This window comes from Colossoma macropomum, unplaced genomic scaffold (assembly GCF_904425465.1).
Source record: "Colossoma macropomum unplaced genomic scaffold, Colossoma_macropomum, whole genome shotgun sequence".
Classification (NCBI taxonomy): domain Eukaryota; kingdom Metazoa; phylum Chordata; class Actinopteri; order Characiformes; family Serrasalmidae; genus Colossoma; species Colossoma macropomum.
In genome coordinates, this window is record NW_023494798.1 from 3544867 (window position 1) to 3679654 (window position 134788).

General features: G+C 39.7%; 6 protein-coding genes and 3 pseudogenes across 6 annotated transcripts in view; all 9 read left to right on the forward strand.

The window, feature by feature from the left end:
* LOC118818444 (extracellular calcium-sensing receptor-like) overlaps positions 1-5027 on the forward strand; it is a 5714-nt gene extending 687 nt beyond the window's left edge. Inside the window, exons 2-6 of the mRNA XM_036585705.1 lie at positions 1-14; positions 139-915; positions 3047-3271; positions 3872-3995; positions 4114-5027. The exon at positions 1-14 is cut by the window's left edge and continues 287 nt beyond it. Coding sequence (XP_036441598.1) covers positions 1-14; positions 139-915; positions 3047-3271; positions 3872-3995; positions 4114-5027 — 2054 coding nt within the window. The remainder of the gene's footprint in view (positions 15-138; positions 916-3046; positions 3272-3871; positions 3996-4113) is intronic.
* A 7604-nt stretch (positions 5028-12631) lies between these two features.
* Positions 12632-16408, forward strand: LOC118818254 (annotated as a pseudogene).
* A 7725-nt stretch (positions 16409-24133) lies between these two features.
* LOC118818231 (extracellular calcium-sensing receptor-like) lies at positions 24134-29557 on the forward strand. The gene is made up of 5 exons (XM_036585435.1): positions 24134-24415; positions 24550-25326; positions 27484-27708; positions 28414-28537; positions 28644-29557. Exons 1-5 carry the CDS (start codon positions 24149-24151, stop codon positions 29555-29557), a joined length of 2307 nt encoding a protein of 768 aa, XP_036441328.1. The 5' UTR covers positions 24134-24148.
* A 1915-nt stretch (positions 29558-31472) lies between these two features.
* Positions 31473-43060, forward strand: LOC118818446 (vomeronasal type-2 receptor 1-like). Its single transcript, XM_036585706.1, has 9 exons — positions 31473-32075; positions 32885-33068; positions 33695-33713; positions 38890-39066; positions 39304-39592; positions 39699-40475; positions 40990-41214; positions 41908-42031; positions 42147-43060. Exons 1-9 carry the CDS (start codon positions 31473-31475, stop codon positions 43058-43060), a joined length of 3312 nt encoding a protein of 1103 aa, XP_036441599.1.
* Positions 43061-70225: 27165 nt separating this feature from the next.
* Positions 70226-74277, forward strand: LOC118818038 (extracellular calcium-sensing receptor-like). Its single transcript, XM_036585142.1, has 6 exons — positions 70226-70434; positions 70593-70893; positions 70998-71774; positions 72425-72649; positions 73122-73245; positions 73364-74277. Exons 1-6 carry the CDS (start codon positions 70235-70237, stop codon positions 74275-74277), a joined length of 2541 nt encoding a protein of 846 aa, XP_036441035.1. The 5' UTR covers positions 70226-70234.
* A 2193-nt stretch (positions 74278-76470) lies between these two features.
* On the forward strand, positions 76471-80315 carry LOC118818447 (extracellular calcium-sensing receptor-like). The gene is made up of 6 exons (XM_036585707.1): positions 76471-76670; positions 76830-77130; positions 77280-78056; positions 78749-78973; positions 79159-79282; positions 79402-80315. The coding sequence occupies exons 1-6, from the start codon at positions 76471-76473 to the stop codon at positions 80313-80315; spliced, it is 2541 nt and encodes an 846-aa protein (XP_036441600.1).
* A 4435-nt stretch (positions 80316-84750) lies between these two features.
* LOC118818331 lies at positions 84751-96880 on the forward strand (annotated as a pseudogene).
* A 28053-nt stretch (positions 96881-124933) lies between these two features.
* LOC118818174 lies at positions 124934-129934 on the forward strand (annotated as a pseudogene).
* A 1430-nt stretch (positions 129935-131364) lies between these two features.
* The window catches only part of LOC118818173 (extracellular calcium-sensing receptor-like), a 6816-nt gene continuing 3392 nt past the window's right edge, over positions 131365-134788 (forward strand). The window contains 3 exon segments of the mRNA XM_036585355.1: positions 131365-131600; positions 131797-132097; positions 132241-133017. Coding sequence (XP_036441248.1) covers positions 131365-131600; positions 131797-132097; positions 132241-133017 — 1314 coding nt within the window.

A 134788-nucleotide genomic window follows, 5' to 3' on the forward strand; every position in this document is an offset into this window, starting at 1 on the left:
TTGGAATTCCACAGGTGATTGTAGGCTGCATAAAAATGTATAAATGTTTAGTGAGTTATCAAGAACAATGTCATGTCCCATAATTGACTTTTAAATTCAATCAGTGTTCTCCATCTTCTTGTCTGTTCTGAATAACAGGTGAGTCATTTCGCAACCTGCGCATGTCTGAGCGATAAGCGTCAGTATCCTGCCTTCTTCAGGACCGTGCCCAGTGACCACCACCAAGCAGCCGCACTAGCAAAATTAGTCAAGCATTTTGGCTGGACATGGATTGGGGCAGTGCGCAGCGACTCAGACTATGGGAATTATGGAATGGCGGCGTTTCTACAGGCTGCACAAGAGGAGGGCATCTGTGTGGAGTACTCCGAGTCCTACTACAGAACAGATCCGCGCAGTAAACTGGAGAGAGTGGCAAACGTCATCCGCAGATCAACAGCCCGGGTAATAGTAGCGTTTATTCAAACAGGCGACATGCTGTTCCTGTTGCAAGAACTGGCAAAACAGCCGCCGCCTCCCCTCCAGTGGATCGGCAGCGAAGCGTGGATTATTCAGTCAGAATTTCTGCGGTGTTACTTTTGCGCTGGGGCGATAGGATTTGGGATCCCCCGCTCAGTAATTCCTGGTTTCCGTGAGTTTCTTCTGGATCTCTCTCCAGAACAAGCACTGAAATCACCTCTGCTAACGGAGTTTTGGGAGAGCTCGTTCAGCTGTAGCCTAAAAGGCTCCTCAGGGGGCGCGCGGGGATGTAACGGCAGCGAGGATATCCGCGCGCTGCAGAACCCATACACAGACACGTCGCAGCTGCGAGAGTCTAACCTGGTGTACAAAGCTACGTATGCCATAGCGCATGCCATCCACGGTGTTATCTGTAATGACACGCAGTGTGACAAGAGCGCTAAATTCACACCATGGCAGGTATAAAACTGATACATCTAACATCCAGTGCACCAGCTTCTTTTATAATTTATCTAATTATATAATAATTTATTATAATCTTAATAAATCAATGTCCTCTTAAGCTGGGCCTACACTACATGCTATTTTTGCCCTATTTTTTACTTTGATTTACACCTTGCGACAAATTTTCACAATCTAAAGCGAATTTTCAGGTCGGAAGCTCGATCTCATGCGAATGATAGCGCGGATGATGTGACAGTGTGAGAGTAGAAACGAGTGAATCGTCGTCCTCCTATTGATCTCTGAAATGATTGGGGACCCTTCGAACGTGTTTGATATTTACGAGTGGACGTTCACGAGTCTTGTAGTGTGAAAGGGTCCGAGATGTACTCAGCGAGTGAATCAGAGGCCTAGACTTCAGGAGAAAAAGGCGAAGAGAAGTGCATGCACAGCGCCTACACAGCGGCGCGCGGAGACAGAGGCCAGTTTTTAGTGAAACTTCACGTTTCTACACCTCACAGTTTGCGCTAGGAAAGTATACATTGGTCCAGTCCAGTGAGTTTAGCTTTTTTGTGTCATGTAATATCTGAGGACAACTGCAATTTTGACTTGTTATTCGTAGCCGAAACTCGTTATATTTGTTACTATCTCTTTGCCTTGATACGAAATTATGTGATGAACTGACCTTAATTCATATGATCTGTTGTATTATCTGTTTAGATTTTAAAAGTCGTGTGGTATAAGCCCAGCCTTAATGACATTTCATGTTTTTGATTCCCACTAAAATATGCTGGGACAAAATTTAATACCAGAAATAATTATATATTCTTGCATATATTTTAACATAGGATTGATTAAAATCAAATTAGTTAATGCATTTTTGGCATTTAAAAAAAAAAAAAAAATCGTCAGAACTGATGCTCAAACTCATAAGATATAGACCGATCAGGCATAACATTATGACCACCTCCTTGTTTCTACGCTCATTGTCCATTTTTTCAGCTCCACTTACTATATAGGTGCACTTTGTAGTTCTACAATTACAGACTGTAGTCCATCTGTTTCTCTGCATACTTTGTTAGCCCCCTTTTACCCTGTTCTTCTGTGGTTAGGACCCCCATGGACCCTCACAGAGCAGGTACTATTTGGGTGGTGGATCATTCTCAGCACTGCAGTAGCGCTGACGTGCTGGTGGTGTGTTAGTGTGTGTTGTGCTGGTCTGAGTGGATCAGACACAGCAGTGCTGCTGGAGTTTTTAAACACTGTGTCCACTCACTGTCCACTCTATTAGACACCCCTACCTTGTCAGTCCATCTTTTAGTTGTAAAGTCAGAGACGATAGCTCATCTGCTGCTGCTGCACAGTTTGTGTTGCTCATCCTCTAGTCCTTCATCAGTTGTCACAGGACGCTGCCCACAGGACGCTGTTGGCTGGATATTTTTGGTTGGTGGACTATTCTCAGTCCAGCAGTGACACTGAGGTGTTTAAAAACTCCAGCAGCACTGCTGTGTCTGATCTGCTCAGACCAGCGCAACACACACTAACACACCACCACCACGTCAGTGTTACTGCAGTGCTGAGAATGATCCACCACCCAAATAGTACCTGCTCTGTGAGGGTCCATGGGGGTCCTGACCACTGAAGAACAGGGTAAAAGGGGGCTAACAAAGTATCAGAGAAACTGATGGACTACAGTCTGTAACTGTAGACCTACAAAGTGCACCTATATAGTAAGTGGAGCTGATAAAATGGACAATGAGTGTAGAAACAAGGAAGTGGTCATAATGTTATGCCTGATCTGTGTATATAACATATGTCAGTTTCTGTGAAACCACTTGACATGCTATTTGTCATGCATAACATAACTAAACATCACTATAAAAAACTTTAAAAAACAAAAAAATAATAAGTTCTTACTGGTTAATTTAGAAATAGAAAAAAGCAAAAAAAAAAATATATATATACATCACTTTTCTGTGCTTGATTTTTGTTTTAAAGCTGTGAGACTCCCCAACGGTAGAATGTCGCAAATAATCACGATGATTCAGCAATAATAAATTCGTGTTTTTCCTAATGCATTGAAACAACTGATCAGAGTTCAACATTAAAGTTTGGTTCACAGTTTTTCAATTTATATATTCCTCTGCAGATACTCAACCAGCTCAAGAGAGTGAACTTCACTACAAACAATGGCTATCAGGTCACATTTGATTCCAATGGTGATCCTGTGGCCGTCTATGAGCTCATAAACTGGCAGTTTAAAAAAGATGGTGGTTTGGAATTCGTCACAGTGGGCCAGTATGACTCCTCCAAACCAAGAGGCCAGGAGTTCAGTATGAGCAGAGCTATCACCTGGGTGGGGGGACAGACCAAGGTACTTTCAGTACTCAATTCAATACATAAATTTAATGAATAACAGCAGTACATGAACAGTGACATCAAAGAATCCTGGGTTGCTCCTTATACGACATACAATAGACTTTATATAACTGGGTAACAAAGAGGGCTTCAATGTTTTTGTGTACTTAAGACGGTCTGAATAGATGCCACACTGAATTGTTTACCTTAATAGTAATAATAAATGATGAACTGCCAAACTGCAAAACAATGTTTACCATAAGGTTTAATTCTTTAAACAGTCAAAAAATCATTATCCCATAAAAATAACATGGTATAATGTAAAGTTTATATTATTTGGTGTCAACTCATGAACAATATAAAAAAATAAGATTTGATTAACAAAAAACAAATGAATGAATGAATGAATTAATTAATGAATAAAAAAAATACATACATTTATTTCACAGTAATTGTTAAATATATTTTACATTTTTGTCAAACAATCCAATTAAACAATGTCAACTTTGGGCTTAACAATGTTGTCCAAGAAAAAAATTCATCTGCACGAAGCAATTTGACCATGAGATTTTGGGGAAAAGCTATGATTGATTTGCATTTGTCTAATGTCTTTCAGGTGCCAAGATCTGTGTGCAGTGAGAGCTGTCCTCCAGGAACCAGGAAGGCTGTGCAGAAAGGAAAGCCAGTCTGCTGCTATGACTGTATACCATGTGCAGAAGGAGAGATCAGTAACAAGACAGGTTGTGTACCACTATACAGTGATCAACGTTGCTGGGGACAGCCCTGATATTTTAATTTATTTTCTTTCACTCTCTGTTCTTTCTAAAATATGGTTCTAAATATGTTTTAATATTTAAGACTCTTTGAACTGTTTGCGCTGCCCTCCTGAGTTCTGGCCAAACACCCAGCGAGACAGCTGCCTCCCCAAGCCTGTAGAGTTTCTGTCCTGGGACGACACTCTGAGCATCATCCTGACAACTTTTTCAATCACTGGGGCCTTCATAGCTGTATGTGTGGCTGCTGTCTTCTACAAACACAGAACTTCTCCCATCGTCCGAGCCAACAACTCAGAACTGAGCTTCCTGCTGCTCTTCTCATTGGCTCTGTGTTTCCTCTGCTCACTTACTTTCATTGGTCAGCCATCTGATTGGTCCTGTATGCTGCGCCACACAGCGTTTGGGATCACCTTTGTCCTCTGCATCTCCTGTGTCCTGGGGAAAACAATTGTGGTGTTAATGGCCTTCAGAGCTACACTTCCAGGCAGTGACGTCATGAAATGGTTTGGGCCTCCACAGCAGAGACTCAGTGTTCTTGTCTTCACTCTCATACAGGTCCTTATTTGTATTCTTTGGTTGACAATATCTCCTCCTCTCCCCTTCAAAAATCTAAATCAATACAAGGAAAGAATAATCCTGGAATGTGGATTAGGTTCAGCTATAGGTTTCTGGGCTGTGCTGGGTTATATAGGATTTCTGGCTCTTTTGTGTTTTATTTTGGCTTTTCTAGCTCGGAAGCTGCCTGATAACTTTAATGAGGCCAAGTTCATCACATTCAGCATGCTCATATTCTGTGCTGTCTGGATCACCTTTATCCCAGCTTATGTCAGCTCTCCTGGAAAGTTCACTGTAGCTGTAGAGATATTTGCTATTCTGGCCTCAAGCTTTGGTTTGATTACTTGTATTTTTGCTCCCAAGTGTTTCATAATCATGTTTAGGCCAGAGCAGAATACCAAGAAACACCTTATGGGTAAAGTTCCCTCAAAGGCTCTTTGAGACTCCTGCGCAAATTGTAAAAGTAGCACTATGGTTTACCATCTTATATAAAGTGTGCTTATTTAAAGTTAGCTTCATACACACATAATCCAAAAGACCTTTTTTGTTTTTGGGTTTTTTTTGGTTATGTTTTTGTTTGTTTGTTTTTAATTCATTAAAGTAAACATTTACACATTATTCACTTGGAGCTTTTCAATGAAACTGAGCCCAGAACATGTGGATAGAAATTGGCCTTGTTACAATTAGAAGAAAAGCTGGATACACCAAAACAGCACATTCATATGTGCTGTTTTTTGATTAACTAATTTGGCTATAGGCTGCAACAGGACTCAAGCACAAAATTGCCAGATGGATTTAACTTGCTTACAGAATTGAAAGGACTGCAACATTGTAACATAGCCACAGCTTTACATTCACGTGTATGTACTCATGTACATAATGGCTGCATTATCTATAAATAAATACATCAACCAAGTACATACATATTAATACCACATTTATATATTATCTTTAAAAACAACAGTAACTAAAACAAAGTTGCTGCTATGCAGAAACTTAAAATGCATGTGTTCACTTTGTGATAAACAACTAAACTTATAAGTTTCTAATAAGAATAGCTCAATAACACCATTGATTCTTTGTATGCTTCTACAACAGAGACAAGCCAGCAAAACAGCAATGAACTGTGCAGATTAGCTCACTGCACGGCTTGTGCAGAAACACTTTTCCATTCGTTATAACTTCCAAAAACACACATAGCATTTTACTTAACTGGAGCTTCAATAGATTAATTATACCTATCAAATAGTAGCAGTTTAATTATAGAATAGACATCACATCATTTCCAACTGCTGTACAGCCACTGCAACATAAAGGACATATAAGTCAATAAAAGTCCCCTTTCTTAGACAAGGTTCCTGACTCGCCCCGTCAGCTTGAGTATGTAGATGTCCCAACTACTACACATAACTCTTAGAATTTTAATATTTATTGAAATATGAAGAAATTACAATAATCTCATTTTGAATGCGAAGGTAATAATATGGAGTTACTCCCTTTTCCAGAACCACTGTGAGGAACTGATGTAACAGAATTAGAATTACACTTATGCCTGGTTAAGCTTACTTTACACACCTAAAAAATACGGTTCTTCAAGAGTTCTTTAGCAAAGAAAATGGTTCTATATAGAATCATGAATACTTAAAGAACCCTCAGCATGAATAAAGGTTTCTTAGCATCATTAAATAGTTCTTCTTCAAATTCATATATAATGTACTGTACATTTTTGAAAAGGGTGAGAGAACTTTTAAAATAAGTCTGACTTATACAGTTTATTTTCTGTGGTTAAGAGGCTGTTGTATCTAGTTATTTTGCTAAATAGGGCTGCCCAGAGCCACATTTGCTTGTTGTTTGTACAGTGTTTGTACAATGTTTTTTTTCTTCTTCTTTGTCTTTGTCTTGTTTTTCCTTTTTGTTTAAGTTGCTCATATCTATAAATGGATTAAGTCCAGTCCAGAAGGGAGCCAGAGCTATGAAAAAGGGATAAACAAAAATGAACAAGATGGAGTTTCAACAAGAAGAACTCTGGCAGTTTAAGCAGTCATTTCCAACCATACAACAGCAAGCGAAGTACAGATTAAGTCACAGTTGAGTAGCCTGCTCAAGGACTTTATGACAGCACAACAAACCAGATAGGACAGGTTTGTGCCGCAGGTTGCAGCACCAATTTGAACAATTGCAAAATGTGGTTCATCAAGACAGAAAAGAGTGACAACTGCTGGGAGGGGCAGCCAACCCAACACAAAGCACAGCACAAGACAGCAACATCCTTCGTTTAGCAAGTGGAAATGAAGACAGCCAGATGCTGCAGTCCACTAATGTTGACTGTACTGTGAGGAATGCTACTTTTGCAATGATCTTCCGATGTGGTCAGGAAACGGCCCTATGTGGTTCTGTAAAGAAAATATATTTGTTGAATACTGAATTTTAAATATGATATTAAATATATAATGTTCATTGCAATTAAACAATTATATTAAATAAGTAATATTATGCATTTCTCATGTGGTATAACATAGTTCCGTAATAACCATTTCATATAAATGTTTTCAATTACATACTGATAAGTGAACATTAGGGAAGTGACAGAAAGACTCTGTCATTGAAGTTGTGAAACCCAGATTTAAAGTCTTGAAATCTCACAAGCATTCTGCAAACTGGGCACACTTTTATATAAACTGTAACTGCTAGAAAGATTCAATATTATCTGCAATTAGTCATTCACACAGCAGTGACTAAACTAAATGAATCTTAATAAAATTCTGACTATAGTTGTGTAATCTTCAACCACAGGAAAAATGCAAAATACTGTCCCGTGTGTTGTCACCAGTCGGCTCTCAACCAGAGCTGGAGGACAAGGTTCAGAACAATATAGGCATACCACCTCCAATGGCTTAAATGACTCTGGGATTTGCTGTTCTTTAGTGGCAAGATCATAATGGAGGTCCTCTAGGATTTTCTTTTCTTTCCATAAATGTTCTGTAATTTTAATAACATCAGCAGACCTTCCAGCATACCGCCTTTGGGGTTCTTCTGTTTCTGTGACACTTTCTTTTCTATGTCATCAGTGTCTCCAAATTCAAATCAACTGTTGCTTTGAGTAAAAGTGGATATTCTTAAAACATGTAACACATTAAAGGTACTTGTGTATACAACTGACCTTGCTCTTCACTCTGCACTGGCAAATGCCACTGACCCAACTGGCTTTCAACGGTAACATGGGTTCTTACAAACTGACACCAGGTGTCCTTTTTGTTTGTAAAAAACAGTAAAATATAGTTGTTTAGAAATAGTTTAGAAAGACTAATTTCCTCCGATAAAACTGGGAAAACTTTACTTCTTGATCTCATTTTCTGAAAGAGCACAGATTGGCACACATGAACTAGCACTCTTGGTCCATGCTGCTCATTTTTCACATCAGTGCAAATAATGGGTTGCCTCTGTTTATCATGCTGTACCTCTTTTTATTTCATCTTAAATTTCAAATGTTGGTGAATTCAGAATGGCAGAGTTTACACTCAAGGCGATTAGATTTAGGCTGGTCCTGAGCAGTGGGTCAGTCTTTCGTGTCATCTGTTTCTAGAGATTGTTCCACTATAAATGCCTGTGTGTGTTTCACGGAAGCTGTAAATAATAATAATTACAAAGGGAGAAAACAGAAGACATTTACAGTTGGGAATATCAATCACCAACAGACTTCCATTCATAAATGCAGAAAAAAATTCTGAAAAATTAAATAAATTTTCTTCTGGCCTGTAAATGAATACACACGCTATTGAAAAAAATGAATGAATTTATACAAACCGTGATTTTCTTGAAGGATGATGATCTGCTGATGATTTGTTGGCACTTTGGACAGTGCCAATGGCTTCTTTTTGATTCATGTCTTGCAGGACAGAAGCCTGTTATGGAAAATTAGTCTAGGTAAACACAAGTATGGAATAGAGTATAGAAAAGCTGTTTAAATTCATAAAAACAAACTAAGGTCGGCGCTACAACAAGGACAACTGTTACATACCATACTCACACTCACTGGTGTCATTGTCTTTATAATGTACAGCTAACTTCAAATGCCAGCTTAAAAGATGGCCATGTGAAATTTTACTTTTTTGACAGTAAGGACAATCAAGAGCCCCCCTCAGTGAAAGCAGGTCCTGTTTTAAATTAAACATATAGACTCTGTCTGAATATCCCAAAGAGACAATTAAATTCAGGCTTTGTTATAGAAGATCCTCCTCACTGAACATTAAACATATGGTAACATTTTTCCAAAAAGCTTCTGTAAGAACTGACAATTAAATACAATGCTTTTAAAGGGGGCAAAGGCAGGGATTTAGCCAGGGTAATATGTGCTATCAACTGTACTATACAAGCACATTTGTTTTGGGTCAGGTTTGTCACTAGAACATAGACAATTACGGACATTTGTCACACTTACAGAGTGTCATTCTTACTGATTCTATGAACAACCCAGTGTCATTGTTACTGATTCTGTCAAACAACCCAAAATTTACATTTTAAACCTCTCCCACTCTTTATTATTATTATTATTATTATTATTATCATTATTATTATTATTATTATTATTTTATTTATTTTTTTTTAATGAAATCACTCAAGGTACAAATAATGGATATGAGAATACTATTGTACTGTAGCGGTACAATAGTAATGAAGCTTATACTAAACATTTAGTCACAATCCAAATAACCCAAAGTGTCCTTTTTGTGACTGTGGTTGTATAAAAGGCATTCAAACTATCTCTAAATTCCAGCCTGATTACAGCCTAAAGCATATTATTCAGCGACTACACATAAAACTAGGCAAGCTGGTTGATGAATTCTGAAGCTTACGTATGTAGTAGATGTTTGGACGTGCTTGGCCATTAAAGAGGTTGAAGCCAATCAAAACATATGTTTCTTGAGAAAAAAAGTGCAATGTTCTCTTTAGTTTGGACACCTACTGGTGACCTAGCGACTTCCGGTGTTAAAAGTGAGGCCTATAATTTATGAGTATAATAGATATATTATTATTCTTTCATCCATCTCCATCCTTTATTCCACTCCAACAAAGGTTACTTGTTAGGAACACTTATAAAATACGTATCTAAATGAAGAGTATAAACTCGGTCAGCTATTGTTCACTGAAGACATTACTGCCACCTGCTGTAAAACAGCAGCTTGGATAGTACCACAGGAGCTGTGTGTGTGTGTGAAAACAATTTTTAAAAGATTTTGCATGAAATTATTCAGATTCAGAAAATTTTAAATTGCACAAGCCAAAAAGGCCTGAAGTTGTAGGCCTACTGTAAGTACCTTGTAGGAACAGCTGGTGTATAACAGTTGATAGATTGCTAGAATCCTTGGTCATAACACTCCAAAGTAATTAAAAAATCAGAAATGACCAACCTTATCAAAAATTGCATATTTTAATTCACAAATTTTAAAAGCTCTTATATTTACATCTGAACATTTGGGCTAAAAAAGAGACTCTTTCAATGTCAAAGAATATCTCCTGGAATTAGTGTATTCATGAGTAAATTCATATGTTCAGTTTTGCCATCTGGCCCCCCCAGTGGTTCGTTGGCACATATTATGGAAATGGTTGGCACAATGTTAAAAAGCTTATTTAAAAGAACAAAGCACACAGAATATACACAGAAAAAATCTGAACATTTAATTTGAACTAAATCACAAATATAATTATTTGATAGCAACCTAATATTAATTCATAATCAATTGAATGTTAGGAATGATTCATTTATTTATATCATTGGCTTATATTGAAGAAGAATAATAAAAACAACAGCAAGAAAAATAAAATTGTTTCTTCCCTTCATTAGTCTTTATTAAAGCATAACAATTAATTATATGCAATATTGTTGAGGAAATGAAACCTTATATGTTTATACATAAATATCTTGTAACCCTATTACAGGCTGATGTGCCAACCAACTCCAAAATCCATGTGCCAACCAACTCCACCCATACAACTACACTCTGCATTGAAATTACGTTATTTAACTAGTATTATTGGCTTTTAAATCATGTATCAAAATGTAGATGGTTTCATTTCTCTGAACTAAAATGTATGCATTTCCAATCTCATGTTGGAAGAATTCCATTTTGGTTTTAACACAGAGAAAGTTATCTCCACTTTAACAGATGTAACCTTGAGAGCTCTTGACAATATGGATTAATAGGTCAAGAGGGCATTCAATTTTCTGTCACTTTTTTTGTGATAGTTTCCCCAACTGACTCACTTATGAACAGCACGAGGTGCTATTTTCACAACTTGGTCACATGTTATAAGCAGACATCTGCCACTCCTGAGTAGCACATACCAGTGGCTCTTACTTCAGTAAAAGGCTAGTACCTCCTGACCAGCACATGTGAGTTATTTTTGCTTCTAGATGGCAAAGAGAGACGGGTTTGGCAAAATTCCCAAATCACTTTGGCCCAAATTGTGATCATCATTGAGATCTTCGTAAAGTTCTAACAAAGCAATGTTTTTGAAAACTGTTACTAGAATCAAGGATCAGTAAATAACCAAAAACATGTATCAACAAAAAAAAATGGAAACAAGAACACAAGCAGACTTTCCCTATGTGTGTAAGACATACAATGATATATCAGCTTGACATATGGAGCCCTGCTTGTGACATCCCAAATAAATGAAAATGATGCATGGCCATGCTGCATTATGGCATGGGAATGAGATCATGCCTTATAAGCTGTGGTCAAGGCTTAATTATCCCATTCCCAAGCCTTACTAAGTCATGGCCACGCATTAGGATCTCAACCTCATGCCTTACTAAGTTGGGCCACGACTTAATTGTTTCATTCCCACACCGTGTTAAGTTGTGGCCACTCATTATTTTAATTATACAGGATTTCTCCAGCAGGGCTCCATATTGACAACATCAGGATTTAGCATTAATACCACATATTTCAAATGACACAACACCTGTTACAGCAGTCTTCATAGCCAATAGTGAAGCTACGTGTCAGTGGCTGGAATAGGTGATGCACAGAGTCACTGCTTTACTTGCAAAAGCTGTTGGAACCTGTCTGTTTTGAGTGGCATGCACCGTTTCTGTGTGGCAGGTACCACTGATGAGTGCCACTAACCTAGCGGCATGAGCGGCAAGTGCCATTCCTTATCTAATATTGATGGCAGGTGCCACTCGCTAAGTGGCACATACCAGTACGTGCTATTTCCAAATGCTTCCAGATGCCAATCATGGACTAAACCCCTGCATGCTCCAAATGGAACTGTTTATTGAGATAACCCAGTGTAAATGCTTCAAAGCTCTTTATATTGCACTGAATTTACATTCTGCTAATTGCCTACTAAAAGTATCTTATTGTACCAAAATCCTAAACTTAACCTCGATCCATAATCTACACGTAACATTCTCTATCGTTCTCAGCCGAAATCAGTTACTACCACTAACCCTTGAGTGAAATTAGTGTGAATTTCTATGGTCAAAACAAGTGGTCAAGCAGTTGCGCTGGACTCCATACAGCTGGCTGTGGGAGTGGTGTTTAATGTCTAAATCACGGACAACTGAGACCCGCCAGTGTTTTGCGTAACCTTAACCTTTTGCACGGAAATGACGAAGGACATTTGTGCCAAATTACAGCATGATCTCCTTTATCCGCACACTGAACTTGGAATGAAGCCCAGAGTGCTGTTTTCAATACACTATAATACACAACAACAGAGGCAGACAACTACAAAAGTGATGTCAATCATTGCAATTAATATTCAAGTCATAACCACGCCTACTCAGTCTGAGCTCACACCCACAACGCATCATGACGATGTGTGTATTTAAAGGCAGCCAACTTTGTTTTCAGAGAGCTGAGAACTGGCAGGATACCATGCAGCTCACTTCAATTTCAATGTTTGTATCAGTGCTGTGGATAACCGGGCTCAGTCCAGCAGCTTGGCCAGCTGACCCAGTCGGCTGCAGGCTGTGGGTTGAGCCTCAGATGCCTGATCTTTATATGAATGGAGATTTTATAATCGGAGGACTTTTCTCCATTCATTACTACATGAGATCAGAACAGAACACCTACACCAGACAGCCACTCCAGCCACAGTGCTCTGGGAGGTCTGTCTGTGAGTGTGTAGTGAAGTGCTGCAAAGAGCATGATAGAGAAAATATAAAAATCAAATTTTCATTCTTTTGCAAATTTGTGCTAATATTTGCGTTAACGTCTGATAGTATAAGGAAATACAAACTCTAATTGTGAGTATTTTTATATATGTTTTTCTATACAGTATGAGTGTCGGTGAGCTGAGCACGGCTCGTGTCATGGAGTTCGCCATCCACGAGATCAACAACAGAACAGATCTCCTGCCGGCAATCACGTTAGGATACCAGATACACGACTCGTGCGGTGCAGTGCCGATGTCAATTAAAGTTGCTCTTCAGTTTGCTAACGGCATGGAACCATTTATCAATGAAACTGGTTCCTGTTCAAAATCTGCAGCCGCCGCTGTTCCTGCTCTCGTGGGAGAGTCTTCATCCACGCCCTCCATCAGCATGGCCAGAATACTGGGTCTCTTTGGAATTCCACAGGTGATTGTAGGCTAGTACCACACTAACCGGTGCAGAAATGTATAAATGCTTGGTAAACAATGAGGAACAATATACTATCTTATGAATGACTCCGGAATTCTATCAGACGTCTCAAATAACGCTTTATAATTTTCTTTTCTATACTAAATAATAGGTGAGTCAATCCGCAACCTGCGCATGTCTGAGCGATAAGCGTCAGTATCCTGCCTTCTTCAGGACCGTGCCTAGTGACCATTACCAAGCGGCCGCACTAGCAAAATTAGTCAAGTATTTTGGTTGGACATGGATTGGGGCAGTGCGCAGCGACACAGACTATGGTAATAATGGAATGGCGTCGTTTCTAAAGGCCGCGCAGGAGGAGGGCATCTGTGTGGAGTACTCCGAGTCCTACTACAGAACACAACCGCGCAGTAAACTGGAGAGAGTGGCAAACGTCATCCGCAGATCAACAGCCCGGGTAATAGTAGCGTTTCTTCAAATAGGCGAAATGAAATTTCTGTTAGAAGAGCTGACAAGACAGCCGCCGCCTCCCCTTCAGTGGATCGGCAGCGAAGCGTGGATCATACAATCTGAATTTCTGCGCTTTAACATGTGCGCTGGGGCGATAGGATTTGGGATCCCCCGCTCAGAGATTCCAGGTTTTCGTGAGTTTCTTCTGGATCTCTCTCCAGAACAAGCACTGAAATCACCTCTGCTAACGGAGTTTTGGGAGAGCTCGTTCAGCTGTAGCTTAAAAGGCTCCTCAGGGGGCGCGCAGGAATGTGACGGCAGTGAGGATATCCGCGCGCTGCAGAACCCATATACAGACACGTCGGAGCTGCGCGAAGCTAACATGCTGTACAAAGCTACGTATGCTATAGCGCATGCCATCCACGGTGTTATCTGTAATGATACGCAGTGCGACAAAAGCGCTAAATTCACACCATGGCAGGTATAAAACTGCTACTTTTAGAAACAGTCCACTAGCTTACCTCATATTTTACATAAACATGATTTTATTGTGAAAATTGCATACTGATACATGTATGTTATGTAGAGTATTTGAGCAATTGTTCCATTTGTCTTCTGGTATTTTAGCCCAATCAGAAATATAAAACAGATTTTACTGACCGTTGACATCCCATATTAAGTGCTTCGGCATATCCCTCCAAAAAGTCATTTAAAAAGACTTTTCCCCCTTAATGACATGTTGTGTTTTTGATTCACCGACAAATATTTTGTAATTAGTTTTATTATAAGAAATCATTCTATACCATTACAGACATTTTAACATAAGAAAAATGAGAATGGAATGATTAAATGCATTTTTACAATTAAACAGATACGGCGAAATTGCAACATCTTAAAAAGAATAAATAAAAACAACATCTGTGAAGTTACGGCTGTGACGCCCTAATTATCGCGGACAACATAACTGAAAATCACTAAAATATATGTTAGAAAACAAGTATGATTATAGTTTCTCAGTGGTCAATTTAAGAATAGAACAAAGAATAAATATAAACGACTTTTAAGGGCTTTATTTTAATTTTCACCGCATTTTGTTGAGTTTCAAAGTTGTGAGACACCTTTTGCCATCGCCATTGTATATTAGCCCAAATAATCATAGTCACAATAAATCCCTATGTCAGCACTCCTCAATCATAAATTATTATTTCAAGTAATGCCTTAAAATAATTGATTGTAGTTCATAGTTCAAAATCACAGTCCCGTTCACAGTTTCTTCTAATTATTTGTTCCACTGCAGATACTCGACCAGCTCAAGAGAGTGAACTTCACTACAAACAATGGCTATCAGGTCTCGTTTGATTCCAATGGTGATCCTGTGGCCGTCTATGAGCTCATAAACTGGCAGGTTAAGAAAGACGGCACAATGAGCTTCGTCACAGTGGGCCAGTATGACTCATCCAAACCAAGAGGCCAGGAGTTCAGTATGAGCAGAGCTATCAGCTGGATGGAGGGACAGACCGAGGTACTGCCTGTTGTCTCTTACCATATACTGTAAAGAAGTCTTAAAAAATTTCAAGCAACAAATTACACCCCCCCCCCACCCCCCACCCACACACACACAACATTCATCTAATATTTAACTCACCCACTCAATCATCACGGATATGTTTTTACCTCTTATGATTTAATGATCATTTAATAAATACACAAATAAACAAAAGGAAGAAATCACTTTACTACAAATGTTGAAAATATTTTATGATTTTGCAACTTGAATTTCTTAAATTTCAAGTTAGGGGTTAACAGTACTGACCAAGAAAAACATTCACCTGAGCAAAGCTTTTTGACTATCAGACTTTTTCTGAATATAATTTCTGTTTGTCTAATGTCTTCAGGTGCCAAGATCTGTGTGCAGTGAGAGCTGTCCTCCAGGAACCAGGAAGGCTGTGCAGAAAGGAAAGCCAGTCTGCTGCTATGACTGTATACCATGTGCAGAAGGAGAGATCAGTAACAAGACAGGTTGTGTATCATACACAGCCCTAATTTATTATTATTTTTCTCAATCTCTTGCTGTTCTTTTTAATGTACAGTTCTAAATATGTTTTTCTAATATTTAAGACTCTTTGAACTGTATTCGCTGCCTCTCCGAGTTCTGGCCCAACACCCAGCAAGACAGCTGCCTCCCCAAGCCTGTAGAGTTCCTGTCCTGGGATGACACTCTGAGCACCATCCTGACAGTGTTTTCCATCGCTGGTGCCTTCATAGCTGTATGTGTGGCTGCTGTTTTCTACAAACACAGAACTTCTCCCATCGTCCGAGCCAACAACTCAGAGCTGAGCTTCCTGCTGCTCTTCTCATTGGCGTTCTGTTTCCTCTGCTCACTGACTTTCATTGGTCAGCCCTCTGAGTGGTCCTGTATGCTGCGTCACACAGCGTTTGGGATCACCTTCGTCCTCTGCATCTCCTGTGTTCTGGGGAAAACAATAGTCGTGTTAATGGCCTTCAGAGCTACACTTCCAGGCAGTAATGCCATGAAATGGTTTGGGCCTCCACAGCAGAGACTCAGTGTTCTCACCTTCACTCTCATACAGGTCCTTATTTGTGTTCTTTGGTTGACAATATCTCCTCCTCTCCCCTTCAAAAATCTAAAGCAATACAAGGAAAGGATAATACTGGAATGTGGATTAGGTTCAGCCATATGTTTCTGGGCTGTACTGGGTTATATAGGATTTCTGGCTCTTTTGTGTTTTATTTTGGCTTTTCTAGCTCGGAAGCTGCCTGATAATTTTAATGAAGCCAAGTTCATCACATTCAGCATGCTCATATTCTGTGCAGTCTGGGTTACCTTTATCCCAGCTTATGTCAGCTCTCCTGGAAAGTTCACTGTAGCTGTAGAGATATTTGCTATTCTGGCTTCAAGCTATGGCTTATTTATTTGCATTTTTGCTCCCAAGTGTTTCATAATCATGTTTAGGCCTCAGCAGAATACCAAGAAACACCTTATGGGTAAAGTGCCATCCAAAGCTCTTTGAAGATCTCGCATAAGTTCAGCAAACCATTACTTCAAGCATCCAACGTTGTGTACTATGGGACTGCCATACCTAAATAGGGAACAGCCTTATTCCCTATTAGGGAACAGATGAAGCACTTGTGATTGGTTAAATTGTGTAACAGTTCTATTTAGACAGCCCCTTTAAATGCTTCATACTCATTTTGCATTTGACCTACATTCCACTAAATATCTATTAAATTTAACAACCTTGACCTAACCCAAACAATAAGCTGAACCTTATCCCCAAAACCTAACCTAAACCAAAGCCTAAACCTGGCTTTTATACTAATCCTAACATCGCTGATACACTAGATTAACTAAAGTGAATGTATAGCTTGTGGAGGGGAATTGGCCTCGATTCAACTTGGGAGACAAGCTCTGTACACCAGGACATGACATCCAAATATGTTTTTTGAACATCTGTGTTGTATTTGACTAACTGAGCTGGTTATATGCTGGTATTGGCTGCAACAGCACTCCAGTCAGAGAGCGCAAAATCACCAGATGATTTTAACTTGTTTACTAGATTGAAAGGATTGTACCAATTCAACATGGTCACAGCTGTACATTCACAGCAGCTCTAACCTACATTCAGTAGTACATATACATATACTGGCAGCCTTTTCTGAGGAAAAAAAAAAACAAAAACAATAACTACAAAAAAAAATAAAATAAAAAAAACTAAAAAAAAACTACATGTACCTCTATGCCATGTTTATATATACACTGTAGCACTGGCATAGAAGAAGAGGAGGAAATCATTGAATGTGTGAACAATTGCTCTTTTATTTTCAACGGGAAGTTCAACAGGCCTGCATTACCGCACCACAACACACAGGAGGGGGTAAGACAGGAAGACACAACATAGAATGAGGTTAGACACAACACACTGTAGCGCACCTTCCTGGTTACATTTATTCTGATTACCTACTAACTAACCCATTCAGCAGCAACAACAGCAGCCACAACAAACTGACCTTTAAAACTGGTAGTATTTCACATTCCAAGAGCCACTTTGTATAGTCACACCCCCTAAGCTTCTCACGGCCATAAGTTGTGTCATAAGTGAGGCCTTTTCCTTGGTAATCATTCATTTTATTTTTCTTGACAGACAGCACCATCTTCCAATCTCTGTTTTGTGACATCATCAGCCAGCATCTTTGCTGTTTTTCAAATTCCTTCCAGTGGCTCCTGCTCATGTAGAACAAAAGATAATACCACAAATACATGCTTATGAGCTATTTTCATAATGAAATGTGTTAGAATAAAACAAATTGGTGCAAAAAAAATACATTACTGAATATATTTAATCCGTTAACAAATAGAGTGGATAGATCATTTATAGAATATTGAGTCTCTTATTCAGGCTGGCCAGTTATCTTACCAAGCAGCCTTGCTAACCGGCTATTTGAATAGTTAGGTTATATTTAGCACACTGTTAAGCTAAAAAAAATATGGCTTTTCCAGGATATGTTTGACAACATTAACAAACTGATTAACCTACCTGATCCATATACGAGTTAATTAAAGCTTATCTAGTTATCATGGTAGCACACCTAGTAGTAATTTGCACAGTATGATAAGCTTCTTGTCCTGAGTAACCAATAGCTGCTGATAGTGGACATGATTCATGACAGTGTTTCCTCTGGAAAATCAAAGAAACCAGTTGAACCTGCATGTTATACTTTTAAAGCCTGAGTTAATCTGAGATAGCAAATATATTCTATTATTACCATTATTGATCCTGGAGAGCTAGTTAATCTAGTGTATGACTGTTTTTTCATCCTGGATAGCACATTAATCCAGTTAAAGACTGTACTGATCCCAGGTAGTCAGTTAATCCAGTTCATGACTTTACTTATCCTAGATAGCTTGTTAATCCAGTTCATGACTGTATTGATCCTGGATAGTTAGCTAAATACATTCTTTTGCTCTCATTCCCTTCTTGAGAAGGTGTGGAAAAATGTGTAGAGTATGTTTTTTTTTTTTTTTTCATTTTGACACTGTGTTTATTGATATAATCATTTGGATTACTTCAGTTAATTATAAAGTAATATTTATTTATATCTATCTCTTTTTCTATATCCCCGCACTCTCTCTCTCTCTCTCCATCTCTCTCTCTCTCTCTCTCTCTCTCTCTCTCTCTCTCTCTCTATATATATATATATATATATATATATATATATATATACACACACACATATATACACACACACACACACACACCGATCAGGCATAACATTATGACCACCTCCTCTCACTGGGACTCATTGTCCCTTTTATCAGCTCCACTTACTATATAGGTGCACTTTGTAGTTCTACAATTACAGACTGTAGTCCATCAGTTTCTCTGCATACTTTATCCCCTTTTACCCTGTTCTTCAGTGGTCAGGACCTCCATGGACCCTCACAGAGCAGGTACTATTTGGGTGGTGGGTCATCCTCAGTACTGCAGTAGCACTGACGCGGTGGTGGTGTGTTAGTGTGTGTTGTGCTGGTACGAGTGGATCAGACACAGCAGTGCTGCTGAAGTTTTTAAACACTGTGTCCACTCCCTGTCCACTCTATTAGACACTCCTACCTTGTCAGTCCACCTTGTAGGTGTAAAGCCAGAGACGCATCTGCTGCTGCACAGTTTGTGTTGGTCATCCTCTAGTCTTTCATCAGTGGTCACAGGACGCTGCCCACAAGACACTGTTGACTGGATATTTTTGGTTGGTGGACTACTCTCAGTCCAGCAGTGACACTGAGGTGTTTAAAAACTCCAGCAGCACTGCTGTGTCTGATCCGCTCATACCAGAGTATGCAGAGAAACAGATGGACAATGAGTGTAGAAACAAGGAGGTGGTCATAATGTTATGCCTGGTCGGTGTATATCTTATGAGTAGCATCAATTCCGACAATATTTTTAAACTTATTTGATTTTAATCTATCCTATGTTAAAATGTATGTAAAAATTTAGCATCATTTCTGATGTTAAATTTTGTCCCAACATATTTTTAGTGAGAATCAAAAACATTAAGTGTCATTAAGTCTGGGCTTACACTACAATTACAGACTGTAGTCTGTCACTGACCTGCTGCCACCACCTGTGGAGTGAGAACCAGCAGGTGGCATTCACTCCAGATGCCAGAGAAAAGATGGCATTCCTGCTGAGCACCCGTCTGCAGCATTTCATGGAAATGTTCTTTGGCCTCTGAGATGTACCAGATAAGTTTGATCAGCTGATGGAGCGAGTGCTTGCCGGTGTCCTCAAGGACCAGTGCATCATTCACCTCACCAAAGACATAGTCGCTGATTGCACCAGCTCACAGAGAAGGGTGCCATTTTCCACTAGGACGAGGAAACTGAGTGTGCGTTTATTGCCGTCTATGCCCAGATGTGAAACGCCAGTCTTGGCATTTCTGTAGGCAGGTGGCAAGTTTGTAATGGGATCAATGGAATTGATGCCATCGCAAGTACAGGATTTTAATGAGAGGATCATCATGTATTACAGCCAGTAGTTCAGCAAGCAAGAGCACAATTGCTGGTGTAATAGGTAATTGCTGGCTGTTGTGGTGGGCCTGCACAAGGTCCAGCTCTACCTAGATGTTATTTCTTTCATGTTGGGAAATGGTTGATGTGGTTCAAAGAGAGGCTCAGATAGCACAGTAAATCACAGTGTTACAGAGTTCTCACACGGAAATCATGATGCCCTGTCCCACAGTTCTTGCACTGCCAGGGAATGCCTACTGAATGAGCCTTGAGGAGAAAGCACAAACAGTGGAATGGAGCACCAAGGCCAAGGGTGTTGCTCCTGGTAGCACCGCACTTGATGCCATAAGCTCCAAGTGATTCTATTGTGCCCAGGAGAAAGATGCTGAACTTGGAGGAGCTGGTGCCTGGTAAATGCATCTGGCAGTTGCTTGTGCCAAGCAGACTGCAAAAAGCAGTGTTGGGCATGGTGCATGGGGTGGCTGGTGTGAAGCACTTTGAGGTGGGCAAGACCATTCAAGACCATGCATTTATTGCAGCTCATCCATTCCGGTGCCTCAATGGAAAAAGAAGGCATCCATGGACATCCTGGGCCCCTTTCCGACCACCAAGTTTGTGAATCACTATGCTCATGACCATGGATTATTTCCATTAAGTGGCACAAGGAGTATGCAGTCCCAGACAAGAGTGCAGCCACAGTGGCAGAGCAGCTGGTAGAGGAGTTCCTCTGCCAGTTCGGGGTGCCAGTGGAGCTCCACAGTGACCAGAGGTGTATTGTATCTTCAAGTTGGCAGTCCAGAATGAGGTTGGCAACCAGCTGGGTATCCGAAAGACTTGGATCACACTGTTTCACCATCAGAGTGACGGTCTCGAGGAGCATTTTAACCAAATGCTCACTACTCAGCTGGCTATCATCACTGACCAGCAGTAGTGTGATTGGGACTGACATCTTCCCCTGGTTCTGCTGGTTTGCCATTTCATTGAGCAACAGTTGACAGGGTTCACTCCAGCTCTCCTTATGTTTGGATATGAGCTCAGGATGACCAAAGAGCTCCATCGCCATGCTGTATGGAGCCATGGTATACTGGAGTACAGTATGCCATGGCTCCATCTCAATGCTCACCAGGCTGAGGCCAGCACTCGTCTCAAATGGGCTTATGACTTGCACTGTCAAGGGCAGCTGCTATCACCTGGAACAAGAGGGGCAATGGACTGTTGTATTTTTTATCTGTCGACTTGCTCCACACAGGCCCCATGAACAAGAGACCAGATGGCCAGATGGAACCATCGTGTTAGGTGCCATGCCCCAAGGAAGAGATCAAAGCACCCAGGGCCAGGGGGAAATCTCCCACAGTGCTTGTACTGACCATGTCAGTGAACATTGTGAGAACCCTGCTGCAGGAAGACTGTGGTGGGGTGATGAATTCCTGAGCATTCTTTGTTTGAGCCATGTGTGTCACCAGGATGACTGAACAAGTGGTGCACAATGTGGCAGCTGCCATATACTCAGTTCAGAGAGAGAGGGACTTGTGGAGTGAAAGGGACTGTTTATGTTGTTATTCCATGTTAATAATGTTGTTATTATGTTATTATCCAGTTAAGTGTGTGTATGTGTTTTTGGTATTATGCTGTGCTTGGCTTAAGGTTAGTTAGATTTGGTCTGTGTTTGTTAACTGCTAAGAGAAAGAGTAGGGCTAGGAGTGACCTGCCTCTCTTTTCAGTTGCTATACAAGTGGCATTACTGCATTTTGTCTAAACAAAAGAACATTTTTGACACAGAAAATAAGGTCTCTTGTGAATCTCTGCATGATGCCATAATTTTGCAGCATTAAGGGTTTCCCCAAGAAACTAAGAAGTGTCCAGGTTATAGTCCATATTGTAGCTTTACTGAGAACTCATCTGAAGAAACAGTTTTACAGAGAAAAACAGCAGCCTTTTGCTTAGCTTAGCTTGCAGCCTCTACTCAGAATGCAGCTTGCCTCTGATTGATAGCTACCTAGCCTGCTGAAGCCTGATGTAACAATGCCTCCTAGACAATGCTAGCTCTTTTCAGAAGAACATGCATGAAGGAGGTTGTAATAAACTTAATTAATCTTAGCTCAACATTTTAACAATTTAGTAGAGGATATAATACATTTTTAAAGTGAAGCAAACCCAGGTACGCACTTTGCCCCCTGCTTTGTCCAAGAGCAGTTACCCTATTGCTCACCAACCCCACTAGACAAAGTCTTTGAAACGAACAAGAGTTTGTCACCTTCTCCTCAAGGGCCGCCAACCTGAGGGTATATCTGCCGTATTATGTATGAGAGGCAGGAGGACATTTTGGAGAGTCCCAGGCACTAGAGTGCCCCTCCTGATCCTCTAGGTATGGAGCCAGATGGTCCCAGTGTAAGACAATATGTTGCCAAGTTTCAGTGCGCACCCAATACACTAGACAAGGACCATCCAGTCATTGTTCTGCTTGGGGGAGTGGTCCTTCCAGCAGCAAGGATTAGACACCCTGACATTCTCTTCTGGCTGAAACTCTTGACCCTTAGCCCACAGGATGTAGTTCCACTTCTGTCAGAACTCTGCCTGGGCCAGGAGCTCCCTGCCTCTGTTCTCTGCAGCAGGGCCACCACATAATCTGGAGAAGGCTCCAGAGGTAGATGCTCATCTCAGGGCAGTGAACACCCTCCCTTCCCCTCCCCTCCCTCCCTACCCCCTACATCAGGTTTTACACTAGATTTTGCTTCGAACATTTAAATTAATTCAGAGTAGTGAGTATGGGCAGGTAGAAGAGTAGGTGGTAAGGCCTATGTTCCAATTTGTTCCTAAAGGGTTTGATGACATTGAAGTCAGAGCTATATGCAGATCATTCACATTTTTGCACAGCAAATTGAGCAAACCATCAATGTATGGATCTAATGTTGAGTACTGGGGCCGGTGTCATGTTGAAACAGGAAAATGTCTTACTTTTATTTCCAGTGAAAACCAGAAGTGTAAAGACAGTACACTATGGACAATGTCATCCATCCATTCAGACTGTCATTCTGTGTTCTCCTCTGATATGTGATAACACTCCAAGGAGGTTACCTTAAGAGCAGTTAAATGGCTTCACATATTAACAGTGGGGGGGGGGGGGGGGGGGGGAGTGGGGTGTTAAGAAGGTAACATTGTTTGAATAAATGGGAGTTCACAAAAGGGGCTCTTCAATTGTTGTTCAAGTGTTGTTAAAAATATCTTTTATGATGCTATATAGAACTATTTTGTAAAAGATTCTATGAAGGACCACAACACATTTTCCATCAATCAGAAGAAGAATTAAGACATGCAAACAACTATTCAAGCATGAAAATGGTTCTGTGAGTGTTTAGGGATCTGTGGTAATTCTGTTTTCACAAAAAAATAATAATAATTATAATAATAATAATAGGGAACTATCTTTTTACGGTGTGACGTTTGCTTATTTCAACACAAGTCAATACAATAGAGACACACAAAAACATTCATCATCTCAATTAATATTCAAGATATAGCCACGCCTCCTGAGTCCAAACTCATACCCCCAGGGCATCATAACAAAGTAACTACTTAAAGGCAGTCACTGTGGCAAACAGAGGACTGGGAACTATCGAGTACGCTATGCAGCTCACTTTCATTTTAATGATGTTTGTACTAATGATGTGGTTAATTAGGCTTCGTCTAGCAGCCAGCAACGGTGACCTGGTCAGCTGCAGGCTGTGGGCTGATCCACAGGTGCCTGGTTTTTCCATGAGTGGCGATTTTATAATAGGAGAGATTTTTTTCATTCATTTATACACGAGTTCAGAGCAGAACAGCTACACCACAAAACCACTCCAGCTACAGTGCTCTGGGAGGTCTGTACAGTAGCAAAGAGCATAGACAGAAAACATTATAATCATATTGACATTTTTTTGCAATCGTGAACTCCATATTCATTTAGTGATTTTTCTCAACAGTTTGAATTTCAGGGGGCTGCGAATCGCCCGTGCCATGGAGTTCACCATCCACGAGATCAACAACAGAACAGATCTCCTGCCAGGAATCACGTTAGGATACCAGATCCACGACTCGTGCTCTGCAGTGGCGATGGCTGTTAAAGTTGCATTTCAGTTTGCAAACGGCATGGAACCATTTTACAATGAAACTGATTCCTGTTCAAAATCTGCAGCCGCCGCTGTTCCTGCTCTCGTGGGAGAGTCTAATTCCAGTCCGTCAATGGCTATGGCTAGAATACTGGGACTTTTTGGAATTCCACAGGTGAGTGCAAGCTAACATAAGTGGTGCAATCAACAAAAAAGTGTACTAACTTGTAGTAAAAAAAAGAACAAACATAAATTGCTAGATTTAATTCTTAATAACGCTGCCTTCTTCTTTTCAATACCGAATAATAGGTGAGTCATTTCGCAACCTGCGCATGTCTGAGTGATAAGCGTCAGTATCCTGCCTTTCTCAGGACCGTGCCTAGTGACCACCACCAAGCGGCCGCACTAGCAAAAACAGTTAAGCATTTTGGCTGGACATGGATTGGGGCAGTGCGCAGCGACTCAGACTATGGAAATTATGGAATGGCGTCGTTTCTAAAGGCTGCGCAGGAGGAGGGCATCTGTGTGGAGTACTCCGAGTCCTACTACAGAACACAACCGCGCAGTAAACTGGAGAGAGTGGCAAACGTCATCCGCAGATCAACAGCCCGGGTAATAGTAGCGTTTCTGACCGCAGGTGATTTAAGGCTTCTGTTGGAGGAACTGACAAGACAGCCGCCGCCTCCCCTTCAGTGGATCGGCAGTGAAGCGTGGATCATAGATCCAGAGTTTCTGCGCTTTAACATGTGCGCTGGGGCGATAGGATTTGGGATCCCCCGCTCAGTGATTCCAGGTCTTCGTGAGTTTCTTCTGGATCTCTCTCCAGAACAAGCACTGAAATCGCCTCTGCTAACGGAGTTTTGGGAGAGCTCGTTCAGCTGTAGCCTAAAAGGCTCCTCAGAGGGCGCGCGGGAATGTAACGGCATCGAGGATGTCCGCGCGCTGCAGAACCCATATACAGACACGTCGCAGCTGCGCATCACTAACCTGGTGTATAAAGCTACGTATGCCATAGCGCATGCCATCCACGGTGTTATCTGTAATGACACTCAGTGTGACAAGAGCGCCAAAATCGCACCATGGCAGGTATGAAAATGCTATATACAGTATATATTTATAGTTGCGACGCAGTGCAGAATGTAAATAAAAATAGAATGCAACGATATGCAAATCATGCAGACCATAGTTTAAAGGAACATACTTTAAAGACAACATATGAAATGTTAAAATTGAGAAATTTCATTGTTTTTTGAAAAACATATGCCACTTTTGAATTTGATGCCAGCAACTCATTGCAAAAAAAGTTGGGACAAGGGCCTGTTTACCACTGTGTTTTATCACCTCTTCTTTTAACACCACTCTGTAAGTGTTTGGGTACTGAGGAGACACTGCTGTAGTTTTGAAAGTGAAATGTTTTCCCATTCTTGTTTAATATAGTATTTCAGCTGCACAACAGTCCGGGGTCTCCTTTGTCAAATTTTTAATTTCAGAATGCACCAAGTGTTATCAGGTCTGGACTGCAAGCCCGGTCAGTTTAGCACCCGGACTCTTTTAATATGTAGTAATGCTGTTGTAATACATGCAGAATGTGGTTTGACATTTTCTTGCTGAAATAATCAAGGCCTTCCCTGAAAAAAGACGTCATCTGGATGGCAGCATATGTTGCCAAAACACGTATATATTGTTCAGAATTAAGGGGACCCTCACAGATGTGCACATCACCCATGACATGTGCACTAATGCACTCCTATGCCATCATGAATACTGGCTTTTGAATAGTGCACTGATAACAAGCGGAGTGTTCTTAAGGCCGGAGGACACAGCACCCATGATTTCCAAAAACAATTTCAAATTTTGGTTTGTCAGACCACTGGACACTTTTCCACTTCCCCTTGGTCCATTTTAAATGAGCTCAGGTCCAGAGAAGGTGGCGGCACTTCTAGATCCTGTTTATATGTGGTTTCTTCTTTGTATTTTAGAGTTTGAAGTTGCATTTGCAAACTGTTGTCACAGACATTGGTTTTTAGAAGTGTTCCTGAGCCCGTGCAGTGATTTTCAATAGAGAATGAGGGCCTAAAAGTCATGGCCAGAAAATATTAGTTTTCAGCCTTGTCCCTTGCATACAGAGATTTCTCCAGATTCTCTGAATCGTTTAATGTTATTTTTGCACCGTAGATAATGAAAATTAATAGTACTTTGCTTTTTTACATTGAGAAACGTTACGTTTGTTGCATTATTCGATCGTGCAGTCTTTCACAAAGTTGTGAACCCCTCGTCATCTTTACTCAAGACTCAGCCTCTAAGTGATGACTTGTTGACAACCACCGGGTGTTCTTTTTTTTTGTTTTTGTTTAGTTTTTTGTTTTTAGCATTAGACAAATTTACCAGCCTTTTTTTGCCTGTGTCTCATTTTGGAACATGTTGTCTGCATCAAATTCAAAATAGGCTTAGGTTTTTCAAATACCAGTACGATTTCTCTTTTTCAATGATTGACATGTTGTCTTTGTAGTATTTTCATTGAAACATAGGGTTTAAATGATTTGCACATCATTGCATCATTTGGCAAAGCTCACAACTTTTTTGGAAATGGGCTTGTATATTGCTACATGTATATTAAGTAAGCTACCTGGACAATTCTACCAATTCAGTTTCAGTGTTTCAGCAAAATTAAAAATATGAACACAGATTTTTCTTTAATTAGTTAGTTATTTAAAAAGATTCTGTTTTTCCTTTTTTGACATTTCATGTGTCTGTTTCACCACTGACAAATCTGTCAGGACAAGATGTATTATGAGAAAAAAAAATATAAAAAGGAATAATAAAAATAATAATAATAATAATAATAATAATAATAATAATCATCATCATCATCATCATCATCATCATCAGAAGAAGAAGAAAAAAAATGAAAAAATGGAATAAAACTGAAAAATAAACAGCGGACTTGCAGCTTCACATAGATCATATATATTTATGCTGCTGTGAAATGCTGATTTTTATTGAGACATAACACACTGCATTTTGGTGTGTGTGTATTTTTAGCTCATTTTCATAGTTTCACAGTTGTGAGACACCATGTGTCACGGCAATGGTAGAACGGCCCAAATAGTCATTCACAGATAATTCCCAGGTCAATATACATTAATAACAAATTAGTCTGTTTAATAGTACTTTGAAACACTTGATCTCCGTTCAAAATCACAGGTTCATTCATAGTTTTTATAGTTGTATGTTCCACTGCAGATACTCGACCAGCTCAAGAGAGTGAACTTCACTACAAAGAATGGCTATCAGGTCTCGTTTGATTCCAATGGTGATCCTGTGGCCGCCTACGAGCTCATAAACTGGCAGTTTAAGAAAGATGGTGGTTTGGATTTTGTGACTGTAGGTCACTATGACTCATCCAGACCAAGAGGCCAGGAGTTCAGTATGAGCAGAGCTATCAGCTGGATGGGAGGACAGACTGAGGTATTTCCAGTACTCTCTTACCACACACGTCATAGAATAACTCAGTTATTTTGCAGCGACGATATACCACTCAGACAAACGAAGATCATGTTAAAATGATCACACAATGAAAATAATTAGGTTAAACTAACTGTGCTTTACTGTAAACACTTGGCTAATTACGGCCTAAATGAACACGGACATTAAACAATTCAGAAGGTCTGTTTAAAGAACAAATAAAAGACTACATAATAATCGGAATCACATTTTTTTTTCTTGTTTTTCCAGTCAGAGTAGATCCCACAGCCAATTGTTTACCTTACGTAAATTTATTAAAATTATTCACTGTGATAAACATCCAAACCTAAATATTGGCACAAAGATGACTTTGAAATTCCGTAACAATGTTTGATGAAATCTAATGAATCATTCCAATAATAAAATCTGCTGTTTACAATACTTTCTGTCTACTAATGTGGAATCAGCTTCTAAATCCATTCACGTATCATTCATGAGAAAATAAATATATGATGGATTATTTTACTTAAAGCTTCAAGAACGACATTTTTAATTCAAATGCTAGTAATATCATATAATCAATAAACAAACAGAGGACATAAGCAAAAAACAACTAATAAAAATGGATAATGGATATATATATAAGGAATTTCAACATTGAGGTTCAAATTTTGACTGAATAATTTAACTTTGTTTAATGTCTTTCAGGTGCCAAGATCTGTGTGCAGTGAGAGCTGTCCTCCAGGAACCAGGAAGGCTGTGCAGAAAGGAAAGCCAGTCTGCTGCTTTGACTGTATACCATGTGCAGAAGGAGAGATCAGTAATAAGACAGGTTGTGTATCACCAGTCAGTTTGTCTGGCGATACTCATAACTTTTTTTTTTTCTATTGTGGGTCTTTCTAATATAAGGTTCTGAATATGCTTTTCTAATATTTTAGACTCTTTGAACTGTTTGCGCTGCCCTCCTGAGTTCTGGCCCAATACCCAGCGAGACAGCTGCCTCCCCAAACCTGTGGAGTTCCTATCCTGGGTTGACACTCTGAGCATCATCCTGACAGCATTCTCCATCTCTGGGGCCTTCATAGCTGTATGTGTGGCTGCTGTCTTCTATAAACACAGAACTTCTCCCATCGTCCGAGCCAACAACTCAGAGCTGAGCTTCCTGTTGCTCTTCTCACTGACTCTGTGTTTCCTCTGCTCACTGACTTTCATTGGTCAGCCCTCTGAGTGGTCCTGTATGCTGCGCCACACAGCATTTGGGATCACCTTTGTCCTCTGCATCTCCTGTGTTCTGGGGAAAACAATAGTGGTGTTAATGGCCTTCAGAGCTACACTTCCAGGCAGTAATGCCATGAAATGGTTTGGGCCTCCACAGCAAAGACTCAGTGTTCTTGCCTTCACTCTCATACAGGTCCTAATTTGTGTTCTTTGGTTGACAATATCTCCTCCTCTCCCCTTCAAAAATCTAAAGCAATACAAGGAAAGGATAATACTGGAATGTGGATTAGGTTCAGCTATAGGATTCTGGGCTGTGCTGGGTTATATAGGATTTCTGGCTCTTTTGTGTTTTATTTTGGCTTTTCTAGCACGGAAGCTGCCTGATAACTTTAATGAAGCCAAGTTCATCACATTCAGCATGCTCATATTCTGTGCAGTCTGGGTTACCTTTATCCCAGCTTATGTCAGCTCTCCTGGAAAGTTCACTGTAGCTGTAGAGATATTTGCTATTCTGGCCTCAAGCTTTGGCTTGTTTATTTGTCTGTTTGCTCCCAAGTGTTTCATTATTATGTTTAGGCCTGAGCAGAATACCAAGAAACATCTTATGGGTAAAGTACCCTCCAAGGCTCTTTGAGACTCCAGCACAAATTTTTGGCTGTTTTTTAAATGCGCTGATTTATGGTAAGGTTTATTTGTGCATATTAGCTTCACTACGACAGCTCTGTAGCATTTAAATATGTACAATTAAGATTTTTACATAGACTATTTAAATAATAATAGATAATAATATTTGATGTCAAATTGACCTGAATTCTCTTGTCTTTCATCAGGTTTTGATTACCCTTCTTTATCAAAAATGAATCCTTAGGATAATTTTTTAGATAATATTTATTATGCCATGGAATACAATAGCTTGATACTATTATGTGTGCCATCTTTAAACTGAGGTAAAAGAATTGTTTTTTTTTTTTGTTTGTTTGTTTTTTACTTTAGTGTATATAACTACCTAGTGATGTTGTGTTTGTGGCAGTTAGAATTGTCATGGTTTTAGGTGTCTTGGACAAGGGAATAGAAATTCTAGGTACGCCCAAACATTACATTCCTATATGCTGTTTCAACATCTCTTTACAAAACCCCTGGCATTAATAAGGAATTGCTCCCTCACTTCTGCTTTGAAAGTCATCTTTCCACTACATTTTTGTGCTCTGGGCACATTTTGGGTCATAAGTTTAGGCTTGGTGTTCCAGCTTATTCCACAGATGTTTGATGTGGTTGCAGTCACAGCTATATGCTTATCAATACTTTTTTTCCACTAAATTCAGCAAACCGTTCCTTAATGTTGTGCTTATTTTGAATTAGCATTATTTTCCACTACTTACCCATTTAATTTACCAACCTTGACCTAACCTTAATCTGAGCCATAAACCTTACCTTGGTCTCCACTGTGAACTCAAGCCTAAAACTGGTACTTGTACACTTAGCACAAATCCAAGAGGACAGAAAATCAATAAAAACATGTCTGCCTTCTGCTAATTGTTTATTTTTGCTCATAATTTTAGGTTTCCAAGGGTTAAAATACATCCAAACCAAAAATTTTGCATGAAGATAAAATGTAGATAAAATCAAAATATACAAATTTTACAATCTTAGTAAAATAAATAAATAAATAAATAAATAGGAAAAAAACGTATTTTATTATAAATACATTTTCACTCAATCTACTTAATGATTGCACAAAGGTGTAGTAGTATTTGGGTAACATTATTTAAATAAAACACTGTAAATACTTAGAGAGTTACTGTACATTTCACATGCATTCTATTTAATATCTATTAAAATTTCCTATGTTTGTCCTAACACCAGCCCTAAGCTTACCTTAACAGAAAGCCTCACCCTCACTCTTCTTACTAATATTAACCCTAACACTGTTGAGAATCAACTGAATAAAATGTTAATGAACCTGTATACATTACGTATTGGGGACTTTACAAATAAATTAAGTTAATTACTTGTGGATGGGAACTGGCCTCCAGCAAACTAGCATGAAAAGCAAAGACCACATCCATATGTGCTATATATTATAAAAAAAAGAACTGTTGAATACACACACACACACACACACACACACACACACACACACACATACATTGACAGTGTTCTCCATCACTGGGGCCTTTATAGCTGTATGTGTGGCTGCCGTTTTCTACAAACACAGAACTTCTCCCATCATTCACCAACAACTAAAAGTTCACCTTCATCCTCTCCATATCCCGTTTTCTTGGGACAACAATAGTGCTCATAATGACCTTCAGAGCTACACTTCCAGGTAGTACTGCTGTGAAATGGTTTGGGCCTCCACAGCAGAGATTCAGTGTTCTCACCTTCACTCTCATACAGGTCATTATTTGTGTTCTTTGATTGACAATATCACCCCCTTTTCTATTTCAAAGTCTTAAGAAATATTAAAAAAGAGTAATCTTGGAATGTGGAATAGGTTCAGCTATGTGGGCTGTGCTAGGTTAAGCGATATAGACTACAGAAATTATGGAATGGCGTCGTTTCTAAAGGCTGCGCAAGAGGAGGGCATCTGTGTGGAGTACTCCGAGTCCTACTACAGAACACAACCGCACAGTAAACTGGAGAGAGTGGCAAACGTCATCCGCAGATCAACAGCCCGGGTAATAGTAGCGTTTCTTCAATCTGGCGAAATGAGGTTACTGATGAGAGAACTGGTAAGACAGCCGCCGCCTCCCCTTCAGTGGATCGGAAGTGAAGCGTGGATCATGGATCCAGATGTTCTGCGCTTTAACATGTGCGCTGGGGCGATAGGTTTCGGGGTCCCCCGCTCAGTGATTGCAGGTTTTCGTGAGTTTCTTCTGGATCTCTCTCCAGCACAAGCACTGGAATCACCTCTGCTGACGGAGTTTTGGGAGAGCTCGTTCAGCTGTAGCCTAAAAGGCTCCTCAGAAGGCGCGCGGAAATGTGACGGCAGCGAGGATATCCCCGCGCTGCAGAATCCATATACAGACACGTCGCAGCTGCGCGAGTCTAACCTGGTGTACAAAGCTACGTATGCCATAGCGCATGCCATCCACGGTGTTATCTGTAACGACACTCAGTGCGACCAAAGGGCAAAATTTGCGCCATGGCAGGTATAAAACTGCTACATTTATAAACAGCTCCTTAGGTTGCCTTTTAGTTTCAATATGTACGACTTTATTTTTACCATCACATTTTGATAAATAAATATTAAGTAAGCTACTTGGACATTTCTACCAGTTCGATATCAGAGGTTGAGCAACATAAGATGAATAAAAACACATTTTCTCAGAAATGTGTATATATATATATATATATATATATATATATATATATATATATATATATATATATATATATTCCTACGACAAATCATTTAAAACTACTATCTTGTTTGTTTCCTAAATGACATTTCATGTATTTTCATCACGACTGACAAATATGTTGGGATAAGCGTCATTATCAGAAATAATTTTACATTTTTACAAACAACACAAAGCTATGATAGATTAGAATAAAATAATTCAATGCGTGTTTATAATTTCAACTGAAAAACAAGCGTCGGATTTGCCGCTTCTTATAAACAATATGTTTGCAGTAACTGTGAAGCCCCTGTTTGACATGTTAATTTCAGTAATGCTCAACATGAGAAACAAGGTCACTAAACTGAACAACCCATTGATGTATAATTTTCTGATTTTTTTTAGTTCATTTTCAAAATTTCACAGCTGTGAGACACTATTAGTCACTGCAATGGTAGAATGGCCCAAATATTCGTTCACCATGAGTCTCTATGTAAATTCATCAATAATAAATTATTCATATTATTTTTTTTTTTTAAGTAATGTATTTAAAAAGTTTAGTTCAAGGTTTCAAATCACATTTTGTCTAATCAATTTAAAAATTATGTGTTCCACTGCAGATACTCGACCAACTGAAGAGAGTGTACTTCACCAAAAACAATGTTTTTCAGGTCTCCTTTGATTCCAATGGTGATCCTGTGGCCGTCTACGAGCTCATAAACTGGCAGTTTAATAAAGACGGAGGTTTGGATTTTGTGACTGTGGGCCACTATGACTCATCCAGACCAAGAGGCCAGGAGTTCAGTATAAGCAGAGCTATCATCTGGGTGGGGGGACAGACTGAGGTACTCCCTGTTCTCTCTTATTATTTCTGTCCAAATACATGCCACAGCCAACTGTTTACCTATACAACAGTAAAACATGCTTTACTAATAAACTGGAGCAAACAGCACCGTAATATGTTTTATATCAATTACCTGTAATAAACACCCAAAACTAAAAAGTACCACAAAGAGAACTTGGAATATGCTTAATGTGATAAAATTTGATTATAACTAATGAAAAAATTCAACAATAAGAAATGTTTAACAGAAACCAGCAAACCGCCTAAATAATGTCTGCCTAATAATAATGAAATCTCACGCTAAATGCGATCAAATATCATTCAAGAGTAAATAAATCTAAAATGGTTTTTTTTGTTTTGTTTTTTTTGTTTTTTTTCGTAACACTTCCAGGACTGTTTTAATGCAAGACTTTGTAATTTTATATAATCAACAAAATAGAAATACCAACTCAAAAATAAATGAAAAAAAAAATAATAATAATAATAAAAAATTGACTATAATTGTTGAAAATTATACAAAGAATTGTGCATATGAGACTTTTTTTGACAAACTTTGAATGATTTGCATTTGTCTAATGTGTTTCAGGTGCCAAGATCTGTGTGCAGTGAGAGCTGTCCTCCAGGAACCAGGAAGGCTGTGCAGAAAGGAAAGCCAGTCTGCTACTATGACTGTGTACCATGTGCAGAAGGAGAGATCAGTAACAAGACAGGTTGTGTATCACACACAGTGCTGGGGACAGCCCTAATTTATTATTATTTTTCTCAATCCCTTGCTGTTCTTTTTAATGTACGGTTCTAAATATGTTTTTTCTAATGTTTAAGACTCTTTGAACTGTGGTCGCTGCCCCTCTGAGTTCTGGCCCAACACCCAGCAAGACAGCTGTCTTCCCAAGCCTGTGGAGTTTCTGTCCTAGGATGACACTCTGAGCATCATTCTGACAGTGTTCTCCATCACTGGGGCCTTCATAGCTTTGTGTGTGGCTGCTGTCTTCTACAAACACAGAACTTCTCCAATCGTCCGAGCCAACAGCTCAGAGCTGAGCTTCCTGCTGCTCTTCTCACTGACTCTGTGTTTCCTCTGCTCACTGACTTTTATTGGTCGGCCCTCTGAGTGGTCCTGTATGCTGCGTCACACAGCGTTTGGGATCACCTTCGTCCTCTGCATCTCCTGTGTTCTGGGGAAAACAATAGTGGTGTTAATGGCCTTCAGAGCTACACTTCCAGGCAGTAATGTCATGAAATGGTTTGGGCCTCCACAGCAGAGACTCAGTGTTCTCACCTTCACTCTCATACAGGTCCTTATTTGTGTTCTTTGGTTGACAATATCTCCTCCTCTCCCCTTCAAAAATCTGAAGCAATACAAGGAAAGGATATTACTGGAATGTGGATTAGGTTCAGCTATAGGTTTCTGGGCTGTGCTGGGTTATATAGGATTTCTGGCTCTTTTGTGTTTTATTTTGGCTTTTCTAGCACGGAAGCTGCCTGATAACTTTAATGAAGCCAAGTTCATCACATTCAGCATGCTCATATTCTGTGCAGTTTGGATCAGTTTTATTCCAGCTTATGTAAACTCACCTGGAAAGTTCACTGTAGCTGTAGAGATATTTGCTATTCTGGCCTCAAGCTTTGGTTTGATTCTTTGTATTTTTGCTTCCAAGTGTTTCATTATCATGTTTAGGCCAGAACAGAATACCAAGAAACACCTTATGGGTAAAGTTCCCTCCAAAACGTTTTGAGACTTTTGCACAAATTTTACATATCACAATATGATTTAGCATTTTTTTTTAAACATACTGGTCCATGGTGAGGTTTATTTGTGAATAGCAGCTTCAATATAACACCTTTTTAGTTATATTATATTTTATGTTGTAATGTCTAAGTATGTACAAGCAAGATTTTTACATGTGCTACTTAAATAATAATACATACTCATTTTTGATTCCAAATGAACCTGAATTGTTCTGTCTTTCATCAGGTTTTGATTATACTTCTTTATCAAATGGAATCCTTATGATCACTTTTATATATTTTATTTATTATGCCATGCAATATTAACCTTAATCGAGTAATGGCAGGCCTCTCCATTGCTGAGACATGGTGGGTAGATTGGGCATCTTTCTGTCCCCATTACTCATCCTAAACAGAGGCAAGGAATTGGTTTGTCTTCGACTTTAGTGCAATTAACTATCCAGTGATGTTGTGTAAGTGGGAGTTAGAATTAATGTGATGTTTCAACATTTCTTTCCCCTGGCATTAATACGGAATTGCCCCCTCATTTGTGCTTTGAAAGCCATCTTATCTTCTTGGATGACTTTCCACAACATTTTGGAACATTTCTGTGGGCATTTGCTTTTGTTCAGCCACAAGAGTATTAATGAGGTTGGGCACATGTTGGGTCATAAGGTTTGGCCTGGTGTTCTAATGTATTCCAGATGGTGTTTGATGTGGTTGAAGTCAGAGCTATATGCTTATCAGTAAAATTATTCCTCTAAATTCAGCAAACGTCCTTTATAAACCTAACGTTGTGCTTATTTTGCATTAGCGTTACATTCTACTACTTACCTATTTAATTTACTTACCTTGACCTAAACTTAACCTGAGCCAAAAACCTCGCCTCAGTCCCCACTCTGGTCTTAAGCCTAAAACTGGTACTTGAACTAGTGCTCACATTGTTGAGAATCAGCTGATTTTCAAAAGATTACTTCTTAATGAGGTAAATATCTATAAATGGTCTATTGGGGACTTTCTAAATAAAATGAGCCTATACTGATGGATGGGAATTGGCCTCGACTAAACTGGGTAGAAAAACATAATTTTGGGACACTCGAAAATCACACATACATATGACAATTGAATATTTTATCCGACATCCACAGGGAACATGGAATCAGTTCCCTCTTCGTCACCACGGAGAGCATCTGAGCTAACAGAATTGGCAGTTAGTTTTCTCCTCCAGCTGTGTTAAAATGTCCAATGATGCTGCATTAGGAGCAGTTACAAAAAATGTATAGAAATGCAGTCATTCACCACAGTGGAACGGCAGCGAAACGTAGATCATACAGCCAGATATTCTGCGCTTTAACATGTGTGCTGGGGCGAAAGGTTTTGGGTCCCCCACTCAGTGATTCCAGGTCTTCGTGAGTTTCTTCTGGACCTCTCTCCAGAACAAGCACTGAAATGGCCTCTGCCAAGAATTGTGTGAGAGCTCGTTCAGCTATAGCCTAAATAACAGGTATTTTATTATAATTGTTGAAATTGTTCATTTTTTTTTTCACTCAATCCAGTCAATGATTGCATAAAGTAGTAGTGGGATATGGACAGGGCTATTGTGCACTTTGCTTACACACTATTAAATATCTACTGAAATTCCTTACTTTGTCCTAACACCAGCCCTCAACTTAACATCACCATAGAGTCTGGCCCTCACTCTACGTACTAATATTAACCCTAACACTGTTAAGCATCAAGTGGATTTAAAAATATAGTTTGTTAATGAGTTAAACCTCTATACATTGATGCAGCTCATCACTTTTGGATTGGAACTGGCCTCATCACATTCAGCATGCTCATATTCTGTGCAGTTAGGCTTACTTTTATTCAGGTTTATGTCAGCTCCCATGGGAGGTTCACTGTCACTATATTGTTATTCGCTATTCTGGCCTCAAGCTTTGTTTTGGCTATTTGTCTAATTCATTCTCATTTTTAAGTAACAGCAACGTGCCAAGAATCAACTTAGGACCCTCCAGTGCTGTTTGAGTTGGAGATTTATATGGGTTTGTTCTGACAATGAATCCTGTTTGAATTGTGGGGCTAGCCTTACTTAGCTGCATTTATGCATTACAACTTGAAGAAATCTGACAGTCAAGAAATTGAAGCCTGAGAGTGCAGACATGAGCTGACATTGAGCTAGGTTTTAATCTAAAGCCTTCCTTTCTCTATGACATAACAGAGGCTTAAAACATCATTTAATAATGCACACAACTTGCACCTAAGCAGTGTCTTCTTTCATAGTGGTAATTGGTACAGATTCCTCGTTGATGGAAGATATTTTTAGGGTTTGACAGCACAGCCAGCAACCAAACAGTGACTGAGGTTGAGAGAAAACACATATCAGGTTTCATTTCCATTGCCACTGGAGATCTATGAACTGCTCTGGTGTACATGTGATCGACAGTTACAGTGACTGGCCAGGACTGGTACCTGCTGAGTTCAAGCTGGAAAGTACTACAGTTCGTCTCTGCACAGTGATAGTGGCTGACCCTGCCAGTATTGATGACACATAAAATGGCAAAGAAAGCAGAATGCATTTACCGCGTCAGTCTCCACTGGACTGTTGAAGAGGATGCCACAGAGTTGGTGCCTACCTGCACCAGTCAGTACAGATGTCTCCCCAGCCAAGGGAGTCTCCCATCCTGGCACATCCCAGGAGAAGAGGGCCGCTGCCCATTCAATTCAAAGACTTTATGGTCCTCAGGGGCCGAGGGCTTTTGTTTTGTATAGCGTGCTCAAATAATGTTCTGCATGTTTATTCTGGGTCTGTGGCTGCAAACAACTTTAATAAAACACATAATTTGTGCACAGTCTGTGTCTCTTTTAAGAGTGGTAAATGCTACAATATGTATAAACTTGTATGATATGCCACTGAAGTGATGCAGAATCTTTTAGCCGCCATTTCAGCTGCCTTCTCCTAGGGCAGGGGTGCACCTGTCCTGGAAGGCCGGTGTCCAGCACAGTTTGGAGGTTTCCCTACTTAAACACACCAACTAAACCTGCCAATTAACAGATAAATGCAATCAGGAGTTTCTTAGTAGGTAAATCATCAAACTGTGCTGGACACCGGCACTCTAGGACCGGAGTTGTGCACCCCTGTCCTAGGGTGTGTTTAACTGTGCAATGGGGTTGAAAAAAATGTGGCTTCATGTGTCTCGGACGAAAGGGGAGAAACACTGGATGCACCCAAATATCACTTTCACTTGTGCAGTTATAAAGCAGGAAACATGTACTAAAATATGGAATGTAATTACCACATCAACTCCCCATGTGCTATATTCTCATTTTGCAACATTAGCGATCCAGTCTTCTAGGAAGGCTTTGCATTAGATTTTGGAAAGTTGCTTCGGACATTTGCATTAACTCAGAGTAATAGTGAGTTTGGGCAGGTAGAAGGGTAGGTGATAAGGCCTGTGTTACAATTTGTTCATAAGGGGTTTGAATAAGGGGTCAGAAATATCTGCAGGTCAGTCACATTTTTCCACAGCAAATTCAGCAAACCATCACTGTATGGATCTAATGTTGTGTACTGGGGCATTATTATATTGAAACAGGGAAATGTTTTACTTATAATTTTAGTGAAACCCAGAAGTGTACAGTCAGTAAACTGTGGACAATGTCCTCCATCCATTTAGACTGTAATTCTGTGTTCTCCTCAGACTGTGTTAAACTGTGCATTGAGGTTACTTAAAGAGTAGTTAGATGGTTTCGCATCTAAGGGGTGTTACGAAGGAGACATTATTTGAATAAATAGGGATTACCTGGGTTTTGCATTACAAGATAATACATAAGAGAACAAAAAAAAAAAAATGTTGTTCATCTTTGTAATTACTACTCAAGATATAGCCACACCTCCTGAGTCCAAACTCATACCCCCAGAGCATCATGACAAGGTTGCTATTTAAAGGCAGCCACTGTGGCAAACAGAGGGCTGGGAACTGTCAAGTATACCATGCAGCTCACTTCAATTTGAATGATGTTTGTACTAAGGCTGTGGTTAATTGGGCTCAGTGTAGCAGCCAGCAACAGTGACCCGGTCAGCTGCAGGCTGTGGGCTGATCCTCAGATGCCTGGACTTTCAATGAATGGAGATTTTATAATCGGGGGAATTTTTTCCGTTCATTTCTACACGACTTCAGAGCAGAACAGCTACACCAGACAACCACTGCAGCCACAGTGCTCTGGGAGGTCTGTCTGTGAGTGTAAAGTGAACAGTCAACAGTCAAAAGAATCAAACTAACAATATTTTGCCATCATGAGCATTTAGTGATTTTTGAAAATATGTGGTAATATATATATATATATATATATATATATATATATGTATATATATATATATATATATATATATATTAAAAAAGAAAAAAAAAAACGCTAACTTCATCTATTTTTATATTTTATTATTCTAAACAGTTTGAATTTCAGGTGGCTGCGAATCGTCCGTGCCATGGAGTTCGCCATCCACGAGATCAACAACAAAACAGATCTCCTGCCGGGAATCACGTTAGGATACCAGATACACGACGCGTGCGCTGCAGTGCCGATGGCAACGAAAGTTGCATTTCAGTTTGCAAACGGGATGGAACCATTTTTCAATCATACTGATTCCTGTTCAAAATCTGCAGCCGCCGCTGTTCCTGCTCTCGTGGGAGAGTCTAATTCCAGTCCATCAATAAGCATGGCCAGAATGCTGGGACTCTTTGGAATTCCACAGGTGAGTGTAGGATGAACTACATGGTGCAATTTTATGTATGTCATAACGTTTAGTAAATAAAGAACAAACATAAAGTGTCCTTCTTCCTTTCAATACTGAATATCAGGTGAGTCACTTCGCAACCTGCGCATGTCTGAGCGATAAGCGTCAGTTTCCTGCCTTCTTCAGGACCATACCTAGTGACCATCACCAAGCGGCTGCCCTAGCAAAAACAGTCAAGCGCTTTGGCTGGACATGGATTGGGGCAGTGCGCAGCGACACAGACTATGGAAATTATGGAATGGCGTCGTTTCTAAAGGCTGCGCAGGAGGAGGGCATCTGTGTGGAGTACTCCGAGTCCTACTACAGAACACAACCGCGCAGTAAGCTGGAGAGAGTGGCAAACGTCATCCGCAGATCAACAGCCCGGGTTATAGTAGCGTTTATTCAACCAGGTGAAATGAGGTTTCTGTTAGAGGAGCTGACAAGACAGCCGCCGCCTCCCCTTCAGTGGATCGGCAGTGAAGCGTGGATTATGGATCCAGATTTTCTGCGCTTTAACATGTGCGCTGGGGCGATAGGATTTGGGATCCCCCGCTCAGTGATTCCAGGTCTTCGTGAGTTTCTTCTGGATCTCTCTCCAGAACAAGCACTGAAATCGCCTCTACTAACGGAGTTTTGGGAGAGCTCGTTCAGCTGTAGCCTGAAAGGCTCCTCAGGGGGCGCGCGGAAATGTGACGGCAGCGAGGATGTCCGCGCGCTGCAGAACCCATATACAGACACGTCCCAGCTGCGCGTCACAAACATCGTGTATAAAGCTACGTATGCCATAGCGCATGCCATCCACGGTGTTATCTGTAATGAATCGCAGTGCGACAAGAGCGCTAAATTCACACCATGGCAGGTATAAAACTGCAAAATTTCAGCAAAATTAGAATTTCTCTAAATGGCATTTTACATGTCTGTTTCCACACTGACAACTTCATCAGGACAAGTTTTTTATTAGATCGTATGTACAAAAAAATAATAATACTAAAAAGAAGAAATAAAATTTTATAACAGAATTATTCAATGCATGTTTATAATAAAATATGCGCCGAAACTGCCGCTTCTCATCAATACATTTCAGTGAAGCAACTGATGACACGCTAATTTTACAAACACACAACATGAAAAGTCTCTAAAATAAACATCCCATTAATATATATCACTTCTCTGTGCTTTATTTTTATTTTCAGCTCATTTTCATAGTTTCACAGTTGTAAGACACCATCAGACACCGAAATGGTAGAATGGCCCGAATAATCATTCACAATAAATCGCTATGTCAACATTCATCAATTATAAATTATAACTCTTTTTAGTAATATTTTGAAACTATGTTATGAACATATATGAAATTATGTGTTCCACTGCAGATACTCGACCAGCTCAAGAGAGTGGACTTCACTACAAAGAATGGTTTCCAGGTCTCCTTTGATTCCAGTGGTGATCCTGTGGCCGTCTACGAGCTCATAAACTGGCAGTTTAATAGAGATGGTGGACTGGACTTTGTGACTGTGGGTCACTATGACTCATCCAGACCAAGAGGCCAAGAGTTCAGTATGAGCAGAGCTATCAGCTGGATGGGGGGACAGACCGAGGTACTTCCAGTACAATCTGACCACACATAGAATAACTCAGTTATTTTGCAGCGACGATATACCCACTCAGACAAACGAAGATCATGTTAATAATGATCAGACGATTAAAACAATTAGGTTACACTAACTGTGCTTTGCTGTAAACACTTGGATAATGACAGCACTAAATTGTCGCTGGTATTAAACAGCTATGGAGTACTGATAATAGAACAAATAAGAGAGTACATAATGATCGGTATCAAATCACGCTTTCGTTATTTATTTATTTATTTATTTATTTATTTATTATATCTTTAATTTTATTTCATTCTATACATATACATTTTTTGTCCAAGTAGATGCCACAGCCAATTGTTTTCCTTTACAACAGCAACACAGAGTGCACTAATAAACTGTAACAAAGAACACTGTAACTGTGATAAACATCCAAACTAATGCTCAAATGTACAAATGTAACTTGGAATTTCCTTAGCAATATTTGATGAAATCTGATGAAACATTTCAATAATACGAGTTCCTGATTAACCTAATTTCTCTCTGCTAATACAAATTATAAGACTTTTAATTCAAATGATAGTAATGTCATAACATATGTATTTAAATATCTGTGCAAAGTATTGTGAAATGTATTTATTTATATATTTTTATTTTTGGCAAACCTTAAATGATTTGCCTTTGTCTGTTGTCTTGAAGGTGCCAAGATCTGTGTGCAGTGAGAGCTGTCCTCCAGGGACCAGGAAGGCTGTGCAGAAAGGAAAGCCAGTCTGCTGCTATGACTGTATACCATGTGCAGAAGGAGAGATCAGTAACAAGACAGGTTGAATATCACCAGTGCAGTGGGCAATTTGTCTGGGGAGACTCATACTTATTGTTTTATTGTATTGTGGCTCTTACTAAAATAAGATTCTGAATATGTCTTTCTAATCTTTTAGACTCTTTGAACTGTGTGCGCTGCCCTCCTGAGTTCTGGCCTAATGCTCAGCGAGACAGCTGCCTTCCCAAACCTGTGGAGTTTCTGTCCTGGGACGACTCTCTGAGCATCATCCTGACAGTGTTCTCCATCACTGGGGCCTTTGTGGCTGTATGTGTGACTGCTGTCTTCTACAAACACAGAATGTCTCCCATCGTCCGAGCCAACAACTCAGAGCTGAGCTTCCTGCTGCTCTTCTCATTGACTCTGTGTTTCCTCTGCTCACTTACTTTCATTGGTCAGCCCTCTGAGTGGTCCTGTATGCTGCGCCACACAACGTTTGGGATCACCTTCGTCCTCTGCATCTCCTGTGTTCTGGGGAAAACAATAGTGGTGTTAATGGCCTTCAGAGCTACACTTCCAGGCAGTAATGCCATGAAATGGTTTGGGCCTCCACAGCAGAGACTCAGTGTTCTCGCCTTCACTCTCATACAGGTCCTTATTTGTGTTCTTTGGTTGACAATATCTCCTCCTCTCCCCTTCAAAAATCTGAAGCAATACAAGGAAAGGATAATACTGGAATGTGGATTAGGTTCAGCTATAGGTTTCTGGGCTGTGCTGGGTTATATAGGATTTCTGGCTCTTTTGTGTTTTATTTTGGCTTTTCTAGCACGGAAGCTGCCTGATAATTTCAATGAAGCCAAGTTCATCACATTCAGCATGCTCATATTCTGTGCGGTTTGGATCAGCTTTATCCCAGCTTATGTAAACTCACCTGGAAAGTTCACTGTAGCTGTAGAGATATTTGCTATTCTGGCTTCAAGCTTTGGATTGTTTATTTGTCTTTTTGCTTCCAAGTGTTTCATAATCATGTTTAGGCCAGAGCAGAATACCAAGAAACACCTTATGGGTAAAGTTCCCTCCAAGGCTCTTTGAGACCCCTACACCAATTGTAGAAGGAGCACTAAGGTTTACCACCTTATATTAAAAATGTGCTTATTTTAAGTTAGCTTCGTATATACACAATGCAGCCATTTGTCTAGATCTTTTTAAGGTCATTTGAAAACCTAACCCTCATTTTTTTGTCTAGCCCAAACTTAGTACTTATTATATTTACACATTATTCACTTGGAGCTTTCCCATTAAACTTAGTCCAGAACATGTGGATAGGAATTAGCCTTGTTACAATTAGAAGAAAAGCTGTATACACCAAAACAGCACATTCACATTAACTAAGTTGGTTATAGGCTGCAACAGGACTCAAGTCAGAGAGCACAACATTGCCAGATGGATTTAATTGGCTTACAGAATTGAAAGGACTGCAACAATTTAACATAGCCACAGCTTTACATTCAAATGTATGTACTGGTGTACATAACGACTGCATTATCTGTAGATAAATACAGCAACCAAGTACATACACATTAATGCCACATTTATATATTATCTTTAAAAACAGCAGTAACTAACACAAAGTTGCTGCTGTGCCCAAACGTGTCACCCTTGCAAGAAGATGATGACATAATGCAGTGTCTCACAATGTTTGAGAGAATTGCACAGGTACATACAGCCAAGAGAAGATTGGGTCCTGCCTTTACTACCACTGCTGAGTGGAAAGACATGAGTGGCTTGTGTCACAATAGACGTTGAGTGGTCTTGTGATTATGACGAAGTCAAAGAAGCCATCCTGCACAAATATGAGATCAACAAAGAAACATTCAGGTTGAGATTTCGCTCCAGAGAAGTGCTGAGTGGGGAAACAGCCAAAGAGCTTCAGGCAAGATTAAAGACTTGTACAAGAAGTGGATGACTCCAAAGCAGCACACAAATGAGGAAATTGGTGACTGGATAATACTTGAGCAGTTCCTGGACTCAACTAACAAAGAACTAAGGACATGGATCGAAAGAAGAAACCCGACATCACCATCCCACACAGCAGAACTCAGCAGAAGCCTAGATTGCTGTCGGATGCACCACGCATTCCACCGGAGACAACAAAATCTAGCTAGCAGTCCATCCAGTAAAGTAGGGGCAAGTATTGGTGGGAGTGGGCTGAGCCTCAAACATGGTTCATTGAGACAGAGAACAGTGACAACTGCTGGGAGGGGCAGCCAAGTCAACACAAAGCACAGCACAAGATAGGAACATTCTTAGCAAGTGGAAACGGAGACCAGATGCTGCACTCCGCTCATGCTGTATTGTGAGGAATGCTACTTTTGCAATGATCTTCTGAAGTGGTCAGGAAACGGCCCACTACTATGTGATTTTGTAAAGAAAAGTATTTGTTGAATACTGAATTTAAAAAAAAATAAATAATAGATGTTTGGACATGCTTGGCCATTTAAGAGGTTGAAGCCAACCAAAACATATCTTTCTTGAAAAACAAAGTGCAATGTTCTCTTTAGTTTGGACGCCTACTGGTGACCTAGTTAGAACAACACTTTCAGTGTTAAAAGTGAGGCCTACAAAGAGTGTAATAGATATTATTATTCTTTCATCCATCTCTCCATCCTTATTCCACTCCAACAAAGGCTACTTGTGAGGAACAATTATAAAATAAGTACAAATAGTCAATGTATCTAAATGAAGAGTATAAACTCGGTCAGCTATTGTTCACTGAAGGCATTACTGCCACCTGCTGTAGAACAGCAGCTTGGATAGTACCACAGGAGCTTTGTGTGTGTGTGTGTGTGTGTGTGTGTGAGAAAATTTCAAATTACACAAGTCAAAAAGGCCTGAAGTTGTAGGTCTACTGTAAGTACCTTGTAGGAACAGCTGGTGTATAACAGGTGATAGATCACTAGTATCCTTGGTCATAACAGTCCAAAGTAATTAAAAAATTAAAACAACAGCAAGAAAAATAAAATTGTGCCGCTTTCTTCCCTTCATTAGTCTTTATTAAAGCATAACAATTAATTATATGCATATATTGTTGAGGAAATGAAACCTTATATGTTTATATATAAATATGTTGTAACCCTATTACAGGCTGATGTGCCAACCAACTCCAAAATCCATGTGCCAACCAACTTCACCCATACAGCTACACTCTGCATTGAAATTATGTTATTTAACTAGCATTATTGGCTTTTAAATCATGTATCAAAATGTAGATGATTGCATTTCTCTGAACTAAAATGTATGCATTTCCAATCTCATGTTGGAAGAATTTTCACAACTTGGCACTTGGTCACATGTGATAAGCAGACATCTGCCACTCCTGAGTGGCACATGCCAGTGGCTCTTACTTCAGTAAACGGCTAGTGCCTCTCCTGACCAGCACATGTCAGTTATTTTTACTTAGAGGGATTTGGCAGAATTCCCAAATCACTTTGGCCCAAATTGTGATCATTAGATCTTTGTAAAGTTCTAACAAAGCAATGTTTTTGAAAACTGTTACTAAAATCAAGGATCAGTAAATAACCAATAACAGATATCAACAAAAGGGGAACAAGAACACAAGCAGACTTTCCCTATGTGTTCAATACATACAATGACATACAGTCTGTAAGTGATATACAGACATACGGATCCCTGCTTGTGACATCCCAAATAAATGAAAATGATGCATGGTCATGAAGCATTATGGCATGGGAATGAGATCATGCCTTATAAGCTGTGGTCAAGGCTTAATTATGCCATTCCCAAGCCGTACTAAGTCATGGCCACGCATTAGGATCTCAACCTCACGCCTTACTAAGTTGGGCCACGACTTAATTGCTTCATTCCCACACCGTGTTAAGTTGTGGCCACTCATTATTTTAATTATACAGGATGTCCCCAGCAGGGCTCCATATTGACAACATCAGGATTTAGCATTAGTACCACATATTTCAATTGACACAACACCTGTTACAGCAGTCTTCATAGCCAATAGTGAAGCTACGTGTCAGTGGCTGGAATAGGCGATGCACAGAGTCACTGCTTTACTTGCAAAAGCTGTTGGGACCTGTCTGTTTTGAGTGGCATGCACCGTTTCTGTGTGGCAGGTGCCACTGATGAGTGGCACATACCAGTATGTGCTATTTCCAGATGCTTCCAGATGCCAATCATGGACTAAACTCCTGCATGCTCCAAATGGAACTGTTTATTGAGATAACCCAGTGTAAATGCTTCAAAGCTCTTTATATTGCACTGAACTTACCTTCTACTAATTGCCTACTAAAAGTATCTTATTGTACCAAAATCGTAAACTTAAGCCCGATCCATAATCTACACGTAACATTCTCTATCGTTCTCAGCCTAAATCAGTTACTACCACTAACCCTTGAGTGAAATTAGTGTGAATTTTTATGGTCAAAACAAGTGGTCAAGCAGTTGCGCTGGACACCATACAGCTGGCTGTGGGAGTGGTGTTCATTGTCTAAAACACGGACAACTGAGACCCGCCAGTGTTTTGCGTATTCAAGTCATAACCACGCCTACTCAGTCTGAGCTCACATCCACAACGCATCATGACGATGTGTCTATTTAAAGGCAGCCAACTTTGTTTTCAGAGAGCTGAGAACTGGCAGGATACCATGCAGCTCACTTCAATTTCAATGTTTGTATCAGTGCTGTGGATAACCGGGCTCAGTCCAGCAGCTTGGCCAGCTGACCCAGTCAGCTGCAGGCTGTGGGTTGAGCCTCAGACACCTGATCTTTATATGAATGGAGATTTTATAATCGGAGGACTTTTTTCTATTCATTACTACATGAGATCAGAGCAGAACACCTACACCAGACAGCCACTCCAGCCACAGTGCTCTGGGAGGTCTGTCTGTGAGTGTGTAGTGACGTGTTGCAACGAGCATTAGAAAATATAATATTCAAATTTTCATTCTTTTTCAATCGTTTGCTAATAATTGCGTCAATGTCTGATAGTATAAGGAAATACAAAAGAAATTCTAATTTTGAGTATTTTTATATCTTATTTTTTACGCAGTATGAGTGTCGGTGAGCTGAGCACCGCTCGTGCCATGGAGTTCGCCATCCATGAGATCAACAACAGAACAGATCTCCTGCCGGGAATCACGTTAGGATACGAGATACACGACTCGTGCACTGCCGTGCCGAAGTCAATTAAAGTTGCTCTTCAGTTTGCTAACGGCATGGAACCATTTATCAATGAAACTGGTTCCTGTTCAAAATCTGCAGCCGCCGCAGCTGTTCCTGCTCTCGTGGGAGAGTCTTCATCCACGCCCTCCATCAGCATGGCCAGAATACTGGGTCTCTTTGGAATTCCACAGGTGATTGTAGGCTAGTACCACACTAACCGGTGCAGAAATGTATAAATGTTTGGTAAACAATGAGGAACAATACACTGTCCTGTGAATGACTAAGGAATTCTATCAGACGTCTCAAATAACGTTTCTTTTTTTTTTCTTTTTTTTCTATACTAAATAACAGGTGAGTCAATCCGCAACCTGCGCATGTCTGAGCGATAAGCGTCAGTTTCCTGCCTTCCTAAGGACCGTGCCTAGTGACCATCACCAAGCGGCCGCACTAGCAAAATTAGTCAAGTATTTTGGCTGGACATGGATTGGGGCAGTGCGCAGCGACACAGACTATGGTAATAATGGAATGGCGTCGTTTCTAAAGGCCGCGCAGGAGGAGGGCATCTGTGTGGAGTACTCCGAGTCCTACTACAGAACACAACCGCGCAGTAAACTGGAGAGAGTGGCAAACGTCATCCGCAGATCAACAGCCCGGGTAATAGTAGCGTTTATTCAACCAGGTGAAATGAAGCTTCTGTTAGAGGAGCTGAAAAGACAGCCGCCGCCTCCCCTTCAGTGGATCGGCAGCGACGCGTGGATTGTAAATCCAGAGTTTCTGCGCTTTAACATGTGCGCTGGGGCGATAGGTTTTGGGGTCCCCCGCTCAGTGATTCCAGGTTTCCGTGAGTTTCTTCTGGATCTCTCTCCAGAACAAGCACTGAAATCGCCTCTGCTAACGGAGTTTTGGGAGAGCTCGTTCAGCTGTAGCCTAAAAGGCTCCTCAAAGGGTGCGCGAGAATGTGACGGCAGCGAGGATATCCGCGCGCTGCTGAACCCATATACAGACACGTCGGAGCTGCGCGAAGCTAACATGGTGTACAAAGCTACGTATGCCATAGCGCATGCCATCCACGGTGTTATCTGTAATGATACGCAGTGCGACAAGAGCGCTAAATCCACACCATGGCAGGTATAAAACTGCTACTTTTAGAAACAGTCCACTAGCTTACCTCATATTTTACATAAACATGATTTTATTGTGAAAATTGCATACTGATACATGTATGTTATGTAGAGTATTTGAGCAATTCTATCATTTGTCCTTTGGTATTTTAGCCCAATCAGAAATATAAAACAGATTTTACTGACCGTTGTCTTAATAAGTGCCCATAATAAGTGCTTCGGCATATCCCTCCAAAAAGTCATTTAAAAAGACTTTTTTTTTTGTTTTCCCTTAATGACATGTTGTGTTTTTGATTCACTGACAAATATTTTGTAATTAGTTTTATTATACGAAATCATTCTATACAATTACAGATATTTTAACATAGGATAAATTAGAATAGAATGATTAAATGCATTTTTACAATTAAAAAGAAGCGGCGAAATTGCAACATCTCAAAACATTTCAGCATCTGTGAAGTTACGGCTGTAACGCCCTAATTTTCGCGCACAACATAACTAAAAATCACTAAAATATATGTTAGAAAACAAGTATGATCATAGTTTCTCAGTGGTCAATTTAAGAATAGAACAAAGAATAAATATAAACGATTTTTAAGGGCTTTATTTTAATTTTCACCGCATTTTGTTGAGTTTCAAAGTTGTAAGACACCATTTGCCATCGCCTTTGTATATTAGCCCAAATAATCATAGTCACAATAAATCCCTATGTCAATACTCCTCAATAACAAATTATTATCTCAAGTCATGCCTTAAAATAATTGATTGTAGTTCATAGTTCAAAATCACAGTCCCGTTCACAGTTTCTTCTAATTATTTGTTCCACTGCAGATACTCGACCAGCTCAAGAGAGTGAACTTCACTACAAACAACGGCTATCAGGTCTCGTTTGATTCCAATGGTGATCCTGTGGCCGTCTACGAGCTCATAAACTGGCAGGTCAAGAAAGACGGCACAATGAGCTTCGTCACAGTGGGCCAGTATGACTCATCCAAACCAAGAGGCCAGGAGTTCAGTATGAGCAGAGCTTTCAGCTGGATGGAGGGACAGACCGAGGTACTGCCTGTTGTCTCTGACCATATATTGTAAATAAGTCTTAAAAAACTTTAAGCAACAAATTACACACACACACACACACACACACACACACACACACACAACATTCATCTAATATTTAACTCACCCACTCAATCATCACTGATATGTTTTTACCTCTTATGATTTAATGATCATTTAATAAATACACAAATAAACAAAAGGAAGAAATTCACTTTACTACAATTGCTGAAAATTTTTTTACGATTTTGTAACTTGAATTTGTTAAATTTCAAATTAGGGGTCAAAAGTACTGACCAAGAAAAACATTCACCTGAGCAGAACTTTTTGACTATCAGACTTTTTCTGAAAATGATTTCTGTTTGTCTAATGTCTTTCAGGTGCCAAGATCTGTGTGCAGTGAGAGCTGTCCTCCAGGGACCAGGAAGGCTGTGCAGAAAGGAAAGCCAGTCTGCTGCTATGACTGTATACCATGTGCAGAAGGAGAGATCAGTAACAAGACAGGTTGTGTATCACACACAGTTCTGGGGACAGCCCTAATTTATTATTACTTTTCTCAATCCCTTGCTGTTCTTTTTAATGTACGGTTCTAAATATGTTCTTTTCTAATATTTAAGACTCTTTGAACTGTATTCGCTGCCTCTCTGAGTCCTGGCCCAGCACCCAGCAAGACAGCTGCCTCCCTAAGCCTGTGGAGTTCCTGTCCTGGGACGACTCTCTGAGCATCATCCTGACAGTATTTTCCATCGCTGGCACCTTCATAGCTGTATGTGTGGCTGCTGTCTTTTATAAACACAGAACTTCTCCTATCGTTCGAGCCAACAACTCAGAGCTGAGCTTCCTGCTGCTCTTCTCACTGACTCTGTGTTTCCTCTGCTCACTTACTTTCATTGGTCAGCCCTCTGAGTGGTCCTGTATGCTGCGCCACACAGTATTTGGGATCACCTTCGTCCTCTGCATCTCCTGTGTTCTGGGGAAAACAATAGTGGTGTTAATGGCCTTCAGAGCTACACTTCCAGGCAGTAATGCCATGAAATGGTTTGGGCCTCCACAGCAGAGACTCAGTGTTCTCACCTTCACTCTCATACAGGTCCTTATTTGTGTTCTTTGGTTGACAATATCTCCTCCTCTCCCCTTCAAAAATCTAAAGCAATACAAGGAAAGGATAATACTGGAATGTGGATTAGGGTCAGCTATAGGTTTCTGGGCTGTGCTGGGTTATATAGGATTTCTGGCTCTTTTGTGTTTTATTTTGGCTTTTCTAGCACGGAAGCTGCCTGATAACTTTAATGAAGCCAAGTTCATCACATTCAGCATGCTCATATTCTGTGCAGTCTGGGTTACCTTTATCCCAGCTTATGTCAGCTCTCCTGGAAAGTTCACTGTAGCTGTAGAGATATTTGCTATTCTGGCCTCAAGCTTTGGCTTATTTATTTGCATTTTTGCTCCCAAGTGTTTCATAATCATGTTTAGGCCAGAGCAGAATACCAAGAAACACCTTATGGGTAAAGTTCCCTCCAAGGCTCTTTGAGACTCTTGCAAAAAATGTACATGTGAAATTATGATTTCTGATTGTTTTAAACATGCTGATTTATGGTTAGGTTTATATGTGCATAGCAACTTCACTAATACACACCTATAGTAAAATTGTATTTTATGCTTTTAGTTCATGTTTAAATTTGTAAATAATGTTTTATGCCAAATTAACCTGAATTGTCTTGTCTTTCAGTGGGTTTTGATTATACATCTATATCAAAATTGTGTTATCATGATTATTTTCAGAACATATTCAATATGACATACAATATTAAGCGAGTAATAGGATGTTTCTCCATAACTGAGATATGGTGGGTAGACCGGCCCTCGTTCTCTCCCTATTACTCAGCATGATGCTATTCTGTGCAGCATCTTTAAACTCAGATAATGTAATTGGTTTGTGTTCAGTTTGAGTATAATTACCCATCCAGTGATATTGTGTTAGTGGCAGTTAGAATTGTCATGGCTTTACATGTTTATGATGAGGGAGGATAAATCCTGAGTACACTCAAACATCACATCCATAAATGCTTTTTCAACAACTTTTTCCAAACACACTAGCATTAATAAATATTACCCCCTTATTTCTGCTTTAACAGCCACCTACTCTTCTGGGAAGGCTTTCCACTAGATTTTGAAATATTGCTGTGGGCATTTCCTTCTATTCAGCCAAAAAAGTATTAATGAGGTTGGGCACATGCTGGGCCATAAGATAAAATGTAATGATCCCAAGTTACCTTTACTCCATTATACCTGATAAATTATTAAATAAATAAATAAATAAATAAGTAAATAAATAAATAAAAGCTAATTAAGAGAAACTAGCAAGCTACATGAACTGCTTTCTGTCTACTAATATCACCTGAAGTAAAATTCATTCAAATATCTTTCAAGTGTCAGTTAATCTATCATGCTCATTTTTTTTTAAACTTAAAATTCCAAAAATGAGTGTTAAAAGTTATGAATTTTACAGCCTCAGTAAAAAATAAATAAATAAATAAATAATAATAATAAAAAAAAACTTTAATATGTATTTTATTGTAAAAGTTAAATGTTTTATTTTTTCACTCAATCTAGTTAATAATTTTACATTTCTCTGTTATTTTACTAATTATCTATTAAAATTTCCTACATTGTCCTGGCACCAACCCTAACCTTAACCTCGACACAAAACCCTTACTCTGGTTTTAAGATAATAACCCTAATACTGTTGAGAATCCACTGAATTTTGAAAAGGTTCTTAACATATTAAACCTCTATACATATTACACTGGGGACAAATAAGTTAAGTTCATCGCTAGTGGATGGGAACATGGCCTTGACTAAACTAGAATGAAAAAGCAAATACCATATCCATATGTGTTAGTCATCATAAAAAATAAAAGAAACTGTGAAACATGCTCAAAATGTGTGTGTTGAATTGAATATATTTTAAGATTTTCACTCAGTCCAGGAAATCAATTTAAAAACTGGGGAAAAGTAAGAAAATGTTTTGTCTGTTTAAAGCATTTTGGCCTTCATATCTGTGTTTGTGGCTGCTGTCTTCTACAAAAACCATCATCTGATCCAACAACGCAGAGCTGTGCTAGCTGAAGCTCTTCTAACAGAGCTGTGTTTCCTCTGCTCATTAGTCCATCATCCAAATTGTCCTGTATTCTGCGCCACACAGTGTCTGGAAACACCGTTACCCTCTGTATATCGTGTTCTCTTGAGAAAACCATAGTGATCTTAAAGGCTTCCTATCTGTGTATCATGACGGGCTGAAAATAACATTTAATAACGTTCCGCCACAACCTAAGCTAAAGTAAATCAGAGAGAATGGAGAACTATGTTTGTAACAATTAAGTAACACAACAGCGAGTTTGCATATTCAGGAGAACCACAGCCACGGTATGTGAGTCACACAGCTCAGGAGAGCCTTGAGAAAGCGGTGGGTGAAAGAAAAGCCAAGATTACGCAGAGGCCAGCCACCATGGCATGCCATTTCCCCCACCTGAAACATCGGCAGAAAATATTTGTGCAGATGCAAATAAAGATGTCGGTACACACAAGCAGCATTTTGTGGCAGTCCTGTGAAGGATTCAAATGTATCACCTTCACCAGTGTGGGGTGAAGGTGATACACTTGCTGAGGTGAGGACAGATATGATTTGAGTGCTGGCCATGACCACAGCAATATAGTCAGGGGTGTGGGTCTATCGCCATTGCTGGACTTGCGGCCGGCTGGGCCACTTTCTTCAATGGCCCTACCCTCATCCAGGTCACCAGTGTTACAGGGCGATCACTGCTGCTGGATGTGTGGCCAGTTGGTAAAATTGTTTAGGGCTTAGGGCTCATTTGGGGTCTGGTCAAAAATAACAGCATAGCCTGCAAACAAACAGTGACTGAGGTTAAGTGAACACATACCAAACTTCTACCACATTTCCAATGACATTGGAAGGCACAACAATTCATCTCTGCACAGTGATAGTGGTGGATGCTGACAGCCAAGGGCAAGAAGATGCACTATTTAGTCTGGACAGCTGATGACCAAGACGTGCATTTTAGCCCTAGACTTTTGAGAAGCAACGGGTACCATATGGACCCAAAGATTGCCATGTGGAGTGTGAGAGGTGACCACGTGCTGATAAATAACACAGAATACACAGTGCATAGTAGGACACATATGCATAGTGGGAGTTGTTGTTCAGCTGCCTGCCAGCACCAATCAGTGCAGTGTCTCCAACCAAGGTAGTCTGCCATCCTAGCATGCACCAGGAGAAGATAGTGGCCCCCAGGTCAATTCAAGGACTTTATGGTCCTCAGGTGCAGAGGGTTTTGTTGGGCAGGTAGTACAGCATGCTCAAGAAATGTTAAGCATGCAAATTGGTCTTTGTGTGTTTAGGGATCTTTACTGAACCAATGTTTTTTATTAAAGAATTCTTAAAGAATGATCTTTTTTCAGTGAGATGATTACAAGACAATACATAAGAGACACACACACAAAAAATGTTGTTCATCATTGCAATTACAACTCAAGACAAAGCCACGCCTCCTGAGTCCAAACTCATACCCCCAGGGCATCATAACAAGGTTGCTATTTAAAGGCAGCAACTGTGGCAATCAGAGGGCTGGGAAATATTTAGCATACCATGCAGCTCACTTCAATTGAATTATGTTTGTACTAATGCTATGGTTAATTGGGCTCCGTCTAGTAGCCAGCAACGGTGACTTTGTCAGCTGCAGGCTGTGGGCTGATCCTCAGATTCCTGATCTTTCTATGAATGGAGATTTTATTATAGGGGGGATTTTTTCAATTCATTTCTACACGAGTACAGAACAGAAGAGCTACACCAGACAACCACTCCAGCTACAGTGCTCTGGGAGGTCTGTACAGTAGCAAAGAGCAAAAGACAGAAAACATAATAATCAAAACGACAATTTTTTCAATCATGGACTCCTTAATTCTTTAGTGATTTATGAAAATACAATGTGATATAAAATACTCTAACTTTATGTATTTTTTATTCTAATTGTCTATACAGTTTAAATTTCAGGGGGCTGCGAATCGCCCGTGCCATGAAGTTCGCCATCCACGAGATCAACAACAGAACAGATCTCCTGCCGGGAATCACGTTAGGATACCAGATATATGACTCGTGCTCTGCCGTGCCGATGGCTGTTAAAGTTGCATTTCAGTTTGCAAACGGCATGGAACCATTTTTCAATGATACTGATTCCTGTTCAAAATCTGCAGCCGCCGCTGTTCCTGCTCTCGTGGGAGAGTCTAATTCCAGTCCATCAATAAGCATGGCCAGAATGCTGGGACTCTTTGGAATTCCACAGGTGAGTGCAGGATGAACTACATGGTGCAATTGTATGTATGTCATAACGTTTAACAAATAAAGAACAACGATAAAGTGTCCATCTTCCTTTAATACTGAATAACAGGTGAGTCACTTCGCAACCTGCGCATGTCTGAGCGATAAGCGTCAGTTTCCTGCCTTCTTCAGGACCATACCTAGTGACCATCACCAAGCGGCTGCCCTAGCAAAAATAGTCAAGCGCTTTGGCTGGACATGGATTGGGGCAGTGCGCAGCGACACAGACTATGGAAATTATGGAATGGCGTCGTTTCTAAAGGCTGCGCAGGAGGAGGGCATCTGTGTGGAGTACTCCGAGTCCTACTACAGAACACAACCGCGCAGCAAACTGGAGAGAGTGGCAAACGTCATCCGCAGATCAACAGCCCGGGTTATAGTAGCGTTTATTCAAATAGGTGAAATGAGGTTTCTGTTAGAGGAGCTGAAAAGACAGCCGCCGCCTCCCCTTCAGTGGATCGGCAGTGAAGCGTGGATTATGGATCCAGATTTTCTGCGCTTTAACATGTGCGCTGGGGCGATAGGTTTTGGGATCCCCCGCTCAGTGATTCCAGGTCTTCGTGAGTTTCTTCTGGATCTCTCTCCAGAACAAGCACTGAAATCGCCTCTACTAACGGAGTTTTGGGAGAGCTCGTTCAGCTGTAGCCTAAAAGGCTCCTCAGGGGGCGCGCGGAAATGTGACAGCAGCGAGGATGTCCGCGCGCTGCAGAACCCATATACAGACACGTCCCAGCTGCGCGTCACAAACATCGTCTGTAATGAATCGCAGTGCGACAAGAGCGCTAAATTCACACCATGGCAGGTATAAAACTGCAAAATTTCAGCAAAATTAGAATTTCTCTAAATGGCATTTTACATGTCTGTTTCCACACTGACAACTTCATCAGGACAAGTTTTTTATTAGATCGTATGTACAAAAAGAATAATAATACTAAAAAGAAGAAATAACATTTTATAACAGAATTATTCAATGCATGTTTATAATAAAATATGCGCCGAATCTGCCGCTTCTCATCAATACATTTCAGTGAAGCAACTGATGACACGCTAATTTTACAAACACACAACATGAAAAGTCTCTAAAATAAACATCCCATTAATATATATCACTTCTCTGTGCTTTATTTTTATTTTCAGCTCATTTTTATAGTTTCACAGTTGTAAGACACCATCAGACACCGAAATGGTAGAATGGCCCGAATAATCATTCACAATAAATCGCTATGTCAACATTCATCAATTATAAATAACTCTTTTTAGTAATATTTTGAAACTATGTTATGAACATATATGAAATTATGTGTTCCACTGCAGATACTCGACCAGCTCAAGAGATTGGACTTCACTACAAAGAATGGTTTTCAGGTCTCGTTTGATTCCAGTGGAGATCCTGTGGCCGTCTACGAGCTCATAAACTGGCAGTTTAATAAAGATGGTGGATTGGATTTTGTGACTGTGGGTCACTATGACTCATCCAGACCAAGAGGCCAAGAGTTCAGTATGAGCAGAGCTATCAGCTGGATGGGAGGACAGACCGAGGTACTTCCAGTACAATCTGACCACACATAGAATAACTCAGTTATTTTGCAGCGACGATATACCACTCAGACAAACGGAGATCATGTTAATAATGATCAGACGATTAAAACAATTAGGTTACACTAACTGTGCTTTGCTGTAAACACTTGGATAATGACAGCACTAAATTGTCGCTGGTATTAAACAGCTATGAAGTACTGATAATAGAACAAATAAGAGAGTACATAATGATCGGTATCAAATCACGCTTTCGTTATTTATTTATTTATTTATTTATTATATCTTTAATTTTATTTCATTCTATACATATAATTTTTTGTCCAAGTAGATGCCACAGCCAATTGTTTTCCTTTACAACAGCAACACAGAGTGCACTAATAAACTGTAACAAAGAACACTGTAACTGTGATAAACATCCAAACTAATGCTCAAATGTACAAATGTAACTTGGAATTTCCTTAGCAATATTTGATGAAATCTGATGAAACATTTCAATAATACGAGTTCCTGATTAACCTAATTTCTCTCTGCTAATATGGTATCAGATTCTAAAGGTATTTAAGTACCATTCAAGAGTAAATAAATTAAAAGGGCGGCACGGTGGCGCAGTGGGTAGTGCTGTCACACAGCAAGAATGGCCTGGGTTCGATTCCCGGCCGGGCGGCCAAGGTCATTTCTGTGTGGAGTTTGCATGTTCTCCCCGTGTCTGCGTGGGTTTCCTCCGGGTACTCCAGTTTCCTCCCACAGTCCAAAGACATGCAGACATGTCTATGGAAATTCCCTAGGTGTGTGTGATTGTGTATGTCTGCCTTGCGATGGACTGGCGACCTGTCCAGGGTGTATTCTGCCTTCCGCCCAATGACAGCTGGGATAGGCTCCAGCACTCCACCGCGACCCAGAAGGATAAGCGGTTTAGATGATGTATTTATATATATATATATTACAAATGATAAGACTTTTAATTCAAATGATAGTAATGTCATAACATATGCATTTAAATATCTGTGCAAAGTATTGTGAAATGTATTTATTTATATATTTTTATTTTTGGCAAACTTTAAATGATTTGACTTTGTCTATTGTCTTGAAGGTGCCAAGATCTGTGTGCAGTGAGAGCTGTCCTCCAGGGACCAGGAAGGCTGTGCAGAAAGGAAAGCCAGTCTGCTGCTATGACTGTATACCATGTGCAGAAGGAGAGATCAGTAACAAGACAGGTTGTGCATCACCAGTGCAGTGGGCAATTTGCTGTCTTTTATAAACACAAAACTTCTCCTATTGTCCGAGCCAACAACTCAGAGCTGAGCTTCCTGCTGCTCTTCTCACTGACTCTGTGTTTCCTCTGCTCACTTACTTTCATTGGTCGGCCCTCTGAGTGGTCCTGTATGCTGCGCCACACAACGTTTGGGATCACCTTCGTCCTCTGCATCTCCTGTGTTCTGGGGAAAACAATAGTGGTGTTAATGGCCTTCAGAGCTACACTTCCAGGCAGTAATGCCATGAAATGGTTTGGGCCTCCACAGCAGAGACTCAGTGTTCTCATCTTCACTCTCATACAGGTCCTAATTTGTATTCTTTGGTTGACAATATCTCCTCCTCTCCCCTTCAAAAATCTGAAGCAATACAAAGAAAGGATAATACTGGAATGTGGATTAGGTTCAGCTATAGGTTTCTGGGCTGTGCTGGGTTATATAGGATTTCTGGCTCTTTTCTGTTTTGTTTTGGCTTTTCTAGCACGGAAGCTGCCTGATAATTTTAATGAAGCCAAGTTCATCACATTCAGCATGCTCATATTCTGTGCAGTTTGGATCAGCTTTATCCCAGCTTATGTCAGCTCTCCTGGAAAGTTCACTGTAGCTGTAGAGATATTTGCTATTCTGGCCTCAGGCTTTGGCTTGTTTGTTTGTATTTTTGCCCCCAAGTGTTTCATTATTATGTTTAGGCCAGAGCAGAATACCAAGAAACACCTTATGGGTAAAGTTCCCTCCAAGGCTCTTTGAGACTCCTGCACAAATTTTTGGCTGTTTTTTAAATACGCTGATTTATGGTAAGGTTTATTTGTGCATATTAGCTTCACTACGACAGCTCTGTAGCATTTAAATATGTACAATTAAGATTTTTACATAGAATATTTAAATAATAATAGATAATAATATTTGATGTCAAATTGACCTGAATTCTCTTGTCTTTCATCAGGTTTTGATTACCCTTCTTTATCAAAAATGAATCCTTAGGATAATTTTTTGGATAATATTTATTATATTATTATATTTGCTATTCTGGCCTCAAGCTTTGGATTGTTTATTTGTCTTTTTGCTTCCAAGTGTTTCATAATCATGTTTAGGCCAGAGCAGAATACCAAGAAACACCTTATGGGTAAAGTTCCCTCCAAGGCTCTTTGAGACCCCTACACCAATTGTAGAAGTAGCACTAAGGTTTACCACCTTATATTAAAAATGTGCTTATTTTAAGTTAGCTTCGTATATACACAATGCAGCCATTTGTCTAGATCTTTTTAAGGTCATTTGAAAACCTAACCCTCATTTTTTTGTCTAGCCCAAACTTAGTACTTATTATATTTACACATTATTCACTTGGAGCTTTCCCATTAAACTTAGTCCAGAACATGTGGATAGGAATTAGCCTTGTTACAATTAGAAGAAAAGCTGTATACACCAAAACAGCACATTCATATTAACTAAGTTGGTTATAGGCTGCAACAGGACTCAAGTCAGAGAGCACAAAATTGCCAGATGGATTTGATTGGCTTACAGAATTGAAAGGACTGCAACAATTTAACATAGCCACAGCTTTACATCCACATGTATGTACTGGTGTACATAACGACTGCATTATCTGTAGATAAATACAGCAACCAAGTACATACACATTAATGTCACATTTATATATTATCTTTAAAAACAGCAGTAACTAACACAAAGTTGCTGCTGTGCCCAAACGTGTCACCCTTGCAAGAAGAGGATGACATAGTGCAGTGTCTCACAATGTTTGAGAGAATTACACAGGTACATACAACCAAGAGAAGATTGGGTCCTGCCTTTACTACCACTGCTGAGTGGAAAGACATGAGTGGCTTGTGTCTCAATAGACGTTGAGTGGTCTTGTGATTATGACGAAGTCAAAGAAGCCATCCTGCACAAATATGAGATCAACAAAGAAACATTCAGGTTGAGATTTCGCTCCAGAGAAGTGCTGAGTGGGGAAACAGCCAAAGAGCTTCAGGCAAGATTAAAGACTTGTACAAGAAGTGGATGACTCCAAAGCAGCACACAAATGAGGAAATTGGTGACTGGATAATACTTGAGCAGTTCCTGGACTCAACTAACAAAGAACTAAGGACATGGATCGAAAGAAGAAACCCGACATCACCATCCCACACAGCAGAACTCAGCAGAAGCCTAGATTGCTGTCGGATGCACCACGCATGCCACCTGAGACAACAAAATCTAGCTAGCAGTCCATCCAGTAAAGTAGGGGCAAGTATTGGTGGGAGTGGGCTGAGCCTCAAACATGGTTCATTGAGACAGAGAACAGTGACAACTGCTGGGAGGGGCAGCCAAGTCAACACAAAGCACAGCACAAGATAGGAACATTCTTAGCAAGTGGAAACGGAGACCAGATGCTGCGCTCCGCTCATGCTGTATTGTGAGGAATGCTACTTTTGCAATGATCTTCTGATGTGGTCAGGAAACGGCCCACTACTATGTGATTCTGTAAAGAAAATGTTTTTGTTGAATACTGAATTAAAAAAAATAAATAATAGATGTTTGGACATGCTTGGCCATTTAAGAGGTTGAAGCCAACCAAAACATATCTTTCTTGAAAAACAAAGTGCAATGTTCTCTTTAGTTTGGACGCCTACTGGTGACCTAGTTAGAACAACACTTTCAGTGTTAAAAGTGAGGCCTACAAAGAGTGTAATAGATATTATTATTCTTTCATCCATCTCTCCATCCTTATTCCACTCCAACAAAGGCTACTTGTGAGGAACAATTATAAAATAAGTACAAATAGTCAATGTATCTAAATGAAGAGTATAAACTCGGTCAGCTATTGTTCACTGAAGGCATTACTGCCACCTGCTGTAGAACAGCAGCTTGGATAGTACCACAGGAGCTTTGTGTGTGTGTGTGTGTGTGCGTGTGTGTGTGTGCGTGTGTGTGTGTGTGTGTGTGTGTGTGAAAATTTCAAATTACACAAGTCAAAAAGGCCTGAAGTTGTAGGCCTACTGTAAGTACCTTGTAGGAACAGCTGGTGTATAACAGTAGATGACCAACCTTATCAAAAATTGCAAATTGTAATTCACAAATTTTAAAAGCTGTCATGTTTACATCTGAACATTTGGGCTAAAAAAGAGACTCTTTCAATGTCAAAGAATATCTCCTGGAATTAGTGTATTCATGAGTAAATCCATATGTTCAGTTTTGCCATCTGGCCCCCCCAGTGGTTCGTTGGCACATATTATGGAAATGGTTGCCACAACGTCAAAAGGCTTATTTGAAAGAACAAAGCACACAGAATATACACAGAAATAATCTGAACATTTAATTTGAACTAAATCACGAACATAATTATTTGATAGCAACCTAATATTAAATCATAATCAATTGAATGTTAGGAATGATTATTTTATTTTCGTCATTGGCTTATATTGAATAATAATAATAAAACAACAGCAAGAAAAATAAAATTGTGCCGCTTTCTTCCCTTCAGTAGTCATTATTCATTATTAAAGCATAACAATTAATTATATGCATTTATTGTTGAGGAAATATATATGTGTGTATATATATATATATATATATATATATATATATATATATATATATATATATATATATATATATATGTTGCAACCCTATTACAGGCTGATGTGCCAACCAACTCCAAAATCCATGTGCCAACCAACTCCACCCATACAACTAGCACTCTGCATTGAAATTATGTTATTTAACTTGCATTATTGGCTTTTAAATCATGTATCAAAATGTAGATGATTGCATTTCTCTGAACTAAAATGTATGCATTTCCAATCTCATGTTGGAAGAATTTTCACAACTTGGCACTTGGTCACATGTGATAAGCAGACATCTGCCACTCCTGAGTGGCACATGCCAGTGGCTCTTACTTCAGTAAATGGCTAGTGCCTCTCCTGACCAGCACATGTCAGTTATTTTTACTTAGAGGGATTTGGCAGAATTCCCAAATCACTTTGGCCCAAATTGTGATCATTAGATCTTCGTAAAGTTCTAACAAAGCAATGTTTTTGAAAACTGTTACTAAAATCAAGGATCAGTAAATAACCAATAACATATATCAACAAAAAAAAGGGGAACAAGAACACAAGCAGACTTTCCCTATGTGTTTAATACATACAATGACATACAGTCTGTAAGTGATATACAGACATACGGATCCCTGCTTGTGACATCCCAAATAAATGAAAATGATGCATGGCCATGCTGCATTATGGCATGGGAATGAGATCATGCCTTATAAGCTGTGGTCAAGGCTTAATTATCCCATTCCCAAGCCTTACTAAGTCATGGCCACGCATTAGGATCTCAACCTCACGCCTTACTAAGTTGGGCCACGACTTAATTGCTTCATTCCCACACCGTGTTAAGTTGTGGCCACTCATTATTTTAATTATACAGGATGTCCCCAGCAGGGCTCCATATTGACAACATCAGGATTTAGCATTAATACCACATATTTCAAATGACACAACACCTGTTACAGCAGTCTTCATAGCCAATAGTGAAGCTACGTGTCAGTGGCTGGAATAGGCGATGCACAGAGTCACTGCTTTACTTGCAAAAGCTGTTGGAACCTGTCTGTTTTGAGTGGCATGCGCCATTTCTGTGTGGCAAGTGCCACTGATGAGCGGCACATACCAGTACGTGCTATTTCCAGATGCTTCCAGATGCCAATCATGGACTAAACCCCTGCATGCTCCAAATGGAACTGTTTATTGAGATAACCCAGTGTAAATGCTTCAAAGCTCTTTATATTGCACTGAATTTACATTCTGCTAATTGCCTACTAAAAGTATCTTATTGTACCAAAATCCTAAACTTAAGCCCGATCCATAATCTACACGTAACATTCTCTATCGTTCTCAGCCTAAATCAGTTACTACCACTAACCCTTGAGTGAAATTAGTGTGAATTTTTATGGTCAAAACAAGTGGTCAAGCAGTTGCGCTGGACTCCATACAGCTGGCTGTGGGAGTGGTGTTCAATGTCTAAAACACGGACAACTGAGACCCGCCAGTGTTTTGCGTAACCTTAACCTTTTGCACGGAAATGACAAAGGACATTTGTGCCAAATTACAGCATGATCTCCTTTATCCGCACACTGAACTTGGAATGAAGCCCAGAGTGCTGCTTTCAATACACTATAATACAAAACAACAGAGGCAGACAACTACAAAAGTGATGTCAATCATTGCAATTAATATTCAAGTCATAACCACGCCTCCTCAGTCTGAGCTCACACCCACAACGCATCATGACGATGTGTCTATTTAAAGGCAGCCAACTTTGTTTTCAGAGAGCTGAGAACTGGCAGGATACCATGCAGCTCACTTCAATTTCAATGTTTGTATCAGTGCTGTGGATAACCGGGCTCAGTCCAGCAGCTTGGCCAGCTGACCCAGTCAGCTGCAGGCTGTGGGTTGAGCCTCAGATGCCTGATCTTTATATGAATGGAGATTTTATAATCGGAGGACTTTTTTCTATGCATTACTACATGAGATCAGAACAGAACACCTACACCAGACAGCCACTCCAGCCACAGTGCTCTGGGAGGTCTGTCTGTGAGTGTGTAGTGACGTGTTGCAACGAGCAGTAAAAAATATAATATTCAAATTTTCATTATTTTTCAATCTTTTGCTAATAATTGCGTTAATGTCTGATAGTATAAGGAAATACAAAAGAAATTCTAATTTTGAGTATTTTTATATCTTATTTTTTACGCAGTATGAGTGTCGGTGAGCTGAGCACGCTCGTGCCATGGAGTTCGCCATCCACGAGATCAACAACAGAACAGATCTCCTGCCGGGAATCACGTTAGGATACGAGATACACGACTCGTGCACTGCCGTGCCGAAGTCAATTAAAGTTGCTCTTCAGTTTGCTAACGGCATGGAACCATTTATCAATGAAACTGATTCCTGTTCAAAATCTGCAGCTGCAGCTGTTCCTGCTCTCGTGGGAGAGTCTTCATCCACGCCCTCCATCAGCATGGCCAGAATACTGGGTCTCTTTGGAATTCCACAGGTGATTGTAGGCTAGTACCACACTAACCGGTGCAGAAATGTATAAATGTTTGGTAAACAATGAGGAACAATACACTGTCCTATGAATGACTAAGGAATTCTATCAGACGTCTCAAATAACGTTTCTTTTCTATACTAAATAACAGGTGAGTCAATCCGCAACCTGCGCATGTCTGAGCGATAAGCGTCAGTTTCCTGCCTTCCTAAGGACCGTGCCTAGTGACCATCACCAAGCGGCCGCACTAGCAAAATTAGTCAAGTATTTTGGCTGGACATGGATTGGGGCAGTGCGCAGCGACACAGACTATGGTAATAATGGAATGGCGTCGTTTCTAAAGGCCGCGCAGGAGGAGGGCATCTGTGTGGAGTACTCCGAGTCCTACTACAGAACACAACCGCGCAGTAAACTGGAGAGAGTGGCAAACGTCATCCGCAGATCAACAGCCCGGGTAATAGTAGCGTTTATTCAAATAGGTGAAATGAGGTTTCTGTTAGAAGAGCTGACAAGACAGCCGCCGCCTCCCCTTCAGTGGATCGGCAGCGACGCGTGGATTGTAAATTCAGAGTTTCTGCGCTTTAACATGTGCGCTGGGACGATAGGATTTGGGGTCCCCCGCTCAGTGATTCCAGGTTTCCGTGAGTTTCTTCTGGATCTCTCTCCAGAACAAGCACTGAAATCACCTCTGCTAACGGAGTTTTGGGAGAGCTCGTTCAACTGTAGCCTAAAAGGCTCCTCAAAGGGTGCGCGAGAATGTGACGGCAGTGAGGATATCCGCGCGCTGCTGAACCCATATACAGACACGTCGGAGCTGCGCGAAGCTAACATGGTGTACAAAGCTACGTATGCTATAGCCCATGCCATCCACGGTGTTATCTGTAATGATACGCAGTGCGACAAGAGCGCTAAATTCACACCATGGCAGGTATAAAACTGCTACTTTTAGAAACAGTCCACTAGCTTACCTCATATTTTACATAAACATGATTTTATTGTGAAAATTGCATACTGATACATGTATGTTATGTAGAGTATTTGAGCAATTCTATCATTTGTTGTTTGGTATTTTAGCCCAATCAAAAATATAAAACAGATTTTACTGACCGTTGTCTTAATAAGTGCCCATAATAAGTGCTTCGGCATATCCCTCCAAAAAGTCATTTAAAAAGACTTCCCTTAATGACATGTTGTGTTTTTGATTCACTGACAAATATTTTGTAATTAGTTTTATTATACGAAATCATTCTATACAATTACAGATATTTTAACATAGGATAAATTAGAATAGAATGATTAAATGCATTTTTACAGTTAAAAAGAAGCGGCGAAATTGCAACATCTCAAAAAAAAAAACATTTCAGCATCTGTTAAGTTACGGCTGTAACGTCCTAATTTTCGCGCACAACATAACTAAAAATCACTAAAATATATGTTAGAAAACAAGTATGATCATAGTTTCTCAGTGAACAATTTGGGAATAGAACAAAGAATAAATATAAACGATTTTTAAGGGCTTTATTTTAATTTTCACCGCATTTTGTTGAGTTTCAAAGTTGTAAGACACCATTTGCCGTCGCCTTTGTATATTAGCCCAAATAATCATAGTCACAATAAATCCCTATGTCAATACTCCTCAATAACAAATTATTATCTCAAGTAATGCCTTAAAATAATTGATTGTAGTTCATAGTTCAAAATCACAGTCCCGTTCACAGTTTCTTCTAATTATTTGTTCCACTGCAGATACTCGACCAGCTCAAGAGAGTGAACTTCACTACAAACAACGGCTATCAGGTCTCGTTTGATTCCAATGGTGATCCTGTGGCCGTCTACGAGCTCATAAACTGGCAGGTCAAGAAAGACGGCACAATGAGCTTCGTCACAGTGGGCCAGTATGACTCATCCAAACCAAGAGGCCAGGAGTTCAGTATGAGCAGAGCTTTTAGCTGGATGGAGGGACAGACCGAGGTACTGCCTGTTGTCTCTGACCATATATTGTAAATAAGTCTTAAAAAACTTTAAGCAACAAATTACACACACACACACACACACACGACATTCATCTAATATTTAACTCACCCACTCAATCATCACTGATATGTTTTTACCTCTTATGATTTAATGATCATTTAATAAATACACAAATAAACAAAAGGAAGAAATTCACTTTACTACAATTGTTGAAAAGAATTTACGATTCTGTAACTTGAATTTGTTAAATTTCAAATTAGGGGTCAAAAAGTACTGACCAAGAAAAACATTCACCTTAGCAGAGCTTTTTGACTATCAGACTTTTTCTGAAAATGATTTCTGTTTGTCTAATGTCTTTCAGGTGCCAAGATCTGTGTGCAGTGAGAGCTGTCCTCCAGGGACCAGGAAGGCTGTGCAGAAAGGAAAGCCAGTCTGCTGCTATGACTGTATACCATGTGCTGAAGGAGAGATCAGTAACAAGACAGGTTGTGTATCACACACAGTGCTGGGGACAGCCCTAATTTATTATTATTTTTCTCAATCCCTTGCTGTTCTTTTTAATGTACGGTTCTAAATATGTTCTTTTCCAATATTTAAGACTCTTTGAACTGTATTCGCTGCCTCTCCGAGTTCTGGCCCAGCACCCAGCAAGACAGCTGCCTCCCTAAGCCTGTGGAGTTCCTGTCCTGGGACGACACTCTGAGCATCATCCTGACAGTGTTTTCCATCGCTGGCACCTTCATAGCTGTATGTGTGGCTGCTGTCTTTTATAAACACAGAACTTCTCCTATCGTCCGAGCAAACAACTCAGAGCTGAGCTTCCTGCTGCTCTTCTCACTGACTCTGTGTTTCCTCTGCTCACTTACTTTCATTGGTCAGCCCTCCGAGTGGTCCTGTATGCTGCGCCACACAGCGTTTGGGATCACCTTCGTCCTCTGCATCTCCTGTGTTCTGGGGAAAACAATAGTGGTGTTAATGGCCTTCAGAGCTACACTTCCAGGCAGTAATGCCATGAAATGGTTTGGGCCTCCACAGCAGAGACTCAGTGTTCTCATCTTCACTCTCATACAGGTCCTTATTTGTGTTCTTTGGTTGACAATATCTCCTCCTCTCCCCTTCAAAAATCTAAAGCAATACAAGGAAAGGATAATCCTGGAATGTGGATTAGGTTCAGCTATAGGTTTCTGTGCTGTGCTGGGTTATATAGGGTTTTTAGCTCTTCTGTGTTTTATTTTGGCTTTTCTAGCACGGAAGCTGCCTGATAACTTTAATGAAGCCAAGTTCATCACATTCAGCATGCTCATATTCTGTGCAGTCTGGGTTACCTTTATCCCAGCTTATGTCAGCTCTCCTGGAAAGTTCACTGTAGCTGTAGAGATATTTGCTATTCTGGCCTCAAGCTTTGGCTTATTTATTTGCATTTTTGCTCCCAAATGTTTCATAATCATGTTTAGGCCAGAGCAGAATACCAAGAAACACCTTATGGGTAAAGTTCCCTCCAAGGCCCTTTGAGACTCTTGCAAAAAATGTACATGTGAAATTATGATTTCTGATTGTTTTAAACATGCTGATTTATGGTTAGGTTTATATGTGCATAGCAACTTCACTAATACACACCTATAGTAAAATTGTATTTTATGCTTTTAGTTCATGTTTAAATTTGTAAATAATGTTTTATGCCAAATTAACCTGAATTGTCTTGTCTTTCAGTGGGTTTTGATTATACTTCTATATCAAAATTGTGTTATCATGATTATTTTCAGAACATATTCAATATGACATACAATATTAAGCGAGTAATAGGATGTTTCTCCATAACTGAGATATGGTGGGTAGACCGGCCCTCGTTCTCTCCCTATTACTCAGCATGATGCTATTCTGTGCAGCATCTTTAAACTCAGATAATGCAATTGGTTTGTGTTCAGTTTGAGTATAATTACCCATCCAGTGATATTGTGTTAGTGGCAGTTAGAATTGTCATGGCTTTACATGTTTACGATGAGGGAGGATAAATCCTGAGTACACTCAAACATCACATCCATAAATGCTTTTTCAACAACTTTTTCCAAACACACTAGCATTAATAAATATTACCCCCTCATTTCTGCTTTAACAGCCACCTACTCTTCTGGGAAGGCTTTCCACTAGATTTTGGAATATTGCTGTGGGCATTTGCTTCTATTCAGCCAAAAAAACGTATTAATGAGGTTGGGCACATGCTGGGCCATAAGATAAAATGTAATGATCCCAAGTTACCTTTACTCCATTATACCTGATAAATAATAAAATAAATAAATAAATAAATAAATAAATAAATAAAAGCTAATTAAGAGAAACTAGCAAGCTACATGAACTGCTTTCTGTCTACTAATATCACCTGAAGTAAAATTCATTCAAATATCTTTCAAGTGTCAGTTAATCTATCATGCTCATTTTTTTTTAAACTTAAAATTCCAAAAATGAGTGTTAAAAGTTATGAATTTTACAGCCTCAGTAAAAAATAAATAAATAAATAAATAAATAAATAAATAAATAAATAAAAACTTTAATATGTATTTTATTGTAAAAGTTAAATGTTTTATTTTTTCACTCAATCTAGTTAATAATTGTACATTTCTCTGTTATTTTACTAATTATCTATTAAATTTTCCTACATTGTCCTGGCACCAACTCTAACCTTAACCTCGACACAAAACCCTTACTCTGGTTTTAAGATAATAACCCTAATACTGTTGAGAATCAACTGAATTTTGGAAAAGGTTCTTAACATATTAAACCTCTATACATATTACACTGGGGACAAATAAGTTAAGTTCATCGCTAGTGGATGGGAACATGGCCTTGACTAAACTAGAATGAAAAAGCAAATACCATATCCATATGTGTTAGTCATCATAAAAAATAAAAGAAACTGTGAAACATGCTCAAAATGTGTATGTTGAATTGAATATATTTTAAGTTTTTTTTTCACTCAGTCCAGGAAATCAATTTCAAAACTGGGGAAAAGTAAGAAAATGTTTTGTCTGTTTAAAGCATTTTGGCCTTCATATCTGTGTTTGTGGCTGCTGTCTTCTACAAAAACCATCATCTGATCCAACAACGCAGAGCTGTGCTAGCTGAAGCTCTTCTAACAGAGCTGTGTTTCCTCTGCTCATTAGTCCATCATCCGAATTGTCCTGTATTCTGCGCCACACAGTGTCTGGAAACACCGTTACCCTCTGTATATCGTGTTCTCTTGAGAAAACCATAGTGATCTTAAAGGCTTCCTATCTGTGTATCATGACGGGCTGAAAATAACATTTAATAACGTTCCACCACAACCTAAGCTAAAGTAAATCAGAGAGAATGGAGAACTATGTTTGTAACAATTAAGTAACACAACAGCGTGTTTGCATATTCAGGAGAACCACAGCCACGGTATGTGAGTCACACAGCTCAGGAGAGCCTTGAGAAAGCGGTGGGTGAAAGAAAAGCCAAGATTACGCAGAGGCCAGCCACCATGGCATGCCATTTCCCCCACCTGAAACATCGGCAGAAAATATTTGTGCAGATGCAAATAAAGATGTCGGTACACACAAGCAGCATTTTGTGGCAGTCCTGTGAAGGATTCAAATGTATCACCTTCACCAGTGTGGGGTGAAGGTGATACACTTGCTGAGGTGAGGACAGATATGATTTGAGTGCTGGCCATGACCACAGCAATATCGTCAGGGGTGTGGGTCTATCGCCGTTGCTGGACTTGCGGCCAGCTGGGCCACTTTCTTCAATGGCCCTACCCTCATCCAGGTCACCAGTGTTACAGGGCGATCACTGCTGCTGGATGTGTGGCCAGTTGGTAAAATTGTTTAGGGCTTAGGGCTCATTTGGGGTCTGGTCAAAAATAACAGCATAGCCTGCAAACAAACAGTGACTGAGGTTAAGTGAACACATACCAAACTTCTACCATATTTCCAATGACATTGGAAGGCACGACAGTTCATCTCTGCACAGTGATAGTGGCGGATGCTGACAGCCAAGGGCAAGAAGATGCACTATTTAGTCTGGACAGCTGATGACCAAGACGTGCATTTTAGCCCTAGACTTTTTGAGAAGCAACGGGTACCATATGGACCCAAAAATTGCCATGTGGAGTGTGAGAGGTGACCACGTGCTGATAAATAACAAACAATACACAGTACATAGTAGGACACATATGCATAGTGGGAGTTGTTGTTCAGCTGCCTGCCAGCACCAATCAGTGCAGTGTCTCCAACCAAGGTAGTCTGCCATCCTAGCATGCACCAGGAGAAGATAGTGGCCCCCAGGTCAATTCAAGGACTTTGTGGTCCTCAGGTGCAGAGGGTTTTGTTGGGCAGGTAGTACAGCATGCTCAAGAAATGTTAAGCATGCAAATTGGTCTTTGTGTGTTTAGGGATCTTTACTGAACCAATGTTTTTTATTAAAGAATTCTTAAAGAATGATCTTTTTTCAGTGAGATGATTACAAGACAATACATAAGAGACACACACACAAAAAATGTAGTTCATCATTGCAATTACAACTCAAGACAAAGCCACACCTCCTGAGTCCAAACTCATACCCCCAGGGCATCATAACAAGGTTGCTATTTAAAGGCAGCAACTGTGGCAATCAGAGGGCTGGGAAATATCTAGCATAACATGCAGCTCACTTCAATTGAATTATGTTTGCACTAATGCTATGGTTAATTGGGCTCCGTCTAGTAGCCAGCAACGGTGACTTTGTCAGCTGCAGGCTGTGGGCTGATCCTCAGATTCCTGATCTTTCTATGAATGGAGATTTTATTATAGGGGGGATTTTTTCAATTCATTTCTACACGAGTACAGAACAGAACAGCTACACCAGACAACCACTCCGGCTACAGTGCTCTGGGAGGTCTGTACAGTAGCAAAGAGCAAAAGACAGAAAACATAATAATCAAAACGACAATTTTTTCAATCATGGACTCCTTAATCCTTTAGTGATTTATGAAAATACAATGTGATATAAAATACTCTAACTTCATGTATTTTTTATTCTAATTGTCTATGCAGTATAAATTTCAGAGGGCTGCGAATCGCCCGTGCCATGGAGTTCGCCATCCACGAGATCAACAACAGAACAGATCTCCTGCCGGGAATCACGTTAGGATACCAGATACACGACTCGTGCTCTGCAGTGCCGATGGCTGTTAAAGTTGCATTTCAGTTTGCAAACGGGATGGAACCATTTTTCAATGATACTGATTCCTGTTCAAAATCTGCAGCCGCCGCTGTTCCTGCTCTCGTGGGAGAGTCTAATTCCAGTCCATCAATGAGCATAGCCAGAATGCTGGGACTCTTTGGAATTCCACAGGTGAGTGCAGGATGAACCACATGGTGCAATTTTATGTATGTCATAACGTTAACAAATAAAGAACAACGATAAAGTGTCCTTCTTCCTTTAATACTGAATAACAGGTGAGCCACTTCGCAACCTGCGCATGTCTGAGCGATAAGCGTCAGTTTCCTGCCTTCTTCAGGACCATACCTAGTGACCATCACCAAGCGGCTGCCCTAGCAAAAACGGTCAAGCGTTTTGGCTGGACATGGATTGGGGCAGTGCGCAGCGACACAGATTATGGAAATTATGGAATGGCGTCGTTTCTAAAGACCGCGCAGGAGGAGGGCATCTGTGTGGAGTACTCCGAGTCCTACTATAGAACACAACCGCGCAGTAAACTGGAGAGAGTGGCAAACGTCATCCGCAGATCAACAGCCAGGGTAATAGTAGCGTTTGTTCACACCGGCGACATGAAGTTTCTGTTAGAAGAGCTGACAAGACAGCCGCCGCCTCCCCTTCAGTGGATCGGCTGCGAGGCGTGGATTATGGATCCAGAGTTTCTGCGCTTTAACATGTGCGCTGGGGCGATAGGTTTTGGGATCCCCCGCTCAGTGATTCCAGGTCTTCCTGAGTTTCTTCTGGATCTCTCTCCAGAACAAGCACTGAAATCACCTCTGCTAACGGATTTTTGGGAGAGCTCGTTCAGCTGTAGCCTGAAAGGCTCCTCAGGGGGCGCGCGGAAATGTGACGGCAGTGAGGATATCCGCGCGTTGCAGAACCCATATACAGACACGTCCCAGCTGCGCATCACTAACATGGTGTACAAAGCTACGTATGCCATAGCGCATGCCATCCACGGCGTTATTTGTAATGACACGCAGTGCGACAAGAGCGCAAAATTCACACCATGGCAGGTATAAAACTGAAATATTTAAAAACAGCTCCCTGCGTCATCTTTATAGATTATACAGGAATTATTAAAACAAATAAATAAATAAAGACAATACATATTGACGCATGTATATAGAGTAAGCTACTTGGACACTGGTATCAATTCGATTTTAGTGTTTCAACAAAATAAGAATTTCATTAATTGCATTTTACATGTCTGTTTCCACACTGACAACTTTGTCGGGACAAGTTTCTTTTTAGAAAAAATGTGTACAAAAGAATAATAATACTAAGAAGAAGAAATAAAATTTTATAACAGAATAATTCAATGCATGTTTACAATAAAATATGCGTCGAAACTTTCGCTTCTCACAAATACATTTCAGTAAAGCCAATATTGAGACGCTAATTTTACAAACACACAGCATAAAAAAGTCTCTAAAATAAACATCCCATTAATATATATCAATTCTCTGTGCTTTATTTTTATTTTCAGCTCATTTTCATAGTTTCACAGTTGTGAGACACGATCAGACACCGCAATGGTAGAATGACTCGAATAATCATTCACAATAAATCGCTATGTCAACATTCATCAATTATAAATAACTCTTTTTAGTAATATTTTGAAACTATGTTATGAACATATATGAAATTATATGTGTCACTGCAGATACTCGACCAGCTCAAGAGAGTGAACTTCACTACAAAGAATGGTTTCCAGGTCTCGTTTGATTCCAATGGTGATCCTGTGGCCGTCTACGATCTCATAAACTGGCAGTTTAATAAAGATGGTGGTTTGGACTTTGTGACTGTAGGTCACTATGACTCGTCCAGACCAAGAGGGCAGGAGTTCAGTATGAGCAGAGACATCGTCTGGATGGGGGGACAGACCGAGGTACTCCCATTACTCTCTGATCACACACGCCATAATAACTCAGTTATTTTGCAGCGACGATATACCACTCAGTCAAAAGAAGATCATGTAGATGCCACAGCCATTTTTTTTCCTTTATAACAGCAATACAGGCTGCACTAATAAACTGTAACAAACAACACCATAATGATTATTACATGTGATAAACATCCAAACCTAAAATGAGCACAAAGATAACTAATTTCCTAAGTAGTATTTGATGAAATCTAATGAAACATTTCAACAAATTTGTAATGGATGTAACACACACACACACACACACACACACACATATATATATATATATATATATATATATATATATATATATATATATATATATATATATTAGTTAAAGTGTTGGTGGAGAAAAGCTTTCAACTGTGCAAAGTATTGTGACTATCAAACATTCTGACAATCTATGAATGGTTTTCGTTTATCTAATGTGTTTCAGGTGCCAAGGTCTGTGTGCAGTGAGAGCTGTCCTCCAGGAACCAGGAAGGCTGTGCAGAAAGGAAAGCCAGTCTGCTGTTATGATTGTATACCATGTGCAGAAGGAGAAATCAGTAATAAGACAGGTAGGGTATCACCTGTGCAGTGGGCAATTTTTCTGGGGACACTCATACTTCATTTATTTTTATTGTATTGTGGCTCTTTCTAATATAAGGTTCTGAACATGCTTTTCTGATCTCTTAGACTCTTTGAACTGTATGCGCTGCCCCCCTGAGTTCTGGCCCAACGCCCAGCAAGACAGTTGCCTCCCCAAGCTTGTGGAGTTCCTGTCCTGGGACGACACTCTAAGCATCATTCTGACAGTGTTCTCCATCACTGGGGCCTTCATAGCTGTATGTGTGACTGTTGTCTTCTACAAACACAGAACTTCTCCCATCGTCCGAGCCAACAACTCAGAGCTGAGCTTCCTGCTGCTCTTCTCACTGACTCTGTGTTTCCTCTGCTCACTTACTTTCATTGGTCAGCCCTCTGAGTGGTCCTGTATGCTGCGCCACACAGCGTTTGGGATCACCTTCGTCCTCTGCATCTCCTGTGTTCTGGGGAAAACAATAGTGGTGTTAATGGCCTTCAGAGCTACACTTCCAGGCAGTAATGCCATGAAATGGTTTGGGCCTCCACAGCAGAGACTCAGTGTTCTCACCTTCACTCTCATACAGGTCCTTATTTGTGTTCTTTGGTTGACGATATCTCCTCCTCTCCCCATTAAAAACCTAAATCAAAACAAGGAAAGAATAATACTGGAATGTGGATTAGGTTCAGCTATAGGATTCTGGGCTGTACTGGGTTATATAGGATTTCTGGCTCTTTTGTGTTTTATTTTGGCTTTTCTAGCACGGAAGCTGCCTGATAACTTCAATGAAGCCAAGTTCATCACATTCAGCATGCTCATATTCTGTGCAGTTTGGATCACTTTTATCCCAGCTTATGTAAACTCTCCTGGAAAGTTCACTGTAGCTGTAGAGATATTTGCTATTCTGGCCTCAAGCTTTGGTTTGTTTGTTTGTCTTTTTGCTTCCAAGTGTTTCATAATCATGTTTAGGCCAGAGCAGAATACCAAGAAACACCTTATGGGTAAAGTTCCCTCCAAGTCTCTTTGAGACTCTTGAAAAAACTTTTACATTTCACATTATGATATCTGATGTTTTCAAACATGCTGATTCATGGTCAGGCTTACATGTGTACAGCAGCTTCACTAATACACCCTTTTAGTTCAATTGTATTTCATGCTTTTATTTAATATTTAAATATGTAAATAATGTTTGATGCCAAATTAACCCAAATTGTCTTGTCTTTCATTGCATTTTGATTATACTTCTGTATGAAAATTGAGTCCTCATGATTATTTTCAGAATATATTTAATATGACATGCAATATTAAACAAGTAATAGGAGGTTTCTCCATAACTGAGATATGGTGGGTAGACAGGCCTTCTTTCTCTCCCCTTTACTCAGCATGCTGCTATTGTGTGCATCATCTTCATATTTTTATATTTACATAGTACAGCAACTTAATCAATACATTTTTAATTAAAATCTAACTCATGTTTTAATTTTTAAATTTTGTAGCCTGTTTAAAAAAAATGTGCTACATTCTGGATTATTGTTCTTCAGCAGTTATTCACTGAGTTTGTTCTGAAATTGATTCTTTTTATGATTGCATGGATAGCCTTTATTGACTGTGTTTATGCAGTACAATTGGAACAATTGTGACATTTGAGAGCTGCAAGCCTGAAAATGCAGACGCGAGCTAACACTGAGCTAGCTGTTAGCCTAAAGCCTTCCTTTCTGTATATCATGACAGGCTGCAAACAATGTTTAATAAAGCACACAACATGTGCATAAGCTGTGTCTCTGTTCATAGTGGCAATTGAAACATTTTTTTGTCACAAACAGAAAGGTTCCACCACAACCTAAGCTAAGGTAAATCAGAGAGAATGGAGAACTATGTAACAATTAAGTAAAACGACAGCAAGTTTGCGTTTTCAGGAACACCAAAGCCACTGGAAGTGAGTCGTCCAGCCCAGAAGAGCCTTGAGAAAGTGGTGGGTGAAAGAAAAGCCAAGCTTGGCAACACTGGCATACGCAGAGGCTAGCCACCATGGCATGCCATTTCCCCCCACCTGAAACATCTGTGATGAGATGACAGATATGATTTGAGGGCTGGCCATGACCACAGCAATACAGTCAGGGGTGTGTGTCTATCACCATTGCTGGCCTTGCAGCCGGCTGGGCCACATTCTCCAGTGACCATACCCACATCCATATCACCAGTGTTACAGGGCGACCACCGCTACTGAATATGCAATCAGTTGGGACAATTGTTTAGGGCTTGTCCTTTGGGGATGAATTCAGCAAGGAAAGAATGCTGGCCTAGTCAAAAATAATAGCGTCGCCATCAACCAATCAGTGACTGACGTTGAGTAAACACAAATATCTACCACATTTCCATTGACACTGGAGTTCTATGCACTGCTCTGGTGTATAACAGCTACAGTGGACAGGCCAGGACGGGTAACTGCTGGGTTCAAGATGGAAGGCACGACAGTTCATCTCTGCACAGTGATAGTGGCGGACGCTGATAGCCAAGGGCGAGAAGACGCACTATTTAGTCTGGACAGCTGACGACCAGGACGTGCAGTTTAGCCCTAGACTTTTTGAGAAGCAACGGGTGCCATATGGACCCAAAGATTGCCATGTGGAGTTTCAGAGGTGACCATGCATTGTTGGTAAATAACACAGAATACACAGTGCATAGTAGGACACATATGCATAGTGGGAGTTGGTGCTCAGCTGCCTGCCAGCACCAGTCAGTACAGTTTCCCCAGCCAAGGGAGTGAGAAGATAGTGGCCCCCAGTTCAATTCAAAGACGTTGTGGTCTTCAGGGCCAAAGGTTTTGTTGGGCAGGTAGTACAGCATGCTCAAGAAATGTTAAGCATGCAAATTGGTCTTTGCCTGGTTACGGATCCACACTGAACCATTGTTTTTTTTAATAAAGAATTTTTGAAGAATCATCTTTTTTCAGTGTAATGATTGTTTATTTCAATACCAGACAGTCCATAAGAGACATTAAAAAAAAGTGTTGTTCCATAAGAGACATTAAAAAAAAAAACGTGTTGTTCATCTTCGCAATTAATGCTCAAGACATAGCCACACCTCCTGAGTCCAAACTCATACCCCCAGGGCATCATAACAAGGTTACTATTTAAAGGCAGCCACTGTGGCAATAAGAGGGCTGGGAAATATCAAGCATACCATGCAGCTCACTTCAATTTGAATGATGTTTGTAATAATGATTTGGCTAATTGGGCTCCGTTTAGCAGCCAGCAACGGTGACTTTGTCAGCTGCAGGCTGTGGGCTGATCCTCAGGTGCCTGGTCTTTCTATGAATGGAGATTTTATTATAGGGGGGATTTTTTCAATTCATTTCTACACGAGTTCAGAACAGAACAGCTACACCAGACAACCACTCCAGCCACAGTGCTCTGGGAGGTCTGTACAGTAGCAACGAGCACAAGACAGAAAACATAATAATCAAACTTACAATTTTTGCAGTCATGGACTCCTTAGTCCTTTAGTGATTTATGAAAATTCATTGCGATATAAAATACTCTAACTTTATGTATTTTTATATTTTAAATGTCTGTACAGCATAAATTTCAGGGGGCTGCGAATCGCCCGTGCCATGGAGTTCGCCATCCACGAGATCAACAACAGAACAGATCTCCTGCCGGGAATCACGTTAGGATACCAGATACACGACTCGTGCTCTGCAGTGGCGATGGCTGTTAAAGTTGCATTTCGGTTTGCAAACGGAATGGAACCATTTTACAATGATACTGATTCCTGTTCAAAATCTGCAGCCGCCGCTGTTCCTGCTCTCGTGGGAGAGTCTAATTCCAACCCATCAATAAGCATGGCCAGAATGCTGGGACTCTTTGGAATTCCACAGGTGAGTACAGGATGAACTAAATGGTGCAATTAAAAATGTACTAACATTTAGTAAATAAAAAACAAACATAAAGTGTCCCAAAATCATCTTTAGATTTCAAACAGGATTCTCAATAACGCTGCCTTCTTCTTTTCAATACTGAATATCAGGTGAGTCACTTCGCAACCTGCGCATGTCTGAGCGATAAGCGTCAGTTTCCTGCCTTCCTAAGGACCGTGCCTAGTGACCACCACCAAGCGGCCGGACTAGCAAAAACAGTCAAGCGCTTTGGCTGGACATGGATTGGGGCAGTGCGTAGCGATTCGGACTATGGAAATTATGGAATGGCGTCGTTTCTAAAGGCTGCGCAAGAGGAGGGCATCTGTGTGGAGTACTCCGAGTCCTACTACAGAACACAACCGCGCAGTAAACTGGAGAGAGTGGCGAACGTCATCCGCAGATCAACAGCCCGGGTAATAGTAGCGTTTCTTGCCGGAGGTGATTTAAGGCTTCTTTTGGAGGAACTCTCAAAGCAGCCGCCGCCTACACTTCAGTGGATCGGCAGCGAAGCGTGGATTATAGATCCAGATCTCTTGCGCTTTAACATGTGCGCTGGGGCGATAGGATTTGGGATCCCCCGCTCAGTGATTCCAGGTTTCCGTGAGTTTCTTCTGGATCTCTCTCCAGAACAAGCACTGAAATCGCCTCTGCTAACGGAGTTTTGGGAGAGCTCGTTCAGCTGTAGCTTAAAAGGCTCCTCAGGGGCCGCGCGGGAATGTGACGGGAGCGAGGACATCCGCGCGCTGCAGAACCCATATACAGACACGTCCCAGCTGCGCCTGTCTAACCTGGTGTACAAAGCTACGTATGCCATAGCGCATGCCATCCACGGTGTTATCTGTAATGACACGCAGTGTGACAAGAGCGCTAAATTTACGCCATGGCAGGTATAAAACTGCTACATTTAAAAACAGCTCTCTAGGTTGCCTTGTAGTTTAAATATGCATTATTTAAAAGAACATACATGCTGATACGTGTATATGAATTAAGCTACTTAGACAATTATATCACTTACATTTTAGTGTTTCAGCAAAATTAGAAATACGATTTTTTTTTCTCATTTACTATTTCCTCCTTCGACATATTCCTGCAATTCCTTAAAAAGATTGTTTTTTTTTCCTTAATGACATTTTACAAGTCTGTTGCAACACTGAAAACTTTGTCGAGACAAAGTGTTTTTTTTTATTTTAAAAAATCACGTTTACAAAGAGAATAATAGTAATAATAATAATAAAAAAGATATTTTATAATAGAATAATTAAATGCTTGTTCTAACTGAAATCTGCCTAATTTCAGTAATACACTAATGCTAATTTTAGTAATACACAACATAAAAAGCCACAAAAAATAAAAAAAATAAACAATATATATATATAAATATATATATATATATATAGTTTTTTGGGGTTTTTTTTCATACTTTCATAGTAGCCGAAATAATCATTGAATAATTACCATGTAAATATTCATCAATAATAAATTACTCTTTTTCATAATACTTTGAACCTATTGATCAGAGTTCACAGTTTCAAAATCACAGTTTCGTTCATCCTTTTTGAAATTATGTGTTCCTCTGCAGATACTCGACCAGCTCAAGAGAGTGAACTTCACTACAAAGAACGGCTATCAGGTCTCGTTTGATTCCAGTGGAGATCCTGTGGCCGTCTACGAGCTCATAAACTGGCAGGTTAAGAAAGATGGTGGTTTGGATTTCGTGACTGTGGGTCACTTTGACTCATCCAGACCAAGAGGCCAGGAGTTCAGTATAAGCAGAGATATCAGCTGGGTGGGGGGACAAAGCGAGGTAACTTATATATATATATATATATATATATATATATATATATATATATATATATATATATATATATATATATATTTATGTACTTTTTTACGAAAAGCTTTCATCTGTGCAAATTATTGTGACTATATGACTTTTTTTTTTTTGTTCGACAATCTTTGAATGATTTCTGTTTCTCTGTTCTTCAGGTGCCAAGATCTGTGTGCAGTGAGAGCTGTCCTCCAGGAACCAGGAAGGCTGTGCAGAAAGGAAAGCCAGTCTGCTGCTATGACTGTATACCATGTGCAGAAGGAGAGATCAGTAACAAGACAGGTTGTGTATCACCTGTGCAGTGGAAAATTTGTCTGGTGACACTCATACTTCATTTATTTTTCATTCTACTGTGGTTCTTTCTAAAATCAGATTCTGAATATGCTTTTCTAATCTCTTAGACTCTTTAAATTGTGTGCGCTGCCCTCCTGAGTTCTGGCCTAATGCCCAGCGAGATAGCTGCCTCCCCAAGCCTGTGGAGTTCCTGTCCTGGGACGACACTCTGAGCATCATTCTGACAGTGTTCTCCATCACTGGGGCCTTCATAGCTGTATGTGTGGCTGCTGTTTTCTACAAACACAGAACTTCTCCCATCGTCCGAGCCAACAACTCAGAGCTGAGCTTCCTGCTGCTCTTCTCACTGACTCTGTGTTTCCTCTGTTCACTTACTTTCATTGGTCAGCCCTCTGAGTGGTCCTGTATGCTGCGCCACACAGCGTTTGGGATCACCTTCGTCCTCTGCATCTCCTGTGTTCTGGGGAAAACAATAGTCGTGTTAATGGCCTTCAGAGCTACACTTCCAGGCAGTAATGCCATGAAATGGTTTGGGCCTCCACAGCAGAGACTCAGTGTTCTCACCTTCACTCTCATACAGGTCCTAATTTGTGTTCTTTGGTTGACAACATCTCCTCCTCTCCCCTTCAAGAATCTGAAGCAATACAAAGAAAGAATAATACTGGAATGTGGATTAGGTTCAGCTACAGGTTTCTGGGCTGTGCTGGGTTATATAGGATTTCTGGCTCTTTTGTGTTTTATTTTGGCTTTTCTAGCACGGAAGCTGCCTGATAACTTTAATGAAGCCAAGTTCATCACATTCAGCATGCTCATATTCTGTGCAGTGTGGGTTACCTTTATCCCAGCTTATGTAAACTCTCCTGGAAAGTTCACTGTAGCTGTAGAGATATTTGCTATTCTGGCTTCAAGCTTTGGATTGTTTATTTGCCTTTTTGCTTCCAAGTGTTTCATAATCATGTTTAGGCCAGAGCAGAATACCAAGAAACACCTTATGGGTAAAGTTCCCTCCAAGGCCCTTTGAGACTCTTGGAAAAACTTTTACATTTCACATTATGATATCTGATGTTTTCAAACATGCTGATTCATGGTCAGGCTTACATGTGTACAGCAGCTTCACTAATACACCCTTTTAGTTCAATTGTATTTCATGCTTTTATTTAATATTTAAATATGTAAATAATGTTTGATGCCAAATTAACCTGAATTGTCTTGTCTTTCATTGCATTTTGATTATATTTCTTCTTCAAAATTGAGTCCTCATGATCATTTGCAGAACATATTTATGACATTCAATCTTAAATGAGTAGTAGGAGGCTTTTCCATAACCAAGATATGGTTGTTAGACCGGCTCTCTTTCTCTCCCTATTACCCACTATAATGCTATTTTGTGCAACATCTTTAAACTGGGATAATGGAATTGGTTTGTCTTCAACCTGAGTATAATTACCTATCCAGTGATGTTGCGATAGTGGCAGTTAGAATTGTCATGGCTTTACGTGTTTGGGATAAGGGAGGAGAAATCCTGCGTACACACATACATCACATCCATATGTGCTTTTTCAACATCTGTTTCCAAATTCTGGTAGTAATATTAACCATAACACTGTAGAGAAACTAAATTAAAAGGATTGTTAATGAATTAAACCTCTATACATAATCTATTTGGGACTTTACAAATAAATTAAGTTCATCACTAGCGGATGGGAACTGGCCTTGGCCAAACTAGGATGAAAAAGCAAATAATATATCCTTATGTGCTAAGTATTATAAAAAAGGAAAGAAATTGTACTTCATTATGACAGTTGAATATACTTTGTTTTATTTATTTATTTATTTATTTATTTATGTATTATTATTATTATTATACTCAGTCCAGGAAATTAATTTGTAATTAATTTAAAACTGGGGAAAAGTAAGAAGATCTGTTGTCTGTTTAAAGCATTTTTGCCTTCATATCTGTTTTTGTGGCTGCTGTCTTCTACAAAAACCATCATCTGATCCAACAACTGTTGTAGCTGTGCTAGCTGCTGCTCTTCTAACAGAGCTGTGTTTCCTCTGCTTACTTACTTTCATTGGTCAGTCATCTGAATTGTCCTGTATTCTGCACCACAAAGTGTTTGGAATCACCTTCATCCTGTGTATATCCTGTTCTCTTGGGAAAACAATAGCGGCCTTCAGACTCACATGGCCTACAATGGTCTTGAGCCTCCACAGCAGAGACTCAGTGTTTTTGCTTTCACTCTCATTCAGTTTAGCACTTTTATTCTTTGGTTGACAATATCTCCTCCTCTCCCCTTACAAAATATAAAGAACTACATGAACAGAATAATCTCAGAATGTGGATTAGGTTCAGCTGCAGGTTTCTGGGCTGTGCTTGGTTATATAGGATTTCTGGCGCTTTCGTGTTTTATTTTGGCTTTTCTTCGTTAAGTCAGAGCAAAATACTAAGAAACATCTTATGGGAAAAGCACCCTCCAAGGCTCTTTGACACTCTCTCACAAATTGTAAAAATAGAACTATGTTTTAGCACCTGAAATGAAATGTACTGATTTATTATTAGGTTTATATGTACATAGTACAGCAACTTAACCAATACAACCTTAATTAAACTCTAATTCATGTTTTAATTCCTAAATATTGTAGCCTGTTCAAGAAATGTTCTACAATCCCATTTCTAAACAAGTTGGGACGCTGTGGAAAAATCTAAATAAAAACAAAATGCATTGACGCGCAAATCATGTAAACCCTATGCTTAACTGAAAGTAGTACAAAACAAAAAATGTAATGTTACTGAGAAACTGAGAAATAGTATTTTTTTTTTTTTAAATATATATATATATTTGCCCATTTTGAATTTGTTGCTAACAACACATTGCCAAAAAGTTAGGGCGAGGGCAACAAAAGGCTGGTGAAGTGGTGTAATGCTAAAAAAAAACACCTGGTGGTTTATTGGCAACAGGTCAATAACATGATTGGGTATAAAAAGGACATTTTAGAGAGGCTGAGTCTTTCAGAAGTGAAGATGAGGAAGGGCTCACCACTCTGTGAAAGACTGCATGATCAAATAGTGCAACGATTCAAGAATAATGCTTTTCAACATATAATAGCAAATTACTTTTGCTTTTATCATCTGCAGTACATAATAACATTAAAAGAGTCAGAGAATCTGGAGAAATCTCTGTATGCAAGGAACAAGGCCAAAAACCAGTATTTGCTGGCCATGATTTTTGGGCCAGGCAGCACTACATTAAAAACAGACATGATTATGTTGTGGAAATCACTGGATGGGCTCAGAAACACTTCTGAAAACCACTGTCTGTGAAAAATTTCATTGATGCATCCTTAAATGCAAGTTAAATCTCAAACAGAAACACAAAGCAGAAACCACATATAAACAGGATCCAGAAACACTGCCACCTTCTCTGGGCCCAAGTTCAATTAAAATGGACTGAGGGGAACTGGAAAAGTGTCCTGTGGTCTGACAAATCAAAATTTGAAATTTTGTTTGGAAATCAGGGACACTATGTCCTCCGGGCTAAAGACCACTCAGCTTGTTATCAGTGCACTGTTCAAAAGCCAGTAATCATGATGCTATAGGGGTGCATTAGTGCACATGTCATGGGTGACGTGCACATCTCTGAAGGGACCGTTAGTGCTGGACGATGTATACATGTTTTGGCAATATTTGCTGCCATCCAGACAATGTCTTTTTCGCTTATTTCAGTGAGACAATACCAAATCACATTCCACATCTATTACAACAGCGTCGCTCTATATTAAGAGTCTGGGTGCTAAACTGGCCTGCCTGCAGTCACTACCTGTCACCGCTGAAAACATTTGCCGCATTATGAATGAAAAATTTCATGGCTTCTCCATTGGCCGTACCCGCACCCATGTCACCAATGGTACAGGGCAATCACCGCTGCTGGATGTGTGGCCAGTTGGGACAATTGTTTAGGGCTTGTCATTCGGGGGTGAAGCCAGCAGAAAAGAATGCTGGCCTAGTCAAAAATAACAGCACAGCCAGCAAACAAACAGTGACTGAGGTTGAGTGAACACACATAAAACACTACCACCACATTTCCATTGACACTATTATTCTATGCACTGCTCTGGTGTATGACCGTTACAGCTGACTGGCCAGAATGGGTACCTGCTGGGTTCAAGATGGAAGGCAAGACAGTTCATCTCTGCACAGTGATAATGGCTGATGCTGACAGTCAGGGGCAAAAAGATGCATTATTTAGTCTGGACAACGTGAATTTTAGCCCTAGACCTTTTAGGAAGGTCCCATATGAACGCCATGCGGAGTTTCAGAGGTAACCATGCATTGATGATAAATAACACAGGATTTCCATGTTTCCAGCTATAACACACGTATGTTTAAGAGCCTGTGTTTAGACATGGGACAATGATATTGGTGTCATCTTTCTTTAGGAAAAAAGCGTACGCATGTGTGTAATTAATCTAAAGTTTGCCACATTCTGAATTTTATTTTCTAAAATATAAGGGATAATTAAGACACTCTCGATTTAAGACAGCCCTAAATTTGCACATTTTCTGTCACTGATGAGCATCCAAATATTAATGAATTACACAAATTTTGCAGTAAGATTTGTTTATATAACCAAGACGATAGAAATGTTAAAGTTATGTAAAACATGCTTGTGCATTGTTCTACCTCAGGTGGAGGTTGGTTAACTTTCAATGGCCTTTGTTCCATTATTAATAAAGAATACTCTCAGAACAAAATACAGAAGATATGCTGAAAGAAAGGACAGAAAATCTTACTCATACAGATTTACAAATCAGAATATAAAATGTAACAAAAAAAGGAATATTACTGAAAATTCTATGTACATAAATGAGCATGTCTCATATACATTGTTAAATCATAGTGTGGCATGTAAAATTTGTGCAATAGTCTCAAAGAGATTTCGAAGATGCTTTACCCATAAGGTGTTTCTTGGTGTTCTGCTCTGGCCTAAACATGATTATGAAACACTTGGGAGCAAAATAGAAAACGTCAAACCAAAGCTTGAGGCCAGAATAGCAAATATCTCTACAGCTACAGTGAACTTTCCAGGAGCACAGAATATGAGCATGCTGAATGTGATGAACTTGGCTTCATTAAAGTTATCAGGCAGCTTCCTTGCTAGAAAAGCCAAAATAAAACACAAAAGAGCCAGAAATCCTATATAACCCAGCACAGCACAGAAACCTATAACTGAACCTAATCCACATTCCAGTATTATCCTTTCTTTGTATTGCCTTAGATTTTTGAAGGGGAGAGGAGGAGATATTGTCAACCAAATAACACAAATTAGGACCTGTATTAGCGTGAAGGTGAGAACACTGAGTCTCTGCTGTGGAGGCCCAAACCATTTCATGGCATTACTGCCTGGAAGTGTAGCTCTGAAGGCCATTAACACCACTATTGTTTTCCCCAGAACACAGGAGATGCAGAGGACGAAGGTGATCCCAAATGCTGTGTGACGCAGCATACAGGACCATTCAGAGGGCCGACCAATGAAACTGAGTGAACAGAGGAAACACAGAGTCATTGAGAAGAGCAGCAGGAAGCTCAGCTCTGAGTTGTTTGCTCGGACGATGGGAGCAGCCACACAAACAGCGGTGACGGCCCCAGCACTGGAGAACACCGTCAGGATGATGCTCAGAGTGTCGTCCCAGGACAGGATGTCCACAGGCTTGGGAAGAAAGCTGTGTTGCTGGGTGTTGGGCCAGAACTCAGGAGGGCAGGGCAAACAGTAACAAAGAGTCTTAAACATTACAAAGACACACATCAAACCGTATGTGAGAAAGGACTGCAAGGGAATATATATATATATATATATATATATATATATATATATATATATATATATATATATATATAATGTAACACTTTTATAGCAAAATACATTCATTTCCTTTTTTTATTTTTATTTTTATTTATTTATTTTTTTTACATGTTTGTTTATGTATTGAGTACACAAAATTGGCTAACTTGGTTGGTTAATTTTGAGTTATACCATGTTATCTTCAAGCTAAACTTGAATTTGTCATGTTTACAACTATAAATTATAATAAACATGATGTTTTTTTGTGTTGCAGTTCGTCAGTTCAGCCAGTGTAACTACTATCAAGGCATCTCTGAGACAATCTTAAGTACACAAAAGTAATGAAAACCTCTGTGATACTGACTATTATGTAGTCTATGTTACCCAATGACCAGCCTGAAATTATTCGATGCCAGTGCTCCTTTAGTGCTGTGATTTCTTAAGTGAGTGATACTAAATTAATTAAAAGAAAACGTTTAAATATGTATAAAACTAAAATATTTGAGGAATGACTTCTGTAAGTTTAAGCATGTTTATATTTAATTACATTAAATTATTTAATAAATGGAGTGAATTAAAATATTGTTAATTTTCTTCAAATTTAAAATATGCATTTAACTTATATGTATGCCAATTCATGCAATATTTAATGTAACTGATTGCCTTAATCATTTTGAGTTCTGCTCTGGTTTAGCAGTGTGTGGTCAGAGAGTACTGGGAGTACCTTGGTCTGTCCTCCCATCCAGACGATAGCTCTGCCGAGTCCTTCTACAGAACACAGCCGCACAAACGTCATCCGCAGTTCAACAGCCCGGGTAATAGTAGCGTTTATTCAAACAGGCGACATGCTGTTCCTGTTGCAAGAATTGGCAAGACAGCCGCCGCCTCCCCTCCAGTGGATCGGCAGCGAAACGTGGATCATAGATCCAGAGTTTCTGCGCTTTAAGATGTGCGCTGGGGCGATAGGATTTGGGATCCCCCGCTCAGTAATTCCAGGTTTCCGTGAGTTTCTTGTGGATCTCTCTCCAGAACAAGCACTGAAATCGCCTCTGCTAACGGAGTTTTGGGAGAGCTCGTTCAGCTGTAGCCTAAAAGGCTCCTCAAAGGGCGCGCGGGAATGTGACGGCAGCGAGGATATCCGCGCGTTGCAGAACCCATATACAGACACTTCGCAGTTGCGCGAGTCTAACCTGGTGTATAGCGCATGCCATCCACGGTGTTATCTGTAATGACACGCAGTGTGACAAGAGCGCTAAATTCACACCATGGCAGGTAAAAAACTGATACATTTAACAACCAATGCACCAGCTTCTCTTATAATTTATGTAATTATATAATAATTCATAATAATGATAATAATAAAAATATATAAATCTCAGTTTAAGCTGGGCCTACACTACAGCATATTTTTGCCTGATTTTACCTTGATTTACACCTTGTGACAAATTTTTATTTTTATATTTGTTATTCTGGCCTCAAGCTTTGGTTTGATTATTTGTATTTTTGCACCCAACTGTTTCATAATCATGTTTAGACCAGAGCAGAATACCAAGAAACACCTTATGGGTAAAGTTCCCTCCAAGGCTCTTTGAGACCCCTACACCAATTGTAGTACAAAAAAGTAGCACTAAGGTTTACCACCTTAAATAAAAAGTGTGCTCATTTAAAGTTAGCTCTATATCTACACAATGCTGCCGTTTGTCTACATCTATTTAACCTCATTTGAAAACCTAACCTTCCTTTTGTCTAGCCCAAACTTAGTACTTATTATATTTACACATTATTCACTTGGAGCTTTCCAATTAAACTTAGTCCAGTACATGTGTATAGGCATCGGCCTTGTTACAATTAGAAGGAAAGCTGGATACACCAAAACAGCACATTCATATGTGCTGTTTTTGATTAACTAAGTTGGTTATAGGCTGCAACAGGACTCAAGTCAGAGAGCACAAAATTGCCAGAGGGATTTAATTGGCTTACAGAATTGAAAGGACTGCAACAATTTAACATAGCCACAGCTTTACATTCACATGTATGTACTGGTGTACATAACGACTGCATTATCTGTAAATAAATACATCAACCAAGTACATACACATTAATGCCACATTTATATATTATCTTTCAAAAACAGCAGTAACTAACACAAAGTTGCTGCTGTGCCCAAACATGTCACCCTTGCAAGAAGATGATGACATAATGCAGTATCCCACAATGTTTGAGAGAATTACACAGGTACATACAACCAAGAGAAGATTGGGTCCTGCCTTTACTACCACTGCTGAGCGGAAAGACATGAGTGGCTTGTGTCACAATAGACGTTGAGTGGTCTTGTGATTATGACGAAGTCAAAGAAAGCCATCCTGCACAAATATGAGATCAACAAAGAAACATTCAGGTTCAGATTTCGCTCCAGAGAAGTGCTGAGTGGGGAAACAGCCAAAGAGCTTCCGGCAAGATTAAAGACTTGTATGAGAAGTGGATGACTCCAAAGCAGCACACAAAGGAGGAAATTGGTGACTTGATAATACTTGAGCAGTTCCTGGACTCAACTAACAAAGAACTAAGGACATGGATCGAAAGAAGAAACCCGACATCACCATCCCACACAGCAGAACTCAGCAGAAGCCTAGATTGCTGTCGGATGCACCACGCATTCCACCGGAGACAACAAAATCTAGCTAGCAGCCCATCCAGTAAAGTAGGGGCAAGCATTGGTGGGAGTGGGCTGAGCCTCAAACATGGTTCATTGAGACAGAAAACAGTGACAACTGCTAGGAGGGGCTGTTGTCTTGAAATCTCACGAACATTCTGCAAACTGGGCACACTTTTATATAAACCGTAACCACTAGAAAGATTCAATATTATCTGCAATTAGTCACTCACACAGCAGTGACTAAAATTAATTAATCTTAATAAAATTCTGACTATAAGTTGTGTAATCTTCAACCACAGGAAAAATGCAAAATACTGTCCCGTGTGTTGTCACCAGACAGCTCTCATCCAGAGCTGGAGGACAAGGTTCAGGACAATATAGGCATACCACCTCCAATGGCTTAAATGACTCTGGGATTGGCTGTTCTTTAGTGGCAAGATCATAATGGAGGTCCTCTAGGATTTTCTTTTCTTTCCATAAATGTTCTGTAATTTTAATAACATCAGCAGACCTTCCAGCATACTGCCTTTGGGTTCTTCTGTTTCTGTGACACTTTCTTCCATCTTATCAGTGTTCTCCAAATTCAAATCAACAGTTGCTTTGAGTAAAAGTGGATATTCTTAAAACATGTAACACGTTAAAGGTACTTGTGTATACAACTGACCTTGCTCTTCACTCTGCACTGACAAATGCCACTGACCCAACTGGCTTTCAACGGTAACATGGGTTCTCACAAACTGACACCATTCATAAATGCAGAAGAAAGTTTCATAAAAATTAAATAAATTTTTTCTTACTTCTTTCTCCTTCTTTTCTTCTTCTTAAATAAATGAGTACACAGGCTATTGAAAAAATGAATTACTTTATACAAACCGTGATTTTCTTGAAGGACAATGATCTGCTGATGATTTGTTGGCACTTTGGACAGTGCCAAAGGATTCTTTTTGATTCATTTCTCGCAGGACAGAAGCCTGTTATGGAAAAATTGTCTAGGTAAACATAAGTATGGAATAGAGTATAGAAAAGCTGTTTAAATTCATAAAAACAAACTAAGGTTGGCGCTACAACAAGGACAACTGTTACATACCATACTCACACTCACTGGTGTCATTGTTTTTATAATGTACAGCTAACTTCAAATGCCAGCTTAAAAGATTTTACTTTTTTGACAGTAAGGACAATCAGTGAAAACCAGTGAAAGCAGGTCATGTTTTAAATTAAACTTACAGACTCTGTCTGAATATCCCAAAGAGACAATTCAATTCAGGCTTTGTTATAGAAGATCCTCCTCACTGAACATTAAACATATGGTAACATTTTTCCAAAAAGCTTCTGTAAGAACTGACAATTAAATGCAATGCTTTTAATGGTGGCAAAGGCAGGGATTTAGCCAGGGTAATATGTGCTATCAATTGTACTATACAAGCACATTTGTTTTGGGTCAGGTTTGTCACTAGAACATAGCTGATTATGGACAATTTGTCACACTACCAGAGTGTCATTCTTACTGATTCTGTGAACTGACCAATAATGTCAAACAACTCAAAATTCACATTTTGAACCTCTCATAAAAAACTCTTTTTTTATGAAATCATTAAAGGTACAAATAATGGATAATAGGATATTATTGTGTAGCTGTAAAATAGTGATAAAGCTATTACTAAATATTTGTGCATAATCCACATAACCCAAAGTGACCTTTTTGTGACTGTGGTTGTATAAAAGGCATTGAAACTTTCTCTAAATTCCAACCTGATTACATCCTAAAGTGTATTATTCAGCGACTACACATAATGCAAGCTGAATTCTGAAGCTTACGTATGTAGTAGATGTTTGGATGTGCTTGGCCATTTAAGAGGTTGAAGCCCACCAAAACAGCTTCAACTCCTCTGGGAAGGCTTTCCACAAGGTTTACGAGTGTGTTTATGGGAATTTTTGATCATTCTTCCAGAAGCGCATTTGTGAGGTCAGACACTGATGTTGGACGAGAAGGCCTGGCTCACAGTCTCTGCTCTAATTCATCCCAAAGGTGTTCTATTGGGTTGAGGTCAGGACTCTGTGCAGGCTAGTCAAGTTCTTCCACACCAAACTCGCGTATCCATGTATTTATGGACCTTGCTTTGTGCACTGGTACGCAGTCATGGTGGAACAGGAAGGGGCCATCCCCAAACTGTTCCACTGACTGTGGAATACTTAGTAGTGAGGAAATTTCACGACTGGACTGGACAGGTGGCATCCTATCACGGTACCACGCTGGAATTCACTGAGCTCCTGAGAGCGACCCATTCTTTCACAAATGTTTGTAGAAGCAGTCTGCAGGCCTGGGTGCTTGGTTTTATACACCTGTGGCCATGGAAGTGATTGAAACACCTGAATTCAATGATTTGGATGGGTGAGTGAATACTTTTGGAAATATAGTGTACATACACATAGCTAATGTATCTAAAAGAAGACTAAAAACTCCATCAGCCATAGTTCACTGAAGGCATTACTGCCACCTGCTGTAGAACACCGTAAGTGATAAGTGATAGATCACTAGTCATAGTAGTCCAAAGTAATTAAAAAATCAGAAATGACAAACCCAAAACTTTTTTTGTGAAATAAAAAAAAAAAAAAAAACTCTTGTGTTTACATCTGAACATTTTGGCAAAATAGATGTTTTCAATCTCAAAGAATATCTCCTGGAATTAGTATATTCACAAATAAATTCATGTATATACATACAACTACGCACTGCATTGAAATTATATTATTTATATTATTTAACTAGTATATTTTAAATCATGTATCAAAATGTAGATGATTGCATTTCTCTGAACTAAACTGCATGCATTACCAATATCTTGTTTAAAGAACTCCACTTTCACAACTTGGCACTTGGTCGCAGAATTACCAAATCACTTTGGCACAAATTGTGATCAATCATTAGATCTTCGTAAAGTTCTAACAAAGCAATGTTTTTGAAAACTGTTACTAAAATCAAGGATCGGCAAATAACCAATAACATATATCAAAGAAAAAAAAATGGAAACAAGAACACAAGCAGACTTTCCCCTATGTGTGTAATACATACAATGATTTATAGTCTTGACATACGGAGCCCTGCTTGTGACATCACAAATAAATGAAAATGATCCCGTGCTGCATTATGGCGTGGGAATGAGATCATGCCGTATTAAGCAGTGGTCAATGCTTAATTATCCCATTCCCAAGCCTTACTAAGTCATGGCCATGCATTACGTTCTTAACCCCATGCCTTACTAAGTCAGGCCACGACTTAATTGTTTCATTCCCATACCGTGTTAAGTTGTGGCCACTCATTATTTTAATTATACAGGATTTCCCCAGCAGGACTCCATTTTGACAACATCAGGATTTAGCATTAATACCACATATTTCAACTGACACAACAACTGTTACTCCTGTAACACCTGTTGCTTCCAGGTGCCAATCATGGACTAAACTCCCTGCATGCTCCAAATGGAACTGTTTATTGAGATAACCCAGTGTAAATGCGTCAAAGCTCTTTATATTGCACTGAACTTACCTTCTACTAATTGTCCACTAAAAGTATCTTATTGTACCAAAATCCTAAACCTAAGCCCGATCCATAATCTACACGTAACATTCTCTATCGTTCTCAGCCTAAATCAGTTACTACCACTAACCCTTGAGTGAAGTTAGTGTGAATTTTTATAGTCACAAGAAGTGGTCAAGGAGTAGCGCTGGACTCCATATACTGTAACCCCGCATTTTGTTTTAACTCAAATAAATTAAGTCTGTTGTACATAAAACTCGGTATATCCCACATATTGCTCAACAATTTTACGTTAAGGGAATGTTTTTGATGATTTTGTACACTCAAATGGGATTTTCTGAGTTAAATTAACTTATTGGTATTAAGTTTAGTCTGTTGCTATGGCAACTTTGAAACCCCACATTCAAAAAAATGACATTTCTGTTGGTTTTAATCGTTTCTTTCTCATTAAAGTTGCTGAACGAATGTGTGAAACTGAATGAAACTAAGTAAACTGTGAAATACAGTTACATGCTTGTTTTGTTGACACGATCTTGTTGGATAAAACGTATGTTTCTTCCTCATTGGCTCCTGGCTCCATCTATTTGCATATTGAGGGTTTCTTTCTGTTCGTTTTACTCACCGTCAGTGTGCTTTCATGCCACCCAGGCTGCCTTTCCTCAGGCCTGTGTTTACACACATACACCTCTCTATCCCAGACAACCCGCAGCTGTCCGTTATTGTGTTGTTGGCTAAGAGTGAAGGTTGTCTTTCGCTTTGCTGATGAGTGGTCGTTTGGGTTGGTCAGTGACCATGTTTACAGTAAAGGTTAACCCTTTGGTGTTTGGTGGTGAATATCACTTAACTGGAAAAGTTGTAAATTGTCTAATGAGTTGTATAGTTAGATTGCAGTTTCAAGACGTTAAGTTTAAATAATAAGAATTTATGAGTTCCACAAACATGTGTTCATGTTAGCCTAACACAAAAATGATAGTTATTCTAACTCAAGTTTTCATTACATGTTTATTATTTTTTTTTTGTTTAAGGCAACCGGTTTCCTCAAATTGTTTAAGTAAATTCAACTTATTCGGGCTTACGGTGTATAGCTGGTTGTGGGAGTGGAGTTCAATGTCGGAATCGCGCACAACTGAGACCCGACACTGCTTTGGTTGTTTTGGTTTTAGTGGCAGGTCTCGACCTTACGCACGAAACTGACCAAGGACATTTGTGCCCAATTTCAGTATTATCTCCTCACTCCGCACACTGAACTTAGACTGAAGCCCAAGACTGCCGTTTTCAATAGATTATAATACAAAACAAAAGAGGCAGAAAGTGAGGTCAATTACTACAATTCATATTCAAGTCATAACCACGCCTACTCAGCCTGTGCTCACACCCACAGCGCATCACGACGATGTGGCCTTTTAAAGGCAACCACCTTTGTTTTCAGAGAGCTGAGAACTGGCAGGATACCATGCAGCTCACGTCAATTTCAATGTTTGTATCAGTGCTGTGGATAACCAGGCTCAGTCCAGCAGCTTGGCCAGCTAACCCAGTCGGCTGCAGGCTGTGGGTTGAGCCTCAGATGCCTGATCTTTATATGAATGGAGATTTTATAATCGGAGGACTTTTCTCCATTCATTACTACATGAGATCAGAACAGAACACCTACACCAGACAGCCACTCCAGCCACAGTGCTCTGGGAGGTCTGTCTGTGAGTGTGTAGTGAAGTGCTGCAAAGAGCATGATAGAGAAAATATAATAATCAAATTTTCATTCTTTTGTAATCTTGTGCTAATATTTGCGTTAACGTCTGATAGTATAAGGAAATACAAAAGAAACTCTAATTGTGAGTATTTTTATATATGTTTTTCTATACAGTATGAGTGTCGGTGAGCTGAGCACGGCTCGTGTCATGGAGTTCGCCATCCACGAGATCAACAACAGAACGGATCTCCTGCCGGGAATCACGTTAGGATACCAGATACACGACTCGTGCGGTGCAGTGCCGATGTCAATTAAAGTTGCTCTTCAGTTTGCTAACGGCATGGAACCATTTTTCAATGATACTGGTTCCTGTTCAAAATCTGCAGCCGCCGCTGTTCCTGCTCTCGTGGGAGAGTCTTCATCCACGCCCTCCATCAGCATGGCCAGAATACTGGGTCTCTTTGGAATTCCACAGGTGAGTGTAGGCTAGTACCACACTAACCGGTGCAGAAATGTATAAATGTTTGGTAAACAATGGAGAACAATATACTGTCCTATGAATGACTCCGGAATTCTATCAGGCGTCTCAAACAACGTTTCCTTTTTTTTTCTTTTCTATACTAAATAACAGGTGAGTCAATTCGCAACCTGCGCATGTCTGAGCGATAAACGTCAGTATCCTGCCTTCTTCAGGACCGTGCCTAGTGACCATTACCAAGCAGCTGCACTAGCAAAATTAGTCAAGTATTTTGGCTGGACATGGATTGGGGCAGTGCGCAGTGACTCAGACTACGGAAATAATGGAATGGCGTCGTTTCTAAAGGCTGCGCAGGAGGAGGGCATCTGTGTGGAGTACTCCGAGTCCTATTACAGAACACAACCGCGCAGTAAACTGGAGAGAGTGGCAAACGTCATCCGCAGATCAACAGCCCGGGTAATAGTAGCGTTTCTTCAATCAGGCGAAATGGGGTTCCTGTTAGAGGAACTGGCAAAACAGCCGCCGCCTCCCCTCCAGTGGATCGGCAGCGAAGCGTGGATCATACAATCACAGTTTCTGCGCTTTAACATGTGCGCTGGGGCGATAGGATTTGGGATCCCCCGCTCAGTGATTCCAGGTTTTCCTGAGTTTCTTCTGGATCTCTCTCCAAAACAAGCACTGAAATCGCCTCTGCTAACGGAACTTTGGGAGAGCTCGTTCAGCTGTAGCCTAAAAGGCTCCTCAGGGGGCGCGCGGGGATGTAACGGCAGCGAGGATATCCGCGCGTTGCAGAACCCATATACAGACACGTCAGAACTGCGCGAGGCTAACATGGTGTACAAAGCTACGTATGCCATAGCGCATGCCATCCACGGTGTTATCTGTAATCACACGCAGTGCGACAAGATCGCTAAATTCACACCATGGCAGGTATAAAACTGCTACTTGTAGAAACAGTCTACTAGCTTACCTCATATTTTACATACACATGATTTTATTGTGCAAACTGCATACTGATACATGTATGTTATGCTGAGTATTTGAGCAGTTCTTTCATTTGTCTTTTAGTGTTTTAGCCCAATCAGAAATATATAAAAAAAGATTTCACTAACCGTTATATCATACGAATTCATTCTATACATTTACAAGCATTGTAACATGGGAAAAAATAGAATAGAATGATTAAATGCATTTTTACAATAAAAAATGAGCGGCGAAATTACTATTTCTCATTAAAAAAAAAGTATTTCAGCATCTGTGAAATTACTGCTGTGACATCCTAATTTTCGTGCACAACATAACTAAAAAATCATTGAAATATATATTAGAAAACAAGAATGACCTTAGTTTCCCAGTGGTCAATTTAGGAATAGAACAAACCATGAATGTAAATGACATTTAAGGTTTTAATTTAAATATTGACTGCATTTTTTTGTGTTTCAAAGTTGTGAGACAACGTTTGCCATCGCCATTGTATATTAGCCCAAATAATCATAGTCACAATGAATCACTATGCCAATACTCATCAATAATAAATTAGTATCATAATTAATGTCTTAAAATAAGTGATTGTATTTCACTTTTTTTTTTTTTTTCACATTATATGTTCCACTGCAGATACTCGACCAGCTCAAAAGAGTGAACTTCACTACAAAGAACGGTTATCAGGTCTCGTTTGATTCCAATGGTGATCCTGTGGCCGTCTATGAGCTCATAAACTGGCAGGTCAAGAAAGACGGCACAATGAGTTTCGTCACAGTGGGCCACTATGACTCATCCAAACCAAGAGGCCAGGAGTTCAGCATGAGCAGAGCTATCAGCTGGATGGGGGGACAGACCGAGGTACTTCCTTCCTATATACTGGAAATGTCATAAAAATTTTAAGCAACAAATTACACACACACACACACACACACACACACACACACACACACACACAAATACACACACATGACATTAATCTAATATTTAACTCAACCATTCAGTCATCACTGATATGTTTTTACCTATAATGGTTTAATGATCATTTAATAAATAGACAAATAAACAAAAGAAAGAAATTCACTTTACTACAAATGTTGAAAATATTTTACGATTTTCTAACTTGAATTTCCTAAATTTCAAGTTAGAGGTTAACAGTACTAACCAAGAAAAACATTCACCTTAGCAAAGCTTTTTGACTATCAGATGTTGTCTGAGAAACTATGAATGATTTCTGTTTCTCTAATGTCCTTCAGGTCCCAAGGTCTGTGTGCAGTGAGAGCTGTCCTCCAGGAACCAGGAAGGCTGTGCAGAAAGGAAAGCCAGTCTGCTGCTATGACTGTATACCATGTGCAGAAGGAGAAATCAGTAACAAGACAGGTTGTGTATCACACACAGTGCTGGGGACAGCCCTAATTTATTATTATTTTTCTCAATCCCTTGCTGTTTTTTTTAATGTACGGTTCTAAATATGTTTTTTCTAATGTTTAAGACTCTTTGAACTGTGTGCGCTGCCCCTCTGAGTTCTGGCCCAACACCCAGCAAGACAGCTGTCTTCCCAAGCCTGTCGAGTTCCTGTCCTGGGACGACACTCTGAGCATCATTCTGACAGTGTTCTCCGTCACTGGGGCCTTCATAGCTGTATGTGTGGCTGCTGTCTTCTACAAACACAGAACTTCTCCAATCGTCCGAGCCAACAACTCAGAGCTGAGCTTCCTGCTGCTCTTCTCACTGACTCTGTGTTTCCTCTGTTCACTCACTTTCATTGGTCGGCCCTCTGAATGGTCCTGTATGCTGCGTCACACAGCGTTTGGGATCACCTTCGTCCTCTGCATCTCCTGTGTTCTGGGGAAAACAATAGTGGTGTTAATGGCCTTCAGAGCTACACTTCCAGGCAGTAATGCCATGAAATGGTTTGGGCCTCCACAGCAGAGACTCAGTGTTCTTGTCTTCACTCTCATACAGGTCCTTATTTGTGTTCTTTGGTTGACAATATCTCCTCCTCTCCCTTTCAAAAATTTAAAGCAATACAAGGAAAGGATAATCCTGGAATGTGGATTAGGTTCAGCTATAGGATTCTGGGCTGTGCTGGGTTATATAGGATTTCTAGCTCTTCTGTGTTTTATTTTGGCTTTTCTAGCACGGAAGCTGCCTGATAACTTTAATGAAGCCAAGTTCATCACATTCAGCATGCTCATATTCTGTGCAGTGTGGATTACCTTTATCCCAGCTTATGTCAGCTCTCCTGGAAAGTTCACTGTAGCTGTAGAGATATTTGCTATTCTGGCCTCAAGCTTTGGCTTATTTATTTGCATTTTTGCTCCCAAGTGTTTCATAATCATGTTTAGGCCAGAGCAGAATACCAAGAAACACCTTATGGGTAAAGTGCCATCCAAAGCTCTTTGAAGATCTCGCACAAGTTCAGCATCCCATTACTTTATCCATCTATTGTTGTGTACCGTGGGACTGCCATACCTAAACAGGGAACAGCCTTACTCCCTTTTAGGGAACAGATGAAGCACTTGTGATTGGATAAATTGTGTAAAACTTTAATTTAGACAGCCCACTTCAAATGCTTCATTATTATTTTACTAATCTATTAATCTATTAAATTTAACAATGTTGACCTATCCTTAACAATAAGCTGAAGCTTAACCCAACAGCCTAATCTAAACCGAAGCCTAGACCTGACATTGATACTAATCCTAACATTGCTGAAAATAAACTCACTTTCAAAAGATTTTAATGAATTAACATCTACAAATCACCTGCTGTGTGCTTTCCAAATAAAGTGAGCCTCTAGCTTGTGGAGGGGAATCAGCCTCGATTCAACTTGGGAGAAAAGCTCTGTACACCAGAACATTATATCCATACATGTTTGTCGAACATCTGTGATGTATTTGAGTAACTGAGCTGGTTATATGCTGGTACTGGCCGCGACAGCACTCCAGTCAGAAAACACAAAATTACCAGATGAATTTAAGTTATTTACTAGGTTGAAAGGATTGTAGAAATTCAACATGGTCGCAGCTGTATATTCACAGCAACTCTAGCCTACATTCAGTAGTACATGTACATATACTGGCAGCCTTTTCTTGAGGAAAAAAAAAAAAAAGTGCATGTACATTAATGCCATGTTTATGCATACTGTAGCATTGGCATAGAAGAAGAGGTGGAAAACATTGCATGTATGAACAGTTGCTCTTTTATTTTGAACGGGCACTTCAACAGGCAGCAAGCATTGCCCAATCCTGCATTCCCACAACACAACACACAGGGAGGAGTAAACACAGTAAGACACAACATAGGATGAGAGTAGACACTTACAACACACTGTAGCACACCCTCCTGCTTACATTTATTCTTTTTTGAGCTATTTTCATACTGAAATATGTTAGAATAAAAAAAAACAAACAAACAAACAAACAATATATTACTAAATTTAATCCATTAACAGACAGTGTTATTACTACTAGGTGTGCTACCATGATAACTAGATAAGCTTTAATTAACTCGTATATGGATCAGGTAGGTTAATCAGTTTGTTAATGTTGTCAAACATATCCTGGAAAAAACATATTTTTGTAGCATAACAGTTTACTAAACATAACCAAACTATTCAGATAGCCGGTTAGCAATGCTGCTTGGTAAGATAATTGGCCAGCCTGTATGAGAAACTCTATATACTGTTTAACCTACCTGATCCATATACGAGTTAATTAAAGCTTATCTAGTTATCATGGTAGCACACCTAGTAGTAATTTGCACAGTATGATAAGCTTCTTGTCCTGAGTAACCAATAGCTGCTGATAGTGGACATGATTCATGACAGTGTTTCCTCTGGAAAATCAAAGAAACCTGTTGAACCTGCATGTCATACTTTTAATGCCTGAGTTAATCACAAATTCATTCTATTATTACCATTATTGATCCTGGAAAGCTAGTTAATCTAGTGTATGACTGTATTGATCCTGGATAGTTAGTTAAATAAATTCTTTTGCTCTCATTCCCTTCTTGAGAAGGTGTAGAAAAATGTGTAGGGTATGTTTTACACCATCGATTTTTTTTTCGTTAAGACACTGTATGTTTATTGATATAATAATTTAGATTACTTCAGTTATTTATAAAGTAATATTTATTTATATCTATCTCTTATCTCTCTCTCTCTCTCTCTCTCTCTCTCTATATATATATATATATATATATATATATATATATATATATATATATATATATAAATACACTAGTTTCAGCCCTACCTATTATTCCTTTCATGTTGGGAAATGATCATGCCAACATTGACCTCATTGAACGCACCTTGAGGAGAAAGCACAGACATTGGAATGGAGCACCAAGGCCTAGGGTGTTGCTCCTGGTAGCACCGGACTTGATGCCATAAGCCCCGAGGAGTTCTGTGGTGCCCAGGAGAAAGATGCTGAACTTGGAGGAGCTGGTGCATGGTAAATGCATCTGGCAGTTGCTTGTGCCAAGCAGACTGCAGAAAGCAGTGTTGGGCATGGTGCATGGGGTGGCTGGTGGGAAACACTTTGAGGTGGGCAAGACCATTCAAGACCATGCATTCATTTCATTCCCTCAATTCCGGTGCCTCTATGGAAAGAGAAGCCATCCATGGACATCTGCTCCTGGTTCTGCTGGCTTGCCATTCCACTGAGCAAGAGTCGACAGGGTTCACTCCAGCTCTCCTTATGTTTCAATATGCGCTCAGGATGCCCAAAGGGCTAGTTGTCGGGAGTCTGCCAGGATAGGGGGAGGACAACATTACTAGAGCACATGCTCACCAGGGTTGTCATTAGTACCCAACATTTCTTAGTTTAGGAATAGCACAGCATTGCCAGCAGAGCAGTGTCACCTGATCAGTAGGGGGGTTACTTGCCTTGACCATGGGCACAATCAGAAATATACCCAAACAGTCCTGAGATTTGAATCCACAACCGTCTAGTTGTTGGCACACCTCACTTACCACTAGGTTAGTGGTCAGCTGGCAGGTTTACCCATCCAAATCTCCTTGGGCCTTGCCAGTTGTATCAGTATGAAAAAGGACTGAACCTTATTTTTCTGTGTGGGTTACCGGAGATAGAATGCCATCACCAGCCCAGATTTGTACTCTATACTCCGCATCAATTAGACTCTGGATTGGCTTTCTCGCACCTCCTGGTTTAGCTTGCTCAACATGGATAGTGGTTATTGGCAGGTCACTCTGGCCCCTGATGTAGTTTCAAAGAAAGCTGCAGTGTCACAGAAAGAACTCCTCCATGCTCCCTTGCATAGCCAGAGCACTGCCAGTGCCCCCCAGTAACTTTGGAAACACAGGGATGCACAGGGATGCAACACAACTGACAATGATCACAGTGAACAGTGCATAGGCTGACATTGTGGGGAAGATAGATAACCCAACAGGCTCCTAGATATTTCAGACTTGGCTTGGTGGGACTGGTAAGCAGCAGGGTCTCTGCTCTTGGACAAAAGGGGCAATGTTACTTCAGATCATGCCAGTGTTCTGGCCTGGCTACTGAAAATACATATATATATATATATATATATATATATATATATATATATATATATATATATATATTATTTACATTAATTCAGAGCAGTGAGTTGGGCAGGTAGAGGGTCAGGTGATAAGGCCTGTGTTCCAATTTGTTCCTAAAGGGTTTGATGACATTGAAGTCAGAGCTGGAGGTTAGTCACATCTTTTCCACAGCAAATTCAGCAAACCATTACTGTATGGACCTAATGTTGAGTACTGGGGTGTTGTTATATTGAAACAGGGAAACGTCTTACTTATAATTTCAGTGAAAACCAGAAGTATACAGACAGTACACTATGGACAATGTCCTAAATCCATTCAGACTGTCAATCTGTGTTCTCCTCCGATTGTGATAACTGTTCAAGGAGGTTACCTTAGAGGCAGTTACATGGCTTCACATATTAACAGTGGGAGGGGGATGGAGTGGGGTTTTAAGAAGGTAACATTGTTTGAATAAATGATAGTTCACAAAAGGGGTTCTTCAATTGTTACAAGTGTTGTTAAAAATATCTTTTACGGTACTAAGTAGAACCATTTTATAAAATATTGTATATAGGACTACAACACATTCTCCATCAATCAGAAGAAGAATTATGACATGCAAACAACTAATTAAGCATGCGCATAGTTCTTTGAGTGTTTGGGGATCTGTGGTAAACCATTATTATTTTTTTTTTTTTCTAAAGAATTTTTAAATAACTATCGTTTTATAGTGTGATGATTACTTATCTCAATACAAGTCAATAAAACAGAGACACACAAAAACAAATGTGTTATTCGTCATAGCAATTAATATTAAAGACATAGCCACACCTCCTGAGTCCAAACTCATAACTCCAGGGCATCATAACAAAGTTGTTATTTAAAGGCAGCCACTGTGGCAATAAGAGGGCTGGGAAATATCAAGCATACCATGCAGCTCACTATAGTTTTAATGATGTTTGTATTAATGCTATGGTTAATTGGGCTCAGTCTATCAGCCAGCAAAAGTGCTCTTGTCAGCTGCAGGCTGTGGGCTGATCCTCAGATGCCTGTACTTTCTATGAGTGGCGATTTTATAATAGGAGGGATCTTTTTCATTCATTTATACACGAGTTCAGAGCAGAACAGCTACACCACAAAGCCACTCCAGCCACAGTGCTCTGGGAGGTCTGTACAGTAGCAAAGAGCACAAGAAGGAAAACATTATAATCAAATTGACAATGTGTCTGTAATCATGAGCTTCATATTCATGTAGTAATTTGGATGAAAAACATATAGTGATATAAAAAGTCTAATTTTATGTATGGTTATATTTTATTTTTCTGAACAGTTTGAGTTTCAGGGGGCTGCGAATCGCTCGTGCCTTGGAGTTCGCCATCCACGAAATCAACAACAGAACAGATCTCCTGCCGGGAATCACGTTAGGATACCAGATATACGATTCCTGCTCTGAAGTGCCGATGGCAGTTAAAGTTACATTTCAGTTTGCAAACGGCATGGAACCATTTTACAATGATACTGATTCCTGTTCAAAATCTGCAGCTGCAGCTGTTCCTGCTCTCGTGGGAGAGTCTACTTCCAGTCCATCAATAAGTATGGCCAGAATACTGGGACTCCTTGGAATTCCACAGGTGAGTGCAGGCTGACCTAAGTGATGCCAATGTATTAACTTATAGTAAATAAAGAACAAATAAAAGTTCTCCAAAAATCATCACTACATGTAATTCTCATAAGACCCTTCCTTATTTTTTTTTCAATACCGAATAACGAAATTTGTAAATGTTTAGTACGATATAAAATCATCTCATAACTTATGAATTACTTTCAAGCAAGCTTTTAAAATAACGTTTCTGTCTTTTTTTTCTATGCTAAATAACAGGTGAGTCACTTCGCAACCTGCGCATGTCTGAGCGATAAGCGGCAGTATCCTGCCTTCCTCAGGACCGTGCCTAGTGACCACCACCAAGCGGCCGCACTAGCAAAAACAGTCAAGCATTTTGGCTGGACATGGATTGGGGCAGTGCGCAGCGACACAGACTATGGAAATTATGGAATGGCGTCGTTTCTAAAGGCTGCGCAGGAGGAGGGCATCTGTGTGGAGTACTCCGAGTCCTACTACAAAACAGATCCGCGCAGTAAACTGGAGAGAGTGGCAAACGTCATCCGCAGATCAACAGCCCGGGTTATAGTAGCGTTTCTTCAATCAGGCGAAATGAGGTTACTGTTGGAGGAACTGGCGAGACAGCCGCCGCCTCCCCTTCAGTGGATCGGCAGCGACGCGTGGATTGTAAATCCAGAGTTTCTGCGCTTTAACATGTGCGCTGGGGCGATAGGATTTGGGGTCCCCCGCTCAGTGATTCCAGGTTTCCGTGAGTTTCTTCTGGACCTCTCTCCAGAACAAGCACTGAAATCGCCTCTGCTGACGGAGTTTTGGGAGAGCTCGTTCAGCTGTAGCCTAAAAGGCTCCTCAGGGGGCGCGCGTGAATGTGACGGCAGCGAGGACATCAGCGCGTTGCAGAACCCATATACAGACACGTCGCAGCTGCGCATCACTAACCTGGTGTACAAAGCTACGTATGCCATAGCGCATGCCATCCACGGTGTTATCTGTAACGACACTCAGTGCGACGAAAGAGCCAAGTTTGCACCATGGCAGGTATAAAACTGCTACATTTATAAACAGCTCCTTAGGTTGCCTTTTTGTTGCAATATATACGACTTTATTTTTACCATCACATTTTGATAAATATATACTAAGTAACCTACTTAGACATTTCTACCATTTCGATGTCAGAGTTTCAGCAACAGAAGATGAATAAAAACAAACTTTTTAATAGGTTTATTACTACGAATCATTTGAAATGACTATCATGTTTATTTCCTTAATGACATATCACATATATATATATATTATATATATATATTATATATATATATATATATGATATATATATATATATATATATATGATAGATTAGAATAAAATAATCCAATGCGTGTTTATAATTTCAACTGAAAAACAAGCGTCGGACTTTTTCTGTTTTTATTTATTATTATTATTATTATTATTATTATTATTTTTTTTATTTTATTATTATTATTTATTTATTTATTTATTTATTTATTTATTTTATTTTCATAATTTCACAGCTGTGCGACACCATTAGTCACCACAATGGTAGAATGGCCCAAATACTCATTCACAATGAATCTCTATATCAATATTCATCAATAATAAATTACTCTTTTTAGTAATGCATTGAAAAACATGATTAGATTTCATAGTTTCAAAATCACAGTTTGTGTAATAATTTTTAAAATTACGATTTTCCCCTGCAGATACTCGATCAGCTCAAGAGAGTGAACTTCACTACAAAGAATGGTTTTCAGGTTTCATTTGATTCCAGTGGTGATCCTGTTGCCGTCTACGAGCTCATAAACTGGCAGTTTAATAAAGATGGTGGTTTGGATTTTGTGACTGTGGGTCACTATGACTCATCCAGACCGAGAGGCCAAGAGTTCAGTATGAGCAGAGCTATCATCTGGATGGGAGGACAATCAGAGGTACTACTGTTCTCTCTGACCATACACTTTATACATAAAGCAGAATTTAACATAATTAAGGCAAATAATTGCTTGTGTGTGTGTGTGTGTGTGTGTGTGTGTGTGTGTGTGTGTGTGTGTGTGTTTCTATGTGTACTTGTTAACTAATTAACTAAAGGAATGTAATTAAACGTTTACAATGAGTCAAAATTACGTCATAACCCAAGCACACAACAATGTTAATAATGAACAAACGATGAAAACAATTAAGTTACACTAACTGTCCTTTACTGTAAACACTTTATGAGAGCACTAAATGAACGCTGGCATTGAAGAGTATAACAAGTGCATTTAATATAACAAATAATACACTGTATAATGATCAGTTTCACACAGGGTGTCATAAGTAAACCTAAGAGTTTTTACATCAATCACCTGTAAAAAACACAATTAAAAATACCATAAAGAGAACCTGGAATATTCTTAATGTAATAAAATGTGATGGTAACTAATGAAAATTTTCAGTAATAAGAAATGTTTAACAGAAACCAGCAAAAATCATGAATTATGTATATCCAATTATAATGAAATCTCATGCTAAATGTGATCAAATATCATTAAGGCGTAAATAAATTAAAAATGTTTTTTTTTTTTTCTTAACACTTTAAGAAGGACTGTTTTAATGCAAGACTTTGTAATTTTACATAATCAACAAAATAAAAATACCAACTCAAAATAAATGAAAAAAAAATAAACAAATGAATAAAAAAACAAATAAATTGACTATAATTGTTGAACATTATAGAAAGAATTGTGACTATGAGACTTTTTTTTTGACAAACTAGGAATAATTTGCATTTGTCTAATCTTTTTCAGGTGCCAACGTCTGTGTGCAGTGAGAGCTGTCCTCCAGGAACCAGGGAGGCTGTGCAGAAAGGAAAGCCAGCCTGCTGCTATGACTGTATACCATGTGCAGAAGGAGAGATCAGTAACAAGACAGGTTGTGTAACACCTGTGAAGTGGACAATTTGTCTGAGGACACTCATAATTTTTATTTTTTATTCTATTGTGGTTGTTTGTAAAAATGTGGTTCTGAATATCCTTTCCTAATCTCTCAGACTCTTTAAACTGCATGCGCTGCCCTCCTGAGCTCTGGCCTAATGACCAGCGAGACAGCTGCCTCCCGAAACCGGTGGAGTTCCTGTCCTGGGACGACACTCTGAGCATCATATTGACAGTGTTCTCCATCACTGGGGCCTTCATAGCTTTATGTGCGGCTGCTGTTTTCTACAAACACAGAACTTCTCCCATCGTCCGAGCAAACAACTCAGAGCTGAGCTTCCTGCTGCTCTTCTCACTGACTCTGTGTTTCCTTTGTTCACTTACTTTCATTGGTCAGCCCTCCGAGTGGTCCTGTATGCTGCGCCACACAACGTTTGGGATCACCTTCGTCCTCTGCATGTCCTGTGTTCTGGGGAAAACAATAGTGGTGTTAATGGCCTTCAGAGCTACACTTCCAGGCAGTAATGCCATGAAATGGTTTGGGCCTCCACAGCAGAAACTCAGTGTTCTCACCTTCACTCTCATACAAGTCATTATTTGTGTTCTTTGGCTGACAATATCTCCTCCTCTCCCCTTCAAAAATCTAAACCAGTACAAGGAAAGGATAATACTGGAATGTGGATTAGGTTCAGCTATAGGTTTCTGGGCTGTGCTGGGTTATATAGGATTTCTGGCTCTTTTGTGTTTTATTTTGGCTTTTCTAGCACGGAAGCTGCCTGATAACTTTAATGAAGCCAAGTTCATCACATTCAGCATGCTCATATTCTGTGCAGTTTGGATCAGTTTTATCCCAGCTTATGTAAACTCACCTGGAAAGTTCACTGTAGCTGTAGAGATATTTGCCATTCTGGCCTCAAGCTTTGGTTTGTTTTTTTGTATTTTTGCTTCCAAGTGTTTCATAATCATGTTTAGGCCAGAGCAGAATACCAAGAAACACCTTATGGGTAAAGCAACCTCCAAAACTTTTTGAGACTCTTGCACAAATTGTACATGACACACTACGAAATTTTTTTTTAACATGCTGATTTATAGTTAGGTTTATTTCTGAATAGCAGCTTTAATATGACACCTTTTTAGTTAAATTTTATTTTGTGTTGTAATGTTTAATATGTACAAGCAAGATTTTTACATGAGATACTTAAATAATAATACATAATAATGTCTGATGCCAAATTAACCCGAATTGTTCTGTCTTTCATCAGGTTTAGATTATATTTCTTTATCAAAATGGAATCCTAATTATCAACTTTTTAGATTTTATTTAATATGCCATGCAATATTAACCTTAATCGAGAAATGGGAGGCCTGTCCATTGTTGACACATTCGGGGTAGACTGGCCCTTTTTCTCTCCCCATTGCTCATCCTAAACTGAGGTAAAGAATTGGTTTGTTTTTGACTTTAGTGTAATTAACTATCCAGTCATGTTGTGTGGCAGTTAGAATTGTCATGGTTTTATGTGTTTAGCACAGGGGAACAGAAATTCAATCCAAACATCACATTCCTATATGTTGTTTCAACATCTCTTTCCAAATCCTCTGGCATTAACAAGGAATCTCCCCCTCATTTCTGCTTGGAAAGCCATCTACTCTTTTTGGATGACTTTCCACAACATTTTGAAACATCGCTGTGGGCATTCGCTTCTGTTCAGCCACAAGGGTTTTAATGAGGTTGGGCAAATGTTGGGTCATAAGGTTAGGCTTGGTGTTCCAATTATTCCATAGGCGTTTGATGTGGTTGAAGTCAGAGCTATATGCTTATGAATAAAATTCTTCCACTAAATTCAGCAAACCGTTCCTTTATGAACCTAACATCGTGCTTATTTTGCATTAGCATTACATTCTACTACTTACCTACAGCGGGTGAAAAAAGTATTGAACACGTCACCAATTTTCTAAGTAAATATATTTCTAAAGGTGCCTATGACATGAAGTTCTCACCAGATGTCGGTAACAACCCATCCAATCCACACATGTAAAGAAATCAAACCATAGATGTCCATAAATTAAGTTATGTGTAATAATGAGAAATGACAAAAGGAAAAAGTATTGAACACATGAAGAAAGAGAGGTGCAAAAAGCCATGGAAAGTCATGACACCAGCTGAAATCTATCAGTAATTAGAGAGCAATCCTGCCACTTAGTGCAAATTAATATCAGCTGGTTCAACTGATGGCCTATAAAAAGGTGTCTCATTACCAAGGTGCCACACAAGGCTGATAATGGGTAAAACCAGTGAGCTCTCTCAAGACCTTTGCAACCTTATTGTAGCAAAACATACTGATGGCATTGGTTACAGAAGAATTTCTAAACTACTGAAGGTTCCAGTGAGCAATGTTGGGGCCATAATCCAGAAGTGGAAAGTTTAAGTTCTAAATTTAACCTGAGCCAAAAACCTCACCTTGGTCCTGACTCTTTAAGCCTAAATCTAGTACTTGTACTATTGCTCACTTTGTTGAGAATCAACTGACTTTCAAAAGATTACTTCTTAATGAGGTAAATATCTATAAATGGTCTATTGGGGACTTTCCAAATAAAATGAGCCTATACTAATGGATGGGAATTGGCCTCGACTAAACTGGGTAGAAAAATGTAATTTGGGGACACTCGAAAATCACACATACGTATGACAATTGAATATTTTATTCGACATCCATAGGGAATATGGAATCAGTTCCCTCTTTGTAACCATGGAGAGCATCTGAATTAACAGATTTGGCAGTTAACGTTTTCCTCCAACTGTGTTAAAATGTCCAATGATGCTGCATTAGGAGCAGTTACAAAAAATGTATAGAAATGCAGTCATTCACCACAAAAAGAAAGGACATGCTGTCCCAGTGACGATGTGTAATCTACGTGGAGTACTTCGAGTCCGACTACAGAACAGATCTGCGCAGTAAACTGGAGAGAGTGGCAAACATCATCTGCAGATCAACAGCCCGGGTAATAGTAGCGTTTGTTAACTCAGGAGATATGAACTTTCTATTGGAGGAACTGACAAGACAGACACCGCATCCGCTTCAGTGGATCGGCAGCAAAACGTAGATCATACAGCCAGAATTTCTGAGCTTTGACATGCGCGCTGGGTTCCTTGAGGACCTCTCTCCAGCACAAGCACTGAAATCTCCTCTGCCAAGAATTTTGGGAGAGCTTATTCAGCTGAAGGCTAAATAACACATATTTTATTATAATTGAAATAGTTCCTTTTTTTCACTAAATCCAGTCAATGATTGCGTAAAGGGGTAGTGGTATATGGGTGACATTGGGTATATGAGTGACAGGGTTATGGTACACTTTGCTTACATACTATTAAATATCTACTGAAATTCCTTACTTTGTCCTAACACCAGCCCTCAACTTAACGTCACCACAGAGTCTGACCCTAACTCCTCATACTAATATTAACCCTAACACTGTTAAGCATCAAGTGAATTAAAAAAATATAGTTTGTTAATGAGTTAAACCTCTATACATAATGTACTGGGGACTTTACAAATAAATTAAGCTCATCGCTTTTGGAGCAGAACTGGCCTCATCACATTTAGCATGCTCATATTCTGTGCTGACATAAACCGGGGTTACTTTTGTTCCAGTTTATGTCAGCTCCCATGGGAAGTTCACTGTCACTGAAAAAGTTTTGTTTTGGCTGTTTGTATTTTTTCTCCCACATAGTTCATTCTCATTTTTAAGTTAGAGCAACATGCTGAGAAACAAATTATGCAAATAGGACCCTCCAGGGCTCTTTGAGATGGAGACTTTCATGGGTTTGTTCTGACAATGCCTCCTGTTTGAATTGTGGGGCTAGCCTTACTTAGCTGCATTTATGCATTACAACTTAAAGAAACCTGACAGTCAAGAAATTGAAGCCTGAGAGTGCAGACATGAGCTGACATTGAGCTAGGTGTTAGTCTAAAGGCTTCCTTTCTCTATGGCATAACTGAGGCTGAAAACATCATTTAATAAAGCACACAACTTGCGCCCAAGCAGTGTCTTCTTTCATTGTGGTAATTGGTACAGATTCCTTGTTCATGGAAGATATTCAGACTATTTGTTTGTGGGTTTTGTTTAGGGTTTGTCCTTTGGGGGTGAAGCCAGCGGGAAAGACTGCTGGCTTAGTCAAAAGTGACAGCACAGTGACAGACAGCACAAACAGTGACTGAGGTTTCACTTCCACATATCAGGTTTCATTTCCATTGCCACTGGAGTTCTATGAACTGCTCTGGTGTACATGTGATTGACAGTTGCAGTAACTGGCCAGAACTGGTACCCGCTGAGTTCAAGCTGGAAGGTACTACAGTTCATCTCCGCACAGTGATAGTGGCTGACCCTACCAACATTGACGACACATAAAACGGCAAAGAAAGCAGAATGCATTTACCGCGTCAGTCTCCACTGGACTGTTGAAGAGGATGCCACAGAGTTGGTGCCTACCTGCACCAGTCAGTACAGATGTCTCCCCAGCAAAGGGGGTCTCCCATCCTGGCACATACCAGCAGAAGAGGGCTGCTGCTAGTTTAATTCAAAGACTTAGTGGTCCTCAGGGGCCGAGGGCTTTTTTGGGCAGGTGCTTAAGTGATGTTCTGCATGTTTATTCTGGGTCTGTGGCTGCAAACAGCTTTAATAAAACACATAATTTGTGCACAGTCTGTGTCTCCTTTAAGAGTGGTAAATGCTACAATATGTATAAACTTTTATGATATACTACTGAAGTGACACACAATCTTTTAGCTGCCATTTTAGCTGCCTTCTCCTACGGGCAGGTGTTAAGAACGACACATTATTTGAATAAATAAGTGTTCCTACAATTGGTTCTTCTACTGGTACAAGCATTTTACAAAAGACTTTTTTTGGTGCTACATAGAACCATTTTCTAAAAAATACTCTATAGGACCATATACAACATATTCTCCATAAATCAGAAGAACAATTCCAACAGGCACAGAACTATATAAGCATGCAAGTAGTCCTTTGAGTGTTTGGGGATGTATAGTAAACCATTGTTTTCACTAAAGAATTCTTGAAGAACCATCTTTTATCAGTGTGATGATTACTTATTTCAGTACAAGAAAATACATAAGAGACCCATCATTGTAATTACTATTAAAGATATAGCCACACCTCCTGAGTCCAAACTCATACCCCCAGGGCATCATAACAAGGTTGCTATTTAAAGGCAGCCACTGTGGCAAACAGAGGGCTTGGAACTGTCAAGTATATCATGCTGCTCATTTACATTTGAATGATGTTTGTACTAATGCTATGGTTAATTGGGCTTAGTGTAGCAGCTAGCGACGGTGACCCGGTCAGCTGCAGGCTGTGGGCTGATCCTCAGATGCCTGGACTTTCTATGAATGGAGATTTTATAATCGGAGGAATTTTTTCCGTTCATTTGTACACGACTTCAGAGCAGAACAGCTACACCAGACAACCACTGCAGCCACAGTGCTCTGGGAGGTCTGTCTGTGAGCGTAAAGTGAACAGTAGCAAAGAGCACAAGACAGAAAACATAAGAATCAAACTGATAATCATTTGCGATCATGAGCATTTAGTGATTTTTGAAAATATGTGGTAATATAAAAAACGCTAACTTCATATATTTTTATATTTCATTATTCTAAACAGTTTGAATTTCAGATGGATGCGAATCGCCCGTGCCATGGAGTTCGCCATCCACGAGATCAACAGCAGAACAGATCTCCTGCCGGGAATCACGTTAGGATACCAGATACACGACTCGTGCTCTGCCGTGCCGATGACAACTAAAGTTGCATTTCAGTTTGCAAACGGCATGGAACCATTTTTCAATGATACTGATTCCTGTTCAAAATCTGCAGCCGCCGCTGTTCCTGCTCTCGTGGGAGAGTCTACTTCCAGTCCATCAATAAGCATGGCCAGAATGTTGGGACTCTTTGGAATTCCACAGGTGAGTGCAGGATGAACTAAATGGTGCAATTTAATTCGTGTACTAACGTTTAGTGAATAAAGAACAAACATAAAGTGTCCTTCTTCCTTTCAATACTGAATAACAGGTGAGTCACTTCGCAACCTGCGCATGTCTGAGCGATAAGCGTCAGTTTCCTGCCTTCTTCAGGACCATACCTAGTGACCATCACCAAGCGGCCGCACTAGCAAAAATAGTCAAGCGTTTTGGCTGGACATGGATTGGGGCAGTGCGCAGCGACTCAGACTACGGAAATTATGGAATGGCGTCGTTTCTAAAGGCTGCGCAGGAGGAGGGCATCTGTGTGGAGTACTCCGAGTCCTACTACAGAACACAATCGCGCAGTAAACTGGAGAGAGTGGCAAACGTCATCCGCAGATCAACAGCCCGGGTAATAGTAGCGTTTATTCAACCAGGCGAAATGAGGTTACTGTTGGAGGAACTGGCGAGACAGCCGCCGCCTTCCGTTCAGTGGATCGGCAGTGAAGCGTGGATTACGGATCCAGATTTTCTGCGCTTTAACATGTGCGCTGGGGCGATAGGATTTGGGATCCCCCGCTCAGTGATTCCAGGTTTCCGCGAGTTTCTTCTGGATCTCTCTCCAGAACAAGCACTGAAATCGCATCTACTAACGGAGTTTTGGGAGAGTTCGTTCAGCTGTAGTCTAAAAGGCTCCTCAGACGGGCGCGCGGCAATGCAACGGCAGCGGGGATATCCGCGCGCTGCAGAACCCATATACAGACACGTCGCAGCTGCGCGTGACTAACATGGTGTACAAAGCTACGTATGCCATAGCGCATGCCATCCACGGTGTTATCTGTAATGACACTCAGTGTGACAAGAGCGCTAAATTCGCACCATCGCAGGTATAAAACTGATATATTTAAAAACAGCTTCCTAGGTTGCATTAATAGTTTAAACATGCATTATTTTTTAAAAAGACAATATATATATATATATATATATATATATATATATATATATATATATATATATATATATATATTGATACATGTACATACATACATGTAAATTAAGTAAGCTACTTGGACACTTGTATTAATTCAATTTTAGTGTTTCAGCAAAATGAGAATTTCCCTTAATGGCATTTTACATGTCTGTTTCCACACTGACAACTTTGTCGGGACAAGTTATTTATTTTTTTTTTTTTGGAAAAAAAAAATCATATGTACAAAAAGAATAATCATACTAAGAAGAAATAACATAACAATAACAATAATTTTATTACAGAATAATTCAATGCATGTTTACAATAAAATATGCGTCGAAACTGCCGCTTCTCATCAATACATTTCAGTAAAGCCAATTTTGACACGCTAATTTTAGTAACACACAACATAAAAAAGTCGCTAAAGTAAACAACCCATTAATATATATCAATTCTCTGTGCTTTATTTTTATTTTCAGCTCATTTTCATAGTTTCATAGTTGTGAGACACGATCAGACACCGCAATGGTAGAATGACTCGAATAATCATTCACAATAAATCTCTATGTCAATATTCATCAATTATAGATTGCTCTTTTTAGTAATGTTTTGAAACTATGTTATGAACATATATGAAATTATATGTGTCACTGCAGATACTCGACCAACTCAAGAGAGTGAACTTCACTACAAAAAATGGTTTCCAGGTCTCGTTTGATTCCAGTGGAGATCCTGTGGCCGTCTACGAGCTCATAAACTGGCAGTTTAAGAAAGATGGTGATTTAGATTTTGTGACTGCGGGTCACTATGACTCCTCCAGACCAAGAGGCCAGGAGTTCAGTACAAGCAGAGCTATCGTCTGGATGGGGAGACAGACAGAGGTACTCCCAGTACTCTCTGACCACACATGTCATAGAATACCATAGAATGAAAACAACTAGGTTACACTAACTGTGCTTTGCTGTAAACACTTGACTAATGACAGCACTAAATGAATGCTGGCATTAAACAATTCAGAAGTGCTGTTACAGTGCTGTAGAACAAATAACAGACTACATAATGATCTGTATCACGTTACAGTGGCATTATTTTTTTTTATTTTATTTCATTGTATTTTATTCTTTTGATTTGTCTAATGTCTTTCAGGTGCCAAGGTCTGTGTGCAGTGAGAGCTGTCCTCCAGGAACCAGAAAGGCTGTGCAGAAAGGAAAGCCGGTCTGCTGCTATGACTGTATACCATGCGCAGAAGGAGAGATCAGTAACAAGACAGGTTGTGTATCACCTGTGCAGTGGGCAATTTGTCTGGGGATGCTCATACTTTATTTATTTTTTATTCTATTGTGGTTGTTTCTAAAACAAGGTTCTGAATATGCTTTTCAAATCTCTTAGACTCTTTGAACTGTGTGCACTGCCCCCCTGAGTTCTGGCCCAATGCCCAGCAAGACAGCTGCCTTCCCAAACCTGTGGAGTTCCTGTCCTGGGACGACACTCTGAGCATCATCCTGACAGTGTTCTCTATCACTGGGGCCTTCATAGCTATATGTGTGACTGCTGTCTTCTACAAACACAGAACTTCTCCCATCGTCCGAGCAAACAACTCAGAGCTGAGCTTCCTGTTACTTTTCTCACTGACTCTGTGTTTCCTCTGCTCGCTTACTTTCATTGGTCGGCCCTCTGAGTGGTCCTGTATGCTGCGTCACACAGCGTTTGGGATCACCTTCGTCCTCTGCATCTCCTGTGTTCTGGGGAAAACAATAGTGGTGTTAATGGCCTTCAGAGCTACACTTCCAGGCAGTAATGCCATGAAATGGTTTGGGCCTCCACAGCAGAGACTCAGTGTTCTCACCTTCACTCTCATACAGGTCCTTATTTGTGTTCTTTGGTTGACAATATCTCCTCCTCTCCCCATTAAAAACCTAAATCAATACAAGGAAAGGATAATCCTGGAATGTGGATTAGGTTCAGCTATAGGTTTCTGGGCTGTGCTGGGTTATATAGGATTTCTGGCTCTTTTGTGTTTTATTTTGGCTTTTCTAGCACGGAAGCTGCCTGATAACTTTAATGAAGCCAAGTTCATCACATTCAGCATGCTCATATTCTGTGCAGTTTGGATCACTTTTATCCCAGCTTATGTAAACTCTCCTGGAAAGTTCACTGTAGCTGTAGAGATATTTGCCATTCTGGCCTCAAGCTTTGGTTTGTTTGTTTGTCTTTTTGCTTCCAAGTGTTTCATAATCATGTTTAGGCCAGAGCAGAATACCAAGAAACACCTTATGGGTAAAGTTCCCTCCAAGGCCCTTTGAGACTCTTGAAAAAACTTTTACATTTCACATTATGATATCTGATGTTTTCAAACATGCTGATTCATGGTCAGGCTCACATGTGTACAGCAGCTTCACTAATACACCCTTTTAGTTCAATTGTATTTCACGCTTTTATTTAATATTTAAATATGTAAATAGTGTTTGATGCCAAATTAACCCGAATTGTCTTGTCTTTCATTGGGTTTTGATTATACTTCTGTAAGAAAATTAAGTCCTCATGATCATTTTCAGAATATATTTAATATGACATGCAATATTAAACAAGTAATAGGAGGTTTCTCCATAACTGAGATATGGTGGGTACACCCGCCTTCTTTCTCTCCCCTTTACTCAGCATGCTGCTATTATGTGCAGCATCTTCATATTTTTATATTTACATAGTACAGTAACTTTATCAATACATTTTTAAGTAAACTCTAATTCATGTTATAATTTGTAAATTTTGTAGCCTGTTAAAAAAAAAAATGTGCTACATTCTGGATTATTGTTCTTCAGCAGTTATTCACTGGGTTTATTCTGACAATGATTCACAATTGGCAATTGATACACTTATTGTCACAAACAGAAAGGTTCCACCACAACCTAAGCTAAGGTAAATCAGAGAGAACGGAGAACAATGTAACAATTAAGTAAAACAACAGCAAGTTTGCATTTTCAGGAGCACCAAAGCCACTGGATGTGAGTCGTACAGCCCAGAAGAGCCTTGAGAAAGTGGTGGGTGAAAGAAAAGCCAAGCTTGGCAACACTGTCATACGCAGAGGCTAGCCAGCATGGCATGCCATTTCCCCCCACCTGAAACATCGGTGATGAGATGACAGATATGATATGAGGGCTGGCCATGACCACAGCAATATAGTTAGTGGTGTGGGTCTATCGCCATTGCCGGCCTTGCAGCCGGCTGGGCCACACTCTCCAGTGGCCATACCCACACCCATATCACCAGTGTTACAGGGCGATCACCGCTGCTGGATGTGCGGTCAGTTGGTAAAATTGTTTAGGGCTTGTCATTTGGGGGTGAAGCCAGCAGGAAAGAATGCTGGCCTAGTCAAAAATAACAGCATTGCCATCAACCAATCAGTGACTGAGGTTGAGTAAACACACATATCAAACTTCTACCACATTTCCATTGACATTGGAGTTCTATGCACTGCTCTGGTGTATGACAGTTACAGTGGAGAGGCCAGAACAGGTACCTGCTGGGTTCATCTTTAGCATCGCCATCAACCAATCAGTGACTGAGGTTGAGTGAACACACATATCAAACAAGATGGAAGGCACGACATTTCATCACTGCACAGTGATAGTGGTGGATGCTGATAGCCAAGGGCAAGTAGACGCACTATTTAGTCTGGACAGCTGATGAACAAGACATGCATTTTAGCCCTAGACTTTTTGAGAAGCAAAGGGTGCCATATGGACCCAAAGATTGCCATGTGGAGTTTCAGAGGTGACCATGCATTGTTGATAAATAACACAGAATACACAGTGCATAGTAGGACACATATGCATAGTGGGAGTTGGTGTTCAGCTGCCTGCCAGCACCAGTCAGTACAGTTTCCCCAGCCAAGGGAGTGAGAAGAGAGTGGCCCCCAGTTCAATTCAAAGACGTTGTGGTCTTCAGGGCCAAATGTTTTGTTGGGCAGGTAGTACAGCATGCTCAAGAAATGTTAAGCATGCAAACCGGTCTTAGTATGTTTAGGGATCTTTAGTGAACCATTTTTTTTAATAAAGAATTTTTGAAGAATTACCTTTTTTCAGTGTGATGATTGCTTATTTCAATACAAGTCAGTGCATAAGAGACATACATGTTGTTCATCGTTGCAATTACTACTCAAGACAAAGCCACACCTCCTGAGTCTAAACTCATACCCCCAGGGCATCATAACAAGGTTGCTATTTAAAGGCAGCCACTGTGGCAATAAGAGGGCTGTGAACTATCAAGCATACCATGCAGCTCACTTCAATTTGAATGATGTTTGTAATAATGATTTGGCTAGTTGGGCTCCATTTAGCAGCCAGCAACGGTGAATTTGTCAGCTGCAGGCTGTGGGCTGATCCTCAGGTGCCTGGTCTTTCTATGAATGGAGATTTTTTTATAGGGGGGATATTTTCCATTCATTTCTACACGAGTTCAGAACAGAACAGCTACACCAGACAACCACTCCAGCCACAGTGCTCTGGGAGGTCTGTACAGTAGCAAAGAGCACAAGACAGAAAACATAATAATCAAACTTAGAATCTTTTGCAATCATGCGCTACTTAATCCTTTAGTGATTTTTGAAAATATGTGGTGATATAAAAAAAAATTAACTTTATATATATATATATATTTTCTATTCAGTATGAATTTCAGGGGGCTGCGAATCGCCCGTACCATGGAGTTCGCCATCCACGAGATCAACAACAGAGCAGATCTCCTGCCGGGAATCACGTTAGGATACCAGATACACGACTCGTGCTCTGCAGTGCCGATGGCTGTTAAAGTTGCATTTCAGTTTGCAAACGGCATGGAACCATTTTTCAATGATACTGATTCCTGTTCAAAATCTGCAGCCGCCGCTGTTCCTGCTCTCGTGGGAGAGTCTAATTCCAATCCATCAATAAGCATGGCCAGAATTCTAGGACTCTTTGGAATTCCACAGGTGAGTGCAGGATGAACTAAATGGTGCAATTTAATTTGTGTACTAAAGTTTGGTAAATAAAGAACAAACATAAAGTGTCGAAAATCATCAAAATTTCAAACAAGATTCTCAATAACGCTTTTTTTCTTCTCTTCAATACTGAATATCAGGTGAGTCATTTCGCAACCTGCGCGTGTCTGAGCAATAAGCGTCAGTATCCTGCCTTCTTCAGGACCATACCTAGTGACCACCACCAAGCGGCTGCCCTAGCAAAAACAGTCAAGCATTTTGGCTGGACATGGATTGGGGCAGTGCGCAGCGATACAGACTATGGAAATAATGGAATGGCGTCGTTTCTAAAGGCTGCGCAAGAGGAGGGCATCTGTGTGGAGTACTCCGAGTCCTACTACAGAACAGATCCACGCAGTAAACTGGAGAGAGTGGCAAACGTCATCCGCAGATCAACAGCCCGGGTAATAGTAGCGTTTCTTGCCGCAGGCGAAGCGAGAGTTCTCTTAGAAGAACTGTCCGGACAGCCGCCGCCTCCACTTCAGTGGATCGGCAGTGAAGCGTGGATCATAGATCCAGAGTTTCTGCGCTTTAACATGTGCGCTGGGGCGATAGGATTCGGCATCCCCCCGTCAGAGATTCCAGGTTTCCGCGAGTTTCTTCTGGATCTCTCTCCAAAACAAGCACTGAAATCGCATCTACTAACGGAGTTTTGGGAGAGCTCGTTCAGCTGTAGCCTGAAAGGCTCCTCAGACGGCGCGCGGAAATGTGACGGCAGTGAGGATATCCGCGCGCTGCAGAATCCGTATACAGACACTTCACAGCTGGGCCAGTCTAACCTCGTGTACAAAGCTACGTATGCCATAGCGCATGCCATCCACGGTGTTATCTGTAATGACACGCAGTGCGACAAGAGCGCTAAATTCACACCATGGCAGGTATAAAACTGATACAGTGAAAAACAGCTCCATAGGTTTCGTTAAAGTTTAAATATGCGTTTAAAAAATACAAATTGATGCGTTTATAAGAAAGCTGCTTGGACAATTATATCACTTACATTTTATACCTATAAGCCATTTAAAAAGATTCTATTTTTCCCTTAATGGCATTTCATTTTAAATGTCTGTTGCAACACCGACAAGTTTTTCGGGACAGTGACTGTTTTAACTTAAATCTGCGTCGGAAATGTTGTGACATACTAATTCTTGCACCAAGAAGTCATATATATATATATATATATATATATATATATATATATATATATATATATATATATATATATTTAAGAAATCATATATAGCTAATCTTATATGTATATAAGAAATCATATATAGCTAATTTTCATAGCTTCATATTGGCCGAAATAATCATTGACAATTAATCACCATGTCAATAATCATCAATAATAAATCAGTCTTTTTGTAATACTTAGAACCTATTGATCAGAGTTCACAGTGCTAAAATCACAGTGTCGTCATGCTTTTGGAAATTATATTTGTTTGTCTGCAGATACTCGACCAGCTCAAGAAAGTGAACTTCACTACAAAGAATGGTTTTCAGGTCTCGTTTGATTCCAGTGGTGATCCTGTGGCCGTATACGAGCTCATAAACTGGCAGTTTAAGAAAGATGGTGGTTTGGATTTTGTGACTGTAGGTCACTATGACTCCTCCAGACCAAGAGGCCAGGAGTTCAGTATGAGCAGAGCTATCAGATGGATGGGAGGACAGACCGAGGTACTCCCATACTGTCTGACCACACACGTCATAGAAAAACTCTGCTATTTTACAGCGACGATATACCACTCAGTCAAACGATGAAAACAATTAGGTTACAGGAATTGTGCTTCACTGTAAACACTTGGCTAATGACAGCACTAAATGAAGGCTGGCATTAAACAATTCAGAGCTGCTTATATAACAAAAAACACACTACAAAATGATAGGTATCACATAAGAGTGTCTTTATTTTTTTTATATATATTTTATTTTATTTATTAGTATTTTATTTTATTTTACTTATTAGTATTTATTTATTTTATTATATACAAATATGTTTTGGCAACGTAGATGCCACGACCAATTGTTTTTCTTTGTAACAACAATACAGGCTGCACTAATAAACTGTAACAACGAACACCATAATGATTATTATAATAATCAACTGTGATAAACATCCAAAACTAAGGAATTTTCTCATCAATTTTTGATGAAATGTATTTTTTTATTATATATATAATAAAAATAAATATATAACATTTTAATTATAAGAGCTGTGGATTAAAATCATTCCTGTCTGCTAATATTGAATCAGAAAGTGTCATTGAAGTCTAAATGAACTGTATACCTCTATTTAAGATTCAAAGAAGGAATTATAAGACTGATGTTAGACGTTTTGCTGAAGAAAAACTTTCATCTGTGACTTTCATCATTTTTTTTTTGACAAACTATGATTGATTTGCATTTCTCTAATGCCTTTCAGGTGCCAAGATCTGTGTGCAGTGAGAGCTGTCCTCCAGGAACCAGGAAGGCTGTGCAGAAAGGAAAGCCAGTCTGCTGCTATGACTGTATAACATGTGCAGAAGGAGAGATCAGTAACAAGACAGGTTGTGTATCACCTGTGCAGTGGGCTATTTGTCTGGGGACACTCATGCTTTATTTATTGTTTATTCTATTGTGACTCTTTCTCAATTAAGGTTCTGAATATGCTTTTCTAATATTTTAGACTCTTTGAATTGTGTGCGCTGCCCTCCTGAGTTCTGGCCCAACACCCAGCGAGACAGCTGCCTCCCCAAGCCTGTCGAGTTCCTGTCCTGGGACGACTCTCTGAGCATCATCCTGACAGTGTTCTCCATCACTGGGGCCTTCATAGCTGTATGTGTGACTGTCGTCTTCTACAAACACAGAACCTCTCCCATCGTCCGAGCCAACAACTCAGAGCTGAGCTTCCTGCTGCTCTTCTCACTGACTCTGTGTTTCCTTTGTTCACTTACTTTCATTGGTCAGCCCTCTGATTTGTCCTGTATGCTGCGTCACACAGCGTTTGGGATCACCTTCGTCCTCTGCATCTCCTGTGTTCTGGGGAAAACAATAGTGGTGTTAATGGCCTTCAGAGCTACACTTCCAGGCAGTAATGCCATGAAATGGTTTGGGCCTCCACAGCAGAGGCTCAGTGTTCTTGCCTTCACTCTCATACAGGTCCTTATTTGTGTTCTTTGGTTGACAATATCTCCTCCTCTCCCCTTCAAAAATCTAAAGCAATACAAGGAAAGGATAATCCTGGAATGTGGATTAGGTTCAGCTATAGGTTTCTGGGCTGTGCTTGGTTATATAGGATTTCTGGCTCTTTTGTGTTTTATTTTGGCTTTTCTAGCACGGAAGCTGCCTGACAACTTTAATGAAGCCAAGTTCATCACATTCAGCATGCTCATATTCTGTGCAGTTTGGATCAGCTTTATTCCAGCTTATGTAAACTCACCTGGAAAGTTCACTGTAGCTGTAGAGATATTTGCTATTCTGGCCTCAAGCTTTGGTTTGTTTTTTTGTATTTTTGCTTCCAAGTGTTTCATAATCATGTTTAGGCCAGAGCAGAATACCAAGAAACACCTTATGGGTAAAGTTCCCTCCAAGTCCCTTTGAGACCCTTGCAAAAACTTTACAAGTGACATTATGATTGTTTTTAAACATGCTGATTCATGGTTATGTTTATATGTGCATAGTAGCTCACTAATATATGCTTTTAGTTAAAGTGTATTTCATGCTTTTAGTTCATATTTAAATGTGTAAATAATGTTTCATGCCAAATTATCCTGAATTGTCTTGTCTTTCATTGCATTTTGATTGTATTTCTTTGTCAAAATTGTGTCCTCATGATCATTTTCAGAACATATTTAATATGACATGCAAAATTAAACAAGTAAAAGGAAGCTTCTCCATAACTGAGATGTGGCGGGTAGACCGGCCCTCTTTCTCTCCCTATTACTCAGCATGATGCTATTGTGTGCAGCATCTTTAAGCTCAGATAATGTAATTGGTTTGTCTTCAACTTGACTATAATTATCTATCCAGTGATGTTGTGTTAGTGGCAATTCGAAATTTCATGGCTTTATGTGTTTAGGATAAGGGAGGAGAAATCCTGCGTACACACAAACATCATATCCATATACGCTTTTTCAACGTCTGTTTCCAAATCCACTAGCATTACTAAATATTACCCCCTTATTTCTGCTTTAAAATCCATCTACTCTTCTGGGAAGGCTTTCTACTAAATTTTGGAACATTTATTTGGGCATTTGCTTCTATTCAGCCACAATAGTATTAATGAGGTTGGGCACATTTTGGACCATAAGACAAAGTGTAGTAATCTCAAATGACCTTTACTTGATGATAACTCATAAATAATGAAAAAATAAAATAAAAGCTAATTAAGAGACACTAGCAAACTACTTAAACTGTTTTTTTGTCTACTCATATCATCTGATGTAAAATACTTTCAAATATCACTCAAGTGTCAGTTAATCTATTGTGTACATTTTTTAAACTTAAAATTCCAAAAATGTGTGACAAAATTTATGATTTATACTTAATATGTATTTTATTTTAACAGTTAAATATGTTTGTTTTCACTCAATGTTGTGAATAATTGAGTGAATGTTAGTGTATAAGGTAACATTAATTGAACAAGATACTGTATATACTTAGAGGCTAATTATATATTTCACTGTTATTTCACTAATTATCTATTAAAATATCCTACTTTGTCTTAGCACCAACACTAACCTTACACCTAAGAACCCTTACTCTGGTCTTAAGATCAAACCTTCTATTAATATTAATCCTAATACTGTTGAGAATCAACTGAATTTTGAAAATAAAAGGTGGTTATGTATTAAACCTCTATGCATAGTGTATTGATGACAAATAAATTAAGCTCATCACAGTGGATGGGAACTGGTCTTGACTAAACTAGGAAACAGCAAATAGGACATCCATATGTGCTAATTATTATAAAAAAGAAAATAAATTGTGAAACATTCCCGACATGTGTACTTCATTATCACAAATAAAAATATTTTATGTATATTTTTGCACTTAGTCCAGGAAATAAATTTAAAAACTGGGGAAAAGTAAGAAAAATATTTGTCTGTGCAAAGCATTTTGGCCTTCATATCTGTGGTTGTGGCTGCTGTCTTCTATAAAAACAATAATCTTAGCCAACAACTCAGAGCTGTGCTAGCTTCTGGTCTTCTAGCAGAGCTGTGTTTCCTCTGCTCACTTACTTTCATTGGTCAGTCATCCAAATTGTCCTGTATTCTGCACCACAGAATGTTTGGAATCACATTTATCCTCTGTATATCCTGTTTTCAGTGTTCTTGCTTTCACTTTCATTCAGGTTAGCACCTTCATTCTTTGGTTAACAATATCTCCTGCTCTCCCCTTCCAAAACCTAAAGAACTACAAGTACAGAATAATCTCGGAATGTGGATTAGGTTCAGCTGCAGGTTTCTGGGCTGTGTTGGGTTACATAAGATCTCTGGCACTTTTGTGTTTTATTTTGGCTTTTCTAGCACATAAACTGCCTGATAACTTCAATGAAGCCAAATTCATCACATTCAGCATGCTCATATTCTGTGCGGTGTGGGTTTCCTTTATCCCAGCTTGTGTCAGCTCTCCTGGAAAGTTCACTGTAGCTGTAGTAATATTTGCAACTCATGCACCGTGGCCTCATGCTTTGGTTTGGTTGTTTGTATTTGTTCTCCTAAATGCTTCATACTCTTTTTTAAGGCAAAGCAAAATACTAAGAAACACCTTATGGGAAAAGCACCCTACAAGGTTCTTTAAGACTTTCTTTCAACCTGTAAAAATAGGACTATGTTTTAGAACAAATAAAATGTACTGATTTATTATTAGGTTTATATGTACATAGTACAGCAACTTAACCAATACAACCTTAATTAAACTCTAATTCATGTTTTAATTCCTAAATATTGTAGCCTGTTCAAGAAATGTTCTACAATCCCATTTCTAAACAAGTTGGGACGCTGTGGAAAAATGTAAATAAAAACAAAATGCATTGACGGGCAAATCATGTAAACCCTATGCTTAATTGAAAATAGTACAAAACAACAAATCTAATGTTAAAACTGAGAAACTGTATTGTTTTTTGAAAAAAATGCCCATTCTGAATTTGTTGCCAACAACATATTTCAAAAAAATTAGGGTGGGGGCAACAAAAGGCTGGTGAAGTGATGTAATGCTAAAAAAAAACACCTGGTGGTTAATTGGCAACAGGTCAATAAAATGACCGGGTATAAAAAGGGCATCTCAGAGAGGCTTTTAGAAGTAAAGATGAGGAGGGGCTCACCACTCTGTGATAGAGTCAAATAGTTCAACAAGTCAAGAATAACGTTTCTCAACCTAAAATAGCAAAGAACTTTTGCATTTCATCATCTGCAGTACATAATAACATTAAAAGATTCAGAGAATCTGGAGAAATCTCTGTATGCAAGGGACAAGTCCAAAAAACATTATTTGCTGGGCATGACCTTTGGGCCTTCAGGCAGTACTGCATTAAAAACATGATTCTGTTGTGGAATCACTGGATGGGCTTAGGAACATTTCTGAAAACTGCTGTCTGTGAAAACATTTCATTGATGCATCCTTAAATGCAAGTTAAAACTCTAAAACACAAAGAAGAAACTGTACATAAACAGGATCCAGAAACACTGCCACTTTCTCTGGGCCTAAGCTCATTTAAAATGGACTGAGGGGAAGTGGAAAATTGTCCGGTGGTCTGACAAATCAAAATTTGATTTTGAAAACAGAGACACTGTGTCCTCTGGGCTAAAGATCACTCAGCTTGTTATCAGTGCATAGTTCAAAAGCCAGTATTCATGATGGTATAGGGGTGTATTAGTGCACATGGCATGGGTGATGTGCACATCTCTGAAGGGACCGTTAGTGCTGTGTGATATGTACATGTTTTGGCAACATTTATTGCCATCCAGACAATGTCTTTTTCAGGGAAGGTCTTGCTTATTGCAGCAAGACAATGTCAAACCACATTTGGCGTATATTACAACAGCATAGCTCCATATTAAAAGAGTCTGGGTGCTAAACTGGCCTGCCTGCAGTCCAGACCAGTCACCACTGAAAACATTTGGCACGTTATGAAATTAAAAATTTCAGGGCTTCTCCAGTGGCCATACCCGCACCCATGTCACCAATGGTACAGGGCGATCACCGCTGCTGGATGTGTGGCCAGTTGGGACAATTATTTAGGGCTTGTCATTTGGGTTGAAGCCAGCAGGAAAGAATCCTGGGCTAGTCAAAAATAACAGCACATTCAGCAAAGAAACAGTGACTGAGACTGAGTGAACACACGTATCAAACTTCTACTACATTTCCACTGACATTGGTACTCTATGCACTGCTATGGTGTACGACAGTTACAGTGGACTGGCCAGAACGAGTACCTGCTGGGTTCAAGATGGAAGGTGTGATAGTTCATCTCTGCAGAGTGATAGTAGATGACACTGACAGTCAGGGGCAAGAAGATGTATTATTTAGTCTGGACAGCTGATGTCCAAAACTTGCATTTTAGCCCTAGTCTTTTTAAGAAGCAACGGGACCCACAGATTGCCATGCAGAGTTTCAGAGGTGGCAATGCGGTGAGGATAAACAACACAGGATACACAGTGCATAGTGGGAAACATATCATCAGAACCAGATGGAGCATCTCCAGAGGCAGAGTGCATTGTCAGGTCAAGCACAGCAAGGCTTTTTGTGGGTATCGCACCCAAGCAGTATCCCTGCCAGTATTGACAACACAAAAAACGGCAACGAAAGCAGAATACATTCCCTGCTTCAGTCTCTGTGCTCCAGGAGAGGACGCCACAGAGCTGGTGCTCAGCTGCCTGCCAACACCATTCAGTACAGTCTCCCCAGCCAAGGGAGTCTGCCATCCTAGCACATCCCAGGATATAAGGGTGGCCCCCAGTTCACTTCAAAGACGTTGTGATCCTCAGAGGCCAAGGGTTTTGTTGGGCAGGTAGTACAGCATGCTCAAGAAATGTTAAGCATGCAAATTAATCTTTGCATGTGTAGGGGTCTATACTGAACAATTGTTTTTATTAAAGAATTCTTATAGAATCATCTTTTTTTCAGTGTGATGATTATTTCAATACAAGAGAATACATAAAAAAAAACATGTTTTTCATCATTGCAATTACTACTCCAGATATAGCCACACCTCCTGAGTCTAAACTCATACCCCCAGGGCATCATAACAAGGTTGCTATTTAAAGGCAGCCACTGTGGCAATCAGAGGGCTGGGAACTATCAAGCACACCATGCAGCTCACTTCAATTGTAATGATGTTTGTATTAATGCTGTGGTTAACTGGGCTTAGTCCAGCAGCCTGTGAACGTGACCTCGTCAGCTGCAGGCTGTGGGCTGATCCTCAGGTGCCTGGTCTTTCTATGAATGGAGATTTTATTATAGGGGGGATTTTTTCAATTCATGTCTACACAAGTATGGAACAGAACAGCTACACCAGACAACCACGCAAGCTTCAGTGCTCTGGGAGGTCTGTACAGTAGCAAATGGACACTATTTTGTCATCATAAGCTGCTTATTCAGTTAGTGAGTGAAAATAAGTTGTAATAAAAAAAATAAAAAAAAACAAAAACTCTAATTTTGTGTGTTTTTATGTGTTGTTTTTCTGAACAGTATGAATTTCAGGTGGCTGCGCATCGCTCGTGCCATGGAGTTCGCCATCCACGAGATCAACAACAGAACTGATCTTCTGCCGGGAATCACGTTAGGATACCAGATACACGACTCGTGCTCTTCAGTGCCGATGGCAATTAAAGTTGCATTTCAGTTTGCAAACGGCATGGAACCATTTTACAATGATACCGATTCCTGTTCAAAATCTGCAGCCGCCGCTGTTCCTGCTCTCGTGGGAGAGTCTAATTCCAATCCATCAATAAGTATGGCCAGAATGTTGGGTCTTTTTGGAATTCCACAGGTGAGTGCAAGCTAAGCTAAATGGTGCAATATTACATATGTACTAACGGTTGGGATATAATTGAGAACCATATAAAGACCAACAAATGACTGCAACATTTTAATCAGGCTTCTCAATAGCCCTTCCTTTTTCTTTTCTATACTGAATATCAGGTGAGTCATTTCGCAACCTGCGCATGTCTGAGTGATAAGCGTCAGTATCCTGCCTTCTTCAGGACCGTGCCTAGTGACTACCATCAAGCGGCCGCACTAGCAAAAATGGTCAAGCATTTCGGCTGGACATGGATTGGGGCAGTGCGCAGCGATACAGACTATGGAAATTATGGAATGGCGTCGTTTCTAAAGGCTGCGCAAGAGGAGGGCATCTGTGCGGAGTACTCCGAGTCCTACTACAGAACAGATCCACGCAGTAAACTGGAGAGAGTGGCAAACGTCATCCGCAGATCAACAGCCCGGGTAATAGTAGCGTTTGTTCAATCAGGCGAAATGAGGTTACTGTTGGGAGAACTGGCGAGACAGCCGCCGCCTCCCCTTCAGTGGATCGGCAGCGAAGCGTGGATCATAGATCCAGATCTCCTGCGCTTTAACATGTGCGCTGGGGCGATAGGATTTGGCATCCCCCGCTCAGTGATTCCAGGATTTCGTGAGTTTCTTCTGGATCTCTCTCCAGAACAAGCACTGAAATCGCCTCTGCTAATGGAGTTTTGGGAGAGCTCGTTCAGCTGTAGCCTAAAAGGCTCCTCAGAGGGTGCGCGGAAATGTGACGGCAGCGAGGATATGCGCGCGCTGCAGAACCCATATATAGACACGTCGCAGCTGCGCGAGTCTAACATGGTGTACAAAGCTACGTATGCCATAGCGCATGCCATCCACGGTGTTATCTGTAATGACACGCAGTGCGACCAAAGGGCCACATTTGCACCATGGCAGGTATATTTCATGTATATTTATCATGGCTGACTAATTTTATCATGAGAAATAATTCTACATATTAAAAGTGACCGATTAGAATAGAAAATTCAAACATGTTTTCAAATAAACTGAAAGCAAAACAAGCGTTGGAATTGTCGTTTCTCCTGAAAAATATTATTTCAGTATCTGTCATGCCACTGTTTTGACATGCTAATTTTAGTAATGTTAAACATGTCTAAAACGGTGACTGCAATAAAAAAAATCCACAAATACATAATGTCCGGGCTTTTATCAGCTCATTTTCATAGTTTTACAGTTGTGAGTCACCATTAATCACCACAATGGTAGAATGACCAAATAATTATTCACAATGAATCTCTATGTCAATTTTCATCAATAATAAATTATTCTTTTTAGTAATGCATTGAAACTGTTGTTCAGAGTTCACAGTTTGTTTAATACTTATCAAAATTATATGTTCCCCTGCAGATACTCGACCAGCTCAAGAGAGTGAACTTCACTACAAAGAATGGCTATCAGGTCTCGTTTGATTCCAGTGGAGATCCTGTTGCCGTCTACGAGCTCATAAACTGGCAAGTAAATCAAGATGGTAGTTTGGAGTTTGTGACTGTGGGTCACTATGACTCATCCAGACCAAAAGGCCGGGAGTTCAGTATAAGCAGAGCTATCATCTGGATGGAGGGACAGACCGAGGTACTTCTTCTGACCATACACGTTATACATGAAACAAAATTCAAGATAATACAGACAACTAATTGCAATAATCGTTGCCTTAACCTTAATTTTAAATTCAGGAATTCAAAAGTTAAAATGTAAAAGTTTGAAAGGGGATGTAATTATACTTTCACACTGAGTCAAAAAAATTACATTAGTCGTTACATTTTGTAGCTACTATTTCTTAAAATAAATTAACACTACCCAATCAAACGACGACATTTTTAGTATGTTTTGATCATACGTTGAAAACAATTAGATTACACAAACTGTGATTTGTCGAATGAAAGCACTAAATGAACGCTGGCATTAAACAACTCAGAAGTGCCAATGATATAACAAATAATAGACTATAATGATCGGTATCACACAGAGTGTCAATGATGTTGTTCAATTATTTTCATCCAAATACATGCCACACCAATACAGTCTGTACTAATAAACTGGTAGAAATAACACCATAATGGTTATCACAACAATTACCTGTAATAAAAATACAAACCTAAAAATGACCATAACGATAACTTGGAATATATTTAATTTAAGATGATTTGATGATAACTAATGAAACAATTCAATAATAAGAACTTTAACAGAAACCAGCAAACCTATCAAAATAATTTGGTCAGTCTGTAAAATCAGAACTTTTAAGTTGGTCTAGTCGTTCTTGCTGCAGGAGGGTTCTAATATTTAAATGAATTAAGCATAGACCACTTCTGTTTTTAAACACGTCGGGGTCCTGAGGTTCAGAGTATATTACCTCCGTTCTCACTGTAAAGGAAACATGTTACAAAACCCGCTCAGATGATTTTATTTCACTTGAGGTGCCCCGAGTTCTTGCTGAACTGGGTAAAACTGCCTTTAACTATGGTGATCCAGTGATCTGGAATAAGGTACAAGGTACCCTAAAGCTTCACTCGCTCTTATCTCCTAGTTTTTGATTTGTTTTTTTGTTGTTGTTGTTGTTGTTGTTGTTTGTTTGTTTTGTTTGTTTGTTTGTTTGTTTGTTTTGTGTGTGTGTGTGTGTGTGTGTGTGTGTGTGTGTGTGTGTGTGTGTGTGTGTGTGAGTGTTTTATTTCGAATTAAAATAGCTGAATATTTTATTTGTCTATTTATTTTTATCTTCATTTTTCTCTTTTACGTACTATTATTAACTTTCTATAGTTTCCTATTATGGATTTGTTTCTTATATATATTATATAAATTGTTTTTATAGTTGGTTATTTCTTTACATTTCTAAACGTTTTCTTTTATTATTTTATTTTTACTTTGGAATTTTTATTTTACCATTTTATCTATTTTATTGTTTATTTTTGTTTACTCTTCCAGTGGCTCTCAGCTACATTGTAAATGACCCCCCCACACACACACACACACCCCAGTGTAAACCTGAGTTTAAAGAAAGAATGATGATGATGATAATTTATGTGTACTAATATGGAATCATATGCCAAATGCTTTCAAATATCATTCAAGAATAAATTAAATCTATAATCATTTTTTTTTGTTTGTTTCACTATAACTGTTGAGCATATGCATAGTGTTCTCAATTAATCCAAATAAGAAATGTCAACAATGAGTTCAACAGTATCGACCAAGAAAAGCATTCATCTTTGCAAAGAATGGTGACTATGAGACATTGAATAACTTGCAATTGTCTAATCTCTTTCAGGTTCCAAGATCTGTGTGCAGTGAGAGCTGTTCTCCAGGGAACCAGGAAGGCTGTGCAGAAAGGAAAGCCAGTCTGCTGCTATGACTGTATACCATGTGCAGAAGGAGAGATCAGCAACAAGACAGGTTGTGTATCACCTGTGTAGTGAGCAATATGTCTGGAGACACTTGTAGTTTCTTTATAGGAAAGGTTCTGAATATGCTTTTCTAATCTCTCAGACTCTTTGAACTGTGTGCGCTGCCCTCCTGAGTTCTGGCCCAATGCCCAGCGAGACTGCTGCCTCCCCAAGCCTGTGGAGTTCCTGTCCTGGGACGACACTCTGAGCATCATCCTGACAGTGTTCTCCATCACTGGGGCCTTCATAGCTGTATGTGTGACTGCTGTCTTTTACAAACACAGAACTTCTCCAATCGTCCGAGCCAACAACTCAGAGCTGAGCTTCCTGCTGCTCTTCTCACTGACTCTGTGTTTCCTCTGCTCACTTACTTTCATTGGTCAGCCCTCCGAGTGGTCCTGTATGCTCCGCCACACAGCGTTTGGGATCACCTTCGTCCTCTGCATCTCCTGTGTTCTGGGGAAAACAATAGTGGTGTTAATGGCCTTCAGAGCTACACTTCCAGTCAGTAATGCCATGAAATGGTTTGGGCCTCCACAGCAGAGACTCAGTGTTCTTGCTTTCACTCTCATACAGGTCCTTATTTGTGTTCTTTGGTTGACAATATCTCCTCCTCTCCCCTTCAAAAATCTAAATCAATACAAGGAAAGAATAATACTGGAATGTGGATTAGGCTCAAATACGGGATTCTGGGCTGTGCTGGGTTATATAGGATTTCTGGCTCTTTTGTGTTTTATTTTGGCTTTTCTAGCACGGAAGCTGCCTGATAATTTTAATGAAGCCAAGTTCATCACATTCAGCATGCTCATATTCTCTGCAGTTTGGATCACCTTTATCCCAGCTTATATAAACTCTCCTGGAAAGTTCACTGTAGCTGTAGAGATATTTGCTATTCTGGCCTCAAGCTTTGGTTTGATTTTTTGCATTTTTGCTTCCAAGTGTTTCATAATCATGTTTAGGCCAGAGAAGAATACCAAGAAACACCTTATGGGTAAAATCCCCTCCAAGGCATTTTGAGACTCTTGCACAAATTTTACCTGTCACATTATGATTCAGCATATTTCTTTTATGTGCTGATTGATGGTGAGGTTTATATGTGCATGGCAGCTTCACTAATTCAACTTTTCACTTAAATTTCATTTTATGTTTTTAGGTTATGTTTAAGTATGTACAAGTGAAATTTTAAATGTTCTGCTTCCATAATAATAGATAATAATGTAAAATGCCAAAATAGCCTGAATTGTCTTGTTTTTCATCAGGTTTTGCTTATGTTTCTGTATCAAAATGGAGTCCTTATTATCATTTTCAGAATATGACATGCAATTTTAAAGAAGTAATTGGAGGCTTCTCCATAATTGAGACATGGTAGGTAGGACAGTCCTCTTTCCCTCTACTACTCAGCATGGTACTACTTTTTGCAGTGTCTTTAATCTAAGGTAAGCTCAACTGGTTTGTGTCCTACTTGAGTATGTTTAACAATCCAGATATGTTGTATTATTGGCAGTTACAATCAATATGGCTTAGTATAAGGAGGAGAAATACTGAGTACACCCAAACATCATATCCATATATGCTTTTTCAACATTTCTTTCCAAATCCACTGGTGTTAAGAATGAAATACCCCTTCATTTCTGCTTTGGAAGCCATCTGCTCTTTTGGAAAGGCTTTCCACAAGATTTTGGAATATTGCTGTGGGCATTTGTTTCTATTCAGCCACAAGAGTGTTAAGGACGTTGACATGTTGGGTCATAAGGTTTGGCCTGGTGTTCTAATTTATTCCAGATGGTGTCTGATGTGGTTGAAGTCAGAGCTATATGCTTATCAGTAAATTATACTATAACTAGTAGTTATACTAGTCCTCACACTAATGAAAATCAACTGACTTTCAAAAAAGTGTTTGAAAATTAAGTAAACATCTGTAAATAATCTATTGGGCACTTTCCAAATAAACTAAGCCCATAACTAATGGATGGGAACCAGGTACTAACACTAGTGTTAAGCTCATGCTTCCTCCTTCAACTAGTGTTAGAATGAAATTTAATTGTCATGAGAATTATTCAAACCGGACCTCAATACAACTCTTTGTCGGCGTGGATGTAGCGCAGAAGGTAGGCACTTAAGTTAATTGTCTGAATCACGTACAATTCAGACACGCCCCTATTTTACCCAAAGTAAACTTTGTGCTCGAAACTGAATAAAAGTGTACGCAATTGCAGTTTCATCTCCTCCCAGTACACACTGAGCTATGAATACGACCCGTAATTGCTTAGGTGAATACACCAGACACACAAAAATACAAAAGTTATGAGCATCATTGCAACTACTATTCAAGTTATAACCACGCCCCCTAGTCTGAGCTCACACTCACAGGGCATCATATTAACAAGGTGGCTATTTAAATGCTGTCACCCTGACCTTCGGAGAACTGTGGAACTACGGAGCACGACATGCAGCTTATTTTAATTTTAATGATGTTTGTATCAATGCTATGGATAAATGAGCTGAGACCAGCAGTTTGTAAAGCTGATCCCGTCAGCTGCAGACTGTGGACTGAGCCTCAGATGCCTGGTCTTTATATGAAAGGAGATTTTGTGCTTGGGGGGATATTTTCTATTCATTACTACACGAGTTCAGAGGAGAACACCTACACCAGAAAGCCGGTTCTGCCACAGTGCTCTGGGAGGTCTGTCTGTGAGTGTGGTGTTTACTGTGTAAAAAATGTGTGTATATATATATATATATATATATATATATATATATATATATATATATATAATCAAAAGACGAAATCATGTGTTCTTAATTATGATGTCATCTGATGGTGCATGGTAATAGAAAAAATCCTAATTGTGCATTTTATGTCATATTTTTCTAAACAGTGTGATTTTCAGGGAGGTGCTCTTCGCTCGAGCCATGGAGTTCACCATCCACGAGATCAACAACAGAACAGATCTCCTGCCGGGAATCACGTTAGGATACCAGATACACGACTCGTGCGGCGCCGTACAGATGGCAATTAAAGTTGCATTTCAGTTTGCAAACGGCATGGAACCATTTTTCAATGACACTGATTCCTGTTCAAAATCTGCAGCTGCAGTTGTTCCTGCTCTCGTGGGAGAGACTACTTCCACCCCCTCTATTAGTATAGCCAGAATGCTGGGTCTTTTTGGAATTCCACAGGTGATTGTAGGCTGCATTTAACGGTGTAAAATTGTACAAATGTTAAGCAAAAATTGAAAACCTATAAAATGTCCCATAATACGTTTGAATACAACCACACTTCTCAATAACGTTTCTGTCTTCTTTTCTATGCTGAATAACAGGTGAGTCATTTCGCAACCTGCGCATGTCTGAGCGATAAGCGTCAGTATCCTGCCTTTCTCAGGACGGTGCCTAGTGACCACTACCAGGCGGCCGCACTAGCAAAAATAGTCAAGCATTTCGGCTGGACATGGATTGGGGCAGTGCGCAGCGACTCAGACTATGGAAATAATGGAATGACGTCGTTTTTAAAGGCTGCGCAAGAGGAGGGCATCTGTGTGGAGTACTCCGAGTCCTACTACAGAACACAACCGCGCAGTAAACTGGAAAGAGTGGCAAACGTCATCCGCAGATCAACAGCCCGGGTAATAGTAGCGTTTGTTCAATCAGGAGACATGAAGTTTCTTTTGGAGGAACTGACAAGACAGCCGCCGCCTCCCCTTCAGTGGATCGGCAGCGAAGGGTGGATCATACAACCGGAGTTTCTGCGCTTCAACATGTGCGCTGGGGCGATAGGATTTAGCATCCCCCGCTCGGAGATTCCAGGTCTTCGTGAGTTTCTTCTGGATCTCTCTCCAGAACAAGCACTGAAATCGCCTCTGCTAACGGAGTTTTGGGAGAGCTCGTTCAGCTGTAGCCTAAAAGGCTCCTCAGAGGGCGCGCGGGAATGTGACGGCAGCGAGGATATTCGCGCGCTGCAGAACCCATATACAGATACTTCGCAGCTGCGCGAGACTAACCTGGTGTACAAAGCTACGTATGCCATAGCGCATGCCATCCACGGTGTTATCTGTAATGACACGCAGTGCGACAAGAGCGCTAAATTCACACCATGGCAGGTATGAAAGTACTACAGTCAAAAACAGCCACTAGATTGCTCTGTAATTTAAATACACGTGAATTCATTGTAAGAGTTACATATTGATAAATGCATGCTAATTAGGCTATTTGTGCAATTCTACCATTTTGATTTTAGTGTTTTAGTACAGTTAGAAATAAAGAAACAAATTCCACTTACTGTATACGTCCCAGAGTTAGTCTTTCTTTTTTAGACATATGTCTAGCATGGGCAGCGCCAGAAGTTTTCTTTTGCCGGTGCTATAGGTTAGCATGATTGTTTACGTAGTACCCGCTCCCGCTCCACGACAGTTACAATGCAATGCTGTGTTAAACACAAGGCGAAATATTCAGCTCATGGGATTCAGATGTAAGTTTCACGAGTCAGCCTACGTAAACACACCTCTGAATAGCAGCAAGCAACACACACAGGTCTGTGCACATTTCAGCCTCAGTTATGGAGATAACAAACTCATGCTGCCAGTTACCAACACCTTGCCTAATTAATCAACAGAATTCCGTTCAGAATTCGTGCCTCATTTCATTTTCATAGCAGGCAATAGAGGAAAAACACGCGAATGCATCGAGTTCACAATAAGCAACATCAAATGTCTCCTGTCAAGCATATATATATTATATATATATATATATATATATATATATATATATATATATATATTATGGCAAGCCAAACAGGAAATATTTAATGAACATTGATATATATGGAATGAACTTTGATATATATATATATATATATATATATATATATATATACATTGAACATTGATATGTATATGGATTGAACGTTGATATATACTGATATATCACTGTTGAAGGGTTGAGGATGGCCAAGAAAAACTGTACATCAATAAATGGGCATTAACAAACTCCAGGTGGAGCTTAAAGGAAGGGAATTCTGATAAAGTGACCAGTATCTATACACCGTGATCCTGTGGACAGAGTGACCTGAGAGTGATATATGATGTGAAGACATCACATCAAGATGGGTGGAGTTTCAATATATACATAATTGACATGGTGCAGAAGAAGAGTCAGATGAGGCCATAATTTATGTTTGAAAAATGCACTTTTATTGAGAGCAAGGGAAAACAGTGCCACTTGAAAAGTAACTAAAAATTGAGGTAGGTCACTCCTGGCCCTACTCTTTCTTTCACACTGTAACTGAAGAACAACAACAAGCAACAATGTAAACAGTCTGTTTGGGGGGGGGGGTGCAAGGCTACAACACACACAACCCCAAAAGTCCCTCTCTGTCTAAACAAAACATTTTATGAATTATATTATTCATTATTTCATCTCAATGTTCGATCGATGTACATCAAGGTTCATTCAATATATATCAATGTTCACTCCATATATATATATCAAAGTTCATTGTATATATATATATCAAAGTTCATTCCATATATCTCAATGTTCATTGTATATAAATCAATGTTCGTTCCATATATATCAATGTTCATTAAATATGTCCTGTTTGGCTTGCCATAATGTGTGTGTATGTGTATATATATATATATATATATATATATATATATATATATATATATATATATATATATATATATACATTCATTTTTTTTTCCTATTTTTGAGCCGCTTGTCTGGCTTCATGTCTCCATTGCAAATTTGCCCACCTTATTTTCACTGTTGAACCCGTTGCTGGTAAAAGCAGGCTCCAAATGAAACCCGTGTTCCTGTTTGTTTTGTTTTTTTTTGTTTTGTTTTGTATCTTTATTTGACCACAAGCAT

Bases quoted from the DNA above. Each gene is read 5' to 3' on its own strand.
- LOC118818447 (XM_036585707.1), top strand. From the start codon at position 76,471: ATGATTTGGCTAATTGGGCTCCGTTTAGCAGCCAGCAACGGTGACTTT. The intron at 77,131-77,279 runs GTGAGTACAGGA...ACTGAATATCAG, and splicing joins GACTCTTTGGAATTCCACAG to GTGAGTCACTTCGCAACCTG. The intron at 78,057-78,748 runs GTATAAAACTGC...GTTCCTCTGCAG, and splicing joins CTAAATTTACGCCATGGCAG to ATACTCGACCAGCTCAAGAG.
- LOC118818231 (XM_036585435.1), top strand. From the start codon at position 24,149: ATGGAGTTCACCATCCACGAGATCAACAACAGAACAGATCTCCTGCCA. The intron at 25,327-27,483 runs GTATGAAAATGC...GTTCCACTGCAG, and splicing joins CCAAAATCGCACCATGGCAG to ATACTCGACCAGCTCAAGAG. The intron at 28,538-28,643 runs GTTGTGTATCAC...CTAATATTTTAG, and splicing joins AGAGATCAGTAATAAGACAG to ACTCTTTGAACTGTTTGCGC.
- LOC118818446 (XM_036585706.1), top strand. From the start codon at position 31,473: ATGGCGTCGTTTCTAAAGGCTGCGCAAGAGGAGGGCATCTGTGTGGAG. The intron at 40,476-40,989 runs GTATAAAACTGC...GTTCCACTGCAG, and splicing joins CTAAATTCACACCATGGCAG to ATACTCGACCAGCTCAAGAG. The intron at 41,215-41,907 runs GTACTTCCAGTA...GTTGTCTTGAAG, and splicing joins GGATGGGGGGACAGACCGAG to GTGCCAAGATCTGTGTGCAG.
- LOC118818038 (XM_036585142.1), top strand. From the start codon at position 70,235: ATGCTATGGTTAATTGGGCTCCGTCTAGTAGCCAGCAACGGTGACTTT. The intron at 71,775-72,424 runs GTATAAAACTGA...GTGTCACTGCAG, and splicing joins CAAAATTCACACCATGGCAG to ATACTCGACCAGCTCAAGAG. The intron at 73,246-73,363 runs GTAGGGTATCAC...CTGATCTCTTAG, and splicing joins AGAAATCAGTAATAAGACAG to ACTCTTTGAACTGTATGCGC.